Genomic DNA, 138,477 nt, shown 5'->3' with positions numbered 1-138,477 from the left:
CGTCAAAATGGCATAGTCCTTGCTTCACTGGCTTGGGGCGGCCTTGATGTTCAAGGAGTGCTCGGCGACTTCTCTCGGAATGCCAGGCATGTCCGAGGGCTTCCACGCGAAGACGTCGCTGTTCGCGCGGAGGAAGTCAACGAGCGCGCTTTCCTATTTGGGGGACAAGGCAGCACTGATCCGCACGACTCCTCCGTCGGAACAGCTGGGATCGAGGGGGACCTCCTTAATGCCTTCGGTGGGCTCAAAGGAGGTGGTCGGCTGCTTGGAGTCGGGCCGGTCCTCGGTGGCCTCCACGAGCTGGACCGCCAGATTGCTCGTGACGGTGATGGCCGCGGCGTTCTCGTAGCATTCGATGTCGCACTCATACGCCTTCTGAAAGGTCGTGCCGATGGTGATGACCCCGTTGGGCCCCGGCAGTTTGAGCTTGAGGTAGGTGCAGTTGGGGATGGCCATGAACTTTGCGTAGCATGGCCGTCCCAAGATGGCGTGGTAGGTTCCGTGGAACCCTACCACCTCGAAGGTGAGGACCTCCTTCCTGTAGTTGGAAGGGGTCCCGAAAGTAACGGGCAAGTCGATTTGCCCGAGAGGCATTGCCTGCTAACCTGGCACGACGCCATGGAAAGGCGCCTTGCTAGGACGGAGGCGGGAACGGTCGATCCCCATAGCGTCGAGGGTCTCGGCGTAGAGGATGTTGAGGCTGCTGCCCCCATCCATGAGCACCTTGGTGAGGCGCGTCGTGCCGACGATGGGGTCGACGACGAGAGGGTAGCATCTCGGATGCCGGACGTGTCCAGGGTGGTCGGACCAATCGAAGGTGATGGCCGGTCCCGACCAGTCTAGGAAGGCCGAAGTTGCTGGCTCGGCCGCGTAGACCTCCCGGCACTCCAGCTTCTGCTGGCGCTTGGTGTCGTACGCTGCGGAGCCACCAAAGATCATGAAGCAGCCATCCACCTTGTGAAAGTCGTCTTCCTTCTCTTCGTCGCCCTTCTTTTCCTCATCGGGCTTTCGCTTTCGGTCGCCTTTCACCGGGTTGCCCACAAAGTACCTCTTCATGAGGTTGCAGTCTTTGTAGGCATGCTTCGCGGGGAACTCGTGGTTCGGGCACGGTCCCTCGAGCAGTTTGTCGAAGAAGCTGGGAGTGCCCTCGGGGGGGCGGCTGCCCTCACTTACGCTCGACAGCAGCCACGAGGGGAGCCTCGTGCCGCTGTTTGCCCTTCTTCTTCTGCTGGCGGTTGGAGGTGCCTTCGTCAGCATCCTCCTCCCGCTTTGACTTGCCTTTGGAGCGGTTGAAGATCGCTCCAACAGCCTCTTCGCCCGAGGCGTAGCTGGTGGCGATGTTGAGGAGCTCCTCCGTGGTTCGCGGGCTTCGGCGCCCCAGCTCGTGGACGAGGGGCCGGCAGGAGGTTCCCGCTAGGAAAGCCCCTATGACGTCGGCGTCCGCGACGTTGTAGAGCTCGGTGCGCTTCTTGGAGAAGCGCCGGATATAATCCCGGAGGGACTCGTCCGCTCCCTGGCGACAGCTCCGGAGGTCCCAGGAATTGCCGGGGCGCGTGTACGTGCCTTGGAAGTTCCCTATGAAGACCTCCTTCAGGTCGTTCCAGCTGCGGATTCGTCCCGAAGGGATATGTTCCAGCCAAGCTCGCGTTGAGTCGGCCAGGAAGAGGGGTAGGTTGCGGATGATAAACAGGTCATCATCCGCCCCGCCGGCTTGACATGCAAGCCGGTAGTCGCTGAGCCATACCCCAGGGTTCGTCTCCCCTGAGTATTTGGCCATATTTGTGGGTTGCCTGAAGCGCGGCAGAAAGGGCGCGTTCAAGATGCGCGCAAAGAAGGCCCGGGGCCCAGCCGGGCCAGGGTTTGGGCTGCGGTCTTCCCCGCTGTCGTAGCGCCCGCCGCGGTGAACGTGGTAGCCTCGATCCACCCCGTCCTCCCTATCCGCGCGGGAGCGCCTCCGCGCGTTCAGGGTGTCGCGGGCGTCGCGGACGGGGCCGACGCGCAGGTGGACGGATCGAGCCTCGCCTCCCGCGGGTGGTGGCGTCCGTCGGGCGGACACAGCCTGATTCGCCCTAGGAGGGCGTTGATGGACAGACTCCCCCCGTCTTTCCGGGGGCGCGTCGGGCGTCGCCCTGCTGGCATTCAGCTCGCGTCGCCGGGACGCGGAACTTTCTGCCTGCTGGACGGCGGCGCATTCGAGCAGGTTGCGCATCTCTTGGCGTGCCCGTCGTTCCTCGGGCGTCACCGGTTCGGGGAGTTGCCGGAGCAAGACCGCCGCGGCTGCGACGTTTTGGCTGGCGCGGGCGAAGAGCTGTGGACGCTCTTCGTCCACGCAAATGCGCTGCTGGACGTCGCGCGCCCGTTGTCGTGCTCTTCCCTCGTGGTGGGGATGCTCGATCTCTTGGCGGGAGCCCGCGCGCGCCTCCGGCTGCTGAGAGCACTCTGGTGCCCTTGGTAAGGCTCCGGTTGTAGCCGCAGCGCACGAGGGGGGAGTCCTCTGTCTCCCCTCGGCGCCGTTGCCGTTGGACCCCTCGGAGTGCGCGTCGGCCATGAGACACTCACGCGAGGGGTGGGGGCTCCCGCTGCTGGAGCCGGTGTCGGAGGTCGTCCTCGCCGCGCCTGCAAGCTCGTTGCTCATGGGCGACGCGGTCATGGACCGTGTTAGGAGGTGGCCGTAAGCCCCCGTGGCGTTGCGTAGCCCGAAGGGCTGTCCTCCTGGTAAGGGCCTTCTGGTACGCGCCCGGCCGCTCGCCGCTATCCTGGCGGCGGAGCCGAGGACGGCAGGACGAGCGGGCACGACGAGGATAGGGATCAGCTCGATCCCTTCCCCGGTGGTGAGGAAGTCCAGGCTCCCGAAATGGATCAGGGAGCCCGGAGCGAAGCTGATATCGTAATTGGCCATCTGAGGCCGGAGACGTACGCGCAAAGGTCCCCTACCTGGCGCGCCAACTATCGTTGTCAAGATTTGTGGATCAAGACTTAGACTAGTAAATTTCTTTTATGCGCGTAAGGCTTCAGATGGTGGCGTGGGAGACATGGGTTTAGACTGGTTCGGGCAAGGGAAGCCCTACGTCCAGTATCGAGGATGCTCGTATTGCCCACGCGGGGTTCTGTAGTAGGGGTTCCAGATCGACAAGAGAGGGACTGGTCCCAAGTCTCTTTCGTGCTTGTGCTCTCCGGGAGAGTAGTAATGTGCTGTGGCTTGTGGGAGAAGAAGCCGATCCCCCTCTCCGGCCCCCGATGCCCCCTTTTATACCGGAAGGGGGCTGCCGGGGTTACAGCTTGAGACCGGGTGATGAGGGCAGTAAGAGTTTAGACGTAGTACGGTAAAAAAACGGCAAGAAGGAAGAAACCGTCTTCCCAGGCGCCCGGCGCCTTTGCCGGCCCCTAACGAGCACCGGCGTGCATGCTGGAGGAGGAGAGCGGCCGTGTGCTAACTCTCGTCGCGCCCTACAGATAGCCTCTTCGGTGTCCGTAGGCGTCGGGTTATGATGAAGGCGTTTCATCGTCACTCCGGTGTCCATTGGGAGGGACGGCGGATGCCACTGTCCTGATGATGGCTTGAGGAGAGAGGGCGTCACATCTCCGCTGCCGGGCGCGCGGGGCCCGAGGATGGGCGAGTCTTCCCCCTGCTCCGGTCGGCGTAGGTCATGAGTACACTGCGGCGAATGGAAGGGAGCCGCCAACACTATAGCTTGTACAGTGTGGTCGTGCATGGGTACTTGCAGCGGGTTGCGTGAGGAGCGCGGTCATCCTTCTCCCTGCCAGGCCTGCGGCGCATTTATGACAAGGTCGACAAGGGGGACCCACGGGATCGTTACCTTGACCGCCCGGCCCGCACCCGAGGAGGATATCCGTCCTGGGGGCCTCAGTGAGTCCGACCCCTATGCTCGGGGTCGGACGAGGCGGAACCTTGTGGCGAGGGGCCGGGCGCCCCCGACCCCGGGGTTGCGGTCGGACGAGGCGGAGCCTCGTGGCGGGAGGTCGGACGTTCCCGACCCTGAGACCATGGTCGGGCGAGGCGGAGTTTTGCTCATGTTGGGCTTGACGGTTAGTTTGTTATCCTTGATGGGCCTGGGCCTTCATGTTTGTTCCTTTAAGCGGTATTTAGGAAATCGTTAATATTTCCCCCCAACAGAAGTGAAGTTGAAAAGAATTTCGAAGTAAAGACTATGTTTTACTCCGAAACTGGGGGGCATGTGTTGACGCCAGATTTTGACACGTGTAAAATCGGCGTTAGGAAAGGAAGAAATCAGAAGATGCGGCGAGACACAGGGGTAACGGTTGGAAATCGGCCGATTGGTGCTACAGTCGAGGATCGGCCGATTAACCTTTGGAGCTCCACCTCGCCCGACCCCCGAGTCCTGGGGTCGGATGTGCCAGACCCTCCGAGGGTGGGACTCCGCCTCGCCCGACCCCCGAGTCCTGGGATCGGATGCGCCTGACCCTCCGAAGGTAGAACTCCGCCTCGCCTAACCTTAGGTTCCAGGGTCGGAGGAATCGGAGCCCCTGACATGTAGGCCGTAATCGGCTATCCCTTGTCGATGGAGTTGGTAGAAATCGGCCAATTAAGAGGCTGGAGCAGTTGGGCCGGTATGGGCTTAAAGTGGATTAAGATAAAAAGGGAGTCAGCCCATGAGAGCATGATGATCAAGTCCAGTACGAATCGTACTTGTAAATATTCGTTTTCGTTTAAAATTAGAGATAGAGTTCTAGTCGGTTAAGGAGTCTTTTGTAACAGGCTATAAATAGCCACCTTCATAGATCTGTAATCATCATCAACTCAATACAACAAACTGCTATTTCCTCGTACTTACTTTCAAGCAGGCGACTTCGCCAATACTTTTCTTCTTTTCACGAGTTCTTACGAGTTGGCAGGGCTGCATCAACTTGATCTCCGGCCGATTCTGTAAGTTCCGTTTATCGAGTAATATCTAAGCTTTAACTTCGGGCGCATCGCTGTCGTTTCGTTTAGATTTATTCACTAGTTATCGATATTCACTAGAATCTTAGGTTTTGCCTGTTATTCTAGTTTTATCACCAGTTATCCAGCTAGGAATTAGAACTTTCGGCTTTCTTGTGCTTCGTTATTCAATCTATTATTTTACGCATAGCCGATTTAGATCTATTCCTAGTGTTGTTACTGTAGCATTGATTAGATCACTCCAGTAGTCTTCTTTATTAACGCTGCCCGGTAATCAGCTGCATTATAGCCGATTTCTTTATTACAGCAAATCAACCAATTCGCTGATAAGCTATCTCGAGATCGGAACCTTAGCCGATCGCAACCTCTTGGATCTGACACGTTTCTTTCCTTGCCAATCAACAGGTCAGATTGGCTGGCACGCCGCGTGAACTGCACCAGGGCGATCACCCGAACAGGAGTTAAGCAGATTCTCCCGGGTCGTGTGTCCGACGCTGGGAATTCGACTAACCGATTTCTAGCGCCAACATGTAGCAATGTTTTGTTTTTAGGCTCCCTTTGACAGGATTCCCTCACCGGCTTCACCACCAGCTTCAGGTGAAGCCCTGCCAAAGGGTGACGAGCAAAATGGCTTCACCCAGAAAGCCCCGTGATTCCCGCTCTCAAGAGCAAATCGATTGAGATGAAGCCAAAAATACTGGCTCCCTGCAGCTCCATCTCAACCGCAGGGCCAAAGTTCTCGGTCTGCCCCTTCCATGGCAGGGCCGGAGAGCACCAACGGCGTACGGGAGGAGGCAATGCATCAGCGGCGTGCGGGAGTAAGCGGCCCTGAAGGTGTGGAGGAGCAGCCGTGGCTGGAGGGTGCCAGCAGCTTGGGGGAGGAGGCGCGGTCGCGGGAGGGGGGGGAGTGGGGCGGAGGGGGGAGCAGGTGGACACAAAGGTGTGGAGGAGCAGCCGCGGCTGGAGGGCACTGGCGGCGTGGGGAAGGAGGCGAGGTCGGGGGGTGCCGGTGGATGGGGCAGCGCGGGCGTGACGAGGCCGCAGGGGTGCCAGCGGACGGGGCGGCACGAGGCGCGGTCAGGGGGCGCCCAGCGCCGATGATAGTGCGTGAGGCTAGAGGGTGGGGCGATGGCGACGGAGAAGAAGAGAATGGGGAGAGGCCTTATCAGATAAGGGTAGGGAAGGGGGAAAAAGAATAGGAAAGAAAAAGAAAAAAAAAGGAAAAAGATAAGGGCATTATAGACATTTTATCTTTTTATCCATTTAAAAAGTCAGAAGAAGCTGTTTTGCAAAATATTTTTCTAACCACACAAACCGGAGAAAAAAACTGCTCCATCAGAGAAGCCACATCCACAGCTATTTTAGCCATAGCCAGAGCTCTGTCAAACGAGGCCAAAGTTCTGAAATTGAAAAGCCAGTTCAAGCACTTCCCGCGGTAGAACGCATCAAACCTACTACCAAAACCAGGAGTTCAAGAGCTTCCTGAAACCGTCAGAAAAGATACAGCCAATTCTCATCTCGTATCGACGTATCCGATGCAGCCAATTCTGAAGCTTTATAAAGGAGTTCCTGTGATGCTGTTTTGCTCTTGTATTCCTCTACGGTCCATCAACATCTGGGTGCCGCAACCTGGATCAAAGCCAATTCACAAGGTAACATGCTAAACGTATGAGTTGTTCTCTAGGCAGCATGCGTTGGTGTCAAATTGTTGCAACAGTTCAAAGTAAGGTATTCAGCTCAACATATTTGCTAGCCTGTTAAGTGAAAGAAAACTGAAATTTCTGGCGACTGGATAGAAATATTGGCACAATTCAGATTTCTGAACTGATGAGGTATAATTAATGAATCCAATAATTCTCTATTGGGACCATCAGAAAACACTGAAATCCAACAGAAACTGTAGCTTGTTCAGATTTGTCCTAACTCCTAACAAAAAAAAAAACGAAGTTAAAACCATTTTCTCAAACACATGTTGTTTCTGGCGCACCACGCACATGTGACTAGGATAAGAAACCAAAGCCCCAAGAGATATACAATTATACATGCAGCAGCCATGCATTGAAAACTACTGAAGGTTTCTTGACTATCAATTTACAGTTTCTGTTGTCATCAGAGCTAAAGAAGGGAACTGGCATGAGCATTTGAGCAGTGGTACGGTACGGTACACCCAGTTTTCATTTTTCAAGCTAGTGTAGTATGGTGTAGTTGTCATCAATATGATGGACTTAACACCCTTTCATCATCATGATAGGAGAAACTGAAGTACCGAACAGAGTACTTTGGTTATTGGGGTCATCGACGGAGACGCCACCAGTGTTCCAGTGGCGGTACCTGCTGTAAGCTTATAGCTAGCAAGAAGACAATCCCAAATGGGCCAACTGAAATTGAAGCCACTGACCGTTTTAGGTGGAAATGGTCGGGGGATGGAGCTTACTCGGCGAAATGTACGTATAAAGCGTTTTTCCATGGTCGTACCTATCCGCCGGGTGGGAAACCAATTTGGAAAGCCCAGGCACCTCTAAAATGTAAATTCTTCTTATGATTGGCAGTTTACCAACACTGTTGAACGTCGGACCGTTTGTTCTGACACGGTCTGCCAAACTACGGTAACTGTGCACTATGTGCGCACAGGAAGAAGAAACAATCGATCACCTATTGCTAGGCTGTGTATTTAGCAGGAAATGTTGGTTTAAGCTGCTACATACCTCCAGAAACCAGGCCCTCACACCTAACACATGTGATGAGCTCTTGGAGTGGTGGCTACAAGGTCGTAAGCGGTTACATAAAGCAATCCGTAAAGGATTTGATTCCTTCACTATGCTTACAATTAGGAACATTTGGTTGGAACGGAACGGAACAACAGGGTTTTCTATGGAAAGGAGTCGTCGGTGTCAACGGTGCTAAGTGACATCATCGCAGAAGGTAGATGTTGGAGCGCAAGTGGGATGGTGGAGTTGTCGTTTTTCTTTAGTTCCCATGGCTAGTTTCATTCTTTCTTTAGTGTTAGGTCATTTTTTCTTTTTCTTTCTTTTTAATGGATGTTTTGTGTAGGTAAGAGGGCGTGGTCCTTCGTACAAACTCTCGCTTCTTCTAAATGAAATACTTGCTCAGGCAAGTTCTCCAAAAAAAATTCTAAATGGGCCAACCCGTACATAAATTCATTATACGAAGCGAAGTTCGTGGGAAAAAAACAAATATATAAAATGGAATGAGAAAAACTGGATGAAACCACATGCACATGTATTAATACTCAAGATTACAGGTAAGCTTATGTTTGACACGACAAGAAGTCTGCATTCCTTCATCGATCAGCATACGCTCAAATGCATCCATCTTGCCCTCATGTTGCCAACATTTCTCGTTGAAACTTATAGCTACTCTACAAAGTCTTTTGGCACTTGCGAGCACAGCTTCCATGAACCAGAGCTCACAATCAGTTCCTGTCAATCCGGTAAGCTCCATTTCCTTCAGGTGAGCTAGGGAGATCTCGTTAGATGTCCAATGGTCTGAGTGATCGCATTCCAGACCTAATCCTTTACCTAGGTCATAGTGCTGCAGTGCAGATCGATGTATGTGTGAGTTTAGTGCAACAGATGGGAGAGAGAAATCATCTTATTAAGAAAAAGGAAGTAAATAGCATTGACGGGTATAGAGTTGGTGCTCACCAGGGTGAAGAAGAAGGGTAAGTGTAAGCTGAGGCGCCTAAGATTGGTGAATCGTGTGAGGAGGTTTGCCACGCCAACTCCAAAGTCATGCCTCTCGAAGGCCTTACAAACATTAACCGTCAAAGATGTGATCTGAGGGAGGTGTGGTACCTTATCTTTTATCAAGTCCACATGGTCCTCGAATACCTTGTCGGAGTGAACAAAAAAAGAAACAGGCAGTATATATAATGATGCAATATAGATATATAAAATGTCATGACAAATTAATCTATGCCAATTAATCCAGCACGTGAAGAAACAACACTTACCTTTGGACCGCTAAGAGTGACCTCAAGGCATGTGAGTGAGCTACAGTGCTTCAAGAGGAGCACGAAACCATCGTTATGCTGCCCCCATTGGAAGGTTCGACCACGATGTGACCAGACGCAGAGCTTGAGGCTCAGCACCCGCGGCAAGCCTCCATCGACTTGAAGCAACCTTGGCGGGCCGCACAGTCGAAAGGACGATGCGAATTCTTCCAGCCTCGGAGCTGAGAGGCTGAGCACCCTGTGGGGGCACTCGGCCATGTGCAAAACCCGGAGGCTAGGAGTCCTCAGTTCCAGCGACATGACGCTGACGTACTCTACCCACAGCTCCGAGAGCACGCCAGCTTCTAGCCTCATCTCGTCACCGACCTTAGGGAACCGTAGCTTGCTCATGCGCAGCTTTTGCAGGAGCGGGCAGCTCGCCGACGACACGAGGCGGGCAAGGAGGCGAGCGCCGCCACCGTCTGCGATCTTGATCATTTCGAGCGAGAGATCCTTGAGTGATGCGAAGGTCACGGCGGAGGAGAGCCGGAGTCTCGCACCGCCTAGTGCCAGACGCATCGTCTCCAGCCCTGTTGGGCTAGGGAGGCCGTCAAGAAGCACCACTGGTTTGTTCTCATCATCGCCTTTCTCAATGCTGTAGTAGTCTTTGTAGTCATCATCATCACTTCCTACGAGAAGCGTCATACGCGCCGGCAGAGGCATGTCCAAGATCAAAGACTTCACCCCGTGCTGGAATGCGTGCCGGATCCAGCCTTGTGCGGCACCGACGGATACAAGCATCAGTTGTTCCAGGTCGTGGTCGGGGAAGGCACCGACGAACGCCGGCATTGGTTGTTCCGTTTCCGTGTGCTCAGACTCAGATTCCCTGATATACGAGATCGACAGGCTCTCGATGATGGCGCGGCCGGATTGGGCAGAACGCTGGGAGAGGACGCCGTTGACGAAGGGGACGAACTCGTCCAAGGCGGCGCGCCATTCGTCGCCGCCGGCTGCCCTGGGCACCGGCCGGGAGGCGAAGCGGAGCACGGGGACGCGCGGCCAGAGGCGGAGCCACCGCCGCGAGAGCGCGGCCGTGCGCGCCGCGTCCCTCGCGTCGGCCAGGCCAAGGATACGGAGGAGCACGTCGTCGTGGAGGCCGCTGATCAGGTCGACGCCGTCGTCGCCGGCGGATGGGGACCCGTCGCGAGCGTCCTCCGCCTGGGAATCCATGCGCGAGATTGGCGGGTGCCCCTGGCTCCTACGACGAACAGGCTTGGCTGGCGGCTAGGGTTCGTGACTGTTGACAAGGTCCTCGATCTGGATTGCATCGGCCTCAACTGCCCAGTGTCCAGGACTTATGTGGCCGGCCTGCTTCTCGTATCAGGGCCTGTTCCGTACTTCCTATCCTTTCTCGAGTCCTTCCATGTACTTATGGTTGAAAATGGTCGGGATATATCCCGTTCCGTTCTGCTCCGATTTCTACATTTAACCTGATCGTATTCGTATTTTCGGAAAGAAACGGAATTGGTATGGAAAACGGGACACGAAATTCGAAATCGGGATGAAATCGGTTTGGACCCTATCCCGATCATTTTCGCATATCCCGTTTTCATGTCGGGATATACCGTATAAATTCCGAATTTTGCACTTGCGGAAGCGGAACAGCAGAAGTGCATCAAGCCAGTAGCCTAAGCAAAGCAAGCCCAGGCCCAGCAGGCCAGCAACTCGAGTCTCAAGTAACCAGCGGCCCAGCCCAAGTGCCCAACAAAGATAGGGTTTACACCCAGACCCAGCGCAGCGGCTGCCCTCTGCCTGTACTTGCTGGCCGCCTCCCCATCTCGACGGCGCGCGACCCCGCCTGGGCGCTCGGCCGCCCAGCCGCCCCCGCCTCCGCCAGTCCGCCTGGCCTGGCCGGCTGCCTCCCCCTCTCGACGGCGCGTCGCGCGACACCACCTGGCTGCTCCCGCCCCTGCCCGCCGTCGCTTGGCCTAGCGGGCCGCCTACGCCCCTCGATAGTGCGCCGCGCGAGATGCGACCCCGCCCTGCCCGCCTCTGCCTAGCCTGGTCGGTCGGCTCCCCCCCTCGACGGTGCGCCGCGCGACACCGCCCCTGCCCCTGGTCGTCTCCGCCTGTCCTGGCCGGCCAGCTCCCCCACTCGACAGCGCGAGACCCCGCCCTCGGTTGGCCGGCTCCCTCGAAAACAATGGCGCCCACCGGAGAAACTCCTTCTGGATCGAGAGGTTGCAGGACCAAGATCAAGAGTGTGCGCAGGCTTATTGAGCCACTGTTAGACACGCCACCGCTTCTTCCTTGTCCAGGTACTGAGAAATTCGTAGTTAGCAAATGAGTAGCTTGTAGATTCTTAGTGTTGTACATTTAGATGCAGCCATGCAGGTTGATGATTTAACAATGTTTTCCTTTTTTCTTATCAGGATCTAGAAGTAAAAGGCTTGCATCTCAAGAACCTAGTGCTACTCCTAGTTCTTGTCGAACTCCAGCACCACCATCTGCAAGGGGTTCTTCAACACCAAGTGAAGCTACCACTCCAATTACAAATCCAGATGTCCAGATACATGGTGATGAAGCTGCAACTCCAATTACAAATCCAGGTGTCCAGATACAGGGTGATGAAGCTGCAACTCCAATTACAATTCCAGATGACCTAGAGGAAGATGAAGAGGATGACGAAGACCAAGAGCAAGATCAACTGACTGGCAAGAGGAGGAAGAGGTGCACATCAGCAGTTTGGAAGTACTTTACAAAGAAACTTGAGGTTGTAGAGGTGAATGGACAGAAGTATGAGCAGTTGTGGGGATACTGTAACTTCCCAAAGTGCAAGCAAAGGTACAGAGCTGAAGGAAACCATGGGACAACTGGGTTTAAGAACCATTTGAAGTCGCAACACAATATTGTAAGAGGACAACAACAGCTCGAAGTTGGTAAGGACCCTGGCACTGAAATTACTCATGTTCAGCCCTACAAATATGACCAAGAAGTTAGTTTGCAGAAATTAAATTTGGCAATAACCATGCATGAATATCCTTTCAACATAGTTGAGCATGAGTATTTTGTTGATTTCATAAAGTCTCTCCATCCTAATTTTCCGATTAAGTCACGTATCACTGTTAGGAAAGAAATAATGGATAAATATTTGGAAGAGAAGGAAGTATTGTATGCGTACTTGAAAACTATGCAGTGCCGCTTTAGTGCAACCATGGATATGTGGACCTCATGCCAAAACAAAGGATACATGTGTGTCACAATTCACTGGGTAGATGATGAGTGGCGTATGCAGAAGAGAATTATTGGTTTTTTCAATGTGAAAGGAAGGCATACTGGTGCAAAGCTGTCAGAAACATTTACTGAAGTTATGGTTAATTGGTACATTGAGAAGAGATTGTGTGCCTTAACTTTAGCATTGAGAAGAGATTGTTTTCCTTAACTTTAGAGAATGCTAGTTCCAATGAAGTGGTTGTTCATGATATAATTTCAGATCTGAAAGATAATGGTAATGGCTCTCTAGTTTGTGATGGGATCTTTTTTCATGTTAGATGTGCATGTCATATCCTCAATTTGGTTGCTAGAGATGGGTTGAAAGCAATTTTAGCAACAATTACCAAAATCAAATCACTTGTGTTAGCTGTGAAAGGATCTCCATTACAATGGAAAATGCTTTTGAAGTGTGCCACTGAATCTTAATGGATGTGTTGACTAGGTGGAATTCTACCTATCTCATGCTGAGAGATGCTTTGTACTACAAGGATGCTTTTGTGAGGCTGAAGTCTGCAAATCGTCGTAGGTATGACAAAATGTCTCCATCAACTGCTGAATGGGGTAAGGCATTTACACTTTATCAATGCTTGAAGAAATTTTATGACCTCACTGAAATTCTATCCGGTACTTCATATCCTACTGCAAACTTGTTTTACAAAGGTTTCTGTGATATAAAACTCATGCTTGATGAATGGTGCTTTAGTGATGATGCTACAATTAGTGCAATGGCAATTGCAATGAATGAAAAGTTTGAGAAATATTGGCATCAGTCCAACATTGCTCTTGCTGTAGCTTGTTTTCTTGATCCTAGATACAGGAAAAAGCTTATTGAATACTACATGAGGAAGTTCTATGGTGATGAGTATCAAGTTAAACTTGATGAGTTTGTTAGTGTGATAAAGAAGTTGTATCAGTTTTATGCTAGTTCGGCTAATGCAACATCAAATAAGAAAAGTAGCAGAGCTGGACCCAGTAATGCAACAGATATATTAATGGGCGGTGTAGATCAAGACCTTGAAGACTTCTTATATTCTGCAAGTGAAGCTAGTATGGTTGGGTCAAATGAGTTGGAGAAGTACATGGCCGAACCTCTTCAGAAAATTGCTGGTGAGTTTGACATCTTAGCTTGGTGGAAGAACAAGAGGGAAGACTATCCTATCCTTACACAGATTGTTCGTGATGTGATGGCCATACAAGTATTGACTGTTGCATCCGAGTCTGCTTTTAGTGCTGCTGGTCGTGTTGTTGATCCCTACCGTAATCGCCTTGACCCTGAGATTGTAGAGGCATTGATTTGCACTAAAGATTGGGTAGCTGCAGCAAGAAAAGGTGATGATCTGTAGTTCTGTACATACTTTTCAGTTACAAACTTATATTTGCACTTGAAAAATGGACTGATTTCGTATCTTTCTTTTCGTATTCAGATTCTAAAAATGTTGGATCAATTGTGAGTGACCTTGAAGTGGAGGCATTGTCTACTGCAATGGTTAATAAACTTAAGTTTGAGGTATATTTTCATTTGGTCATTTTAGATTATGCATATCTTTACTGGTTGTTACTTGTTACTTGTCCTTTCATTGATCTTTACTAATTGTTATACTGTTTTTTTCACAATGGCAACTTGCCAACTTGCGCCGTTTGAAATTTGAATAGATTGGTGTGTCCCGGAGAGCCCATTCTCTGTTGGGCTGGCGCATAAGGTCATCAAGGCCCGCCCTGGAGATGGCCACCAGTTATGGCCTCGCCCAAGTCCTTCCTACACGCGGAGACGGCCACCCATCTCCGCGGTGGTGCTCGGCTGCTCGGCGCGCCGGCAAGGGGCCAACCCGCCGCACACAACGGTACCAGCCACCAGGTCGGTGGGTGAAAACTGAATAGGATAACGGCTGCCCAGTGGCATGTCAGCACGTGGGCCCCATCGGCAACCACAGAACCAGGATCAGAACTACAGACTCTGGAACCTAGACACTGGCACTTTATTTTTGAAGCGTGGAACACACGCACGTCGAGTCCGATGCTACCGTGCCACTCCATCCATATAGCCACCACCGCACCCGGGGCTTCTCTGCAGCAGAAAACAACGTTGCTCGTTGGATCCACATTCCTTCCCTCCTCTGCCCCGACGGAGTTTCGACGAGTCCCTCTCGCGGCCGCAAACTCCCATCGTCGCCATGGGGAAGAGGAAGTTGAAGACCTCCAAGTCGATGGCAGCGCCCAGGAAGCTGCTGAAGCTGGACACGCTGTTCACCTGCCCGTTCCGTGGCTACCCCGACGCCGTCGGGTGCCACATTGACCTCAAGGACAGGATCGCCAAGGCATCGTGCCGCATCTGCAGGGGCGGATCCAAAACGGGACTGCACCCCGGGCTAAGTTGCTAAATCACATCCAAAACAGTCTAATCTTGCCTCATAAACCTCCTTTTGTTAGGCTAAATACCACATATGTTAAAGGGACTATATGGGCTCGTCCCGGGCAGCCCGGGACCTAGATCTGCCCCTGCGCATCTGCAGCGAGAGCTACTTCACCAGCGCCCACGTGCTCACGGCGGCCGTCGACGTCTACTGCGAGTGGATCGACGCCTGCAAGCTCGCCAACGAGGGCGTCATCGACCGCCGGTGCCGGCCGCGCCTGGTTGAAGCCTGAGACTACGAAGACGATGTCTGATCTGAACTTGATTAGTTGATGTAGTTCTAGTTTCAGGTTGTTTCATGCATAGCATATGCATAGCTCGGTAGATTTTGCAGTTCTTTTGGATTCCCCTTCCGGTTAAACAGCAGAGCAAGAGCAAACGAGTTTGTCATGAAACTCTACTTTGTTCATGTCTCTCTTTCTTCCTCATCTAAGGGAGTGTTTGGATACGAGGTGCTAAACTTTAACAATGTCACATCGGATATTCGGATGCTAATTAGGAGAACTAAATATGAGCTAATTATAAAACTAATTGCAGAACCCTGTGCTAATTCGCGAGACGAATCTATTAAGCCTAATTAATCCATCATTAGGAAATAGTTACTGTTGCACCACATTGTCAAATCATGGACTAATTAGACTTAATAGATTCGTCTCGCAAATTGCACTCCATCTGTGCAATTAGTTTTGTAATTAACCTATGTTTAATACTTCTAATTAGCATCCAAACATCCGATGTGATGGGTGTTAAACTTTAACACCCTGGAGCCAAACAGGCCCTAAGCTTCGGTTGATACACGCAGAGCAAAATTGGTAGCCTACGTAATGAACTTACAACTCGGTTGATATGTGGAGGAACAAACTCGAAACGAAACCTGAAACTGAACGGAACAACATGATAACTCTGACGGGAACCTTTCACTCGAAAAAAACTCTGACGGGAACCGACAATAGCAACTGGGGTCAGAGAGGTCTGGGGGACATAACAATGGCCTTGCTGACACTGAAGAAGATGAAAGAACTCGGGCACATCCCCAACCGGAAACCGCTTACTGACGTACATATGAAAACTTAGTCTGCCATAGGTCCGTGGCCAGCCCGGACGGACGATGGTGCCGTGAACCTGCGACTGTGTCACACACGCAACCAGCAGCCGCGACTACGAGCTAGCCCTGACTCCTGATGCACCGTGAAGGCGGAAGGTGACTTCAATTGCTGAAAGTTTATCAATAAATTTTCCATACATTTGGTGAGTTGCTAAAAGTTCCCAATAGAGCTCCAACACACAAACAATGAAACTGTGATTTTGAGCACGCATGGACTGTAATATTTGGTTCATGAGGAGTAAGGCGTATGGAGATGGTAGCTACTACAGAATGCTTTCAGCAATTTGTTAGTACTCAAACTAAATGGCCAGTTCAGACTCCTTCCGGTCTGCAAGAATGCATCAAAAAAAATAACTACCTAAAGACAGTAAAGCTGCTGAGATTTTGGAAGCTATCTGAACAAAACAGCCACATCTGACGATTCTCATTTCATTGGATCTGAAGGAGTGACCCATTTGGTCTGTAGAAGAACATGGACATGACGTCTGGTACTTTTCTTCTTATGAACCTATTACTAGGATAGAAATTGATTTATACCTAATTTTATTGTTCTGCAGGGTTATTTTTAATGGGGAAATCGTTTATTAAATCATTGACCTTGTAGCTAGCATTCTACTATGAAGTTTGTTTGTTACATGAATCCAACACCAACTCTACGTCTCTACCTCATATAACTAGTACAATTCAAAGTCTAAAGTCTAAACTTAACGAGTAGTACATAGAAATGTCTAACATAATTTCAATTAAAAAATTTGCGTTTGTTGGTCTGTACATTTTAGATTATCTGGACGATTATGTGACGGGAGTCCTGAATAGTAAAACGTCAATAAAACTAAATCAAGCGCCAATAAATCAAGGTTGATGGTGACTTGACGCACGTGCGAAGCCTCAAGCTCCTTCTGATGGCACATCGTCCCTATAATTCTAGTGAGACTGATGAGAACAGTACTAATGTACTCCTCAAGCACTGTAGCTCAGTCATATGCCTTGACGTGAACCTTGAAGGTGAAGAGGTAAGTTTATATATCCAATAAAAAAATGTATTCCGCGGAATGGCGGGTCCTACATTATCTGCAACTTTCAATCAATATTAAATTTAATATCATTTGTGAGTTAAAAAATATAGATACACTGTTTATTTAGATTTTATTGTGCATTTATATCAGATGATTTTAACTTATGTTAATTATTTTCACGGAATTGGCAATTTTACGAGCATATTCTTCCCGTGATATCTGATATGCAATAGTCCTTTCTCCAAATATGTGTACTTAATCTCTAGTATAATGTTTTCTTTCTTAGACTTATTACATTTGCTTACGTGCTGGATTTGCATAAACTTTTGTTAATCTTTTATGTACAATATATTGTTTATTTTATATGTTTCCCCATTGCTTTTTTCTTTTTATTTTGATAAGGAATGGGAGGAGGACATGGACATGATAACAAGTAATGTACCATACCTTCCTCAGGTCACGTCTCTGACCGTCAATGTTTCCAATACGTTCGAACGACATGACTTTGGAGTTGGCGTGGCAAGCCTTCTCACACGATTCAAAAATTTTAGGTACCTTAGAGCAACTCCAAGAGGTTGCTAATCTTACCTCAATACTTTTTTAAGGGAAAAAAGAGAAAAAACAAACTCCAACAGTCCACCCAAACCTTTCCTAATTTTTTAGCAACGCTAAAAAACAGCCTACCACCGCGTATATTTTAGCGTTAGCATTCCTCCCCCAATCTTGATTCCCGCACGCTCGCGCGTCTCTTCCGATGGGCCTAATACGATGACGTGCCCTGTTTTAAAATATTGAGGGCTATTATTAGCGATTTGATGTGGATTGATATGTTTTTGGGAAAAAATTTTTTTGGAAGAACCCCCAATACATAGTTTGGGGAAGAATTTTTTGAAGTACTCTTGGAGTTGCTCTTAGCCTACATTTACCTTTCTTTGACAACCTGGTGAGCACCTACTTATCCTCACAAGCCAACCAATCCTAGCTAGTTACTCTCCATTTTAGAAGATTATTTCTCCCTCCAATTTATTGCACTAAACCTACATATGTCTATATTGCAGTCATATGATATACTTGAAGGTTTGGATCTCGAATGCGATCACCCGGACCATTGGACGTCCCATGAGATCTCCATGGCTCACCTACAGGTAATAGAGCTTACCGGATTGACAGGAACTGACTGTGAACTCTTGTTCATGAAAGCCGTGCTACTGCCAGAGGACTCCGTAAAGTGCTTATAAGTTTCAACACAGAGTGTGTGCAACATGAGGGCAAGATGGATGCATTTGAGAGTATGCTACATGATGAAGGAATGCGGACTTTCCACCGTGAGGCATTTAAGCTTAATACCTGCAGGGACTTGTAAAAATGTGTGAGGCGGATCTAATAAAACTTCAATATACTTTCGGTAAACAAAAGGTCAAGTAATTTTGTTTGTGGAAGGCAATCCGACTGTTGCTTGTAAAATTTTGTTTGTGAGGTGGCGAATGTTGAGCTGAGTTCGAAACGTAAGCAGTTTTGGAAGCATTTCAATACGCTTTTGGCCGTTCCAGGGGCCTCCTGCGGCAGCGACAGCGTGAGCAGGGGCTTTGCTTCTTGGAAGATCTTGGCGTTGGCGTCCATGTCGCTGCATTGGCCTTGTTCTTGGGACGTGGCAGCTTGGACCACGCAGCTTGACATGTCGCTGCCCGCAACTCCGCGCCGGCGCCCTGAGGCTGTGGCGGCGGCGAACCGTACTCCAGCCGCGGCTTCTTCTCCATGTGGATCTTCTCCGTAGTACTGACCAGGACCGCCCTGAATCTGACGCGGTGCGGCCTGGCCGCGTTGGAAACCAAGAAAGCCTAGACGAGGCCCGCCGTGGCCGTGGACCCGTGGTGATGGGCGGGGACAAAAACCTCGGCTGCACGGCGTGGCCGTGGTGATGTCCTGGAACGCGCAGCGGCGGCGGTGCCGCGGGCTGCCCTTGTTGACGTCCAAGAACGCGCCGCGTGGCCTTGTTGGCATCCAAAAACGCGCGGCGCTGGCGGCGCCAAGGTAGAAGCCGTTGGTGCTCCTCAGGTCTCCGCCTGGCGGGTCCTCCTCGCTGTCGGGCGTCGGCGTGTTCGGCAACGCCCTTGGCGACGGCCCTTGCCCGTTGAGCCGGAGCTGGATCGCTGAGGTCTGTGAGGAGAGCTGTTCCCGAATGCACGTGCTCACCAAGCCCATCGAGCAGAAAATTGCAGGGCATGCCAAACGTGGATTGAGCTGGGAAGTACCAATTTCGCAGTAATTCGGTATAAAAAAGAGCCTTTAGTACCAGTTGAAATAACCGATACTAAAGGACTATTAAAAAATAAAAACAAATCAAATCCCCCGACGCCCTCTCCCCCACCACCGAACCCTGCTCCCCCCCTCCGCTGCCTCCACCGACCCCGTTGCCCTCCTCCGTCCGCCTGACCCCCTCCACCTCCGCCCGGCCCTGCCACCTCTGCCTCCGCCTCCGCTCGACCCCCGGCCCCATCGCCGCCTCCGCCGACTCCCACCCGCTTGGCCCCTCCGCCGGCTCCCACTTGCCACCGCCGCCGCCGCGAGCTCGAGAGGCAGAGGAGAGCTCAAGAGTGTAAGGGTGAGAGAGGAGATCGAGAGAGAGAAGAGACACAGAGAGAGAAGAGAGGAGATCGAGTGGGAGGATAAGAAGATGAGTTTGTGACGAGTCTGTGAGATCGAGTGATCCCCTTAGTATCGGGTGGGGCTCCACCTGATACTAAAGGTAGCTAATGCTCTTATTAGTATCGGGCCAAAATCCAACCAGTACTGAGGCCGTGGACGAAAGGTGCATTCCCTAGTGATTGCATGGAAAGAACTAACGAACAAACATGTCCTTCGTCCCAAAAAAAAATCCGTGCTGTATTCTGTCCTCATATGAAGTTTTGGAGAGACAATCCTTTCCATCTGGCGCGGCAATGCAACGCTTTCAGCTGTCGTGCAGAAAATTGAGGACTAATAGCATGGGGGAACTGATCTGTAACACTACGCTACGTTGATGAAGTTGTACACAGAGCTTCAACCACACAAACGATATAATATTATCATGATTTCTTTTGAATTTTCTCAGCTGATTAGAAAACTCGGGAACTCCAGTTTTGCTAGCTGCGTTGTACTGATCAGAAGTGCGGTTTGAATTGTCCTTTTAGTTTTGAAACTTGCAAATTTCTGAAAGCATTATGTGGAAATAATGCTTGAACCTTTTTGCATCTCGATTGGGTGATAACACGAATAGACATTGATGTCTACTTTGCAAATCATGGCTATTGTGTGATAAATACATCAACTATACAGTCATCATTTGTTGAAGCTAGCTTTTGTTCATAAAATGAAAATAATAGCTGGATCGTTTACGTGTGGTTGAATATCTGTGTAAAGTGTACAGCTTCAACAACATAGCGTTGCATGATCATATATCCTCCTGTTATTGGTAGTAAGTTTCATGATTGTGCTGACTGGAAGCAGTTTGCATTGGCCTGTTAATTTCGGATCTTACAATTTGGTGAAAGAATTACGTGGAAATAATGCTTGAACGATTTTGCAAAGTAACATTAGTTGTAGTTACCACCTTTCTGTTTGGTGATAATACTGATATACATACTGGTGTTTACTCTGCACCTTGCTCCTGATACATCACATGGTACAGTCAATGTTTACTGTACCCAATATCAGAGTTCATCTCTTCAGAAATCAAAAGTACGTACCACTGCTTCAGAACTTCTTCTTTTTTTTTTGAGTCATGAACCGAAAATCGCACACCGCTCAGAACTTCTTTTTTTTTTTGTGCGAAACACCGCTCGGAACTTCATCAACTCTCCTTTTCCTGATATATTGTATGGAAAGTTGTTCAAGCATTGTTTCCACCTAATGCATTCAGAAAAAATTAAGTTCTCAAAACTGAATGGCCAATTGTAAATGCTTTCGGTCAGGAGAACACATCTACCCTACTGGTAGTACCAAGCTGATTCTCATCTCATTTTATCTGAAGCAGAAATACATTTCACTGTGAAGAGATGAAGTGTGACGTCCTTCGGTCCTGGTTAGAAACCTTTTTCTTGTATTTCTCTATGGTGCATCGACATCTGGGCCCCACAACTCCAAAGCCGCTGAATTCACAAGGAAACAAGCAAAAAAAACCAGGCAGCATGCATTGGGGTTGTAACTTGTACCAGTTAGTGTGCTGACGTGCCAACCTATCTACCACCTCACGATCTTCCCGGTACGCAAGTGGCTCATAAAGCAGATTGATCGGTTGCAGCGAGATTTTCTATGGAAAGGAGAAGAACCGGAGAAAGTTCATGAAGGACGTTGCTTGGTTAACTGGACAACGACATGTATGCCAAAGGAATGGGGAGGATTGGGCATTCTGGACGTAGAAAGGCTAGCAAGGGCCCTTCGGTTATGATGGTGTTGGTTTCAATGGAAAAGTGACGACAAACCTTGGAAAGGACTTGATATCCCTTGTACCAAAGCTGATAGAGAGCTTTTCAATTCTTCAACCATAGTGACAGTAGGTAACGGCAAGAAGGCTATTTTCTGGCACTCCTCTTGGATAAATGGATCAGCTCCTGAAAACATTGTGCCGATACTTTTCCAGAAGTCAAGATGAAAAAATTTCAGTCTCAAAAGCGCTACAAAACAACTACTGGTTGGATCCTCACAACCAGAGAGGAAATACGAGAATATGTCCAATTATGGGAGGAAATCAACGTGCAATAGCGCAACCCAGACATTGATGATGGCATCAAATGGCGCTGGACAGGGGATGGCAAATACTCGTCCAAAAGTGCATACCTCATCCAGTTGCAAGGACGAACAAAGAAAACAAACATTACTCTGGTGTGGAAAGCAAAAGTAGAACCCAAATGCAAGATATTTGCCTGGATTCTTTTACATAGAAAAATTCTTACGACAGACAATTGGCAAAAAGGGGATGGCCACACAACCCGATCTGCAAACTTTGCAACATTGAGCCGGAAACATTGACACATTTATGCAACCGCACATAAACCACAACGGTCTGGAATAATTTAGCAACATGGTTTACCCTACAGCATCTACCAGCCACAAATGGACCGATCGGTCATATATTTTTGGTGGAACATATGGAAGGAAAGAAACCGTAGGACATTTAACCATCAAAGCAAGACCGTGGAGGAGGTAGCTTACCTCATAAAGGAAGACCACCAGCAACTACAGTTGTCCAAGCAGAGTGCAAGCTGAAACCTCCTTTAGTTTTTTCGTTTTCTCTGCGTTTTTTTTTCTCTGTTTAGTTGGGTGTCGGTTGTTCTTTGCCAAGTGGGGGGGCCGGTTGGCTCCACTAGCTGTATTTCGTTTTTTTGCTGCTTCTCTACTATAAAAATTTGGCAAAACTCTTGCCATCCGTTAAAAAAAAACTTGTAACAGTTGAGGGAAAAAACATCCAGTGAATAGATCGGCACAAGGCAATTTACAAGTGAAAAGAAACCCTGAAATTTACAGTCAATGAATCAAATTATTGCCACAAATTATTTTCTGAACTGCTGTGATAATATATGAATCTGATAATTTCTGTTGAATTTGTCAAACACAAGTCGAACCCAAAAGGCCAAGAAGATGATACTACATGCAACAATTACCGAAGGCCTCTGAACATCTGACCTACACTGCACAAGGCAATTTACAGCTTCTGTTATCACGAGTACAACAATATGATCAGTCATGGGGAACAGCGCTATATCATTCTTGTGATGACGCTCTGATTACAGGAGGCGAGACACGAGTCGTCCATCAGGACAGGAGAAAATTGAACGTCCTGAAAGCCTAATAGTAGTAGGAACTCCATCGCCCTTGGCCCCACATGACAGCGGCTGGAGCTAGCGCTGGCTGGCCGCCGGTGCACAGCTGGCATGTTCAGCAACCGACCTGGCGACCTGCGCTTGAAATACCCCGCCTCGGCCTCGGCGCCCAAACGTAACCGCCTCGCAACGAACTCCTCGCTCTCCCTCCCCTTCCCCTCGCCACAGCGCCGAGAAACCCACGCCCTCGCACGCCGCCGTCCCCCGAAGCAGAAGAGCCAGCCGGCGATGGAGCTCCTCTGGGACGGGGTGCACGTGCGGCTGCAGAGCCGTGCACGACGCGTACCTCTACGCCAACGAGGACGGGTTCGGCGTCTCCCTGAGCTTGCACCGGGCGTCGCTGAACGCGACGTGGGCGGTGCACCGCGTCGTCCGCGGCGGCGTCAGCTACTTTCTCTTCCACAGCACCGCCTACGGCCGGTACCTCTCCATGACGCGCCATGGCGCGCCTCCGGGCCACGGCCTCATCGTCCAGCGCGACTACAGCGCCTGGAGGCGCCGCACCGTCATGTCGGAGGCCTCCGACGAGGGGGACGGGACTGGCGACGTCGTCATGCGCAACCGGAGGTACGGCCCGTGGCGCAACTTCGACCACCCGAGCGAGATGATGAGTTGGGTAGTCGAGGCCATTCCCCCGAGAGAGGGCCCGCCAGAACTTCCAGATGTGATTGCGGTGAGTTCGCCGTCCCCTTCTGCATTGAACTGAACTCCACTCATCGAGTCTGCGATTTTCTTAGTCAGTTTGCAATAAGCACTCAAACATGATGATTGGATTCTTCTCCTTGTGAATGAGGCTGTTAGTTCTGAATCTTGGTTCAATTCTTTGTTAGAGTACAATTCTTTCGTTGTAGACTGCGCTCCTAAGGAGCAGTACTTGTTATCGTTCCTGTCATTCACATGTTCTAATTCTTTCGCATGATGTCTATTTGGAGTCTAGGACTGGTTATCTGAGTCCGAACATTTCGTTCTCATCGCAACGTGAATTCAGAATTGTTCATTCGGAACTGTCTGCTCCATTGCAACAGCCTCCAGCGTTGCCCGGTGGCCCGATGCGCGGCGGGCGCCTCCGGTCTGTGCCGGCACCTCCGGTGTTTCGGCGGAGAATCCGGTACGTGCGGGCGAACGATCAAGAGGAGCTCAACGCGCTCGTCTGGAGCACGTTGTGGTTCAATGGCCGGTCCGTGTCTCGACTGAGGGAAGTTTTAGCGAACGAACTGGGTGAAGAGGACTCCCAAAACATCACGCTGTGCGTGCGGGCCGGCTCCCGGGGGCGGCTGACCCCTCTGATCATCGACCTGCCAGACGACGAGCAGATAATGGAGATCGTCGTCTTCACCACCGGGTCAAAAGGTGAGAGCCTTTCAGTTCTTTCAGTAGCCTGTCAGCCTGTGTAGAACTTGCTATCTGTTTTCTCTGCTTATGAAAGGTGTTCAGTTGATCATACTGATGAGAACAGAGCAACTATGTAGTGTTAGCTCATATGCTCAGAGCAGTCTTGAATTTGCTGTGAGGGATAGATGCTACAAATAGTCACAACATAGAAACTGTTAACTCGTTAGTTCAAAAAATGGTTCCACTACTTTGATGAACTGTCCAGAAATGCCATGTTTTTTATTCAATGCCTTCTTTTGGACTGCTTCCACGATTGCATCACCAATACTTGCCGCCTAGCGCCTAACTGTTTTACTTGTTCCTTTGCAAATAAATCCAGCTGCTGAGAACTACTGTACCCAGATGTTGATGCACAGGAAGGAATACAAGAGCGTAGATAGCCAAACGGGCGGCCCGGCTCGACCTGGCACGGGCACGAATAGGCCCGGCCTGTTTAGGCCCGCCTAACTGTCGTGCCGAGCCGGGCCAGCCCGCGTGCTGAATAAGCGGCCTAGGCCCGGTCTGCTACCTTCTTACGCAGGCCATGCCGGCCCGCTGGCCCGGCGGGCCTTAACAGCCGCACCGTGCCCGTGCCAGCCCGTGACACGTGTTAATAAAAACCCCTCACCAGAATCAAATTTATCACACTAAGACATTTTCACAGTTTCAAAGCCAAATTCAAAACTTAGTTTCAACATATTCACAGAAACTTAGTTTCAACATATTCACAGATTCACATGTTCAACTGATTCACAAAGATTCACAAAGATTCACACAAATTCACAATCACAATAACACAAACAAATTTGAATATTATTTTGAGCTGTTTGTATTGCTGCCTCATTAAAAACCTTTGTAGGTAAAAACTCACACCTCGTGAGAAAATCCTACAAAGGAAAAAAGAGTATAGCCAGCTCATCGAAGTTCATTGTTCAGATACACAATCACACAAGTTCACAACTCAACTGACAACTCACAAGTCACAAGACCTACACAAGCACAACAGCATGAGGCTTCTGAGTTCTAACTTGCTCCTGAACACTGACAGAGCACCAACAGGGCAGCAGGCATCTAGCTTCTGCAAAAAATGATAGGAGGATTAGAGATCTTCAAGTAACAACTAACAAGTATGCTGCAGAAGAAGTAAATGAGATTAGAAATCGTACTCATCAAGATACAAATCCTCAAATGACTCTTCAAATTCGGTATCGTCAACGGTATGCTGCAGTCTTGCATCTCCTTACTCCCAATCCTTGATGAAAGCTAAGATCTCCACCATCTCAGGGGTCAGACGACGTCGTCGCTCCTCAATGATCCTGCTGGTGGTACTAAATGCAGATTCTGAAGATATAGTAGAGACAGGCACAGTCATAACATCCCTAGCTAAGATAGATAGAACAGGATATGATAACTTATGCTCATGCCACCAGGTCAATATGTTGAAGTCATCATCATATTGATTGATAGTGTCACTGTCTAGGTAAGCAGACAGTTCAGAAGCAGCAACAAGAGAGGCACCTGTTTGAGCAGTTTGCAACAAAGCACTAGCAGATTGTCTCCTAGACAAGGAGGAGGAAACAAAAGTAGAACCAAGGCCAGCACCAAGGCTAGCAGCAGAATAAGTAGATGAAGCAGCCTGGGAACCAAAGATCTTACCCCAAGCAGTCTTCTTCTTACCTGCAGGGCCTGGCTGAGTGGCCCTATGCATCCTCACAGAACCATACTTAGCTTCATATTTGCCAAAGATTGTAGACAATTCAGCTCTTACATCAGTTAAGTAACTAGAATAATCCTTACCAGTTAGCTGAGACATCAGCTGAAGCACATTGCTAAAACCAGTAATCTTAGCTCGAGGATCCAATATAAAAGCAAAGGCATAAAGCATAGGTATATCAGACCAATAATCTAAGAACTTAGACCTCATGGGTGCAACAACATGTTTCAGATCAGCATCATTAGCATAGAAATTAAGGTGCCCAGCTATCTCAAGAATATGATGCAAGATTAATGGAGCAGTAGGATAGTAAACACCCGACAGAATAACAGCAGAATCATAGAATTGTTCAAGAAATATCAGAATCTTTTCAGCGATATACCAGTGTAATTCTGTCAGAATTGTTTGACCTTCAACCAAACCATATTGAGTGGTTATGAACTAATGGAATGTGGTCTTATGGGGCAATAGATGCTTCAACATGAGATAAGTTGAATTCCATCTAACATCCATGTCCAAAGCAAAATTACGAGGACGGACACCAACAGCAATGCAATATGACTTGTATGCCGCAATACGTTGGTTAGAACAATTCAGGAATGAAATTGTAGTTCTAAATGAACTAAGCATAGGCTTGAAAACATCAAGACCAGCCTTAACAATAAGATTAATGATGTGACAAGCACAACGCTGATGAAAAAAAAGTTTACCCATGTAACCAGTCAGTGAAGGATGAAGCTTACGAATGGTGGCAGTGTTTGCCGATGCATTATCCAGTGTGATAGAAAATATCTTATCATTTAAACCATAATCAGTAGCAACAGCTGTAATGCGCTCAGCAATATTATCAGCATTATGAGAAACATCAATTAAACGAAGGCCTAAGATCCTCTTCTCTAGTTGCCAATCAGCATTCACATAATGAGCAACCACACTAAGGTAATCTTCCTTAGCATTACTAGACCATATGTCAGATGTAAGAGCAACAGAGGAAACAGATTGCAAAGAAGCCACGAGTTTAGTACGACGCTCATCAAAATACTTAACAAAATCTCTGGTGGTGGTTTGCCTAGACACACAACTGAATCTAGGATTATGAGCAATATTAATATACTCCTCAAATGCATCAGACTCACCAAAGCATAAAGGAAGGTCTAGTCAGCAATCAATCTGCACAACTGGATACGAGCAACATCAGGATTGTACTCCCACATATGGAGAGAGCCATTAGGATTGTACTTGAGTTCGGACTGAGCCATACGTGAAGCACCTAGCAAGACTGGACACTTTGGAAGGTGCCTATGCAAGTGTCTAGTACCACTAGCAGACTTACCAGAATAAACTTTCTTGCAATATAGGCACTTAGCACCAGTTCTTACCCTCTTGTTATACCTTACCTCGTACAGTGGCTCAAAGTCATCCCACACCTTAGAGGTGCAAGAACGAGTCCTCTTGCTGCCCATACTCTCCGAGCCCGGACTAGCACCAGAGCCAGCAGCAGCAGGTGGTGGAGAATCTCCACGACCTGGCTGAGCATCGGGGACGGCACCACCGAGCAGCGCCCGCCGATCCGCCTCCAAATCAGAATCATCATCTCCGGTCTCCCCCATCAGCCGCAACTCATCATTGAGGCAGGTTGGATAGTCGTCGTCCATCCTCGAGCACACCCGGAACACACCCTCGAGCCCTCCACCATTGAAGTCGTCACCTCGGCGGCTCCATTCCTCAATGACGCGTGGCCCCTGTAGGAGACCTACAAGAGAAGAAAAGTGAGGGAGGCGGATCTGCGAGGGGTCGAAGAAGAAGAGGAACGAGAAGAGGTTGTTTACCTGCGCAGCCGGAGCCCGGAGCCAGAGAAGACGAACCGCAACGGTGGGGAACCAGGGAGTGAGGCGGATCTATGAGGCGGAGGGCCGGAGGGGCTAAGGGAGAAGCAGAGTTACGGGGAGGGAGGCAGATGGGTGACCGGTGAGCTGGCGGCGGGCGAGGACGCCGGATCTGAGAGGGGACTAGGGGAGAAGCAGTTACAGAGGTAGGGAAGCGGAGCTGCGGAGGGGCCACCAGCAAGCCAGCGGTGGGCGAGGACGCCGGATCTGAGAGTGGGGGAGCAGTTATGAGGGGAGGGAGGCAGAACGGCCACCGGCAAGCTAGCGGCGGGCGAGGACGCCGGATCTGAAAGTGGAGGAGCAGTTACGGGGGGAGGGAGGTGGAGAGGCCACCGGCAAGCTGGCGGTGGGCGAGGACGCCGGATCTGAGAGTGGAGAAGCAGTTACGGGGGAGGGAGGCGGAGGGGCCACCGGTGAGCCGACGGTGGGCAAGGACGGCGGAGGATCTAGGGGAGGAGGCGAGAAGCCGGGAGGGAGCGGGGGGAGTGCTGGAGAGGGCGACTGGGCGAGGGCGAGAGGCGGCTCAATGCGGGAGCAGGGGGGTAGGGTTTCGGCCGGGGGCAGGTTGGCGCCGGCGTTATATACGGCCGATGGCCGGGCCGAGGCAGGCCTGGCAGGCCTAAACAGGCCGTGCCAACTGTTGCTGGCCCATGGGCCAAATGGGCCAGGCCGTGCCGGGCTAGCCCACGTGCTGAGGCAGCAGCCAAGGCCCGGCCTGCAAGGCCGCCGTGCCGGGCCGTGCCTGTACCAGGCCAAAATGTCGTGCTGTGGGCCGGCCCACGGGCCGCAGGCCAAATGGAAATCTATATACAAGAGCAAGACTTTTGACAACAGCATCACAGTTCATCCCTTCTGAATCAGAAGTTCCGCTCCTTCAGATACAACGACATGAGAATGGACTGTACTTCTTTTTGCTGATAGCTTCAGAAATGTCAGCAAGTCCTTCTGTTTTCGATAGTATTCGGGTTGATGTATTCTTCTGACCGGAAGCGTTCCGAATAGGCATTTCAAGTTTCAGACCCTGAAAACTACTGAAAGCGTCATGTGTGATAGAATAACTCATGTGTGTGTTGGGTATGCGTTTTATCTATCTATATGTACTTTATCTACTTAGATACCTTTTTAATGCTTTTCAGATGCTTTACCTACCTTCTAAGCCACCTACTATGGTTGGCCTATATGTACCCTTAAGGATCCCTTTGTGGGGTGGGGAATGAGAAAAAGATCATTTTGAGCTAACAATTGCTACCAGACCCTTCTTTCTCCCCACCTCTCTCTCTCCCGTGCTCCCACCTCTCTCCCGAAACCCCACCCAGCGGCGTGGGCCCACCCCACCAGCACACCCTCCCCAGTTGGCAGACACCCTACCCTACCTTCCCCACGTCTGGATCCGACGGCGCGGCCCCTCTCCCGTGCAGATCGAGCAGCGGCACGCGCGGATTGAGGAGGGGCGCGGATTGATTTAGTGGGGTGGAGGCGACTCAATTCGGAGGAGGAGGCGGCGGCCTCGATTCAGCGGCAGTGGAGGTAGTGCGAATCGGGCAGACCAGCACGGGCCGCGGTAGCGGTGTGCGAAGGTGCTGCAGGGGGTGGCGCGCGGTGGCCAGGCGAAGGTGCTGGTCTCGAGCGCGCACAGGAGCGCGCGTGTGGGTGGCAGTGACTGGCATCAGGTGGCCGAAGCAGGCAGTGAGGTTCCCTTCTCTGACCTTTTTTCCTCGAGTGACAAGAGGGTTCCAGGCGGGCGACAGGAGGTGCTGGTCCGGTGGCCGATGATGAGGGGCGCGCGGCCGGCGCGATGCCAGTGCGCCTGGCACGCTCCCCGACCCGCTCGCGAGCCTCACGGGCCTCCTCCTCCCACCACTCGGCCACGACCAGTGGGCGGCACCGCAGGGTGGTGGCCAAGACGGAGGCGGCGGCGGAGGAGCGACGGCGGGAGGAGGCCGTGGCGGTGGTAGCACAGTTGCGCGACGCTGAGGCGCGAGAGGTGGCTGCAGTTCAGGCAGCACGCGCGGTGGCTGTGGAAGCCGCGGTGGTGCGTGCAGCCAAGGCAGCCTACCTAGCCATGAAGAAGGCACAGGCGACAACGGCAGCCGCCACCCAGCGGCCTCTCGAGGCCGACCGGCTGCACGAGGAGGCAGAGGCGATGCATGAGATGGTGCGTCGTGACAAGATGCAGCTGAGGCGCGTGGCATAGGGCGCCGGTGCCGAGGTGCACGGTGACCGTCCCGAGTCGGAGGACGAGGACCGGCGGCGGAACGTGGGGGTGCACTGGTGGGTCCAGGACCTGCATCAAGGCGCAGATGGCGGGCGTTCTCGGAGCAGGAGGAGCTCCATCCACAACTCTGGGCTCGACTCCAACTACGACTCCAACCTCAACTCCGGGCACCGACCCCCGAGGGTCGTGAAGGCCATCATCCGAGAGTCCGTCGGCAGCACGTAGTGGCCGATGTTGACGAATACCAACTACATGGAGTGGTCCTCGGTGATGAAGGTGAAACTTTAGGTGCGGGAGATGTGGGATGCGGTCCTGTACGGCGATGTTGACATCCATGAGGACCAGCGAGCACTCAAGGCGTTGCTCGCTGCGGTCCCGATGGAGATGGCGGCGAACCTCTTGAGCAAGAGGACTGCCAAGGCTGCTTGGGACGCTATCGCTGCGGCCCGAGTTGGCAGCGATCGCGCCCGCAAGTCCACTCTGTAGAAGCTTCGGCAGTAGTGGGATCTTCTGGCTTTCAAGCTGGGCGAGGACGTCAATGACTTTGCCCTCCGGCTCTCCAGCCTGATGTAGCGACTGGAGCGGTACGGTGATGACAAGATCAATGAGGAGAAAGATGTAGCGAAGTTCCTACGCGTAGTCTCGAAGAAGTACTCACAGCTCGCTATCTCCATCGAGATGCTGCTTGACCTCTCGATTGTGTCGATCGAGGAGCTGACGGGGCGACTCAAGGCATTCGATGACTGCAACGAGCCTTCTTCTGGTGGGAGATCATCTTCGGTGGTCAGCTCCAACTCACCGAGGAGAGGTGGCTCATCTACTAGAAGGAGTGGAAGGAGGGGGAGCCTTCTTCCTCGACAGGTGGCCGCAAGCGCGGCAAGCAGCACAAGGCGCCCAAGGCGCAAAGAGGCACCGAGGGTGGGGCGTGAGGAGGCACCCAGTGCGGTGCAGCCGGCAAGCGCAAGACGGCACGAGGCGACAAGTGCCACAAGTGTGGCAGGACTGGCCATTGAGCTTGGGAGTGTCGTCAGCCGAGGCATGGCTAGGCCTACATCGCGCAGGGTGTGGAGGAGGAGGAGCTGGCTCTGTTCCTAGCTCATAGGAGCATCAAGCTACTTCCACTGGCATCGCCCACGACGGCTCTCCTCCACCTCGACGAGCCGCGCGCACACGTCTTCCTCAGCGACGGTACCGGTGATGACAAGATCGATGGCTGGTTCCTCGACAGTGGTGCCACGCACCACATGACCGGGCGCAGGGAGTACTTCTCTGACCTGAACGTCGACGTACGCGGCTCTGCCAAGTTCGGCGACTCTTCAGCCATGGACATCAAGGGCATCGGCTCTGTCATTCTCGTCATCAAGACTGGAGAGCACTGACTCCTCACCGGAGTCTTCTACATCCCCGCACTGAGAAACTCTATCATTAGCCTTGGGCAGCTGGATGAGAGTGGCTCACGCGTGGAGATCGATGATGGAGTGCTCCAAATCTGGGATTGATGACAATGCCTACTCGCTAAGGTGGAGAGAGGGAGCAACCACCTCTACGTCCTCTACGCGGAGGTGGCGCAACCCCTCTGCCTTGCTGCTCACCGCGACGACGAGGCTTGGTGGTGGCACGAGCGCTTTGGGCACCTCCACTTCAAGGCCCTGAAGCGGCTCGCCACTGAGGATATGATGCGGGGCATGCCGTGCGTCGACCACGTGGAGCAGCTCTGTGGCACCTACGTCATAATGAAGCAGAGGCGACGCCCCTTCCTTCGCCAAGCGAGCTTTCAGCCAAGATGCAGCTCGAGCTCGTGCATGGTGACCTCTGCGGGCCGGTGACACCAGCTACACCTGAAGGACGGTGCTACTTCCTACTGCTCGTCGATGATGTCTCCCGAAACATGTGGGTGGTCCTCCTCGACACCAAGGGAGTTGCTGCGGACGCCATCAAGCACATTCAAGCTGTTGCAGAGAATGAGTGTGGCCACAAGCTGCACGTGCTACGTACCGACAACAGCGGTGAGTTCATGGCGGCTGAGTTCGCGTTGTACTGTGCCGACGGGGGATCCAGCGCCACTACTCCACGCTGTACACCCCGCAGCAGAATAATGTCGTTGAGTGGCACAACTAGACGGTGGAGGCCATGGCTCAGGCCCTCCTCAAGCAGAGAGGGATGTCGGTCATCTTCTAGGGAGAGGCGGTGCTGACAGCCGTCTACATCCTCAACTGCTCGCCCACCAAAGCTCTCGATGACATGACACCATACAAGGCTTGGCATGGGTGCAAGCCGGCGGTCGCCCACCTCTGCATCTTTGGCTGCCTCATTGTAACAACTCTACCTAAATTAAGTGCTTTTAAGTATAAACTAGTGGTTAATCCCTAATTAAAGAGGTGAAATGACCATTATAACCCTAAGAAGCTCTTTTGGAGTTTGAAATAAAACTTGGAATTTTATATGCAAACTTAAATTTCTGCCCAAATAAGAGTTGTAAAAATTTTAAATTCAAACAACTTTTGTTAAATGCTCTTTGACTAATTCGGAGTAGAAAGAAGTCAAAAACAGCATTTAAAACCGGAGTACTAAAGAACCCTAAAAACCTCTGAAGTCCTGGAATTCGAGTTTTCCTCCAACTTTGCAAGCTTTTATCTCACGAATTCCTATCTAAACTCAAGTCAGGCCCTTGATGAAAGTTGTAGTCCCTCGAGTGTGTTCCAACTTTGTTACACTGACCCAGGTCCAAATCGGGCTAGAACCTGTTCAAAACCTCGGTCAAAGTGAGGTAAAACAGTCAACTCACCCCTGATGCCTTAAAATCCTAAGTCTAGAAAACTGCGCAGAGTACACCTCTTGGCGAGGGCGTTCGTCCAATTTTCTGAACTAAGCTCAAGAAATACCCTAAATAAAAGTTGAAGTCCTCAGTTTGGAGAGCAACTCCTTCAATAACAGCTTGGTCTAATTCAACATGGAAGCTGCCCAAAAATCGACTCAAACATAGCTAAGTTCTTGAAATTCTACCTCTAGCAAATTTGGCAAAGTCTGGATTTCTAGACTTTTAGCAAACTCCAGCACGAGATTTCTCCAAATCCTTTCACTTTTTAAACCGACATCTTAAACCAAGTTTGAAGTGCGTCCAGAGTTGTGCAAGTTTGTTTAAAAGAGTTTTGGAAGTTGTGTTGTGAAATCTGGAGTAGGATCTCCCCAAAGTTGGTCGGGCTTGCTGCCCGAAGGGGGCCTCGACGCCCGCGCGCCAGGGCACGTTCGCCCGCGCGCCGCACGCCGCGTGGCCGCTGCCCACCGGCAGCTCGCTGGCGCCCTATCACCGGCGCGACCGCGACAAGGCGAGGGCCACGGCACCCAACCCGCGCCTGCAACAGGACGGGGCGAACGCCGGGCTGGCCAACCGCCGGCTGCGCGCGTGTCCTCTTCCTCCTGTCGTGGCTCTGCTCCGCCAACCGCGCTCCGCCCGTCCGCCGGAGAAGCCGCCACGCTAACGCCGTCCCACACCTCCGCCCGCTCGCCCAACCCCCACGGTAGCCCTCCGCCTCGCTCGCCCGACAGACCGGAAGCCCCAGACGCGCGTCGCCCAAGGCCAATCGCCACCGGAGACCACCCGGAGCTCCGCCTCCTCTGCCCAATGGCGCCGCTGGCCAATGACCACCTTGCCCGTGCACCCACCGCTCCCGGCCTTATCCCTCCCCCACCGGAGCCCCACCTCGACCCTGCGCTCCGCCACGGCCCTATAAAAAGGTCCCCTCACCGGCAACGCCACCCCTTTGCCACCGCCCGCACACGCGCCACCGCTTCCTCCTCTGCGCCGCCGCTAAGCTCCCGTGGAGCTCACCCCTCCGCGCCACCCCGCACTCCGGCGACTTCGCCGCCCACTTCGCCACCCCTCCGCGCACGTCCCCGAGCAGTCAGTGGCCTCCCCGACGCTGCCGGTGCGCCGGAACGCCGCCTGCACCGCCGCCAGCCAAGCTCCGCCGCCGCCACCACGTTCCGATCCCCGCCGGCTATCTCTGTCGCCCCAACCCCGCCAAACCGAGCACAGGTGAGCCCCCGCACCCTCCCGGCCACTTGTTGCCCTATCCTCGCCGGCGAACCGCCGGGAATTTTCCCGCCGCCGCTGCGCGCGCCCCGGGGACTACATTGCATCGTCCCTATTATTTCCAGGGGCCTGGGCGCAAAAACTCAGGGCCCCTGCGTAGTTTAACCTTAAACCCAGGGGCTAGCTTGCAAGTCTGCCACGGCTTTTCTTTTAATAATAGCCAGAAAAATGTTTGAACTTTGGAAATGCCCAGTAAATCGTAGAAAAATTACAAAAATGCCAAACCACTTTTGTTGGAATCCTTGTTCTGTCTAGTTCCTAGGAAAAATAAGTTGCCTCATGTTACTATGGTAAATAATATCCTATACTTTTAATCATGGTTTAGGCCTTTTAAATCCTAATAAATAGAAGAAAAGTGGGAAAATTATGCAACCACCTCTATGATGCTTGTTTCTATGTGTAGAAGCTCAAAAAAATGGTTAGGGCTATGGTCTAACACTATAAGTCACCATTTTGGCTTTAATTTGGTAATCTAAGTATAAATCTCCCTTTTTACATAAGAATTGTTCCAGAGCTCAGAAAAATGTGAAACTAGTTGGGTTAATTTCGTTTTACTGAGAAGTTTGCAGGAAAAATGTAAATTGTTGTGCAAATCAGAAAGAAAAGCACCTTCCTTATTAAGCATGTGTAATTACAAAGGAAATAGAATAAATAGTTAATCTTCTCCAAAAATTGTGAAAAATTCACCAAAGCTCCTGTAACCTACCCTTAATACGCTGGTTAAGTTTCACCCCCTGTTGCACAGTAACTTTAAAGATAGAAAAAGCTAAGTTCATTTTACCTTTAATAATAAAATGCAGATAACTTCTTTTTAAGTCATCCGTTGGCCCCAAACTTTTACAGTGACCTAGTGATGGCTTAAGTGAGATGCTGAAATTTTATCAATGCCTTTAAAGTACTGTTTGAATATGACGTCATTTTGGGTAATTAATCAACCTAGAGGAATAAAAGGAAAGCACAACTCTAATATGATAAATAAGTGGAAATTGAAAGAGGTACATAAAAACATTTAGAAATAAGTAATTATGCTAATTGCACCCAAACCACCTAAACACGACCCTTCACTCTCTCTATGCAACTCTAAAATGCGAGAAACTATATATGTACACAATCGCCATTCAACACGAACTCAAGTTCAAAGCTACCACTTCCGTTGAAGCAAAAGAAAGTAAACCCCGCCTTGCTATGGCTGTTGTGACTCTTGTTTTCAGCCTTGCCTTGTGTCGTTGAACAAACGCACGAGTCCAACTAAATGTTTGCATGTGCATGTCGTATAGAAGCAAATCTCACCGACGGAACCTACGAGCTCCACCTGGCACCGGAAGAAGACCCCGCTGCGGAGCTTCACCCCTTGGAAGGCGAGCCCGAACCGGAGCAAGACCCTGAGGACCCGCTAACTTTTCCTGAAGGCAAGCCCCGGAGCATAAATTCCTATCTTGATTGCTTGCAATATTATGGATTACTTGATTGCGCATTTACGTTTCTAGGAGTTGTAATGAAACCTTAGATGCATAAACTTAGTACCTTGTTTGAATACCAGTTGCTAAGGTCGAGTAGTTGCAATGCTTAATAGGTTCCGGTAAAAGTCGAGTGATTTCCTGTCACTCGCGAGTTATAGGAGTTGAATGTTTTATTTATGTTGCAACTATAAGGATGACGGACGGGGTCGAGCTTATGTTCGATACTTGGTGGTTTTCCCCGTCCGTCTAAATGAAATTGATCTAAGGTCAAAACATGTCGGTGTTCGTGATCAAGTGTTTGAAAGTACTAATCTCATACCTAGTATGGGATGGGGAAGCCTAGTACCTGATTGAACTGGGGTGTGGCATACCCTCCGGCTGTCCTTGGAACGTCGTTCCCATGGTGCATCATGTGGGTACAAGTGCGGTCATAGTATGGCAGAGGCCGGGATTATGAGCATTGCATGCCAAAGGCAGTTGGCCCTGACACGTGCCTAAGGGATCGATGGGGACGGCTGACAAATGAAACGACCCTTCGTGGTGCGCGGATGTCGTGAGATTAGGTTCGCCATGCATGGTTAATAAATTCAAATCGATTTGTCTGCCTCTCACAGTTTGGGACTACTTGATCGCTATTCGGCACTGAGTAACAATGAAACATGATTCCAAGATTAAGTTGATGATTGTCATAAATTGCTTGGAAACTATGCTTGCTTAGAATAGTTGCTAATCTAGACTGGATAAAGAACGTAGAACATGAGCTAAAATATTGAAAGTAAGGACCAACTATAGACGCTTTTGGCAAAGCAAACCCAAGGCCAGAAAGCCTTTCATGTCTAAGTTGTGGTGAAAATAGCTATCACCGGACGGGTCAGTCTTGCTGAGTATTACTTGCTCAGCCTTGTTGTGGCTTAATCTTTTCAGGTGATGTCAATAGTTTGGTTGCAAAAACCACTTGGCCTACCCAGCTCCCTCCAGGCTGGACAGTCGAGTGGGATCCCTCCTCGGACGGCGAGGGAAGGGATTTTTGATGTCATCATCGGCTCCGTCGTGATGTCATGTATCGACGTTTAGCTTCTGCTTGTGTTATTTGACTTTTCGAACCTTGCAACTTGTTTGAATTTCAGAACTCTGATGTAATAATTCGTGCGACTAAGTTATGTGATGGAATGTTGTAACCTCTGTGCTACTCACCTTCGCGTGAGCGATGCTTCTCGATCTTATTCATGTGGTTAATCGGATGAAATCCAACGGTCGACCAGGTTGACTTGCTTAAAGTGCATAATCGCGTGTTAGGTGACTTCAATGCATTTTAGTCAGGTTAATTTGGGCGGTTCCGCCACAGCTGGCATCAGAGCTCGAAGCATGGTACGGAGAACAGCAAACCTTAAAACACTTTTTCTAACTAAAATTTGCAAGAAATGAGTTGAGAAATTCATAAATTCGTTAAGGATGAGTTTAGTACGAGGAGCCCTAGGGGAATTTTGGGTCTTTTTAAGGTGGCTAATAGTTATTGGTTATCTTCTAACTTCCAGCACTTGTTGCCACGTCTATCATACGTGTGCCGAGATCCGCATCGCGAGTATGTGAAGGGTGATAGGAATTCGATTCCAACGAGCCTATCATCACGGTTGTTTCGCCCACGTCTATTATATGTGCGCAGGTTCCATATGTTAATGCATGCGAAGGATGGTATGGTTCGATTCCAATGAGCCTATCATCATGGTTGTTCGCCCACACTTATTATACCTGTGCATAATTCCGCATCACGAGAATGCGAAGGGTTATAGGATTCTATTCAAAGGAACCTATTTCCACGGTTGTTGCGCTGTCCATGCAGCGTTAAACGCATGGGTGCCATTTCTATAGTAAATGGTAATGATTGTGGACACTTTCGTGAGTGCTGGCATGGAAGGTTCAAGCTGTGATGTGCTTTTCTGCAGGTACACTAACAACGTTGCGTACAAAATGATGCTTAGCAACTCGACTAGTTATTATAGTGAGAGTCGTATTGTTGCTGTTGGGATACGAGGTAGGCTACACTAGCGCAAATCAAAAATTTCTACCGCGTAAACCAGGAAAACTGCCGTATAAGGATCATGGGATTACCACTCGACACAATGATGCGGAAGATGTAGATTCGCGTCGATGCAGCGAAGTCGATCAACGTAGTCGTGCGTAGTCGATCACGTTGATGTCCAGCAGCTCCTCAGCAGCTCGTCCACGTGAAGCAAGATCGCCCTCATGCCGCGGCTCGTCGTCGGCTCGTCGTGGCTCATCAGCGGCTCGTCGTGGCTTGTCGGCGGCTCGTCGTAGCTCGTCGGTCACTCGTCCAAGTGCTGCAGGTGCAACACCTCCAAGGTATCCACACGTGCAGGGAAAGCGTCGCAAGTCGGACTGCTAGGTCCACGAGTTGCAACAGGCAAGGGCGTGGGAGGCGCGGCAGATGTGTTTCACCAAAAGGTGTAAACCCTAGGGCGCCCCCACCCCTCTATTTATAGAGGTTCCTGACGGGCCTCTAGGTCCGAGGCCGATTAGTACTTCCAAACCTAATCCAACTCGGATCACATCCGAATTGGGCTTCTAGCCCCTTAAGTGTGTGACCCTATGGGTTCGGATACGTATAGACATGGCCCGAGTACTCCTACTCAGCCCAATAGTTGGTAGCGGCCTCTAGCAAGACGTGCCAACTCCTATACGCACACGAAGATCATATCAGATGAACCATCACAACATTATGTACATGCTATTCCCTTTGCCTCACGATATTTGGTCTAGCTCCAAGCCGACCGCTCTTTCTCGATCCTGTGATTCAGAATCCCTTTGTAGGTTAACTCTTAACCGTACGTAGCATGGCCATGCATTTTCGGATCCGATCACTCGAGGGGCCCAGAGATATCACTCTCAATCAGAGAGGGGCAAATCCCATCTTGATTGACCATGTCCCATAGCATGCTTCTTGACAAACCCGAAAGCTACCTTTTTAACTACCCTGTCACGGTGTAGCGTTTGATAGCCCCTAAGTAAGTCGATCCACATCTTGAGTAAATGCGACAATCTCAGGTCTAAGGACAAAGCGTACATGTTGTGTAAAGAGAGAACTACTTCTCGTGTTGGGTCAGTCCTAGCACATGTCTCCACATGTGCCCACATTATTAGTTTAACATCTTCATATCCATGACTTGTGAAACATAGTCATCAACTAATACATGTGCTAGTCTAATATTCATATGTGTCCTCACATGAACTCTGACTAGGGACAACTTTAGAATAACCATACAAGTAAAGAGTTTCACATACAATTCACATAATTGCAAATCAATTCAAGTAGCCTTTAATGGATATTCAATTAACACAATATACAAATTATGGATACAAATGGAATATCATCATCTCTATGATTGCCTCTAGGGCATACCTCCAACAGTCTCCCACTTGCACTAGAGTCAATCTAGAAGATATCTAATACCCATAGCTCTTACATGCGCATCATGCTTAGCCTGCGGGAGTGGTTTTGTCAACGGATCAGAAATGTTCAGATCCATGTGTATTTTGCATATCTTGATCTCACCCTGGTTAACGAAGTCTCGAATGAGATGAAATCGCCGCATTACATGTTTGTTCTTCTGGTGATTCCTTGGCTCCTTTGCTTGTGCAATTGCACCATTGTTATCACAGTAGAGATTCAATGGGCTGGACGCATTCGGGAACACACCAAGCTCAATAAGGAAATTCCTTATCCAAACACCCTCCTTCGCGGCTTCCGAAGCCGCGATGTACTCAGTTTCTGTCGTAGAATCGGCTACCGTCCCCTTCTTGGAACTATTCCAACTAATAGCACCACCATTTAGTGTGAACACAAATCCTGATTGTGACTTTGAATCATCTCTATCGGTTTGGAAGCTAGCATCGGTGTAACCTGTTACAATGAGCTCCTCCTCACCTCCATAGACGAGGAACATATCTTTAGTCCTTCTCAAGTACTTAAGAATGTTTTTCACCGTTGTCCAGTGACTCTCACCCGGATCAGACTGGTGTCTGCTTGTCATACTCAGCGCATATGAAATATCTGGGTGAGTACTTATCATCGCATACATGATAGATCCAATAGTCGAGGCATATGGCACTCTACTCATGCGATCCCGCTCATCAGCAATCGAAGGACACTGAGTCTTGCTGAGATGTATGCCATGTGACATAGGCAAGAACCCTTTCTTCACCTCTTCCATGCTGAACCGCTTCAACACTTTGTCAATGTAAGTATCTTGGCTTAATCCTATAAGCCTTCTCGATCTATCTCTTTAGATCTTAATGCCCAGAATATATGCCGCTTCCCCTAAGTCCTTCATTGAAAAACTATTTTTCAGTGAAGTCTTTACGGACTCAAGCATAGGAATGTTATTTCCAATCAGCAATATGTCATCCACATATAAGATTAGAAATACTACAGAGCTCCCACTAACCTTCTTGTAAACACAAGACTCTTCTTCATTCTTGGTGAAGTCAAACCCTTTGACCACTTCATCAAAATGAATGTTCCAACTCCTAGATGCTTGCTTCAATCCATAAATGGATCTCTGAAGTTTGCATACCTTTCCAGCATTTTTCAGATCGACAAAACCCTCGGGTTGTATCATATACACATCCTCAACTAGGTTTCCATTCAGGAAAGCTGTCTTGACATCCATCTGCCATATCTCATAATCGAAATATGCGGCTATAGCTAGAATAATCTGAATGGACTTAAGCATCACTACGGGCGAGAAGGTCTCATTGTAGTCAACTCCTTTAACTTGTCGAAAACCTTTTGCGACAAGTCGTGCTTTATAGATGTGAACATTTCCATCCATGTCCTTTTTCTTCTTATAGATCTACTTGCACTCTATGGCTTTAACACCATCAGGCGGGTCAACCAAGTTCCAAACTTGATTGTCTCCCATGGACTCTATTTCGGATTGCATGGCACTCTGCAGTTTTTCGGAGTCTGGGTCCATCATTGCTTCTGCATATGTCGCAGGTTCATCATTGTCCAACAATAATATTTCCCGCATTTCGCGGAGCCTTGCTGACCTTCGTGGTTGCGGCGGTGCTTCTCTTGCCATGGGTATCTCAACTTGTTCTGCTACGTTAGCATCACTCATTGATTCTTGCTCAATCGGCTCATCTTGAACTTCTTCAAGATGCACTATTTTTCCACTCTTTTCTCCTTTGAGAAACTCTTTCTCTAGGAAAACCCCGTTCCGAGCGACAAACACTTTGCCCTCTGAGCGGTTGTAGAAATAATATCCCAAAGTTTCCTTTGGATATCCCACGAAAATGCACTTATCCGACTTGGGTGTGATCTTGTCCGACTGAAGTCACTTAACAAACACTTCACATCCCCAAATCTTTAGAAAAGACAAACTGGGAACTTTTCCAGTCCACATCTCATATGGTGTCTTAACTATGGATTTAGATGGTACCCTATTAAGTGTGAAAGCTGCTGTTTCTAGAGCGTATCCCCAAAATGACAACGGTAGGTCCGACTAGCTCATCATTGATCGAACCATGTCTAACAAAGTTCGATTACGTCGCTCGAATACACCGTTTCTTTGAGGTGTTCCAGGCGGCGTAAGTTGTGGAAGAATTCCACAACTCTTTAGATGATTGCTAAACTCGTGGCTCAAATACTTGCCTCCACGATCAGATCGTAAGGCCTTAATTTTCTTGCCACGCTGATTTTCAACTTCATTCTGAAATTCCTTCAACTTTTCAAAGGTTTCAGACTTATGCCTCATTAAGTAGACATAGCCATATCTACTAAAATCATCAATGAAAGTTATGAAGTATTGGAATCCTCCTCTAGCCGTCGTGCTCATTGGTCCGCATACATCGCTATGTACGAGTTCCAACAAGTCTACTGCTCTCTCAGGAAAACCTGTGAAAGGCGTCTTGGTCATCTTGCCTAGCAAGCAAGCCTCACATGTCTCGTATGATTCAAAATCAAACGAAGTTAGAAGTCCATCAGAATGGAGCTTCTTCATGCGCTTTTCACTTATATGACCCAAACGACAATGCCACAAGTAGGTAGGACTCAAATCATTAGGCCGAGGCCTTTTAGCACTTACGTTACAGACAGGTAAACCATCAAGATTTAAAACAAACAATCCATTCACAATGGGTGCAAAAGCCATAAACATATCATTCTTAGAGATCACACAACCATTGTTTTCACTCGCAAATGAATAACCATCCTTCATCAAACATGAAGGAGATATAATGTTGACTTAAACTAGGAACAAAATAATATTTATTCAATTCCATGACATAATGTTCCGACGGTCAACGCAGCAACTCTTGCATTATTGCCCACGCGGAAATCAACTTCTCCCTTCTCAACACTTCTACTTCTTATCATTCCCTGCATCGAATTGCAAATATGAGCAACCGATCCGGTATCAAATACCCAAGAATTAATAATTGTATCAGCGAGAAATATGTTGTCTATAACATTAACAACAAACGTACCTGAGGTAGAAGTACTCTTACTTCCGCTATTCTTCAACGAAGCTAGGTACTGCTTGCAGTTTCTCTTCCAGTGACCAGGTTCATGACAATAAAAGCACTCTTTATCTGGAGCAGGTCCAGCTTTAGCCTTGGGTGCTGGGTTTGGCTTGGACACTGCAGCCTTACCCTTCTTCTTCCAAGAATTGCCCTTCTTCTTGAAGGTAGGCTTGTTCTGTATAGCCATCACATGGCTGCTACTAGCGCTTTTCTTAATGTCAACCTCTGCTGTCTTGAGCATACCACATAGTTCATTCAAACCCTTCTCTGTCCCATGCATATGGTAGTTCAAGATGAAGTTCCCATAGCTAGGCGGAAGAGATGAAAGAATGAAGTCAGTGGCAACCTCTTTGCCCATTGGGAAGCCCAGCTTCTCCAATCGCTGAGTGTAACCAACCATCTTGATTACATGTGGTCCTACTTCTGCGCCTTTTGCTAGCTTGCACTCCAGAAAGACTTTGGACACATTGAACCTTTCAGTCCTAGCCTGTGTCTGGAACATGTCCTTGAGCGCCACGATCATATCGTGTGCCTCATGATTTGTTTCGAACTGCATCTGCAGCTCGGGTTCCATGCAAGCAAGCATAAGGCAGCTTACCTCAAGATTAGCATCAAATGCCTTTTTGTAAGCAGCCTTAACGGCAGCAGATGCATCATCAGCAAGTACTGGTGGTAGTGGGGTGTCTAGAACATCTTCCTTTTTATCGGCCCTGAGAATAATTCTCAGGTTACGAATCCAATCCGAGTAGTTTGTTCCATTCAACTTGTCCTTCTCAAGGACCGAACACAAAGCAAATGGTGTGGTGTTGCTAGGTGCCATTTAATCTACAACAAAAGTAATGAAAAATACACTAAGACAAACGTATCCATGATGGAGTAAATCTCATTAAACTGAATCTACTCCCACTAAAATCAATATCCCTCTATTGATACTTAGTGATTCAGGATCCACAACTAACAAGTCTACTAGTGAGCTTTAGCATCACTGCTAGCAAACAAGGTAGATCGGTAAGCAATTATTTGCTAATCATATCACATATGACTCCCATTGTTGGGTGACATCTCCATGTCTCGACGCCCAACCTTTATGCCCCAAGGTCCTTAACCATTAAGATGACCTTGTTAAGCAGACCAACCCTTATGCGTGTAAGTATCCGACAGAAACCCGTCTAGTCAAGGAAAACTAGTGGCACCCTAATTTCATAGACCCACCACTAATTTACAAGACATGTACCTAGTATACGCCACACCCAAGTCCTGACGCCGGACGTCCTGCTGATGATTCGGCTTCGGTTACGCGCTGTGCATCAACGAACGATGAGCTGATGAATCCCTTGGATCCCTTGAAGACGAATCCCTCGACAACTCCCCCGCCGCGGCATGCGCCGCTGCCACCGACCCACGGTTGCCAGCCTCCACAACGGGCGAGAGCAGGAGCAGCCATCTGCCACCGCCATCTACCATCTCCCTCTCTGCCGCCCATCTGTTGCTGCCATTAGCCCATTACTTGAGCAGGAGCAGGCTGTGATCTGGAGCAGCCACAAAGCAACGTAGGGGATTGAAGCTCTGGTTTAGGTACGGCCTGCAAGACCGTGCTCGTTGTAGATGAAAACGGCCTAATTCTATCATTACATGTTTGTTTTGCTATAGTGTCTAGTTAGTTGTCGTACTTACATTACATAGACGTTGTTTTTTCAGAACGGTTGGATTATGAAGAGAGACGGAGATATTGCATCTCTTTTTCATAAACATGCAGCAAAGAAGGCAGCACCAGCTGCTACTTCAAATATTGTCCCATCTCAAGTTGAAACTTTTGTGGAAGAACAGAATCAAGAGCAGGATGAAGTGGTAGTTGAAGAAATCACGGATCCTGTGCCCTCGCCTCCGCCACTGCAACCACCCGCATCATAGCCGCCGGTTTATGACATGAATCGCCTTCAACATGATCCAGGTGAAAGACAGCCCATTGAAAGTTATCATGTTAATCATCAAGATGCAATTTGAAGAGCATATATTATTAAAGACCCATTCAAACCTTTTAACCATGATTTTCCATCAAGAAAAAGTGGAGTTAGGGATCGCGAATTCAATTTTGTATGGATGTATAATGATGAGTGGCTTGAATATAGTATCAAGAAGGATTATGCGTTTTGCTTTATGCTACTTGTTCAAGAAGGGTACTGGGTCAAATACATTTATTGTTGGTGGATGGAATAATTGAAATATAGGAAACAAAGCATTTCTCAAACATAGTGGTTCTATGGCACACAATGCAGCTCAGGAGAGATACATTGGTTTTATGAATCAAGGTAGCAATCGATTATCACATTGAGAAGTGGACTGATAAGGACCTTCGTCTTTATAAGAAAAGGTTGACATATTCACTTAGATGTATCAAGTTTCTTTTGCATCAAGGATTGGCATTTCGTGGACAAGATAAAAATGAAGAGTATAGCAACAGAGGAAATTTCATTGAACTTTTGAAGTTTCTTGCAGGAAATAGTGATGAAGTGAACAAGTATGTCTTGAATAATGCTCCAGGTAATTGCACCTTAACTAGCCCAAACATACAAAAGCAAATTATTCATTGTTGTGCCGTAGAAACTAGAAAGAAAATAATTGAAGAACTTGGTGATAAGCCCTATGCAATTTTAGCTGATGATCCCAGTGACATATCACATAAAGAACAACTAGCTCTTTGCTTGTGTTATGTTGATAAACTTGGAAGGTCTTGTGAACACTTTATTGGAGTTGTTCATGCAGATGATAGTACCTCTTTGTCACTTAAGAAAGCTATTGAGGGTTTACTTGTTAGTCATGGATTGACTATGACTCAAATCAGAGGTCAAGGTTATGATGGCGTCAGCAATATGAAAGGAGATATTAAAGGGCTAAAAACATTAATCATGCAAGAATCACCTTTTGCGTATTATATTCATTGCTTTGCACATCAACTCCAACTAGTTCTTGTTGTTGTTGCCAAGAGAAATACTGATTGTAAGAGATTTTTTATCAAGTATCTATCTTATTGAATATTATTGGAGTTTCTTGCAAGCATCATGGTATGCATCGAAATGCTTGGCTTGAGAATATCAAGAAAGCACTTGAGTGTGGTGAGCTTGAATCAGGGAGTGGATTAAATCAAGAGATGAGTTTTGCCTAGGCCTGGTGAAACTCGATGGGGATCTCATTACAAAACTATATGCAACATCATTACTATGTACTATCCAATCCATGATGTGCTCATTGATCTTGGTGATGATATTTCACATAAGGATGATTGGACAAAGATACATTTTGTACTTGACCATTTGAAACCTTTGAGTTCATTATCTTTGTGCACTTAATGTATGTTATTCTTGGATACACAAATGAGTTATCCGAGTGTTTGCAGAGAAGGAATCAAGATATTCTTAATGCAATCTCCCTTGTTAATGTGGCAAAGAACAAAATGTAACAGTTGAGGTCTAATGGTTGGGACCACTTCCATGAGAAGGTCACTTCATTTTTGCATTAAACATGATGTTGAAGTTCCTGCTATGGATGGTGATTATGTGCCATATGGAAAATCAGCAAGGTATGCCCGTGCCCGAAACCAAACAAATGATGACAATTTTAGAAGAGAAGTATATGTTGGTGTCATTGATCAAATTCGTCAAGAGCTTGATAATCGGTTTGATGAGATCAATATGGAGCTACTTTCTTGTATTTCAGCCTTCAATCCTTCCAATTCATTTGCTTCGTTTGATGCACAGAAGGTACGTAGATTTGCTGAATTTTATCCTAAGGACTTCTCCAACAATAATTTGCTAAAACTTGAATTGCAAATTGATAATTATATTGATGACATGCGACGAGATGATAGCCTCAAGGGTCTAGACAACATTGTTGATCTCTCACTTAAGCTTGTTCAAACACGGAGGCACAAAGTGTATGATATGGTTTACTTGCTTCTCAAATTGATATTGCTTTTACCAGTGGCAACAACGAGTGTTGAAAGGGTATTTTCTGCAATGGTTAAAGTGAAAACAAAGTCAAGGAATAAGATAGGTGATAGTGTTTTGGACGATTGTCTAATCACATTCATTGAGCGGGATATTTTCTTTCAAGTGAATGAAAAAGATATAATCAACACATTCATGTCATTTAAAAAGCGGCGGGTAAACAAAGCAGACAAGTAATATTGTAAGCTTCTTTTATGCTATATTTTGAACTATTTATATTGTGATTTGTTATTGTTTCTAGCTTAATATTTGAATTTATCGAATTGTAAATGGTTTTATCGAATTGCATAAGATTTTTTTTGGCATACCTTGTGGTAACATCCTAGGTCCACCACTGACGGCCACTGCAAGTCCTTCAAAAAATTCAGGAAGACGTCGAGCTGAGATGTCGAGCATGTGGGAGCCCTGACCTAGGTGGTGTATCTTAGAATAGCCAGATGTTTGAGCGTCGAGATAAACTTATTATCTGTAGTATTGAACTCTATGTAACTCTGAACTTCTCTCCCCTTAAATGAATTAGCAGTGCTCCTGCATTGTTTCAAAAAAAAATTAAATTCAAACAATAAAAAACAATGCACCAGCATGAATGCAACAATGAACTCTTATGATTCATTAATTTATTTTGAAAAAGATTTAAGTGCTTAAGAAATTTAAATGCAACCTTAGAAATCCTTAAACACATGCATTTAATTTCTAGTAAATTTTATTAAATTGTAAAATTTGAAATTTAAGCTGTTACACCGGGCGGCGAAACCCACCGCATGCCCGTCCCGGAGCTGGACTGGCTTCGATCCTCCTCCTCAAGCGCTCCAGCCGTCCTGCGTCGAGTTCTCGCTGGCGAACTGTTTCTCCAGAGACGCCGTACAGCTTCCCGAGCAAGGCTGCCCGCCGGGACGCCTTCGTCCTCGACCTCGAGACAGGTCACAGGTTCGAGGTCCACAGGCAAGCCAAGATAGGTCCCATCGATGAAACACGTTCGACGACGGCGGCGTGCGCACGCAGTCACGCACTACACACGCTACCAGAAAAAGCTATCAACGATGCCTGTCATCGTCGTCGTCGTGGTCCTCGTCAACGGTCGTCGTCAACGGACCCAGTCATTGATGCCTTCTGTCTGCTGCTGTCTTTTGTCCTTGTCCCACACACACCAGTCACCGTGAACAAGATCGAGCTCCACTTATCAACGATTTAATTTGCTTGGTAAAAATACGATCCCTTCGTGATTACATGCATTGCCCCCCTTGTTCTACTCGGCTCTTCTATTCAAGAACGTGCGCGCACTGCTGCGCATCTTTCATTAAGAATTTAAGATATATCCATCTCTTCTGCCATATGCATGCGGTTCCAAGATCACGTTGTTAAAAGGAAGAAGCATCAACGCAGCATCAGCTGATCCAAATGTTTTTTTTAGCTAGGGTTCAGTCGTTTTCTGCTTTGAGCAGGCATCTTGATCACAGCATCTGTGTGGGCCTTTGCTTAGCCACGTAGTGGGAACAAGAGCTCAGTAGTACGCGCATACGCACTCGTGGTGAAAGCAAAACCCCAGTCTCAGAACAAGCTAGTGTGAATGTCCAGTTAGGGTTGGTCTTGAACTCGCGTTGACATGGAAGGTTCCTCCATACCACCTGAAAGTGGCATCGATCCTGCAGACATCCAGCTTGACTGGACACGCATTGACTCACGTGCTATATACGCCTCCTACTGTCTCGCTAGCCCATACACTCCTCCTGAGCAAGCTCTCGCCGCCAGCTCGTGCACACCTCCAGGCGAGCTCTCTCCCTCAATCGCGCGCGCTCGACATGGCCAGGCTGGCTCGCTTCCTCTGCCTCAACGGCGACGCCGCGAAGCCTTCGCCGCTGCCACTACCGCCCGCCGACGACGGCGACATCTCTTCCCGGCGCGCCGAGGTGCATGGCGCGGGCGGCGACTGGTCCGCGCTGCTCGACCCGCTCGACGCCGGCCTCCGCGGCGAGCTCCTCAAGTACGGCGACCTCGCCCAGGCCACCTACGACGGGTTCGACTGGCGCCACTGGTCCCCGCACTGCGGCACCTGCCTGCACGGCCTCCGCCGCCTTCTCCCGGAGCTCGGCCTCGCCGGCCACGGGTACGTCGCCACCGCGTTCGTCTACGCCACCTGTGACGAGGGCAGGGCCCCGCGCTGGCTCCGGCGGCAGCTCCACGGCCAGGCGTGGGAAGGGCACGCCAACTGGATCGGGTACGTCGCGGTGGCCGGAGCCGCCGAGGCAGCGCGCGCCGGGTATCGAGACATCGCCGTCGCGTGGCGGGGCACCATCGCGCCGGGCGAGTGGCTCCTGGACATGCGGACCAGGATGGTGCCGTTCGAGGTCGACGCCGGTAAGGACAAGGGCGCCAAGGTTGCCAGGGGGTTCTACAGCATGTACACGTCCAAGAACGCCGGGAGCAAGTACGGCGAGCGCAGCGCGCGGGAGCAGGTCGCCGGCGAGGTCGCGCGGCTGGTGAGCCACTTCCGTGGCCGCGGCGAAGAGCTGCGCGTCACCTTCACGGGGCACAGCCTCGGCGGCGCGCTGGCCCTGCTCGCCGCGCGCGACGCGGCCGCGGCGCACCCGGGCGTACCCGTCGCCGCCGTCACCTTCTCTGCGCCGCGCGTCGGCAACAGGGCGTTCTGCGAGGGCCTCACATCGCGGGGCGTCAGGGTGCTGCGCGTCGCCGTCAGGCACGACGTCGTCCCCTTGGTCCCGAGCGTGCCCCGGGTGGTTGTCGACGCCCCGTTCTCCAAGGCTCTGGCCAAGCTGTGGGCGCTGACGGGGCGGCCGCCGTCGTGGGCGTACGTGCACGCCGGCGACGAGCTCGAGCTCGACGTGAGGAAGTCCCCGTTCCTGAAGCACGCGTACGACGTGCTGGGGTTCCACAACCTGGAGACGTGCCTGCACCTGCTCGACGGCCGCGAGGGCGCCGCCGCCGCGTTCCGGCCCGGCGCGCGCCGGGACCTGGCGCTGGTGAACAAGACCTCCGGCATGCTACGCGACGAGGCGCGCATCCCGGCATGGTGGTACTTGCCGGCGAACAAGGGGCTCGTGCGCGACGCGCTCGGCCGGTGGGTGGTGGCGGAGCGGGAGCACGACGACCTGCCGGTGCCGGACGACCGGTTGCCTCTGTCAGAGCTTGACTGACGGCCTGACACGTGAGATTCTGCATTGCTCGAACTTGCAACAGATGGCACATGACTCAAATGCGTAGAGTACGTGATATCATAAGATCCTGTTGAATCTTAAACTTGGACAGCTGATCGATCGGTCGCCAAAATACAACACATACAAAGCACGAGAAATTCTGGAACGACAACACAAGCTATACTATGCTACAACGTGAGTCACATGGCTTTAGTAGGGAAAAACCACGCTGGGAGCGCTCTGCGCCCCTGTCGCCGCACCACCACACCATCCGGCAGCAGAGGCGTGATCGTCCCGGTCCTCATGTCGAACACGCCGCAGTCGCGGAGGGGATCCGCCTCCCAGTTCCCAATGTCATAGTCGCACACGAAGTAGATGCAGTCCTCCCGAGCTCCGCACTCGGGAGCAGGGAGGGACATGGACGACTGCGTGGCCACGAAGAGCGCCTGGTGGCCTCCCAGATCATCGACCCTCCTCCACTTGCCCACCACCAAGTCGGCCTCAAAGACTTCGAACGAGAGGGTGCGGCTGTTCTCCACCCTCTCCTCCTTCGGCAGGGTGGCCAAGCATCCGATCAGCCGCCGTACCTGCAGAAGCTTGCCGCTGGATTCAACGAGGTAGCTCCAGTACGCGCAGACATAACGCTCGCCAGCAATGGAGCGGCACGTGGGCCATGGATCGTCGACAGCGCCGGCTACGCGTTTCATGGATGGGACTGATCTTCTTGGCTTGCCTAGGTAGGTCGAACCAGTAGTCTCGAGGTCGAGGACGAAGAGTTTGCCGAATGAGAGAGCGTACAGCTTCCCGTCGAAGAATGCGACGTCAGATATGCGCTCGCGGACGGGGAAACTGAATGCGGTGGCGGCAGTCGTCCCGGGCCGGCAAACAGAAATCTCGCTCCTGAAACCGCCGCCCTTGGTCAGCACAGCAAAAGGGGAAGAATCTGGTGATAGGTCCGGCGTCGACGTCGAAAGCGGCATCGGCTTGACGGAGGTCAGGCTTCCCGGTGGGCAGGCTATCTCGGGAAGCCGCACGGCGTCGCCGGAGAAAGGGTTCGCCAGCGAGAACTCGCCGACGGAGCGCCTGAGGAGGAGCCAGTTCCCCATGGAGCCGTAGCAGGAAGCGTCCTCCTCCGGGATGGGCATGCGGTGGACCTCGCCGCCGGGAATGCTGAGGAAGGTGCCGTCGAGGAGGGTCAGCCACGGTAGCGGAGGGGGTAGGGGCTCCTGCCGGGCTGCGCGACGCCATGGCCGGCAGGCTGCTCCAAGCCGGACACGGTCGGCTAGGGGGAGCCGCCCGATCACGAGGCCAAGGAGCTCTGGGTGAAGGTCTGCCCAAGACGGGAAGTGCCTGGCGGCCATCGTGCAAGGTTGAGATGGTGTCCTCGACGAAAAAGTGTTGGGAGGCCAAGGGGGGAGACGACATGGAGATTTATAGCCCCCAGCCTTGTGTCTCGCGGACTCGAGTGTCTCACGGATTCGGATGCTGCAGCGCAGGAGAAGGCTCCTGAATTCGATCGGCAGGACTTGATTGCTCCCGTTGATCTTTAGCATACCGCAGGCTCGGACGTCAGATCCTGCCCTCGTGGCGCGAAAAAGTGGGCCACGGAAGCGCGGAGCGCGCGATAGATTCCCAGTCGGACTCGAACGACGCAATAGATTCAAAGTCCAGCTCGGGTTCGATCCGAAAAATCAATTGTGCCAATGCTAAGATTCCAGTTTCAAAATTTTCAGTTATTTGACTTGTCAGTTAACAGTTTAACACTGTAGAAGATCCTGTTACTGAATCTGAATCCCTTCTTCTGAACTACTGCAACAATTGCATCTCCCAATTTCCTAATTGTCTCATTGTATGACTTGTTCCCTTGCGGATTCAGCTGCTTTTGCGCTGCGATACCCGGATGTTGATTCACCATGGATGAATACAAGAGCATGACTTCTAGCAATAATTTCCTGATAGTTTCAGAAAACTCAGCTGTCTGTTCTGCTCCTGGTAGTTAGGTTCTATGCATTCTCTTGGCAGGAAATTGTAAGCTGCTGAAAGCGTTGTGTGGAAATATGCCTGAACAATTTTGCACAACGGCGTTAGTTGCACTAGTAATCATCTTCAGGTCTTGATACGTCAAGTATTACAACAATTGTTTTCTGAGCTTAACTTTTAGATATGAACTGAAAATAACGGTTAAACCATTTGTGCTAAAGCTCTGCACCAAACTTCATCAGCACAACTTTTCTTGGTATATTTCCATTCAATAAGGGCATGCAGATAGTAAGAGTACATAGATACTCAGAAGATATTTCTTTTCTTGTTGAGATCATCAGATGTAAGTAGATTGTCAGAAGTTCCCTGTAATAACCTGCTCTCTTTCTTTGTACATCTACAACCACGCATTGAAACTGATTTCAGCTAAAGTACATGTTTCGTCAGATCTTCAGCTCAAAAACAAAGTTCATCCCAAGTTTGCTTCGTTACACAGCTCAACGCATTGAAACTAAACCATTCATTACACAGGGTTAGGCCACGACAGGCCAACAGCAGAAGAGTTAAGAATGACTCCAACAGTAAGAATCAATTCACCCAGCAAGCTGCTGCCGCTGCAGCGGTCTTGGCAGTAGAGAGGGCTGCGGCAGACAGCATTCGAAGCTGCATGTCTTACTGCCGCCGTCCACTAGGCGCATCTGGCACGTCTGGCACCGCGGAGATGAGTTGTCTTTAATCAGGATGTCCCCCATGCCGTCAGGATCCCATCCCTGCACCAAGGTACGCGTGGGGTGAGGCTCACACACATTAAGCATCGTTGGAGGGCACAATAACATAGGACGACTGACATACCTTTATGTTTCTCCACACATGAGCTAAATAGTGCGCTGAAGGTATCTGCAGACGGGGCAGGCGACCTGACTCCATGACGATGGAGAGCATATCATGTTCAGCATGACCACTTGCCTCAGAGCTTGAGAACGCCATGCTGCAGGTGAGGCAGACAGCATGTGTAGAACTATCGAACTCCATCGCCAGGAGAGCCTCAGCGACCTGCACCTCAGCAGCCCCACCGCCCGACCTCTCCTCCAACTTGCAAGCATAAACGTAGTATATCAATTAGCAGAAATTTTAACATAACTCGGCGTAATGTGTCAAACAGATCAGCTCACCCAGCAGTTAATCGTGCAGTATAGGCTTAGCATATCGTAAAGCCTTTTCGTATACATTACATCATTGCACTCTATGCATCTGCAACATTCTTCTGGCGTGTGCAGGAGAAAGGGGCGACCGATAGGTGGCCTATAGCACATATCACTCTGCAAGTGTGCGTCACAGATAAGCATGTAAAAAAAATTGAATCCTCTTTTACGGTGCCTTATACTAAGGATAGTATTACCTGAATGCCATGAAAGATGGCTGCCCAGTTCTCTTTTCCTGTTACCCATGCTACCAAGTGACCCTTGTACCTGTCAACTGGGATGATATTGTCCTGATGTGCAAGGTGGCTTCCCTTGGCAACCTCATGACACTTCAGGCAGTATCCGAAGAAACCGTCCCTCCCTGCCTTCTTCATCAGCTCCAGATTCTTCTTCACTTGCGCGACGCAGCGCCTACAAATACTTCCGTTACAGGCTCGCTGGCAGGCCACACAGCCTAGTCTGTATCAAATCAAGGTAGTCATCAGCGACCCAGCAAAATTCATACTCACTGCCTTCATTGTCCGATCACACCTACCGGATAGTTTTCTCCAGTACCCCGGGCTCTTGGTGCAGGAGGAACAGGCTGCAGCAGCCTCCTCGCTTAATCTGTTACGATGGAAATAAAATGTAAGTCTTAATATGTAGACAACACTAGTTCTGAATAACTATGAATACACAATGTAATGGAAACAAAATGTTCAGAAACAGGCAATCAGCCTTGATTGTTATCTGCCAAGAAATGACCAAGGACTGAAAACTACCAAGAATAGCTCTGAACTCATTCAATGTAAACCACACCCTTATCTGACAGGTTCAACATATTACAGATAGAAATTCTAAATAAATCAGTGTTCAGTATGTTCTCAAGAAGACACCTAAGTTTTAGATATAGGAATGGGAAGGCGAGAAGTACTAGTTTGGTGCAAAATTCCGCCCTAAAGCAAACCAAAATGCAGGGGAGCAAGAATTCAAGAACCCGGAACCCTACTGATCCCTACGAGCAAGACCGACATGATCTCAAAATTTCATCTAGAGAAGTGGTAATCCTTGCTAAAAATTTGATCCCAAGAGAACGCAATCATCACAAATTGGCAGTTCTTGGAAAATCGACACAGACAAGAAACATCCAGCTAGTGCTCCAAAAAGGCAAAACCCCTGCTCCGCCCAAATCAACTCGAGGAGTGCCAAGGAATGGGGACGGCGAGCTCACCGGAGTTGGAGGAGGAAGGACCGGCGGCGCGGGTCTCGGTGGGATGGCCTCGACCTTCCAATCCATCATCGTGCTCTGGTTGTCAAAGTCGTCGACGGGAGCGCCCGAGAGCCAGAGGCGGTACCTGCCGTTGGCGGGGAGGAAGCGGTAGGAGACGTGGCGTAGGAGGACGTAGCCGGCGTGCCCCGAGCCGACGGGCTTCCACAGGATAGGGTTCACGCCCTGCTCGCCGTAGTCCCCCTGCACGACGCTGTGGCCGCGGTGCCCCGGCGGCGCCGGGTGGGGCGAGGCCGCGAGGTACCGGCCGTAGGCGGCGCTGTGGAGGAGGACGTAGGTGGTGCCGTCGATTGTCATCCGGTGTACCTGCCATGCCGCGTTCATCGACGAGCGGCGGCCCCAGCTCAGGGAGACGCCCACCCCGTCCTCGCCGGCGTGGAGGTACCCGCCGTGCACGCGGCTCCGCAGCCGTACATGCGCCCCCTCGGGAAATTGCTGCATCGCGTCTGGCGCCAGTGCGGCGGCGGCGGCGGCGGCCGCGGGGGCCATCTGGCGGCGAGCGGGAGGCTTCTTCTTGATTGCCTGCCCGCTGCTGCGAGGGGAAGGAGGTGGGAGAGGAGGGGGCAGAGCAAGTTCGTTGGGACGGTTACAATTGGGCGCCGTCGCGCCGAGGCGGGAGCAGGGAATTTCTAGGCGGTGGCCTCGGTTGGAGTCGCAAGCGCAGACAGGTGGGTCCAGTATCGGGGCTCGCTGATGTGGCTTCGGATCAGCGCTCCAGGCATTGACAAGTGGGGTCCATAGTGGGGTGGATATCAAGCCAGCTATAGATGCCGGGCCTGGCCCGTAACGACGGCTTTGTCGTGCCGTGCCAGCCCATGGGCCTCATCGGCGGCCCAAGCACGGGCCCGCTGTGCCTTTCCCGTGCCGGGCCAGCCCGTCAGGCACGGCTGGCTTCGGGCCAACGCGAGGCACGGCGGGCCTCGCGCTGCCTCCGCCGCTGCCGGCCTCCCCGCGCCGCCCCTCCCGGCCGCCCGCGCCGCCGCAGCCACTCCCGGCCCCCCACGGCCCGCGCCGCCGCAGCCGCGCCCGCGCGGACGCCGACGCCGTCGCTCCCGCCTACCCGCGCCGCCGCAGCCACTCCTCGCGCCGCAGGTCCCGGCCTCCCGCGCCGCCACTCCCCGGACTTGCGCTGCCGCCGCCGCTGCCCGCTGCCGTCCTCCCACGCGCGCCGCTCCGCGGCCCCCGAGCTGCCGCCGGCCTCCCGCGCCGTCGCTGCCATCCCCCCGCAGGCCTCCCGCGTCGTCGTCCCCTCGCGCCTCCGGCCTCCGCGCCGCCGCTCCCCAGCCCGGCCCCGCGTCACCGCTCCCCGTTCCCCGCACCGCCGATGGGGAAGATGGAGGGACGGGTGGAGGATGGAGCCTGGAGGTTGGAGTCGGAGATGCGGGAGAGGGAGAGATGCGGTGGCCCGTGGGGAATAGAAGAATGGAAGAGGAAGGGGTGACGGGTGGAAGACTGGCGCCGGTAGGGATTTATGGCCCGTTTGGACGCACGGTGCTAAAGTTTATCACCTGTCACATCGGATGTTTGATACTAATTAGAAGTATTAAATATAGACGAGTCTAATTCGCGAGATGAATCTATTAAGCCTAATTAGTCCATGATTTGACAATGTGGTGCTACAGTAACCATTTGCTAATGATGGATTAATTATGCTTGATAGATTCATCTCGCGAATTAGACTCCATCTGTGCAATTAGTTTTGTAATTAGCTCATGTTTAGTCCTTCTAATTAGCATCCGAACATCCGATGTGACACTGCTAAAGTTTAGTCATCTAGGCAGATACTAACGGGCCATTTCGGACCGGAATGAAAAATCGTGCCGGGCCATGCCGCCCGTCAGGCCGAGGCGCCGGCCCACGTTCGGCACGAGGCATCGGGTCGAGCCAGCCCGAGCCCGAAAATTTACAGGCTGGGCCGGGCTTGAGACGGGCTAAAACAATGGGCTTCGTGTCGGGCTGTCGGGCTGCGGACTGCATGGACATCTATGAAGTCAGCTCGGCTCGGCTCGCTCCTCCATATTATCTTAAGGAGTTGGCTCCGCTCGGCTCATTAAGGGCTCGTTTGGCCGTGGAATTTTTCCACAGCTGCTTTCATTCCACAAGCTAGGATCGAGTGAATCGTCACTAAATTCGGGTGATCCATCATTTCAGGTCAGGATAGAAAATTGCACAGATGGAGGCTAATTTGCGAGACGAATCTATTAAGCTTAATTAATCCATAATTTGACAATGTGATGCTACAGTAACATGTGCTAATGATGGATTAATTAGGCTTAATAGATTCATCTTGTGAATTAGCCTCCGTATAATTAGTTTTATAATTAGCTCATGCTTAGTCCTCCTAATTAGCCTCCGAACATTCGATATGACAGGAATTTTAGTCCGGACTAAAGAATCAAACGAGACCTCAATCTTGTTCGGTTAAATGGATGTGGCAATTCATGCTCTGGAATGTCATCTCCCTGAAATTAACAACAGAAGATCTCTTGCAGACAGCATTACAAGAATAAGATATTGAAATTATCACAATACTCAGAAACAGAAGATAACCACCATTGCAATGTCACCTGACATGGACAACTTAATGACACTAGAACCAAACAGAAACAAAACCACCAAGTTCACATAGAAGAGCTCTCAAGTCTCAAGCGAGCACACCAATTCCAAACTGAAAAAGCAGGCCAAGTGAACCAACAGGCTACTGCATCTCTGCTTGGGCACATATCTATCATTGCATCTTCAGTTATGTACTTCAGCACAAATACTTGCACATAATCTTTAGCCAAATAAAAACCAGCTCTGTGGCTGAATGTCATACATCAAATGCCCAATCTCACATGTCGAATATCTGCCCATTTGGCACCGTGGCAACATAATTTGCAGCAACACATGGCAAGAAGTGAAATCGTCTGTGACTACATAGCTAGTAAAAACAGCAACAAACATGTGAGAACATCATGATCGCTTGAGCAACCTGGAAACCAATGGGTAGACTTGGCCCATCACCCACTTTGATGTCCTTGTACTGCAGGTCTGATTCTGTGGTTACCATAGGCAAAAAGGTTTATCTCTACATTTCGATATCTAGATCATAACATGAAGATTATGTTATTCCTTGTTATAAGAAAGTTAGCAAGTATTCCTAAATATTTTGGAAGCCCAAACTCTGCAAAATGGAAGGAACGGATGCCGCATAATCACTTCACACGCTTCACTATACCTAGTGTACGTATTTGCTAAACAAGATCTATTTTAGAGACATCCAATTTCTAAAACTAGCATATTCTAAATGTTGTTCAGTACTTGTCCTTTTACCAATTCAACAAAAAAAATTCTAAAGCATAATCCAAGAACGACACCAACAGAGGCGGCGGCGGCTTCCCGCCGTCGGCGGCCTCGCAGCAGCACAGCACCATGCTCCTGGACACCCTGTGGACAGCGACACGTTGAGCTGACACGGCGAGGAAAAAGGAAGTTGTACGTGTGGGGGCAAGGGTGGTGACGGACGGACCGAAGGGGAGGAGGAGCATTCAGCCCCAATACAACGATTCAAGACCAGCCCCGGCGACGGCGCGCGCTGGCACGGCACGCGCATCCAGCTACATCGCGCCCCTACCCAGTTCGAAAACCTAGGGCGAGAGGGACAGAAGAGGAGAAGGAGATGGCTTACTGGCGAGCAGAGACTGCAGACGAAGGATAGGACGCAGTCGCCATCAGAGATGAGTCGTGCCGCCACCTCACGCCGCCAGCTCCGCTTCTCACCTCGCGCCAACGCCTCGTCGCGTCCGTGGGCAGGATTGGATCCAGAGGGGAGGCTCCGTTCCAGGCCGTGGAAGGAAGGGAACGTCCACTCCCGGCCTGTTTTATTTCCAAGCCCGGTCGAAACGAACATCCATTCCAGACTGAGCCTGATTTCAAATCGGCCCAATTTGATCCGTTGTTCCAAGAACGGGCCGTTCCGGGAAAAACGAACGGGGCCTAAGATAGCAAGAAAAACTTAGCTCGGCTCAGCTCGGTCTAGCTCGCGAGCTAGCGCGCTTGGCTCGTAAGCTGAACTAGGCAAGCTGTAGGGCCTCCCGCGGGCAGCGTCGACCTCCATAGCTTGCGGCGCAATGGCACTTCGTGGTGGCAAGGGGAACTCTGGCGATGAGAGCAAGGGCGAGGGTAGATCCAGCGCCGCCCCCATGCCAGCTGGGTCAGCAGCGCCACGAATCCCCCATTGCTCCATGGATCTGGCGAGGGTGGAGGCTTGGAGGTGCTTGGCCCTGGAATGGGACGCGCATCTGCTGCAGCCTTGGCGGCGGGCTGGCACGAGGGGTAGGGCGTGGCCGCAAGGGAGGAGCGTGGCGCGTTCGCAGGCAAGGACCTGTGCGCTTGCGAACTTTGTTCCACGGATGATGGATGTGTAGTGATTTTTGCAGAACAGCAGGAACAAAGCAACGGAATCCATATCCAGCTCGATCGGCGACAAGCAACCTATGGATGCCACAAACTGCGTAACCCTTCACCGTCGTCTCGTCACCACGGCAGCGGCAGCGGCGCCTTGCATTGGTTGGCGCGCTCGCACTCGTCGACACACTCGTGGTAGACGTCGATGGGCTCGGTTGTGCGTCCGGGTGAAGTAGCTAGCTCTCATCTCAGACGCGGCATGCCATGAATGCATGACGCCTCGGCGATCCCTAGCTTGACGACAATGAGGCACTTGACGGTGTTTTACGGGTGGTTGCAGAACGGGCAGGTGAAGACGTACCTTCTCCAGCTTGGGCGCCTTCTTCTGTTGTGAACGCCGACAACTTGGAGCTCCTCGACTTGCGCTTCCCCAAGGCCGGAGGACAGGGGAGGAGGAGGCTGAAGCTGCACGCGCACGAGGCGAATAGGAAATGCATTCGTGCTACGGCCTACATCGAGCATAACGAACGAACCCGAGTGCTAAGTCATGTTTTGTTCAAGACGGATCGGGATCGGCGTGCGTTTAGAGGCCGAGTCGAGTGCTGGATGGCGTCCGACTGCTGGGGGCTCCTATCTATCTTCTGTTAGATTTTATTTTAAGAAATGGGTGGATTGCATTGCATTAAACACAGTACACCCATATTACAAACAGAACCTTAAATAAACAAAGAAATGCATCGATACGCACACGAGTCCTGGTCATGATCTCCCCGACGCTTCCTCTCCAATTGCCGACGCCGTCGTGAATCGATGAGGCCGGAACAACCATCTCCATTAGAATCGACGAGGTTAGGCCACCATGGACCAATACAGATTCTGAGGAAGCCACTACGGACAGTACATTACAAGAAATCTGTTAATCTACGACGGATTCAGAGAACGTCATTAAACAGTGCACCATCTGTGACGATTGGTGAATTTTCGTCGCACATTTGCAAATGGCCCATGCAAGCTCAAATTTGGGACCAATTTCTGTGACGAACCTTGGTAACCATCATGGATTGAAAATTAAAATCACCACGGATTTGATATCATACTCAACCACAATTTTAGCAAAACAAATACGTCGCTTACTTTAAAAAAAATACGATGTGTTACTTTTTTTTATTGAAAACGTGGGTGTTGTGCTAGGTTAGAGAAAAAGTATGGTGCCTTTGTTTTATATGCGTGTGATGGAAGAAAAAAAATCCTCCCGACCCTCCCCATAGTATGCCTGCTATTGGGAAAAAAATTGGCGATCAGGGAAAAAAAGAGGTGCTCAAAAAACAATGAAAAAATAACAGAGAGTACCGGGCCTTCAAGGACTGATAGGGTACCACTGCGCTGCAGTTTCATTCACGATAGGATTGGTATTAATTTTTTTAATTAGGTTTAGTGTTTTAATTTGGGAAAAAAAAGATTCGTATAGGGGAACCGGAATCGAAGCCAGGTCTTCGGGGTAAGACTAGCACATCTGAAACTTCACCTTGCAACTTCACCTGTAACAATGTATTGTATTATTTTTTTTAATCATTCCATGTTTTAATTGGGAGAAATAAAAAGAGATGCTGGGGCCTGGGGGTATCGGTGCATCGAACCCGGGTCCACGCGCCCTACCGTTGCGCCGTGCATTCACTTATCATGACTAGAACATCCGGAGCGCATCGCGCCCTACTGTTTCAACAATCAAATCCAGCAATAGAATCAAATGATGTAGCTATCATCATTTGACGAACAACAAACATCTCTCAACGGTAGTAAAGTACACCATCCTTCGCTATGATTTCGCTTCATTCTGGCACAAACGAATAACAAATTAAAATAAATTTCATATGTGTTTCCCTTTTGTCCTAACTAAGGTGTTTCTGAAGTTTTCATTCGTGCGAATTGATCCAAAATTCATGTCAGTACTTCTGCAATCTTGGAAGAATGCTTTGGGTCATCTAAAACACCCATATAAGCTGTTGTCAAAAGGAGTTAATTGGTGCACCTCCCGAGAGAGACGACAAATAAATGCTCTCCTGTGGAGAAGTTCAGATACAGAAACAAGTGTAAGCACCACCTTATCATCTAATAGCATGGAATGGAAACTATGTAAAAAAAGCAAGGGCCAGATGGCATACAAGCTTGTAGCTCCATTTTTGGCATCATTAGTCTCAGATTGCAACAAAATCTCTTGAGTCATTTTTGGACACGATAGAGTAACTTGCAGTTTGCTTGTCATCCTTGATAACTCATAATAATGAAATTTGCTATCAGAAAACACACACAGAAGCATCAGTAGGAAGTGTAAGGATCAAAGTTCACGAAACTGACAAAGATCATCTGAATCTTCCTGATCGTAATCCAGAGAAAGCAACTTCTGCTGGTGACAATAATAATTATTCAGAAAAGATGAGGATCATAATTGGAATCTTGCATTGTAAAAAGGTTAGGCAAGGTAGCAATGACCTGCTAGAATTACCTTCAAATTTTCCATAGCAAGTCTCAAGGTCATCATTTACCAAAAGATGATCAAAAAGACCGATCAAATTTAGCCCGAGCATTTCTGAGCCGTTTTTGGATCTGGTGTATAACCAATTGGGCAGAGAATAAATCAACGATGTCATATAGTTATATGGTTAAGAATTAACTAATCTATCACCTGAGCCTAGCCAAACACTACATTTCATAAACTACAAATATACCGTGCCCTAAGGCGCTTCTCTAGTTCCTCGAACGATGTTCAGATGTTAATTAGGAGGATTAAACATGAACTAATTATAAAACTAATAGCAGAACCCCTAGGCTAAATCGCGAGATGAATCTATTAAGCCTAATTAATCCATCATTAATGAATGGTTACTGTAGCACCACATTGTCAAATCATGGACTAATTAGGCTTAATAGATTCGTCTCGCGATTCAGCCTAGGGGTTGTGCAATTAGTTTTGTAATTAGCCTATATTTAATACTCCTAATTAGCGTCCAAACATCCGATGTGATAGGGGCTAAAATTTAACTCCTGTCTTCCAAACACCCCCTCAACTGCTTCAGTACATACTTGTGCCATAAACATTTCCATGAACATGCGCAAACTCAAGAAATTTGCCCTCGCTTATATCTTTCTCTATTTTACTACGTGCTGTAAAGTGGTAGTGAACCCCATCTATTTCCTTCTGCCTGGATATAAAAGCACACATAAGAATCTGCCCGGAAGTTCCAGGCTGGTAGGCTGCCATAAAAAAATAGCTATAACCACTAAACCATTTGGCCAAAGTATATGAAATTTCATTGAATCGAAGGTCTTTGGTTCCTCTACAGCTTTGTAAATGCCAAAAAATTAATAAAGCCTCTGAATGGCCATCAACAGAAACTGAAAATAAAATTAAAACTGAATCTATCTCTACAACACAACATATACTTCCCATGAGCATATTACACAACCTACCAGGCCATCAGAATTTAGAAATATTATGATGGTTAAAGTTAACTTCTAAATAGCATCTGTCACTACTCTAACCCGAACATGTATAATACTTGTCCTACAAATGGTTATCCAACTAAACTTTGATAAGCGCAAACCATGATCCATGCTAATTGTACCACATAATGGAGCCTCTCAAAACTCTAACAAACAGTTGACACCTAGAATGAAATGCGGTCTACGGAACCGGCCTCTAACACAAAAACTGGAAAGTTGATCATCTATCATAACTGGTCGATGTTAGGTTCACTACCACACTAAGGAATCCAAATTGGTTAAACAATTGAGAACTACAAAAGTGAAAGCACCAGCAATACACTCAAAATTTTGGTTGATTCATGAAAGATTGGATTACATATTCTTGAAGAAAAATGTTTCATCAAGCTAGCAAGCAGATGCCAGAAGGCATGCCTGAGTTTTTGAAACCTATCAGCAAATGATCTCAATATGATTGATGGCTGATCAACATTCTCATTTAACTCAAGAATAAAAAGGATTAGGGGAATTACATTGCAGCATGGTAGGTCATGGCTAACCATTTTACCTATTATTATCAACTAAAGCATTAGTTGTTAGCTATACACTAATAACCTATTCTGAGTTCCAAGGCTTCCAAGCATAACTGGACAGATCATATCTTGACAGATCATATGCTTCTTCTGATGCAATTTATTGAGAACTGAAACAACTAATGAATCTTGCAGTGAACTATTCTGAAAATTGTATAATGAATAAACCTTAGTTGAATCCCTTTCTCAGACTTTCTACCTCATAGCCCATCCTGAATAGTTGAGCAGAATTAGAAATTAATCATGATAATCAACTAAAGAGGATTGTGGTTCATTTTCTTTACTCATAAAGAGTTGCTCTCTTTACAGTTTACACCTAAGCAAGTCAAGTTCCTTATGCCCTGTAAGTCAAGTTCCTTATGTATTTAGCTTGTAGGCCTAATTAAGCAACCATGGTTACTCCTCGCAGCCAAACCTAACTAACAAAAGTAGAGGACATTAACAGGAAAGGGAAGCTGAACCTACCTTCGGAGCAACAAACGCTGAACCTACCTTTGGAGCGACAAACACCTTCCTACGATGCCGCTGGACAGCAAACTTGGAGCAGTAGACAACGACGGATCTTTTATATCACACTTCTCTGCACCACCCTAAGCAAAAAATAATTATCCATTAGCAACATGTCAAACTAATAAAGCAGTCAAGTCTATAGCATAATGAGAACAACATACTGAAAATGGAAGCTTTGCATAACTACACTCAGCAAGTTAAGCTCACCAAATGACCATTTCAAAATAAGTACCAGCGTCTCGAAGACATCTTGATAGGTGACACCTTTGAGCGTTAAAGCGTCACCACTGCCGGCCCGTTCTTCTCTTTGCAGCCTTCACTCTGTATATTCCAAAACGAACCAAGAAATTAAGATCAAAAGCTTCGGGTCACAGGCGTGAAGAGAGAGGAGGAAGAGGACTGGATCTCACCTCGACGCATTGATTGTCCGCGTCGATGAGACGGGCGAAGAGGTCATCACCGGCGACGTTGGCATTGTACGCGGTGCCGGCGCCGTTGACCATGGCGTTCCCCAGAACAGCGCCAGTGACCTCCAGCACGCAGAGCCGATCCACCTGCCGCACGCCGCAGATCTTGCGCTGCCCGCCGGGTGAAGATCCGCCCTAGCTAGATATGAGAGAGCTCCCTGGCAGCAGCCTTTTGATGCCCGCCGGCGGGCGCATCGGGCGAGGCACGAGCTGCCCAGCCGCATGCCGGGTCACCGATGTGTCCAGGAGCAGCGTCCTCGGCCGGATCCACCTCCGCGTGGCCACGGAGGCGAGCATGGAGGGGAGCCGCGGGAGCGGCGGCGGCGCGAGGAGGAGAGTGCGGGGTGACGACGCGAGGAGGAGGTGCGGGCTGGAGCGGGTGACGGCTAGGGTTTGGGGGTTGCGGGTGGACTACGTTTGATTTCCAAAAATTCGGAGGGTTCTTTTTTTGCAAAACCGGCAGAGGATGCGGTGGGCGCTGGGCGAGCGAGCCGGCGAGGGTGTTGTCGTGTTGATCCGCTGATCGACACGCGTCCGTGAAGTGCGGGGAGAAGGGCAAACGGGCTCCAAAAGAACTACAAAATCTACCGAGCTATGCATTTGCTATGCATGAAACAACCTGAAACTTGAAGTCTTGAACTACATCAACTCATCAAGGTTCAGATCAGACATCGTCTTCGTAGTCTCAGGCTTCAACCAGAGGCGCGGCCGGCAGCGGCAGTCGACGACGCCCTTGTTGGCGAGCTCGCAGGCGTCGATCCACTCGCAGTAGACGTCGACGGGCGCCGTGAGCGCGTGGGCGCTGGTGAAGTAGCTCTCGCTGTAGATGCGGCACGATGCCTTGGCGATCCTATCCTTGAGGTCGATATGGCACCCGATGGCATCGGGGTAGCCGCAGAACGGGCAGGTGAACAGCGTGTCAAGCTTCGGCAGGTCCTCGACTTCCTCTTCCCCATGGTTGGTAGCACTGAAGCTGACAACGGATGATCCTCCGCTGACGACGATGAGAGTTTGCGGGCGCGAGAGAGCTGACTCGTCGAAACTCCAGCGGGCAGGGGTGGGGAGGAATGTGGATGCAACGAGCAACCTAGGTGCGATGGTGGTTTTATGGAGCGGCACGGTAGCATCGGACTCGACGTGCGTGCGTCCCACGCTGCCACAATCTGAGTCCAACGATTCAATCCAGAGATTCTGGACACCGACGTGCTAGTTTCTACGATTCCGGAGTCTAGTAGGTCCGATTCTAGCTCTAGGTGGGCCCACGTATTCGCCCACCGACCTCTGGTAGCCTGCGGGCTGCAGCTTCGTCGCTCTGATTCCGATAGCCGCGGCGGTGGGTATAGCCATGTGCGGTGTGCCGGGCTGCCGGCCCCTTGCCGGCGTGCCGAGCAGCCGAGCTCCACCCGCGGTGTTGGGCGGCCGCCGTCTCCGCGTGCACGACTTGGGCTAATCAAACATTCCAACCTTTTCGTGGAGGACATCATCTCCATCTTGCACTGCCCGTCTTGGGCAGACCTCCGCCGAGAGCTCCTGGGCCTCGTCCTCGGGCGGCTCCTACTAGCCGACCGTGTCCGGCTAGGAGCAGCCTGCCGCCCATGGCGTCCCGCTGCCCGGCAGGAGCCCCTTGCCCCTCCGCTACCGTGGCTGACCCTCCCCGGCCGAAGGCACCTTCCTCAGCATCCCGGGCGGCGAAACCCACCGCATGCCCGTCCCGGTGCCGGAGGACGCTTCCTGCTACGGTTCCATGGGGAACTCATGGAACCGGCTACGATCCTCCTCAAGCGCTCCAGCCGTCCTGCGTCCAGTTTTCGCCGGCGAACCGTTTCTCCAGAGACGCCGTACAGCTTCCCGAGCAAGCCTGCCCGCCGGGACGCCTTCGTCCTCGACCTCGAGACAGGTTCGAGCTCCAAAGGCAAGCCAAGATAGGTCCCATCGATGAAAAACGTTCGACGACGGAGGCGTGCGCACGCAGTCACGCAATACACACGCTACCAGAAAAAGCTATCAACGCTGCCTGTCATCGTCGTGGTCGTCGTCAACGAACCCAGTCATTGATGCCTTCTGTCTGCTGCTGTCTTTTGTCCTTGTCCCACACACACCAGTCACCATGAACAAGATGGAGCTCCACTTCTCGACGATTTGGTTGGTAAAAATACGATCCCTTCAGGTACGACGTCGTCCCCTTGGTCCCGAGCGTGCCCCGGGTGGTAGTCGACGCCCCGATCTCCAAGGCTCTGGCCAAGCTGTGGGCGCTGACGGGGCGGCCGCCGTCGTGGGCGTACGTGCACGCCGGCGACGAGCTCGTGCTCGACGTGAGGAAGTCCCCGTTCCTGAAGCACGCGTGCGACGTGCTGGGGTTCCAAAACCTGGACTCGTGCCTGCACCTGCTCGACGGCCGCGAGGGCGCCGCCGCCGCGTTCCGGCCCGGCGCGCGCTGGGACCTGGCGCTGGTGAACAACTCCGGCATGCTACGCGACGAGGCGCGCATCCCGGCATGGTGGCACTTGCCGGCGAACAAGGGGCTCGTGCGCGACGCGCTGGGCTGGTGGGTGGTGGCAGAGCGGGAGCACGACGACCTGCCGGTGCCGGACGACCGGTTGCCTCTGTCAGAGCTTGACTGACGGCCTGACATGTGAGATTCTGCATTGCTCGAACTTGCAACAGATTGCACATGACTCAAATGCGTAGAGTACGTGATATCATAAGATCCTGTTGAATCTTAAACTTGGACAGCTGATCGATCGGTCGCCAAAATACAACACATACAAAGCACGAGAAATTCTACAACGTGAGTCACATGGCTTTAGTACGGAAAAACCACGCTGGGAGCGCTCTGCACCCCTGTCGCCGCACCACCACACCATCCGGCAGCAGAGGCGTGATCGTCCCGGTCCTCATGTCGAACACGCCGCAGTCGCGGAGGGGATCCGCCTCCCAGTTCCCGCGGTCATAGTCGCACACGAAGTAGATGCAGTCCTCCCGAGCTCCGCACTCGGGAGCAGGGAGGGACATGGACTGCGTGGCCACGAAGAGCGCCTGGTGGCCTCCCAGATCATCGACCCTCCTCCACTTGCCCACCACCAAGTCGGCCTCAAAGACTTCGAACGACAGGGGGCGGCTGCTCTCCATCCTCTCCTTCTCCGGCAGGGTGGCCAAGCATCCGATCAGCCGCCGTACATGCAGAAGCTTGCCGCTGGACTCAACGAGGTAGCTCCAGTACGCGCAGACATGCCTCTCGCCAGCAATGGACCGGCACATGATCCGTGGATCGTCGACAGCGCCGGCTACGCGTTTCATGGATGGGACTGATCTTCTTGGCTTGCCTAGGGAGGTCGAACCAGTAGTCTCGAGGTCGAGGACGAAGAGCTTGCCGAATGAGAGAGCGTACAGCTTCCCGTCGAAGAATGCAACGTCAGATATGAGCTCGCCGTCGGGCACTCTGAATTCGATGGCGGCAGTCGTCCCGGGCCGGCAAACAGAAATCACGCTCTCGAAACGGCTGTCGGTGGTCAGTACAGCAAAAGGGGAAGAATCTGGTGATGGGTCGTCCATCTAGCGTCGAGAGCGGCACCGGCTTGACGGAGGACAGGCGTCCCGGCGGGCAGGCTTGATCGGGAAGCCGCACGGCGTCGCCGGAGGAACGGTTCGCCAGCGAGAACGCGCTTGAGGAGGATGGGCATGGTTTTTCCCTACTAAAGCCATGTGATTCACGTTGTAGCATAGTATAGCTTGTTTTGTCGTTCCAGAATTTCTCGTGCTTGTATGTGTTGTATTTTGGCGACCGATCGATCAGCTGTCCAAGTTTAAGATTCAACGGGATCTTGTGATATCACGTACTCTACGCATTTGAGTCATGTTGCAATCTGTTGCAAGTTCGAGCAATGCAGAATCTGACGTGTCAGGTTGTCAGTGAAGCTCTGACAGCGGCAACCGGTCGTCCGGCATCGGCAGGTCGTCGTGCTCCCGCTCCGCCACCACCCACCGGCCGAGCGCGTCGCGCACGAGCCCCTTGTTAGCCGGCAAGTACCACCACGCAGGGATGCGCGCCTCGTCGCGCAGCATGCCGGAGGTCTTGTTTACCAGCGCCCGGTCCCGGCGCGCGCCGGGCCGGAACGCGCCGGCGGCGCCGTCGCGGCCGTCGAGCAGGTGCAGGCACGTCTCCAGGTTGTGGAACCCCAGAACGTCGTACGCGTGCTTCAGGAACGGGGACTTCGTCACGTCGAGCTCGAGCTCGTCGCCGGCGTGCACGTACGCCCACGACGGCAGCCGCCCCGTCAGCTCCCACAGCTTGGTCAGAGCCTTGGAGATCGGGGCGTCAACTACCACCCAGGGCACGCTCGGGACCAAGGGGACGACGTCGTACCTGAAGGGATCGTATTTTTACCAACCAAATCGTCGAGAAGTGGAGCTCCATCTTGTTCATGGTGACTGGTGTGTGTGGGACAAGGACAAAAGACAGCAGCAGACAGAAGGCATCAATGGCTGGGTTCGTTGACGACGACCACGACGATGACAGGCAGCGTTGATAGCATTTTCTGGGTTCGTAGGAAGGTGTTTGTTGCTCCGAAGGTAGGTTCAGCTTCCCTTTCCTGTTAATGTCCTCTACTTTTGTTAGTTAGGTTTGGCTGCGAGGAGTAACCATGGTTGCTTAGGCCTACAAGCTAAATACATAAGGAACTTGACTTACAGGGCATAAGGAACTTGACTTGCTTAGGTGTAAACTGTAAAGAGAGCAACTCTTTACGAGTAAAGAAAATGAACCACAATCCTCTTTAGTTGATTATCATGATTAATTTCTAATTCTGCTCAACTATTCAGGATGGGCTATGAGGTAGAAAGTCTGAGAAAGGGATTCAACTAAGGTTTATTCATTATACAATTTTCAGAATAGTTCACTGCAAGATTCATTAGTTGTTTCAGTTCTCAATAAATTGCATCAGAAGAAGCATATGATCTGTCAAGATATGATCTGTCCAGTTATGCTTGGAAGCCTTGGAACTCAGAATAGGTTATTAGTGTATAGCTAACAACTAATGCTTTAGTTGATAATAATAGGTAAAATGGTTAGCCATGACCTACCATGCTGCAATGTAATTCCCCTAATCCTTTTTATTCTTGAGTTAAATGAGAATGTTGATCAGCCATCAATCATATTGAGATCATTTGCTGATAGGTTTCAAAAACTCAGGCATGCCTTCTGGCATCTGCTTGCTAGCTTGATGAAACATTTTTCTTCAAGAATATGTAATCCAATCTTTCATGAATCAACCAAAATTTTGAGTGTATTGCTGGTGCTTTCACTTTTGTAGTTCTCAATTGTTTAACCAATTTGGATTCCTTAGTGTGGTAGTGAACCTAACATCGACCAGTTATGATAGATGATAAACTTTCCAGTTTTTGTGTTAGAGGCTGGTTCCGTAGACCGCATTTCATTCTAGGTGTCAACTGTTTGTTAGAGTTTTGAGAGGAAGTCCATTATGTGGTACAATTAGCATGGATCATGGTTTGCGCTTATCAAAGTTTAGTTGGATAACCATTTGTAGGACAAGTATTATACATGTTCGGGTTAGAGTAGTGACAGATGCTATTTAGAAGTTAACTTTAACCATCATAATATTTCTAAATTCTGATGGCCTGGTAGGTTGTGTAATATGCTCATGGGAAGTATATGTTGTGTTGTAGAGATAGATTCAGTTTTAATTTTATTTTCAGTTTCTGTTGATGGCCATTCAGAGGCTTTATTAATTTTTTGGCATTTACAAAGCTGTAGAGGAACCAAAGACCTTCGATTCAATGAAATTTCATATACTTTGGCCAAATGGTTTAGTGGTTATAGCTATTTTTTTATGGCAGCCTACCAGCCTGGAACTTCCGGGCAGATTCTTATGTGTGCTTTTATATCCAGGCAGAAGGAAATAGATGGGGTTCACTACCACTTTACAGCACGTAGTAAAATAGAGAAAGATATAAGCGAGGGCAAATTTCTTGAGTTTGCGCATGTTCATGGAAATGTTTATGGCACAAGTATGTACTGAAGCAGTTGAGGGGGTGTTTGGAAGACAGGAGTTAAATTTTAGCCCCTATCACATCGGATGTTTGGACGCTAATTAGGAGTATTAAATATAGGCTAATTACAAAACTAATTGCACAACCCCTAGGCTGAATCGCGAGACGAATCTATTAAGCCTAATTAGTCCATGATTTGACAATGTGGTGCTACAGTAACCATTCATTAATGATGGATTAATTAGGCTTAATAGATTCATCTCGCGATTTAGCCTAGGGGTTCTGCTATTAGTTTTATAATTAGTTCATGTTTAATCCTCCTAATTAACATCTGAACATCGTTCGAGGAACTAGAGAAGCGCCTTAGGGCACGGTATATTTGTAGTTTATGAAATGTAGTGTTTGGCTAGGCTCAGGTGATAGATTAGTTAATTCTTAACCATATAACTATATGACATCGTTGATTTATTCTCTGCCCAATTGGTTATACACCAGATCCAAAAACGGCTCAGAAATGCTCGGGCTAAATTTGATCGGTCTTTTTGATCATCTTTTGGTAAATGATGACCTTGAGACTTGCTATGGAAAATTTGAAGGTAATTCTAGCAGGTCATTGCTACCTTGCCTAACCTTTTTACAATGCAAGATTCCAATTATGATCCTCATCTTTTCTGAATAATTATTATTGTCACCAGCAGAAGTTGCTTTCTCTGGATTACGATCAGGAAGATTCAGATGATCTTTGTCAGTTTCGTGAACTTTGATCCTTACACTTCCTACTGATGCTTCTGTGTGTGTTTTCTGATAGCAAATTTCATTATTATGAGTTATCAAGGATGACAAGCAAACTGCAAGTTACTCTATCGTGTCCAAAAATGACTCAAGAGATTTTGTTGCAATCTGAGACTAATGATGCCAAAAATGGAGCTACAAGCTTGTATGCCATCTGGCCCTTGCTTTTTTTACATAGTTTCCATTCCATGCTATTAGATGATAAGGTGGTGCTTACACTTGTTTCTGTATCTGAACTTCTCCACAGGAGAGCATTTATTTGTCGTCTCTCTCGGGAGGTGCACCAATTAACTCCTTTTGACAACAGCTTATATGGGTGTTTTAGATGACCCAAAGCATTCTTCCAAGATTGCAGAAGTACTGACATGAATTTTGGATCAATTCGCACGAATGAAAACTTCAGAAACACCTTAGTTAGGACAAAAGGGAAACACATATGAAATTTATTTTAATTTGTTATTCGTTTGTGCCAGAATGAAGCGAAATCATAGCGAAGGATGGTGTACTTTACTACCGTTGAGAGATGTTTGTTGTTCGTCAAATGATGATAGCTACATCATTTGATTCTATTGCTGGATTTGATTGTTGAAACAGTAGGGCGCGATGCGCTCCGGATGTTCTAGTCATGATAAGTGAATGCACGGCGCAACGGTAGGGCGCGTGGACCCGGGTTCGATGCACCGATACCCCCAGGCCCCAGCATCTCTTTTTATTTCTCCCAATTAAAACATGGAATGATTAAAAAAAATAATACAATACATTGTTACAGGTGAAGTTGCAAGGTGAAGTTTCAGATGTGCTAGTCTTACCCCGAAGACCTGGCTTCGATTCCGGTTCCCCTATACGAATCTTTTTTTTCCCAAATTAAAACACTAAACCTAATTAAAAAAATTAATACCAATCCTATCGTGAATGAAACTGCAGCGCAGTGGTACCCTATCAGTCCTTGAAGGCCCGGTACTCTCTGTTATTTTTTCATTGTTTTTTGAGCACCTCTTTTTTTCCCTGATCGCCAATTTTTTTCCCAATAGCAGGCATACTATGGGGAGGGTCGGGAGGATTTTTTTTCTTCCATCACACGCATATAAAACAAAGGCACCATACTTTTTCTCTAACCTAGCACAACACCCACGTTTTCAATAAAAAAAGTAACACATCGTATTTTTTTTAAAGTAAGCGACGTATTTGTTTTGCTAAAATTGTGGTTGAGTATGATATCAAATCCGTGGTGATTTTAATTTTCAATCCACGATGGTTACCAAGGTTCGTCACAGAAATTGGTCCCAAATTTGAGCTTGCATGGGCCATTTGCAAATGTGCGACGAAAATTCACCAATCGTCACAGATGGTGCACTGTTTAATGACGTTCTCTGAATCCGTCGTAGATTAACAGATTTCTTGTAATGTACTGTCCGTAGTGGCTTCCTCAGAATCTGTATTGGTCCATGGTGGCCTAACCTCGTCGATTCTAATGGAGATGGTTGTTCCGGCCTCATCGATTCACGAGGCCTGCTTTTTCAGTGTGGAATTGGTGTGCTCGCTTGAGACTTGAGAGCTTCTCTTCTATGTGAACTTGGTGGTTTTGTTTCTGTTTGGTTCTAGTGTCATTAAGTTGTCCATGTCAGGTGGTGGTTATCTTCTGTTTCTGAGTATTGTGATAATTTCAATATTTTATTCTTGTAATGCTGTCTGCAGGAGATCTTCTGTTGTTAATTTCAGGGAGATGACATTCCAGAGCATGAATTGCCACATCCATTTAACCGAACAAGATTGAGGTCTCGTTTGATTCTTTAGTCCGGACTAAAATTCCTGTCATATCGAATGTTCGGAGGCTAATTAGGAGGACTAAGCATGAGCTAATTATAAAACTAATTATACGGAGGCTAATTCACAAGATGAATCTATTAAGCCTAATTAATCCATCATTAGCACATGTTACTATAGCATCACATTGTCAAATTATGGATTAATTAAGCTTAAGAGATTCGTCTCGCAAATTAGCCTCCATCTGTGCAATTTTCTATCCTGACCTGAAATGATGGATCACCCGAATTTAGTGACATACCAAGATTCACTCGATCCTAGCTTGTGGAATGAAAGCAGCTATGGAAAAATTCCACGGCCGAACAAGCCCTTAATGAGCCGAGCGGAGCCAACTCCTTAAGATAATATGGAGGAGCGAGCCGAGCCGAGCTGGCTTCATAGATGTCCATGCAGTCCGCAGCCCGACAGCCCGACACGAAGCCCATTGTTTTAGCCCGTCTCAAGCCCGGCCCAGCTTGTAAATTTTCGGGCTCGGGCTAGCTCGGCCCGATGCCTCGTGCCGGGCGTGGGCCGGCGCCTCGACCTGACGGGCGGCACGGCCCGGCACGATTTTTCATTCCGGCCCGAAATGGCCCGTTAGTATCTGCCTAGATGACTAAACTTTAGCAGTGTCACATCGGATGTTCGGATGCTAATTAGAAGGACTAAACATGAGCTAATTACAAAACTAATTGCACAGATGGAGTCTAATTCGCGAGATGAATCTATCAAGCATAATTAATCCATCATTAGCAAATGGTTACTGTAGCACCACATTATCAAATCATGGACTAATTAGGCTTAATAGATTCATCTCGCGAATTAGACTCGTCTATATTTAATACTTCTAATTAGTATCAAACATCCGATGTGACAGGTGATAAACTTTAGCACCGTGCGTCCAAACGGGCCATAAATCCCTACCGGCGCCAGTCTTCCACCCGTCACCCCTTCCTCTTCCATTCTTCTATTCCCCACGGGCCACCGCATCTCTCCCTCTCCCGCATCTCCGACTCCAACCTCCAGGCTCCATCCTCCACCCGTCCCTCCATCTTCCCCATCGGCGGTGCGGGGAACGGGGAGCGGTGACGCGGGGCCGGGCTGGGGAGCGGCGGCGCGGAGGCCGGAGGCGCGAGGGGACGACGACGCGGGAGGCCTGCGGGGGGATGGCAGCGACGGCGCGGGAGGCCGGCGGCAGCTCGGGGGCCGCGGAGCGGCGCGCGTGGGAGGACGGCAGCGGGCAGCGGCGGCGGCAGCGCAAGTCCGGGGAGTGGCGGCGCGGGAGGCCGGGACCTGCGGCGCGAGGAGTGGCTGCGGCGGCGCGGGTAGGCGGGAGCGACGGCGTCGGCGTCCGCGCGGGCGCGGCTGCGGCGGCGCGGGCCGTGGGGGGCCGGGAGTGGCTGCGGCGGCGCGGGCGGCCGGGAGGGGCGGCGCGGGGAGGCCGGCAGCGGCGGAGGCAGCGCGAGGCCCGCCGTGCCTCGCGTTGGCCCGAAGCCAGCCGTGCCTGACGGGCTGGCCCGGCACGGGAAAGGCACAGCGGGCCCGTGCTTGGGCCGCCGATGAGGCCCATGGGCTGGCACGGCACGACAAAGCCGTCGTTACGGGCCAGGCCCGGCATCTATAGCTGGCTTGATATCCACCCCACTATGGACCCCACTTGTCAATGCCTGGAGCGCTGATCCGAAGCCACATCAGCGAGCCCCGATACTGGACCCACCTGTCTGCGCTTGCGACTCCAACCGAGGCCACCGCCTAGAAATTCCCTGCTCCCGCCTCGGCGCGACGGCGCCCAATTGTAACCGTCCCAACGAACTTGCTCTGCCCCCTCCTCTCCCACCTCCTTCCCCTCGCAGCAGCGGGCAGGCAATCAAGAAGAAGCCTCCCGCTCGCCGCCAGATGGCCCCCGCGGCCGCCGCCGCCGCCGCCGCACTGGCGCCAGACGCGATGCAGCAATTTCCCGAGGGGGCGCATGTACGGCTGCGGAGCCGCGTGCACGGCGGGTACCTCCACGCCGGCGAGGACGGGGTGGGCGTCTCCCTGAGCTGGGGCCGCCGCTCGTCGATGAACGCGGCATGGCAGGTACACCGGATGACAATCGACGGCACCACCTACGTCCTCCTCCACAGCGCCGCCTACGGCCGGTACCTCGCGGCCTCGCCCCACCCGGCGCCGCCGGGGCACCGCGGCCACAGCGTCGTGCAGGGGGACTACGGCGAGCAGGGCGTGAACCCTATCCTGTGGAAGCCCGTCGGCTCGGGGCACGCCGGCTACGTCCTCCTACGCCACGTCTCCTACCGCTTCCTCCCCGCCAACGGCAGGTACCGCCTCTGGCTCTCGGGCGCTCCCGTCGACGACTTTGACAACCAGAGCACGATGATGGATTGGAAGGTCGAGGCCATCCCACCGAGACCCGCGCCGCCGGTCCTTCCTCCTCCAACTCCGGTGAGCTCGCCGTCCCCATTCCTTGGCACTCCTCGAGTTGATTTGGGCGGAGCAGGGGTTTTGCCTTTTTGGAGCACTAGCTGGATGTTTCTTGTCTGTGTCGATTTTCCAAGAACTGCCAATTTGTGATGATTGCGTTCTCTTGGGATCAAATTTTTAGCAAGGATTACCACTTCTCTAGATGAAATTTTGAGATCATGTCGGTCTTGCTCGTAGGGATCAGTAGGGTTCCGGGTTCTTGAATTCTTGCTCCCCTGCATTTTGGTTTGCTTTAGGGCGGAATTTTGCACCAAACTAGTACTTCTCGCCTTCCCATTCCTATATCTAAAACTTAGGTGTCTTCTTGAGAACATACTGAACACTGATTTATTTAGAATTTCTATCTGTAATATGTTGAACCTGTCAGATAAGGGTGTGGTTTACATTGAATGAGTTCAGAGCTATTCTTGGTAGTTTTCAGTCCTTGGTCATTTCTTGGCAGATAACAATCAAGGCTGATTGCCTGTTTCTGAACATTTTGTTTCCATTACATTGTGTATTCATAGTTATTCAGAACTAGTGTTGTCTACATATTAAGACTTACATTTTATTTCCATCGTAACAGATTAAGCGAGGAGGCTGCCGCAGCCTGTTCCTCCTGCACCAAGAGCCCGGGGTACTGGAGAAAACTATCCGGTAGGTGTGATCGGACAATGAAGGCAGTGAGTATGAATTTTGCTGGGTCGCTGATGACTACCTTGATTTGATACAGACTAGGCTGTGTGGCCTGCCAGCGAGCCTGTAACGGAAGTATTTGTAGGCGCTGCGTCGCGCAAGTGAAGAAGAATCTGGAGCTGATGAAGAAGGCAGGGAGGGACGGTTTCTTCGGATACTGCCTGAAGTGTCATGAGGTTGCCAAGGGAAGCCACCTTGCACATCAGGACAATATCATCCCAGTTGACAGGTACAAGGGTCACTTGGTAGCATGGGTAACAGGAAAAGAGAACTGGGCAGCCATCTTTCATGGCATTCAGGTAATACTATCCTTAGTATAAGGCACCGTAAAAGAGGATTCAATTTTTTTTACATGCTTATCTGTGACGCACACTTGCAGAGTGATATGTGCTATAGGCCACCTATCGGTCGCCCCTTTCTCCTGCACACGCCAGAAGAATGTTGCAGATGCATAGAGTGCAATGATGTAATGTATACGAAAAGGCTTTACGATATGCTAAGCCTATACTGCACGATTAACTGCTGGGTGAGCTGATCTGTTTGACACATTACGCCGAGTTATGTTAAAATTTCTGCTAATTGATATACTACGTTTATGCTTGCAAGTTGGAGGAGAGGTCGGGCGGTGGGGCTGCTGAGGTGCAGGTCGCTGAGGCTCTCCTGGCGATGGAGTTCGATAGTTCTACACATGCTGTCTGCCTCACCTGCAGCATGGCGTTCTCAAGCTCTGAGGCAAGTGGTCATGCTGAACATGATATGCTCTCCATCGTCATGGAGTCAGGTCGCCTGCCCCGTCTGCAGATACCTTCAGCGCACTATTTAGCTCATGTGTGGAGAAACATAAAGGTATGTCAGTCGTCCTATGTTATTGTGCCCTCCAACGATGCTTAATGTGTGTGAGCCTCACCCCACGCGTACCTTGGTGCAGGGATGGGATCCTGACGGCATGGGGGACATCCTGATTAAAGACAACTCATCTCCGCGGTGCCAGACGTGCCAGATGCGCCTAGTGGACGGCGGCAGTAAGACATGCAGCTTCGAATGCTGTCTGCCGCAGCCCTCTCTACTGCCAAGACCGCTGCAGCGGCAGCAGCTTGCTGGGTGAATTGATTCTTACTGTTGGAGTCATTCTTAACTCTTCTGCTGTTGGCCTGTCGTGGCCTAACCCTGTGTAATGAATGGTTTAGTTTCAATGCGTTGAGCTGTGTAACGAAGCAAACTTGGGATGAACTTTGTTTTTGAGCTGAAGATCTGACGAAACATGTACTTTAGCTGAAATCAGTTTCAATGCGTGGTTGTAGATGTACAAAGAAAGAGAGCAGGTTATTACAGGGAACTTCTGACAATCTACTTACATCTGATGATCTCAACAAGAAAAGAAATATCTTCTGAGTATCTATGTACTCTTACTATCTGCATGCCCTTATTGAATGGAAATATACCAAGAAAAGTTGTGCTGATGAAGTTTGGTGCAGAGCTTTAGCACAAATGGTTTAACCGTTATTTTCAGTTCATATCTAAAAGTTAAGCTCAGAAAACAATTGTTGTAATACTTGACGTATCAAGACCTGAAGATGATTACTAGTGCAACTAACGCCGTTGTGCAAAATTGTTCAGGCATATTTCCACACAACGCTTTCAGCAGCTTACAATTTCCTGCCAAGAGAATGCATAGAACCTAACTACCAGGAGCAGAACAGACAGCTGAGTTTTCTGAAACTATCAGGAAATTATTGCTAGAAGTCATGCTCTTGTATTCATCCATGGTGAATCAACATCCGGGTATCGCAGCGCAAAAGCAGCTGAATCCGCAAGGGAACAAGTCATACAATGAGACAATTAGGAAATTGGGAGATGCAATTGTTGCAGTAGTTCAGAAGAAGGGATTCAGATTCAGTAACAGGATCTTCTACAGTGTTAAACTGTTAACTGACAAGTCAAATAACTGAAAATTTTGAAACTGGAATCTTAGCATTGGCACAATTGATTTTTCGGATCGAACCCGAGCTGGACTTTGAATCTATTGCGTCGTTCGAGTCCGACTGGGAATCTATCGCGCGCTCCGCGCTTCCGTGGCCCACTTTTTCGCGCCACGAGGGCAGGATCTGACGTCCGAGCCTGCGGTATGCTAAAGATCAACGGGAGCAATCAAGTCCTGCCGATCGAATTCAGGAGCCTTCTCCTGCGCTGCAGCATCCGAATCCGTGAGACACTCGAGTCCGCGAGACACAAGGCTGGGGGCTATAAATCTCCATGTCGTCTCCCCCCTTGGCCTCCCAACACTTTTTCGTCGAGGACACCATCTCAACCTTGCACGATGGCCGCCAGGCACTTCCCGTCTTGGGCAGACCTTCACCCAGAGCTCCTTGGCCTCGTGATCGGGCGGCTCCCCCTAGCCGACCGTGTCCGGCTTGGAGCAGCCTGCCGGCCATGGCGTCGCGCAGCCCGGCAGGAGCCCCTACCCCCTCCGCTACCGTGGCTGACCCTCCTCGACGGCACCTTCCTCAGCATTCCCGGCGGCGAGGTCCACCGCATGCCCATCCCGGAGGAGGACGCTTCCTGCTACGGCTCCATGGGGAACTGGCTCCTCCTCAGGCGCTCCGTCGGCGAGTTCTCGCTGGCGAACCCTTTCTCCGGCGACGCCGTGCGGCTTCCCGAGATAGCCTGCCCACCGGGAAGCCTGACCTCCGTCAAGCCGATGCCGCTTTCGACGTCGACGCCGGACCTATCACCAGATTCTTCCCCTTTTGCTGTGCTGACCAAGGGCGGCGGTTTCAGGAGCGAGATTTCTGTTTGCCGGCCCGGGACGACTGCCGCCACCGCATTCAGTTTCCCCGTCCGCGAGCGCATATCTGACGTCGCATTCTTCGACGGGAAGCTGTACGCTCTCTCATTCGGCAAACTCTTCGTCCTCGACCTCGAGACTACTGGTTCGACCTACCTAGGCAAGCCAAGAAGATCAGTCCCATCCATGAAACGCGTAGCCGGCGCTGTCGACGATCCATGGCCCACGTGCCGCTCCATTGCTGGCGAGCGTTATGTCTGCGCGTACTGGAGCTACCTCGTTGAATCCAGCGGCAAGCTTCTGCAGGTACGGCGGCTGATCGGATGCTTGGCCACCCTGCCGAAGGAGGAGAGGGTGGAGAACAGCCGCACCCTCTCGTTCGAAGTCTTTGAGGCCGACTTGGTGGTGGGCAAGTGGAGGAGGGTCGATGATCTGGGAGGCCACCAGGCGCTCTTCGTGGCCACGCAGTCGTCCATGTCCCTCCCTGCTCCCGAGTGCGGAGCTCGGGAGGACTGCATCTACTTCGTGTGCGACTATGACATTGGGAACTGGGAGGCGGATCCCCTCCGCGACTGCGGCGTGTTCGACATGAGGACCGGGACGATCACGCCTCTGCTGCCGGATGGTGTGGTGGTGCGGCGACAGGGGCGCAGAGCGCTCCCAGCGTGGTTTTTCCCTACTAAAGCCATGTGACTCACGTTGTAGCATAGTATAGCTTGTGTTGTCGTTCCAGAATTTCTCGTGCTTGTGCCTTGCTTTATATGAGAATCTGACCTTCTATTTTTTATGTTTACCGTGCTTGCCATTCGCATGTGATCGAGATCGTGAGTTTATAGTAGATGCTTTTGTGGCCCGTATCCAATAGTTCGTGGTGCTGATGCATGACGTGTGTGTCTGTTTTCTGAAGCAACATTGGACTGATTATCGAACGTGAGATGGTTCCGTGTGATTCAGATCAATCGTCGTCAGTGTTGTGGACATACCGTGTGTCAGTGGGCAGGCCGTAGGTGCCTTGGTGGTATTGCCATGATACTGCCCGAGTGAAGAAGAGATAGAGCTCACGGCCTGTTTTTCGCACCACGCGGCGCGGCGGCGCCGGAAGCCATGGCCACAGAGGGAGATGGGCCTCGAGCCGCGAACCAGGCCGTGGCTTAGTTAGATAATTAGATTAGCCCAATAAAGAACAGATTTACATTCCCAGCCCTTCTTCCTGCACGCGGAGACGCCCGCCCATCGCCGCGGCGGTGCTCGGCTGCTCGGGGCGCCGGCCAGGGGCCAGCATACTGCACACGGCGATACCGACCGCCGCGGCGATCGCCCACGACAAGGCTACCAGCCAGGCAGCCACCAGGTCGGTGGGTGAAAAGTGAAAAGACGAACGGCTGCCCACTGGCACGTCAGCACGTGTGCACCGGAATCGGAATCTAGACACTGGCACGTCGGTTCTGGAAGCGTGGAACGCACGCACGTCGTCGAGTCCGATGCTACCGTGCCGCTCCATATAGCCACCGCCGCCCATGTCTTCTCCGCAGCACAAACCAACGTTGTTCGTCGCATCCACTCCTCCCCTCCCCTGCCCGCCGGAGTTTCGACGAGTCTTCCTCTCGCGACTGCAAAGTGCAAACTCGCTTCGTCGGCGCAGGATCCGTCGTCAGCTTCAGTGCTACCAGACATGGGGAAGAGGAAGTCGAGGAGTTCCAAATCCATGGCGGCGCCCAAGAAGGCGCCCAAGCTGGACACGCTGTTCACCTGCCCGTTCTGCGGCTACCCCGACGCCGTCAAGTGCCGCATCAACCTCAAGGACAGGATCGCCAAGGCGTCGTGCCGCATCTGCAGCGACACCTACTTCACCAGCGCTCACGCGCTCACGGCGCCCGTCGATGTCTACAGCGACTGGATCGACGCCTGCGAGCTCGCCAACGAGGGCGTCCGCCGCTGCCGGCCGCGCCTGGTTGAAGTCTGAGACTACGAAGACGATGTGATGATCTGAACTTGATCGCTTAATATCCTTTTCGTGGATGCTAAAGTGTTTTCCATATCTGGACTATTTTGGGGTGCAACCCACAATTGTGGTCTCATTTTGATTTTCATTTGTCCCCGTCGTCGTCGTACGGTTGAAGCACGGCGGTGTGCCGAAGGACGTGCGTCCTGCCGCGGCGCACGCCGTGCTCCACAGCCCACGCCGCGTTCAACGACGCTCGGCGCTGTCGCCCGCCCGCCCGCAGCCCGTCCTCCAGAGCGTGGAGGTACTTGCCGTTCGAGGTCCGGAGCCGCACGTGCGTCCCGTCGGGGAAGAACTCCATCGCTGGCGCTGCGGCGGCGGCGGCGGCGGACGGCGGCGCGCCCGTGGGGTTCTTGGCCCTGCTGCGAGGAGAAGGGGAGGTCGTGGAGCTCCATTCCGGCGGCGGAGGCGGACGGCGGCGAGGGTGCGTTTCTTGATTTCTTGCGCTGTTAACGAGGCCACGAGGGGGGGAGGAGGGAGCAGAGCAGGAGTTCGTTACGTTTGGGCGCCGAGGCGGGGCGGGAAAATTTCAAGGCCCTGGCCTGTGGGGCCTCAGGTGGAGCCGCAAGCGTTGCAAGGATGCCAGCTGTCCACCGGCAGGTGGGCCCGAATCAGTCAGCTGGCGCTGCAGAATCTGGAGATGATCCTTGGGCTGCGTCCGCCGCCTTGAAATTCCCTGCCCCGCCTCGGCGCCCAAGCGTAACCGTCGCAACGAACCTGCTCGTCCCTCCCCTCTCCCACCCCCTTCCCCTCGCAGCAGCGCCAAGTAACCACGAGAAGCCTCTCGCTCGCCGCCAGATGGCCGCCGACGCCGCACCGGCGCCGGACGCGATGCAGCAGTTCCCGGAGCGGGCGCACGTGCGGCTGCGGAGCCGCGTGCACGGCGGGTACCTCCACGCCAACGAGGACGGGGTGGGCGTGTCCCTGCGCTGGCACCGCCGCGGGTCGGTGCACGCGGCGTGGCAGGTGCACCGGGTCCTCCACGACGGCACCACCTGCGTCCTCCTCCACAGCGCCGCCTACGGCCGGTACCTCGCGGTCTCGCCCCACCCGGCGCCGCCGGGGCACCGCGGCCACCGCGTCGTCCAGGGGGAATACGGCGAGCAGGGCGAGTACCCCATCCTGTGGAAGCCCGTCGGCTCGGGGCACGCCGGCTACGTCCTCCTACGCCACGTCTCCTACCGCCTCCTCCGCGCCGACGGCAGGTACCGCTTCTGGCTCGCGGGCGTCTCCGTCGACGACTTCGACAACCAGAGCACGATGATGCATTGGAAGGTCGAGGCCATCCCACCGAGACCCGCGCCGCTGGTACTTCCGCCTCCAACTCCGGTGAGCTCGCCGGCCACATTCCTTGGCACTCCTCGCGTTGATTTGGGCGGAGCAGGGGTTTTGCCTTTTTGGAGCACCAGCGCTGGATGTTTCTTGTCCGTGTCGATTTTCCAAGAACTGCCAAATGTGATGATTGCGTTCTCTTGGGATCAAATTTGAGCTAGGATTACCACTTCTCTCGCTGAAATTTTGAAATCGTGTGGGTCTTGCTCGTAGGGAGCAGTAGGGTTCCGGGTTCTTGAATTCTTGAATCCTTGCTTCCCTGCATTTTGGTTTGCTTTAGGGAGGAATTTTGCACCAAACTAGTACTTCTTGCCTTCCCATTCGGGCATCTAAAATTTACGTGTCTTCTTGAGAACATACTCAACAATGGTTACTGTCTGTCATATGTTGATCTTGTCAGACAAGGGGGTGTTGTACATTTGATTCAGTTCAGAGCTATCCTTGGTACTTTTCAGTTTTTGGCCATTTCTTGCCAGATCCTGTTTCTGAACATTTTGTTCCCCATCATCATGTCCAGAGTTGCCTGTTTCTGAACAAAATTAGCCATTCAGAATTGTTCAGAGATCAGAACCAGTGCTGTCTACTTGTTCAGGATTCCTAAACACGAGTGTTCCATCGTGTAACAGATTAATCGAGGAGGCTTACGCGGCCTGTTCCTCCTGCACGAGGAGCCTGTGGTGCTGCAGCGGACTATCCGGTACGTGCGGGCGGACAATCTAGGCAACTTCAACCTGAACCCGAACGGCTGGCCCTCGTTCCAGTTCCATGGCCGGTCCGTGTTCAACCTGAGATCGGAGGTGGCGGACCATGTGGGCCTTGCGATCTTCTTCTTTCGCGTCATTGTCTGCGTCCGGGCCGGCCGCTACGGGCGGCCGACCCCGCTGCTCATCGACCTGCCTCGCAACGAGGAGACCCTGGACGTCGTCGCCATCGTTATTGGTACAGCAGGTGAGATAATCAGATAATCTTTGTATTTTTCAATGGTCGCAGGGTGAATGTTCAGTAGATCATACTGATGAGATAGAAACTGTAACTTGGATAGTGTGTAGCATGGTTCACACTAGTTCTGCAATTCTGAATTTCCCGTGCAAAGAGATCAGTAAATTGTTGCTGCATCTAGTATCCCCTTTTCAGTTTTTGTTTTAACCACGCTCGTTAAGTTATGCTCATTTCAAAAGATGCTTTACTTTGTTTGGTTTTGATAATCTGAAAATGCTGTAGATAAGCAGAAAAGGTTGAATGAAAATATTTTATGGAGTATAGTTACTTGCATTTACAGTGACTATTGGTTCTGCTGTCTTTCTGACAGATGATTAGAAGCGCAGTGTTGAAAAAGTTGATCACCATCACATGCTGTCACTGTCTCATTGTATTACTGACACTGTGTTCCCTTTTGTGAATTTCAGCCGCTGGGGCGCTGAGGTACCCAAATGTTGATGCACATTAGAGGTATGCAAGGGCAGGACTCCTGACAACCACTTCTCAGTTCATACTTCAGAATTCCAAAGTACCACTGCGTCAGATACAGCATGAAGATCGGCTGTCTTTTGTTCAGCCAGTTTCAGAAAAGTCAGCAACTCTATTGTTTTCGGTAGTTAGGTTCGATCCATCTTCCTAAGAGGAAGCAGTTTGTAGGATACTGATCTTTCAGTTTCACAACTGACAAACTGCTGATAACAAGAATGGATGTTACTATCTGTACCTGCCCTTTTGGTAGATTTCTCATTCCAGTCAATGTATGTTGAACTTAGATTTTAGTCAGGAACTGAAAAGCTTGGTTTCTGTATTTGTTTACTGAAGCTCTGCCTCTACATAACTTTGGGAAGTCACAGGTTTCAGTCATGAACTGAAATATCAAATCATCTTGTATGCTGATTGCTGAAGCTCTCCGCATATCTGTTAGCTCACTACTTCTTCGTATATTTTCAGCAAATTAACGGAACACTCTGCAACAGGTCATCTAGACAGTACACATTTTCAGAAGTACAATGTTCTTTTTCCTTTTCAGATAATCAGATCAACTTGTAGAGTACTAGAGTGTTAATATCAGGCAACCCTGTGATAACATGCGCTATTTCCCCCCTACAACAACAACAACAACAACAACAACAACAACAACAACGATACAGCAAAGCTGATTTTGGGTTGTAGTTGTACACAAAATTGCACCACGTGTTCACATGTACTGAACAAACAAAGTTTCAGAATCCTGGGTTTGCTTTTCGTGAGCATCGTTTACTGAACTTCTGGGCATGCACAATCAATATCCAACTGCTGCATGTTCCAAATTTACAGGTCCATTTTGTGAAGATTTGGCCTCTCACTCTGCATCAAACCATGATTTTTAAATGGTCTCTGCACCAATGGAAAACCATCAATACCTGCAATGTGATATCCTTTCCTTGCTTCAACCGAGTAGGGAAAAAATGGAAGAGTGACTGGCGTACTGTCTGGCACCCATGCCTGAATCTGTGGAATCTGCTTGAACGGCACAAGGCGGCTGCAGATCTGCAGGTGCCTGTTTCGACGATCGAGTGACTGGCACTTCGAAAATCTGTGGCCTTCTGGGTGACGAACTGATGAAGGCGCAGTGCTTCAGAGTTCAGACTTAGCAGACTGGGACTTTTGGATTTCATGATGCAGATATTTAAGTTATATAAATTTTAACTAATTATGTCGAACCCCGCAGGGCGTTTGGTCTAGTGGTATGATTCTCGCTTTGGGTGCGAGAGGTCGCGAGTTCGATTCTCGCAACGCCCCTATTTTATTTTTTTATTTTTTGCTTCTGCTCCCTGCGTACAAAATGCCAGTTCCCCCCTAGCCACCAACCGAAGTCTGTGTGCCACCGCCGCTGCTCCGATGGAAACCACCGCGGCGGCGCGCGTCCAGGCCCTCGCCGAGACCGGCGTGTCCCGCCTCCCATCGCAGTACATCCAGCCGCCCGAGCACCGGCCGGCCCCACCGTCCTCCCCCGCCCCCGCCACGCCCTTCGTGCCGGTCGTCGACCTCTCGTCCCCCACCGCGGTCGACGCCGTCCGCGCCGCGTGCGCGGACTGGGGCGCCTTCCACGTGGTAGGGCACGGCGTTCCTGGGAAGCTCCTCGACGCGGTGCGCGGGGCCGGGCTCGCCTTCTTCCGCGCGCCCATGGAAGACAAGCTCCGGTTCGCGTGCGACCCGGCCAGGGGCGCCGCCGCCGAAGGGTACGGCAGCCGGATGCTCGCCAACGACGACTCCGTGCTCGACTGGCGCGACTACTTCGACCACCACACGCTCCCGGTGTCCCGCCGCGACCCCGCCCACTGGCCCGATTTCGTCCCCGGATACAGGTAATTGGCCCGTTCAACAATAGGAAAAATCCTCTCTATCTGTTCAGCTCATCTCTGGATGATTCATGAATTGCTAGGGGTACAGTTCTGTTCATACAGGAATGATAGGGTAGAGTTGATAAGCGTAAGCGATGTAGGAATTTTTGTTCAGATGTGCAGACAAGTAGAAGGTGGGTGAGGAAGCATTGAACTCTTTGCATTAGTAATTAACTCTGAGATTCAGATCATGGCACAACACAGGCTAACCACAGATAATGTATATGTGAACTTCTATTCAAAAATTTTCACTTCATCGTGACACCCAGTTGTTGTACTGGTTCCTTTGATAGCATAGTGCTGACTGTTGAGTACGTTTTTATCTGTTGGAGAATCTTAGGATCCTGTTTTCACCCCTGAGTGTCAGCACATTACGCCAAATGTCTTTTTCCCTGAAATGCAGAAGCTAATACACATAGCATTTGCAGGGATACTATTGTGAAATACAGTGACAGCATGAAAGATCTTGCTCAAAGATTGCTGCGGATCATCTCTGGAAGTCTGAACTTGCCACCATCTTATATGGAAGAGGCGGTTGGAGAAGTTTATCAGAATATCACCATTAGCTACTATTCTCCCTGTCCACAGCCAGACCTTGCTCTTGGACTGCAATCTCATTCTGATATGGGTGCAATAACGCTTCTGATACAAGATGATGTGGGTGGCCTTGAGGTATTGAAGGATGGAATGTGGATACCTGTGGCTCCTTTGCCTGATGGTATCCTTGTCATTTTGGCTGACCAGACAGAGGTACTGTACATTAACATGCTTTTTCATCAGTTTTAGTTTTGCGTTCTACCATCTTTCCCTGATCTATGGTTGAGGCTCCCCACTCTTAATGGGGCACTTTTGTGGTGGGTTATGGCTAAAGTGTCGTATGAATATATATTCTTTTATTTGGGATTTTGTTCCTTTAGAATTAAACCATGTTATCATGTTTTTACCCTTCTCCAGATCATCACCAATGGAAGATACAAGAGCTCTGTTCATCGAGCTGTTGTCAATGCTGAATGTGCCCGCTTATCAGTGGCGACATTCTATGACCCATCAAAGTCAAGGAAAATATGCACTGCTCCACAGCTTGTGAGCAAGGATGAGCCACAAAAGTATCGGGATGTAGTTTATGGTGACTATGTCTCAACTTGGTATAGCAAAGGTCCAGATGGCAAGCGCAATATTGATGCCCTCCTGATTCAGCAGTAGAGTAAGAGGCGCCTGGTTCTTTGAAAAAGAGATTCAGAGGCGCCTTGAAACAGGATAACATACATGCCGTTCGTGTGTGTTCCGATACATGTCCAACAAATCAGTTGCAAATCTTAATCAATAAATATAGGGAAAATAACTTGTATGATGTATGTGGTGCAATAAAGTACTTTTTCATTGCCAATATTTGTTAATACTTTCATCTGACTGGCTGAAAGAGTAAACACGACTGAATCTTGACATCTTCGTTTTTTGTTCACGTCATCTTTCCTCTTTTTGTGTGTTTTTTATTTGGCTTAGTAGCTAAAAAACTTGGTATTGGTGTTCTGGAAATACCTGATGATGTTGCTAAGGAGAACCTTTTCTAGGTTGGAACCTGGAAACTGTAGTTGATTTTTGTCCCAGTTAAAAAGATGAATTGTTAATCCTCGGTTTCCCAGCATTCATTGTAGGTTTTTTTTATTTGCTCATGTCCTTTGTGGTCTCCTCGAGTGGGCAGGCAGCTGCCACAGTGATAGTGGTTGTGGGGCTATACAGTATACAGTGCTTGGGGGCATCACTGATGGTATGCCCATTATTCTGCTTAGTGCCCCTCCCTAATTTGAGCCTTCCTCCTTGTGGAATCTTTTTGTTCTCCTATCATTTTGATCCAAATTCCCCTTGAGACTCAATCAAGGGGATGATGCTATAATTTAATCCTTCAGGCCATTGCTATCAGGAGTACAAAGTTTCCATTGCATGAGAGAACTGGTGGGAGGGAATGGGAAATTACAGGTGGATTTTTAAATTCCTTTTGTTTAGTGGGCATGGGATCATGGAGGCAGTGGGAACTGGAAGGAAGTTCTTGTTTGGAGAATGACAAAATACACCTAGTTTTTCATCATAACATATGCCATCCGAAATGTATTGCAAAACAAGGTACAAGGACAGAAAACAAAGTCCTACTCCTATAATCCTATTCCTTAACCCACCAGATGCACACTCCTCTAAACTGTCATTCTTGAATTGTTGCTAAAAAACATTGGTGCAAACAAGTCAATAACTGATTGAACAGTACACGAAGGCGTGAGCCATGAAAATTATATCCTTTATTTCAAATAGCGTATGGCTTGCTACAGTTCATTTGCAATACTTATAGAAGAAATTCCCATGGAAACCATATGGAACCCTTTTAGGTAAAGTAATTTTTGCTACTGGCTCCTCTGAAAATCTTTTTGCGTCAATAATGTAGACCTAGAGAAGACAGGAAATCTGGTTAGCTTAGCAATGCATGGAAATAATGAGGAGTGATGTGGCATGCTCTTCAAGTACACAATTTAATTACCTGAGAGATGTTTGTTCCCTCTTCATGGACATATGTAACTACCCATCCATCATCTTCATCAATTCCGCTTTCCCTTGCAACAAATTGAACTCCAGAGCAGAACTGTTTCTCTTTTAAGTCATGGTACTGCACTGAGATAAATTGCTTGTTTTCCTGATGTTTTATGAAACTTTAGTCTGTGTACTAACAGGACATATCTGATACTTTATGCAATACTTAGTAGTTACTAACCTTATCTGGCATGTCGAAGTGCAGCTTTGCTATCATCTTAAACTTAAACAAGCCTGCATCCTTACACATGCCATGAACATGGATTGTGTAACAAGAAGGACAACAAAAACAACTGAGAAGAAGATGATTTTTCAAAAATTACTACAGTAAGTATGTTACCTGTTTTACTTGTTGCTAATGAGTCAACAACTTGAGCATATCCATACTTGTTTCTAATGCCTATAAATTTGTCATTGATGACAGGGAAATCCATTGCAACTTTCTCACTGGTAATATAACCTTCGTTTGTAGTGCCACTTTCCAAATTTAATCTCCATTCATAAGGGCGAGAAAAAAGAATGCCATCTAGTGAAGGATCAAAATCTTCTGAATCCTTATCAGGTTGGAGAAATGCCCTTCCATACCATTTTGACTTGTCAGCTCTATAACGGTCACTAGGGATAATAGAACCAAGTATCCGACAGCCTCTCACAACAACCTGTTCACAGGCTTTTTATCAAAGTACATAAAACAGGAAAATATGAACAATTCCTGATATAAATTATTATTACATATGGAATGTTTATTGTCATATGACTCCCTTTTATCTAGATCTGTCGGGGTACATTTAGATTCTATAGGATTTACCTCATTTTCATCCTCAAAGCAATTAAATAAATGGTAACTGCAGTGGTTCTCAACATCAAACCATATGATGGAGTCAGCATCACCAAAAAGAGGCATTACCCCAATACGTGATTTTCCATTCATATCATTTTCAATAAATCTGAAGATAAACATGTGCACATTGTCATGGCAGAATCTGCACTGTATAGCCCCCAAAAGGTGGTTCCGCAGTAAAGAAGATGCATATGGAGTTCACTCACGGCTTTTGTAAGAGTGTCCTAGATATGCCAAATCTGAGAGGATAGTCCATTATAATATTGTACCTATATTACATGAAACAGGTGTTAGAGAATGGTGATGTTTAGAGGAATCTGATATGACTTGTAAACAAAATGAAATATACCTTGTAGTTACTCTGATGTCATTAATGAATTTCCCTTCTTCAAATTTGAGATCAACCTTGTGAAGAAGCCTCTCACCATCAGCTTATTATGTAAAAAGGGGCATCAATAGTTAACTGCAGTTGCGATGTATGATAAAATATGTGAAGTGACAATTTTTAGTGGTGTATGCTATCAGTTTCCAGTAGCAACTAATACAATGACAGATGAAAATTTGATATTGATATGTCCAATGCATTTTTTTCACATTCATATCTGGAACTTTTTTATCTTAATCGTTTAATGCAGCTTGTTAAAACAAATTATTTAGTTTTTTACACATAGTTTACATCTAAATACTGTTAATTTCATCTCATGTGTTATTTTACTTGTTGGATGGTGGGTTCATTAACATTTCAAAACTTACCCGAAACTACTCCAAGCACATAGTGAGGTTTTTCAGAATTTGTCCCCATTATCACCAGGTCTCCACTTCCCTGAATCTTCTGTAAAAACAAGTAGTCATGTGAATTTTGGTTAACTAATAACTTAACAGGATAGACAATATTTAATAACTTATTATTTAAATACTAAAATGATCCATTTTTCATGCTTGCTAAATTGTGAACCATCATGTGAACTTGTGACCTCTTTTTTTTGGGCCTGTGGATCGGTAAAAATGGAGGTTGGAACAACTGCCCCTTTTCGTGATTATTATGTAGAAAATAGTGTGGTGTTTTTTTTTTAACTTGCAAGGAGTTCGCAGTTGAAATGTTAACAGCTTCCATTGCATACATTTGGATGACTAGTGAAAGGTTGGCTCCAAGCTCCATTGATGCTATAAGGTTCTAGAGTGTTGAGATTATTGATGTCAATTTCATATGGCAGATGGTTTTCTGAGACAGCAAAAGCTCGTCCCCCATGCTCAAATATGTTAGTGTTTGCGCTGTCCTTCACAGCTTTCCCAAATCTCAGCTAAGCCACAAAAAATCTGTCAGTATTGCAGGAGAAGCTATATAGCAATTACATCTACAGATAAAGAGTTTTATCATTTGCTGTCCTAGAAGATTAATGAACTGTGTTGTTATATTCTACTCATACTCATTAATCTTCATGAGATTATAGCTGTCCAAAAAAATACAGGAATAATTGACATAGAAATTTGTGTTTATCATAACTAACTTTGCCAATTAAAATTGCATTTACCCTTGATTCCAACTTATTGTTTACTGTCAACTAAAATTGCATTTTTGATTACAATTATGTTTTACTGTCAATGTAAGACTTACAATATTAAGAACAAATGCAACTAGTGTTGCATAGGGTTGTCCATCAGCAAATGGGACAAAAGCCACTTCATTCTTTTCTCTCTCTAATTGAAAGGTGTCTGTCCACAAACTTGTTCCTATAGGATATCTTCCATTCTCCTAGACTGCTCTTGTTAAAGTACACAGCATGTAGCATTCCATGCCCTTCGTAATACATGTATGTTGTTGAACCAAATATGGAATCCGCGATTGTCTGTGTTGGATGGAGAGGGTTTGGACCTGTTAAAGTAGTTCAATACATCAACACATGGTTATTCTCTTTAATTTATGACGTCAGTCCAAAAGTTGTGGCCGTTGGATGATAACTTTCTAATTAGGAATCTGGAAGGACATTTCACTTGTACTGTGTTTTGAATCCTGCATCCATCCATTCAACTGCAAGGAGTAATTCGCACTGTATTGAACACGACTCAAGTTGAGCTCACCATTTCTTATGTAGACACCCTCAGGAAAATCTTCTGGGACTTCTCCGCTGAGATCATTGAGTAAAACCGCCTCACCGATTTCGTCAATAGGTCGAAAATTCCCCTGTAGGAAACTCATTCAATTTTGTTTGTCTGATCGTAGCGATATGAGTTCAGTAACATCAACGAGCTGGGAAAGTTTGCTCATAGATGTTGCGTATTAGTGTTCAAGTTTATCCTTCAATTTTTAATTTGGTCAATCTAGTCCTTCAATTTTTATTTTTGTCAAACTCGTCTAGTGAATTTTTGGTCAAACTCGTCTAGTGATATGACACTCCATATTGCATAAGATTAATGCAAAAGGTCATTTTTGCCCTTAGCTCCTTCCCTTCTCAATTTCTACCGTCGCCATTTGCACTATACAAGGTCATGATGCCACGATCGAATCAAGCAAACCTAGATAGCTGGCCTAGCTCTCATCTCCCCCTTTATCTTTATCTGCTTCTAGCACCACTGAGCATGCGAGGTAGAAGTGCAGCAACTGCCATCTCATTTCTCTTCGATCTGAGCTTCACATCAACCAGCTCACTTTACCACTTCTCCGTGAAAGCAAGCAAGAAACAAATACAAAGCACAAGCATCTCTCCCCCTCCCTCCCCTCCTCCCCCTCTTGCCCCCCCCCCCCTCTCTCTCTCCCCCGCTCCCCAGCAAACAAAGCAACACCTACCCGCTGTCCAATTTCTCTCCTCAAGCAAGTTATGCTTGGTACTATATAAGAAACCCGATCCTATTCCTTGATTATTAGAATTAGGCCACTTAAAACTTGCACATATACGGATGGTGACGTAGACCTGTCCCATTCCTTAGGGACAATCAGGGACAATTCGTGAGTTTGCAGGTTACGAGTCTAACTTAGACAATAACCACGGCGGATGGTACGACTGAAGGTCGTGATGCTACGCTCAAGATTATTGCCTGCGGAAGAGATCGAGATGACGAAGATGCTACCCGAAGCTAGTTATCACCGTGTTGGCTTTACTCATGTCGTTTAGCCCAAGGGGTATGTCCCAGAACGTACTCTCATATTCTGGGATATAATAAATATTAATGTACAGTTATCGTGTAGTATGATTGTGATATTATGCTGAAATGAGTTTTGTATATGATAGCTACAGTGAACTGACTAAAACAGGGGCAGGAGTCAGAAACCCATCGTCCAAAGTTTTATCTTTAAGATACATTCCACCACATTATCTTGACCTCCTGGGAGTGTTGAAGTGTAACTTGGTTGGTACTCTCTTGGTGACGGGTTCAGATCAAATGCACTGCAAGTTTCGGCCGTCCAATTCTCTAGTGAACGACTCAAATCTGATATTCTGATGGGACAGTACCAAATAGCGATGAACAGTAATCCGATGGATAATACTCCCTCCGTTCAAAATTACAAAGCCATTCCGATTTTTTTGGAAAGTCCATGTTCATGATACTAAATAAATATCATTAGTTTATTCATTACATATATTTTTATAGTATATCTATTCGGTGCCATAAATCTTTGCGATCCTCTCTATAATTTTGATTAAATATAAAATGATTTGACTCTCTAAGAAAATTGGAATGATAATTTGGAACGGAGGAAGTATATGCCACGGTGCTCTTGCACTTGCACTGGATCCAGATCCGCCTCGGTGCCTATGGCAAGTTCGCAACAGACGCATAGCTAGTAGGCTCTTTGGTTGTTCAGACATACTGATCGCAAGCGACATGAAGTATACATTAGCTAGTGAGGGCTCTGCTTTTTTTTTTTAATTTTCATGAAGTGGCCGGAAATTTTGAGAAGACAGATTGGGGACACAAAGAAATTATAATGGTGTATAAAGATTTTGCCGGATGATATTTCAGATACCGTCATGTGTATAATTTAGTTCTTGCTGTCTTCTCAACCTGTGATGCTAATATATTTATAATTAAATAATGAACCAGTCTATGTTCGTCAACCTTTTCAGAGACTGCAACAAGCTTTTATTTGCTTTTTAAAAAGAAAAATGTATCGACATGCAACTAGTGAATGCAAGCATAAGTACCTTTCGACCAATGCAATGCCATACTTTACTCGTTATCCACGGTGGGGTGGAGATTACAAAAACAGGATGGCATTATCTTATAGTTTCAAGACCAGACGAATCCAAATCTGATTGGTTCATGCTGTCACAGAAATGAGTTTGGTTCAACCCAAAGCTCTGTTTTGCCTTTTGGCAGCTACAGGAAGAGCACCTTCGCAGCTGCCTGCCTTGCACGTCCGGTCTTCGAATTCTCCGAAGCACAACAATGCGGTATGCTAGTCCATTTAAATTTGCGCGCGAGCTGTTAAGGGCATGTCAGCATTCAGAGTTGAGACATCAACGAGAGCTATATGCATGCCTTTAGCCACATCTGGGTTACCGTGTTATGATGAAGACGACCAAGAACAAGTGGCGGCGGCGGCGGCGGCAGCAGCAGCAGCAGCAGAGCGGGAGGCCTGTTCTGGTGACGTTCTACGTGATACAGCCAAGAAGGGGCCGCTGCGGCAGCGCCAGGGCGACCTCATCGCACATCATTAGGCATCACCACCACCGGCAGCATCACCATCAAACCTTGCATGGCGGTCACCATGACGAGCGGCGTGGAGGGAACGGCGGCAAGTTGTTCCCAGATAACCGCCGGGCAGACCTGCTGGAGTACTCGCGGCAGCTGAGGGCGCTGGCACGGCAGGCGATCACCGCAGCTGCAGCTCCGCCGCCACCGCCACCCTTGCCTCGTCTTCATCAGCGTCATGACATCGATACGGTGCGCTACAGGATCGTTTTTTTCTTGTCTTGGTGCAAACACATTTCATTTCCGGCTCTGTCACACCTCGGCCTACAGGCTGTTGCGGTTCACGGTGACGAGGGGCACCCGGCAGCTGTTAACCGGAGTCTAGAGCGCGCCATGAGCCCGCAGCAGATCAGGCGGCAGCGCTGCTTCGGCAGCGACGGATGGAGCTGGAAGAGTGTCCTCCTGCTCATCTTCCCCATCTGCATCAACTGCGACGGCGACCGAGGAGGATGGATGGCGATGACAGCGAAAAGAACCGGGACAATAATCAAAAGGGTTGGCCGGCTGCGTTGCTGGTCAGCAAGCTGACGGTAAGTACAAGAGGATAACTTTTGTACTACTAGTCGCACATAGTGCCGTGTTCAGTGTTTAGATATTGTACCCTGACTAGTTGAGTGCGCTGCAGCAGGTTACCAAGAGCAGACGAGACCACGGCGGGTTCGCGAATAAGCTGATGTCCGTTTTGCACAAGCGGTCACGATAGGCCATTGTATGTTTCCTATGGCGAGAAAAAAGGACGCCACATGAGACAGGACATATTCGTGCATCTGCAGAAATATGACCAATATGTCAATGTTGCATCTGCAGAATAATTGATTTCACTGCTACACAACCTCTCATCACCGCCGGTCCCAAAATCCAATATCACCGCCAATTTTGGTGGTCGTTAGATATAGATTAGTGATGATGGAGTTCCCATCACCGCTGGACCAAGAACCTAGTTGGCCACACCCTCTGCCGGATCGATCCGGTTAGCCACACCCTCCGCCATCCGTCGGAGACCCGGCCACACACTACCGGAGTCCGCCGGAGCCTGGGGTTGTACCCTACCGAAGCCCCGTACTAGAGAGAAAGAGAGAGAGAGAGGTGGCGTACCGTGCCGCCGCTCCTCGTGCGCCCACTGTTGCTCCACCTCGCCACGCATTGCCCTGCTAACCGCTGCTGCTTCTCGCCAAAGGCACAAGGTGAAGGGCGAGCGAAGGGGGAAGGGCAGAGGCAGCCACAGGATTAGGAGGATGGGGAGAGAGAGGAGCAAGGGGAACGACCGGGGGAGAGGAGGGAGAGACAGAGAGAGAGGAGCGAGGGAACGAGTGGATAAGAGTTGTGCGTGTGGAACCGTGGATAGACTTAAATTCAGTGAACTGCAAATTTCGGGTTAGTGACCTTTGCTGCGTCGCCAGTGTTTAAAACCTACCAGCGGTAGTAATTATCACCGCTGGCTTTTAATTTGACCCGACGATGATGTTATATTGTCAGCGCCAGTTCAATTTTTTACCATCAGGTCATTTAAAAACCCAGCGGTGATAACTCATCACCAGCCACCACCAGCAACATGTCCTTTTTAACGAGCAGTTTACTAGCCTTGCTCACAGTCGATTTGCCACACTAGTCCCTCTCTACCTCCATTGATGCCATGGTGAGCTTCACAGTACCGCAAGAATGCTCACAGTCCATCATAGTGCTGGCAGAAATTGAGGAGGGGAAGGAGCCAAGGGCAAAAGAGATTTTTCACATTAATCTCATTCCATTATGGAGCACCACATTAGCACTTGGACGAGTTTGACCAAAAATCAAAGTTTAGGGACCAAATTGGCCGATCCGATAGTTGAAGGACGCACTTTACCCTTAGACAAAGTTAAGGGACCAAATCGTCTATTTTGCCTTCATATTCAACAATATTGTACTGAAGCATCTTTCACTCACTGTCATTATTAGATTGAGAAAGTAGCGCATATGTAAAGAGATTAACAGTCTGATATGCTAACAAGAACCAGTGCTACCTATAGGCTAGTTCATTTCAAGCTTATCCTTTTTTCCAACGCCACTAGTAATTAAGTCTTTTTAATTAAGTTGAGATGAAAGTATGAATCCTAAAAGTAGTAGCAAGGAAAAATGCAAGTAAGAAAAAAAGAGCAAATAGAAAAATCATCTTTACGCTTACCTCATTCAGAGAATGCTGCTCAGAGAATCTGTATGCTGTGTCTACGAATCGTTCCAGGAGATTTGAAGAGACTGACTTCAGAGTTCTCGATATCTCCTGCATGAGGTCCTGCTTCTTCCATCCAGGCGATGGCACCTAAACAGACGGCAATTCAGAGGCCTAAATAGAACTCCAAGTTGTAAAATGCAAAGATCCAAGTTTGCAGCCATTCGAGGCATTGCTAAACATGGAGTTGTTCGGAAGCGACAGGCTCGATCGTAGCTTTTTTTTTTCGCCCACTCAGTGTGTACACTATGGAGTGCAGGAATGACACGACGCTTATTATACAGCATCAAATTAGCTTCACTAGATAGATCATAAAATCTACTTTGATATTCCATTTATTTAATAATGCAGATGCTGATATATTTTTCTATAAATTAGAGTTTGACTTAGGATAAATCTAAAACGACCTACAATGAGCACCGGACAAGAGGATCACCAACAGGTAGCATCACTGCATGATACCTTGATGGCATTTGGCGGAGTGAAGGGGAGTGCTTGAGCTGGCGGTCTATGGCTGTGGGCGCGCACGCTGCACTTCCCGGCCGTCAGTTTCAGGCTGCTGCTGCTGCCTCCAGCTCTGAACATGGTGCCGTCGTCGTCAGACGCCATTGCCTTGGCGCGCCGGCCTTCGTTATAAAGACGCGCGTGCAGGCGCCGGGACAGGACAAGCCTGGCTTATTCGGTGTTAGGCTCCGGCCGTGGCGAGGAATAACGTGGCCTCATTGGTCGGATAGAATAGGCAGGAGTTGGCGAAGAACATAGTGAGCGTCACAGATGAGACGCATGGAAGCACATAGAATAGGCACTACATGTTGGCCTTTTTAGTCAGGGACACGTATGATCCAAAAGGAAAACAAGATCATGCACACAATAGAGAGAGGGAGTGACCAATGGTCAATGGAGCAGCCGTGCAACTAGGGCTTCGGTTTAACGCGTGGATTGCGAAGGCATGGCCAATGGGAGCAGCTTCGGGTTGGCAGATTTGTCCCTGTTCTGTATGAGCATGTTATTATCCTGACTGCTAAGTTCTAGCATCTTTTGCAGGCAACAAGTTACGGCACTTCTGAAGGAAGAGAGAGGGTGAAGACAAAGGAAAAGGCCCAGGACCACAGCACAATGCAGAGGGAGCCCAGCCATTGTGCATTGTAAATTTGTACAGCGCGAACACTTGATAAGTACATCCAGACATCCAGTTCGTCATGTTTCCCCAGCTCCAACCGGTTCCATAGCCAAATACTACATGCCATTGAGGAACAAGAACAATCGAAGAATGGGTAGGTATAGTAAGGTTTGGCTGGGAGTTGCCACACCAGTCAGAATAGATGCACTGCGTGTAATGTTTCTTCTATCAAGTCCAGCCATGCAAGACAACCATCTCTAATGTTCCTTGTTCATGTCACGGTCTCGTGGCCTGGGCGCGCAGACGAAGAGCGCTAGCTGCTACGTCGGGCGTTAGGAACAAAGCGCCACAGATCGACAGCAATGTCGACCTCCCTTTTCTTGTGGAACTTGTAGCTCTGTGGCAGATCGTATCGCAGCTGCAATGTAGGGGTGGGAAGAGATTAAGAAACCAGCTGCGGAACTAGGACTCTCTGAGAATGGGTAGGTATAGTAAGGTTATCTTACAGCATTTCATTATTCTAATACTTTCCTGGTAACAAGGGAAAGTGACTGGAGTTTATCTGCTTACCTCACACAGAACCTCAGCACTGGCAGCATTGAAATCACGCAAGGCTGCCTTCTTGATATGCTGATGATTAGAAACATGAAAACAAACGTGAAATGGCAAGAAATTATCAAATACATGAGGATAGAAAAACAAATAAAGTTGGCACGATCAGGATCATTCCTGTATATTCTGTACTTGTTCTGAGAAAAACATACTTCTCTAGTGGAAGTCTTGTGCAGAGAATAGACAGCCTGCGAAGCAACCTGTGAATAGCAAATGGGCACTTAAAATGTCAATGGCATAATCTTTCAACGGAAATCGTTATAGAAAACAAACACCAGTTCTGACCTTCAACCCCATAGAAAGGAACTCCATGTCTGCTCCTTTCTTTCGTGTCCCAAAAGGAGGATTCATGACAACGGTGTCAATATGGAAGCCTGCACCAAATGTCTTTCTATCAGCCAAAAGGCTGGGGAATGCTTTCGAATACTGAAAGCATAAGCATACCATCCAATTTAGACAAAAAAGAACACATTTAAAATTGTTTAATTTGCTCTGTATGATGCTGTTTGATCAGGTTTATTGGCCGGACCCATGATCTGATCAATAATTGTTACAACTATGAATCACTAGCACCTGATAAACATTGTTCAATCCCTACTGGTTATCAATCTGCAAGCAGGTTGAGCGATGATACTACAATTTTGGCTGTGAAACGAGTTTCTAGACATGAACTACTTAAGGCAGTCTATTGAGTTTGCATTGTAAACAAAAAACCACTAGAGGTTCACTTCTGCCTAGTTAGAATATGTTAGCACTTGAAAACAATACCTTTCAAATTTAAATTCTTTATGTCAGACCAAATTAAGTCGATATCCAGCTGCACAATCAAACATTTAATAAGCAAAAGACATGTCACTGACAAGAGAGGAAATATGGTTAAATACAGATGGCTAAGTATGAGTCAGTAAATATTCTTTTCAGCTCTACTTTTTAAGCAGTGTTCTAACATAACCAAGGCATTTTTTATGCCAGATAATAAAAGTCATGCAATAATCTAGAGAAACAAATGAGATAAAAATTATCATAACTTGCAAGAGGCAGTGAAAACGGAGGGCTAACATAGGAGAACTTAGATACACTCCACTGAATACAGAATAAGTGTTGTTCTGTTATATAAGAATACAAGATCAAAAAGGCACCATGCCTCCATCATAGGGAAACTAATTTCTACAAGGACTCAAGGGCACGCTATTTTTGCAAAATTTTACACAAACCGGATTCACAACACTGAAGTGCTGGGTATATCCATTAAGCCCAAGCTAATAATATTAGTTACAATAATAAATTCACAACAGCTTAAGCTTATATGATGTTGTTATGTGGAAGGAACACTTCAGTCTATGGAATAAGCCCAAAATAGCTAAGACATGTGGCCACGGCCTCTGGGTTCAGCTTAAGAAACTAAGGCTGATTTTGAGGCTAGGGAGACAAGCTGCTAGTGTGTAACTATGTATAGAATATATGTTTGGTCCCTCACATTATGTCAACACAGAATCCATAGATCTCAAGTTTTACTGGGCAATGGAACTTTGAAATTCAAGGATATCTAATTGTACACGTTACCTTGTTCATAACTTGAAGTAGAAATGTAATTAGCTACACAACATGCTACTCTTCTCACATGGTCAATTTTTTTCTTTAAAATATACAACACACTACTAAGAGATAATAAACTAAGCTGGTAGCTTTGCGCAAAAACAACACTAACATCTGTTTTAAGCATTGAAGCTATGTACAACTTCAACAAGACTGTGACAGGAAGATGCAGGTGCACCACATATGCGAGAATTATCGTCTAGAAGTATTTAGGGTCTGACAATGATGCAATTCATAAATAATTAACAGGTGAAAAGGGGGATTAATAAAGTGAAGGGTTCTCCATTTCAGAATAAAAGAGTGGTTAAAGTGGAAAACTAAGAACCATAATATCGGCATACCTCCAGATCAGCAGCATTTTCTTGAGCAAGTTCAAGTGATTGTGGATCAACATCAATACCGATAACATGTCTGTCAATCTCAATCACAACCATAGAGACTAAAATTAGAAATGGAAGATTTTTTTAAAAAACTAAATAGAAAAAAAACCATTCAGATACTAAAAAGACACATTGGTTTATAATTCCCTATAGCAATGAGGAGTATTTAAAAGTATTCATAATTCCCTATAGCAATGAGGAGTATTTAAAAGTATTCTGCAGTATCTGAATTCATAGTATGCCATTGAATAATATACTACATTGTTTTAGCTTCCCCTAAAAGGAGTGTGAATAATATACTACGTTGCTTTAGCTTCCCCTAAAAGGGGGATTAATAAAGTGGTGGTGCTATTGCATAGATAAAAAGGGAAAATTTTAAGCAGACACAAACTTAAACATACTCACTCAGCATCCAGAAGAGCACTCGCCACTGCCAGGGTGCCACAGCCACAGCCAAAGTCAGCTACCACTTTGCCAGTTATGTCATTGAAACTATTCTCCGCCTGATTGGTTTGTCAAAGCATCATGAGCATGATAAAGCTAAGTAAATATCACAACATAAGGAGTAGAATTTCAGCATCTGACTGCCATTTGCACCAGATCAGCACAAACACACAAAAGAAAGTATTTGTCAACTTAAGGCTTTTACATGCACTTTTACTGAGGCAAACAGCCAGTGAGCCATAGCCAAAGGTTGAATATTCCAAAACATAAGAACTGGAATATTCCAAAGCTCGTACTTCGATTGAAGTCATCAAAGTTCCCATCGATGAAAATTGCCAGTCAAGTTAAAAGCATAGGCAATCTACTGCCAAAACTAAAATCTGAAGGGACAACTAGATGCATAACCATTAACCAAACGCACTTTTTCTCTGTGAAAGAGCACTGTGATGCAGCTACAATTACAGAATAAAGCCACCCTACAGCAGCCGTGAGCCCGTGAACCTAGAGCCAAGTAGCTCAGTCGATGCAGAACCAAAGCTGCACTTGGTGGCAGTGGCACCCAATTCCATAATTCCACTCACATACTCATCACATCACAAGTTCACAACAAAGCCCCGCATCGCATCCCAAAAACCATCCCGATAAGAGAAAGATAGCATCCTTCCCTCCCGAAACAAAGCCGGAAAGCATCGGAATCGGAGCAGGATGAGCACTAACCGTGTAGAGCATCCGCGACGCGATGTGAGGGCCTGTCGGGTACTGCTCCAGCTCCACCTGCACCAACAACGCCGCCCAAAGGCAAAAGTGAGATGCCACCCTGCTTTTCCCCCTTCCCAAAATCGGGCAGGAGACGGGAAAGAAAGGGAGAAAGGCGAGACGCGGCGGCGGTGGCGGAGTGTACCTTGGGGGCGGGGAACTGGGTCAGGCCACCGAGGAGGCCCTCCAGCTGCTTCAGCTTCATCTCCTCCCCCGCCCGTCGCCGTCGCCGTTGTTCCGGTGCAAGCCGAGCACACGACGGACGCCGTGGAGTGGAAGTGGTGGAGCTCTTGCTGCCGGCGAGGCGAGGCGGCGAGACACTGGCGCCCCTGACTCCGAGGGGGCGCAGCGTTTTTAGGGCCGGTACGGGTAGGCCAGCCGAGCTGTCTTGGGCTGGGCATTCACCGCTCCAGTCAGTATTAGCACGACAGGCCCGTAACACTAATGGGCTGCAGGTGTTAAGAGGCCGAGGAAAAAAGCCCATACTAGTGAAACGTGTCGAAACGGGCTCAGTAAACTAAGGCCCATCTCTCTCCTCTTCTACCTTTCCGGAAGGCATTTTCGTGCGCCATTCTCGCGCCGCCTCCTCGATGGAATCGAAACCATCCGTCGCCGTCGCCGTCACCGCGGCGGCTGGTTGCCCCGCGGCCCCCGCGATCGGGCGGCCAGAGGCATCTTCTCCTCTGGGGGCGGGAGAAGAAGGCGCGGCCTCCTCCGCGCGCGAACCACCGATCGCCGCGCGGTCTTCCTCCCGCGCGCGAGAAGAAGGCGGCGCCGGCGGCGCGCGCGGAGGCTTGCGTGTGTGTTAATTTCTGCGACTGCGGCCGTGTAGGTAAGCCAAGCGTTGATCTTTTAATGAATTATGCTCTGGATATGAAAACCGACCGGTCAATATGAACTTCAGGGTTGGGCGAGAAAGAAAATTGTGGAGTAACATTGGTGGAGCCGTTTGGACTGAAATTCGGAGGTCTCCCGCAGTCGCATTGCACAGATGCTAGCTGGAAGGGTTGGAACTTGGGAAGCATTTCGGAGGGAAATTCAGTGGTCTCACCCATTGCACGTCAAGGTGCCTTTCTGTGTTGATGTTGACTGCAAATTAAAACTGCTTTCATTTCATTTTGAGGACGATAGGTACGTGACATAGCTTAGGCGGATATACAGGCCATCGGAAAAGCATGCGTGTAATGCATAATTATAGGCTTTCCAAACTGTTGGGGTTTGCTGTGTGCATATCAGTAAGGCAGTAACTTTTGGTTGATGTGGACTGAGTGCTAAAGATTACATAACAAAATAGCAAAACGTAATAAGGAAAGCGTAATTGCGGAGTGATTGTAACCAGTTCATGTTGTATATTTCTTCATAGATCAAAATTTGAAAATCTACAAATTTAGAGGGGAAGAACTAGAAACGGTACGGTATCTCAATGTGTTATCAAGTTGGTAATGAGATATGGACATGATATGAGGTAATCATGCCCTTAATAACATCAGCTGAATGCATACCAGGAAAAATCGCATGAAAGAGGAAAGAAGTTTTTACGGTGCTTGGAAGGGCACCAAGAGGTACGAAAATTATTATAACATGAGATTTGGTACCAGATTGTGTGGTATGCCCTTCGAGGATGGATGGTAAAAAAACCTCAAGAGGAAATTGGTTCTAGTCTAGAGTCACACATAAACAAAATTAGTGGATGCATGACATAATCTCGTGTAATTTTGTATGCTACCTTATATACATAAAGACACTGCTTTTTGGTTCTAGTTCAAATGAAGCATTTCTTTTGTAAAAAAAAGATGAATATATATCATAAATTATGTTCTAAAGTCTAAACATGTTGCATCTGTTCTTTAGATATTGTGTGATTCTATTGCTAATTGTCTATTTATATTTTTATGCTGAAAACTGAATCAGAATGATTTTTTCCTTATTTCTTTATAAGTGATAAGATGCACAAATTAATTCAGATTACGATAAAATGTCCACCAGTCACATAAACATGTAAGTTGGCACTAATCACATAATCAAATAGCCTCATTGCACGTTAGTTGCTAGGTACTCACAAAGTTACAAATGCCCATACTTTTCATTAGATAATCAATTCAAAATGAGATATATATCGGGCTTAATTATTTAGCATGCAATGCATTCATCATCAGATCATTCTTCTTGAACTCAAGAGAGTCTAGAGCATGACCTCTTAGTTTAGTACATATATATTGTAGCTCAAAGCTAGAAGTTTTGTCAAGAGCATTACATCGAATATATAGAAGACGCTTCCGCTAGTGCACTAATGAAACAACTTATTCATTGCTCAGGTGGTCGATGTAAGCTTGATACCTACATAGGAGAGGGGGGGGGGGGGTTAGAGCTATGCAAAGGTTATACATATGCTCCAAATGGAAAAAAAAATGCATGTACTATAAATGGTTTTGTAGAGCTTTCTTCTAGGCTCACTGATAATATTTAATAGAATGGTTTCACCATTTTGTATGCTGGCACAATTAAATTTAAGTATGCTGCCTTCCTTTAAGGAACAAGGTATGTTAATCGCTTTCCATATTTTTATTTACTATGAATTACTCCATTCGGTCATAAATATACATAATCAGTTTAGGTTTAAGATATCGACATGGTCTATAAGGAGAGACTTTGACTATTGATTTCTATAAAAATATTTATTTCAAATGTAAAATGTCATATATATTATAATTTTACTTTATGTTAAAAACTATTTGAAGTTTTAGCCATTTGTGACCGGAGGGTGTACTAATTTATCAGTGATCTGTTGAAATGTGGTGACAAAAAACAATTAGATATAATTCATGTCAAATAAGCAACATCACTAAATGTATAATCATTCACTATTATGTAACTTTTATACTTGAAACAAGTGAAGAAGTTTCACCCTATATGCAGGGAAGGATCACAAACAGCAGGGCGAAGGTATTCCTGGTTAGCGTCATCAGGATGACCCCTAGATCCACAAGGCCCAAGGTCCTGGCAGGTCAGACGCAGCACATTCTCCTCGCTAGTTTCTTGTATCTGGCACAATAATAAAAGCTTGAAAACTGAGAACATAGTATGAACTCTCTTGAGTATATATAGAATAGAAGGTACCAATTAAAACTAACACAATTTCTCATATAGAATTATGAAATTGCAGCAGCATAACTTCCTTTTCGCTTGAAATATATATAGTACAACTCTTCAATCGTTAGAACTGTTCACTAGTATGAACCAGCAATACTACACTTCTGTCATATTTAATCGTACAGTCATTCTCCATATTAATAATACTTATGCCTCAAACTGTACATATTGTGTACTTCTATATATATAGTAGGAAATTTACTGGAATATATGATACACACTGTATGTTCTTACTTTCCCTGAACAATGTTATGATGTCAGATTTTTTATATATAGTAGCAGAATGAAACTATATCAGGAATGTGCACATCACAAGAAGACATGACATAAATAGCGTATTAAACTGTCACACACAATGCATCACCTTCCTTCTTAAGTCCTTGTTAGAATCTTGAAGTTGTTGTTCCTGCACAGCTTACTGGTTAGTATTTCTGGGATATTAAAACAAAATATATGACAAAGTTAGTACAAAGTAAATTAATATGGAAAATACATCACCTTACGCTTGAGCTCAAAGAGTTGATCGAGCATCTGCTGGTTCTGTGAAAGTTACCACTGGTCAGCTTACTGAAATTCGATCTTATACTATTGTTTGTAATATACCCTAAACACTTCCAGTATCATGGGGATAAATGAAAGTCTGCATGGAAATATGCATTCTAGTTACCTTTGATGATCTGATGTGCTTGAGAGAGATCTCAATTTGATTCTCAAGTTGCTCAAGCTCCTTTGTGCTAAGTGGACCCAAGTCCTCACCAAGAAGATTTCTGCAGACCAAGATCAAAACTTAATCAGATAGTACTTGTCATAGATGTATACAATATTATAGCCAGTGTAAATAATCCTTATAGCAAGGGACAAATGACAAAGTGGCGATGTACCTCTGAGTGGTTTGTAGGAACTCAATCCTTGTCTTTAACTTCAAATACTCCTGGTAATTACTCTACTCAATAAAAAAATCAGATCCACTGATTAATTTGAGTAAATTTTGATTATAAGATATGTAGAAATAGACATGCACCCTATATGCATATAGTTTACTACTTGGCCAAGCATATGTGTACAGAGTTACTAGGCGATAACACAGGAAAACTCAAGTTGTCAAGGACAATGTGCACATTAACTATCTAGGGGTTTATATAAAAAAATATAAACATAACATTCTATAAACATAACATGTGATTTTTAAATATTGATGCATGTATATTCAACTATACAATTTATGCTAGATCAACAATGTCATGATTGGTAGCATTTTAGATGTTTACTTGAAACATAAATTATGAGACAGGACTGTTTGTAACAACACATGACAGATATTGTTGCATTATTGTCTCCATTCAATATGAGGTTATGGATGTCTTTTTTTTTTTAAACTTTATGATATAGATACATATTATCGGAACATGAAAAAATTTGGTTCCTTGTTACATAGAACTACTTTTCATTCATATTTGATTGAAATTCCACTCATCTGTTCATCCAGATTGCATGGACTTACGGTTGGATATATAGAGATTTAAAAGAGCAACAGATAGAAAAGAAGCATAAACATATGAAAGCAGATACAACTTCAGACTATAATGGCATCTTTGATATATATCTCTGACAGTTGTGAACATGTTCAATTTTTTCAGGACGCCCATGATTATCAAAAAGACAATGTCACCTAGCCTACTCTAGTAGGTTTGGCAAACATTAGAATTTTACTTGACCACTGTATGAAATTCCACATGCATTATTTTAACTGCTAGAGTGCCCATTTCGATCAATGGGGAAACAGAGAAATTTCAAACATCAATATTGGCATGATGAACAAGGCTGTAGGCCTGATCAAGTTTAATTTACGGAGATCATGCTATCATAATATGACCTTTTAGGTTGAGCTAGATTATAGTATACATGAAATTGAGGATCGAACTCTACAATATGACCAGTAAGTATTTATTCCATTAGAAGGTACAATGTATGGTCTTGCACTCATTTCATTTTTTTAATATCCTGGACATGCCACAAAAAAATAAAATATATGCAATAATAATCTTTTATAATTCAGTCTATAAAGTGCACCTTAAATAAACAAAGTTTTATATTATTTTCTTAAGGATGTAGTGAAGAGGGCCAACATATATGCACGGTTAGCGCAGTGCCTTAGCATGTGATTTGTAATATTTATTATTATATCTCTGATATTTTCCGAAATAATAAGCCCCATGGATTCTTGACAAAATGCATCTAATTGCCCAAGAGTTCTTTCAAGATTCATGTTTCTGTTCACACATGCAATGAATAAACATGGAGTAAAATTATCATTCAGAAATCAGAATGTTACTAGTTCAGCCTCAATTGGAGCTGATGATGCTTCAGATGCGAAGTTGCAGCTGCGGTATCGCTCCAGTGTCTTGTACATGCTGTTGACAAAACAATTGAGTATTGAGGACAGTGCCAAAAAGGTTAACTTAATACCTGTGGTGTTTTATATACCTCACACAGAAAAAAAGGTTAAAATAATAAATACATAACCCCGGTTAGTCATATTTGTGCGCATCCTATTAACATGTAAGATTAATTTTGCACATCGCTATATAGCAATATAGCTACAGATGTATTTGTAGTTATATTATTATTACTGTAAGGTTCCCTCAAATCTAGCTAGAGAAATAAACAATGTTGCATCAATACATACACCTTTCATTACAATTTGATTTTTTTAGACTGGACATTATTTTTATTTTTGGCAAATGGCAACTGGAATCAGTAGCTTTGTTTTCTTGCACTGAATACAGCATATAACATGTGCATATTTTCTTGAACAATGACATGCGCATTGTCATCCTGCATTGGATTTCTACATCCGTTGTTCCAGGCCCAAAGAAGACCTGCTGCAGGTACTCTCTCTCTCTCTCTCTCCATGCATCAGAGATTGCTTTGCATACGATATGACACGATGTTTTTAGCCTCTTGCCTGCAGCGCCCTAAAGAGTGAAAGACAGTACACTGCAGCCTGCCTGTGTCCATCGGTCCATGGTCGATTCATGCCCCAAACATAGGATAACTCACTCCTGCCCCCTGACACGGGCCAATCGATACACAACACACCTAGTACATGTGCCTCCCTGTCTCATCCTGCTGCAGCTGCTTGCACGACAACTGAGGAGCTAGACAAGACGTAGAGAGAGAGAGAGGGAGGTCTCAATTCCCCAATGGAACAGTAGAATCTAATAAAGGAGAAGCCAGAGAGAGAGAGAGGAATCGTCCCAATGGAACAGTAAAATATAACAAAGAAAACACAGATCAAAATTAGAGAGGTTCCAGATCTCTCCCAAGAACACAGCACTCATCAATGGAACAGTACTAATGAACACTTACAAAAATGCATGATGAACACAAAAGAGATTTTTTTTCAAAAAAAAACGATGCCTTTTATCCAGATCTGAAACGGTGAAGCAGGAAGCTAATAGACATGCAGGCTAGTTCCTTTGATGAACATCACTAGCAAGCATCTGCTAATGATCTCCGACATGCACTAAAAGGAGGCGATAAGCGTTAGAGCAGCAGCAGCTAGCAGCCTACAGATAGAACGGATTATTGTGAAGCGAGATCATCATGATCTGTGCCATCTACCATATTGAGTTACTGACTGCCTTTTTATAGCAAAACGTAACTGAAGTTACTGAACTCTCGCAGAAAACAAAAGAGGAAAGGCGAGCACTGAGATAGATAACACGGCCACCAAACAGATATTTCCCCAAACAGCAAAAAGGAACAGGAGCTACGAGGCTATGATCTACAGGTACCGAGCCGCAGATCTAAAAGAATAGCCTTCATCGCACATGAAATCCCGCAGAGAAAACACCAAACTGAAATTAAATTTCAGGAAAATTTATACGATTTCTCCACGAATTAAAGAAACGGGAAATAAATAAAAAGTAGGCATGATGAACACCAAAGTCCAAATGAGTATCGTACGCATAAAGTTTTTGACACAAGATGTGCCAGGCAGGCAGGCATCCATGTTTCTCAAGAAGAACTACAAAGATATCAGAAACTGGAGATTAATTGCTGGATGGGCCTCGCGTGTTCTCATCATGAAACCCTGGTTGAAGAAGGGAGGTAGGGCTAAGTCAGTCGTGGTACGTACCATGAGGAGGTGGAGAACTCGAAGAGGCGGCCGCGGCTGGAAAAGATGATGAGGGCGACCTCGGCGTCGCAGAGCACGGACAGCTCGTACGCCTTCTTGAGAAGCCCGTTCCGGCGCTTGGCGAACGTCACCTGCCGGCTGATCTTGTTCTCGATCCGCTTCAGCTCCACCTTCCCGCGGCCCATCTCGGCTTCCTAGTAGCTAGCTCCGATCCCCCCCCTTCCTCTCTAGAGCGGCAAGATCTTTATTCTCTCCTCTTCTTGCAAACTCTCTCTCTCTCTCTCTCTCTACCTTATTCTTCTTGCAAGCACTTTCTCTCTCTTCTCCGTCTCCCCTAGCTGCTACTAGTAGTAGCAGTAGTTTCTCTCTCTTTCTGGCCTTGGCACCTTGGGGAGTATGCTACTGTAGTAGCTTAGTTATGCTATGCACGTACGGCCATGGCTCCTATTTGCCCTTGCCTTTTATCGTCCCCCTCTCCCTCTTCTCTCTCTTGCAAGTCTCTCTCTCTCTCTCTCAACAAAGCCCCTATCTCTCTCCTCTCTCTCAAACAGCCCTCTCTCTCCTCTCTGTGTGCCTGTCAATCGGCCATTGCTCTCACTGTTGCTTTTCCCCCAACTTGCTCAAACAGCCAGCCATCCCAAGCGGCGACGTGATTGGTGCCAGGCCACGGCACGAACCTGCCCCTGGGAAGGGATGGCCCACATGGCAGCGGCACGGTCCAGATCCTTGTCGTCGTCCTCGTACGCGTCACGCGTGCCGCTGCTGTGAGAGTAGGGCAAAGGGGGGAGAGACCTCGGCCTCGGCGTGCAGGGTAGGGCGTAGGGGCACGTGTCGATGCCTCAGGGGCTATAGCCGGTAGTATAGGTAGCCTCAAGCGTAGTAGTGGCTCAACTTTGGCTGGCTACACGCATGGCTAGTCAGCAGTGACCCACATGTCTTTCTTGAGGGATATGATGCAGAGAAATTCACGGAGATTTCAGTCTTCAAGTTTATTCCTCGTCATGGAGTCCATGGAGTACCTTCAAATTAAACTCGCATTGTCAAGACTGGCTCGCGAATTCTTTTTAGTATGTAAATATAAACATCAGTTGAATATGTTTTTGTCTCTCCCAGTAACATAATATGCCGGCACAATATATGTACGTCCACACTTATGCATTTACTAGTGCGCCTTCTATCACAATTCACAAGCATAACGCCCGTAAAATATTACAGCTAGAAATAGCCGTGCACTTGTAATAAACATATATATGTACCATGATTTTGCCCTCTCAACTCCACCAATATATAATGCTAAGAGATGGAGTTCATGTTGATCATGATTAATTATATATCTTATTAATACAAAGATACATGGCTCTCCTGCAAGTTTGGAGAAAAAAATAGATCTTAGGAAAATACTATGAAGACTATGGCACATAAAATGTCCTCGAAATTAATCTTATTAGTAGCAATGACACAAAACTTGCAACATTTCTATCGAAACTAATCCTGCTAATTCTAGTAAGAACTAAATGAGTAGTTGTTTAAATGCACCTAGAATGTCTCATATTTGAGAATAAATTTTGAATACTCGGATGCTTTATATTTCAGGAGGAATAGACACTACTAGAAATATGAGCATTCGTCCTTGACGTTAGTACCGGACAGCTTTTCGCCGGGTACTGACGAGTGAAATTAGTACCGGGTAGAAATTTTTGATTCTCGGAGGCCTTTTAGTACCGGGCCATAACACCAGTACCCCATGGAGTACCATTTAGTACCGGTCAATAACAAACACCGGTAGTACCGGTCAGTGTTATTGATCGGTACTAAAGGCCTCTCCACGGGTTACTTCAAAAGGAAAGCATATCTAACTCAATCACATCTGTTGTCTAGGTGAGATGGTAAGGAAGGTTTGCGCGAGGCTTGAAGTCGTGGGTTCGAATCGCACGGACCGCGCATACGCATATTACGCGTGACTTGTGACTTGTGACCGTGCGAGGACCTCCTGGCTGTTCGTCAATTTTTTTTCCTTATTTTTTGGGCACAAAGCCGTTTAGTACCGGTCGGTAACACCGATCGATACTAAATGACGGATTTAGTACCGGGCGTTTTAACCGATACTAAATGGCGTGGTATTTAGTACCGAACAAGCGGTTTCGGTCAAGCGCCCAGTACTAAAGGGGGGGTTACTGACTATAAATAGTAGAGGGGGGTCTCATTTGAGGACACACCAACCAAGAGAGAATTAGAGCTCCATTGCAAAGGCGAAGCGCTGCCTAGCTAGTGCTTAGAGTAGGGAGAGAGTGAGGGGTAGTTTGGGGAAGCGTCGGGTCTGTCGGTGCTCTTCCCTAAGCTTGTACCTCTACGAATGTTGTATTCCTTCAAGTAAAGTAAGTTCATATTCGTGATTCCTTTCTTTCAATAGTGATTATATTTGAGTGAGATAAGTTCTCTTACTTGCAAGTTCGTTGCTCTGTATTTATACAAAGTGCTATAGTTTGCTATGAGATATCAGACGTAGTTAGACTGCGATAGTAATTAGTAGCGTAGACGTGGTGTCTGGGCTAAGGGTTATCCTTCATTTGCCTTATATCCCACGGGTTGCTAGAGGTAGGCCGTAGGTGGTGACAGCCCTATTGGTTCTTTGTAATCCTCCATGTTCGGATATAGCGTAGAGCTAGGTCCGTAGAACCGCTGGCCGGAGTCTCCTGACAGATCAGAGGTAAGTCGGTGCCCGTAGCAAGTTATATCTAAAAGATTGACCTCTAACTGACCTATAGTGCTATCCTTAGGAATTCTCTCTACCCTCACCACCTACCTTCATGTGTCCTTGGACCGACTAGTACAGAGTTAGTACATACACGTTTCCTTGGATTTGATACCCTTGGAATACTCTGAGGTGAAAGCTATAATGGTATCCGTGTGCTTGCGGATTTATTCGCTATCGCTAAAATACCCAACAAGCTTTCTAGCACCGTTGCCGGGGAACGGTTGCTGTATCTTTCTTCTTACCTAGTCATCCTCTTACCTTTTCAATTTTCTTTCTCCTACCTTTACCCCCATTATCATGGAGCAGCCCACTATCCAAAGCTTCTCCGCTCCTAGAGGCGAGTTCTTAGAGCCACCACCTTCTGAACACCCAATTTTCACATCCAGCTATGAACTCCATCTCGACCTTGTTGCTATGGTTCAGGGACTTTCCTTCTCTGGGTTAGATAGCGAAAACCCATACCACCATCTGTGAGAGTTTGAGCAAGTGTATTCATGCTACGCTATTGCAGGTATGTCACACAATACCCTCAGGTGGAAGTTGTTTCCCTTTTCTCTTGTAGAGAAGGCCAAGTAATGGTACACACTTATCGTTAGTAGCGCGAACGGTAGCTGGGACGACCTTAGAGATAAATTCTCTATCGCATTCTTCCCCTTGACTCGTATCGTTGCTCTACGGAAGGATATCCTCTCCTTTCAGCAGAATGAAAAGGAATCCATAGGTGCGGCTTGGGCTAGATTTTCACTCTTGGCGAAATCCGACCCTATCCTATCGATACCCGTCCCTATGTTGCTTCAACACTTTTACATAGGTCTCGATAAGGATTCCGCCCATTATCTCGATATCATTGCTGGAGGGTCATTTGTCCACAAGACTTTAGTCAAAGGTAGGAAAATCCTAGATCGAATCACCGAAAACACCTCCTTCGTAGTCGAGTCTGAACCCTTCCAAGAAGAGCGTGCGTCGAGCCATGAGGACATTCTAGCAGCCAAATCCAATCCTTCACCTTCCACATCCTTAGATTCAGCCCTAGGACCCTCTCTCGAACCATGAGCTTCGGAGGAAGAAAAGATTCAACCTTCGGAACTCCCAATTGAATTCAAGGATGATATTTTTGAAGATTTTGGAAACACCTCAAATTATCTCTGCACAACGAAACCGCCGGTTCCCATCCCTTCCACAGATCCTATAGAATCCACCTTCTTTAGGGAAAACATTAAGAAGTTGATGACTATTATGACCAGTGAATGGTTGAGAGAGCTGGAGCTATCGTCAGAAGTTTTTCGGGTTAGCTCCCCTCCCTCAATCATTCCTTGCACCATAAGAGGAGCCCCGGTAGAAGTCCTCTATAATCCCACTATCGGAGCCAACATCATCTCTAGCGAATGCACGTTGCACCTTTTGGGAGATGAGCCGTTGGTTCCAACTGACAAAACCTTCTGGACCTCCTCTGGAGAAATCCTGGAACGAGTTGGGGTTTTGCAGAATGTGTCTATTAGACATGAAGATGTCGAAGCAATCCTTCACTTTCATGTCTTTGAAGTCCGAGACTTCGATCTCATGATCGGGCATCCATCGAGAAATTGCTCATGGATGCTTCGACTCAAGGAAAGCTCGATGTCCATTTAGGGAAGGAAATCTTTTCTGTCCATATCTCTGGAGCCAAAAACTCCATGAAAGAACCTTCCCGCGATTCTAAACCGATCGAAGAGGTGAAGGGACTTCTCCCTTTTGACTCACTTTGAAAAATTCATCGAAGAGGAGGATGATCTTGCCGAACCCATAGACATATCCGAGTTTTGAGATGCCTCCTAGACTTCCAATTGAGTTAAAGCCCTTACCTCGCAGGCCTTCGATTACGCCTTCCTCCACGGTGACACTGAGTCTCCCATTATCATTAGTGACAAACTTTCGGAAGAGGAATCCGTGAGACTCATCACCGTTCTAGAGAAACATCGAGCCGTCCTTGGATATTCTCTCCAAGACCTCAAGGGAATTAGCCCAACTCTTTGAACTCATCGCATCCCCTTAGATCCTACCATCACACCTTCTAGGGAACCTCAAAGGAGGTTAAATAATGCGATGAGGGATGTCGTTAAGAAGGAGGTCCTAAAACCCCTACACGCTAGGATCATCTACCCTGTGCCATATAGTGAGTGGGTTAGTCCCGTTCAGGTAGTGCCTAAAAAGGGAGGGATGACGGTCATTCCTAATGACAAGAATGAGCTAATCGCTCAACATCTCCCCACAGGATGGAGGATGTGCATTAACTATAGGAACCTTAACAAGGCTACAAAAAAGGATCATTTCCCGCTGCCTTTCATTGATGAAATGTTGGAACGGCTAGCAAACCATTCCTTCTTTTGTTTCCTTGATGGGTATTCTGGTTATCATCAAATTCCCATCCATCCCAATGACCAAAGCAAGACCACTTTCACATGCCCTTATGGAACGTCTGCTTATCGTAGGATGTCGTTCGGGTTGTGTAATGCACCCATTTCGTTCCAAGGATGCATGATGTCTATCTTCTCAGACATGATTGAGGAAATCATGAAAGTTTTCATGGATGATTTCTCCGTCTACGAAAAGACTTTCGACCATTGCCTTGAGAATTTAGACAAGGTCTTGCAACGATGCCGTGAAAAGGACTTGGTACTTAATTGGGAAAATGCCATTTCATGGTCCGTGAGGGCATTGTCTTAGGGCACCTTATTTTTGAACGAGGGATAGAGGTGGATCGAGCCAAGATTGAAGTTATAGAAAATCTTCCACCTCCAATCAATGTCAAGGGAGTCCGTAGCTTCCTAGGCCACGCTGGGTTCTAACTCCGTTTCATCAAAAACTTTTCCCAAATCGCTAGACCCCTCACAAGCCTCTTAGCTAAGGATGCGCCCTTTGATTTCATCGATGAGTGCTTCGCTGCCTTCCACACCCTCAAAAAGGCACTCATCTCAGCTCCAATCATTCAACCCCCAGATTGGACGCTTCCGTTTAAGATCTTGTGCGATGGTAGTGACTATGCTGTAGGGGCTGTTCTAGGCGAAACTAAGGATAGAAAGCATCATGCGATTGCTTACGCTAGCAAGACTTTGACAGGAGCTCAACTTAATTATGCTACCACTGAAAAAGAGCTCCTTGTCGTTGTCTTTGCTATATATAAGTTTAGGTCTTACTTAGTAGGAGCCAAGATCATTGTTTACACCGATCATGCTGCTTTAAAATATCTGCTCACTAAGAAAGATGCTAAATGCCGCTTGATAAGATGGATCGTTCTACTTCAAGAATTTGACCTCAAAATAAAAGATAGAAAGGGAGTAGAAAACTATTTGTCGCATGTGCATCACACTAACATGTAGGAGCTACCGATAAATGACTTCCTCCGGGATGACATGCTACTAAAGTTCACGGACTCCACCCCCTGGTATGCAAATATTGTGAACTTTATGGTTGTAGGATATGTACCACCAGGAGAAAACAAGAGGAAGTTGATCTACGATAGTAGACGCCACTTGTGGGATGATCCATACCTCTACAGAGTTTGTTCGGATGGCTTGCTGAGAAGATGTGTACCCGCAGCCGAAGGAATGAGGATCATTGAGAAGTGCCATGCGGCACCATATAGGGGACACTATGGTGCATTTCCTACTCAAGCAAAGATCTGGCAGAGTGGATTCTTTTGGCCAACCATGTAGGAAGACACAAAAGATTTCGTTCAAAAGTGCCGGAGATGCCAGCAGCATGAAGGAATCACCGCACGAGATGCAATGCCCCTACAGAACAATCTCTAGATAGAACTATTTGACGTGTGGGGCATTGACTTCATGGGACCTTTCCCAAAGTCCTATGACAGTGAGTACATCCTGGTGGCAGTTGATTATGTGTCCAAGTGGGTAGAAGCAATACCGTGCTGTGCAGTAGACTCCAAGCATGCTCGAAAGATGTTCCACGAGGCCATATTCCCTTGTTTTGGGACACCAAGGATGGTGATAAGTGACGAAGGGTCTCACTTCATTGATAAGACCTTCCAAAACTTCCTGAGAGAGCTTGGAGCGTAGCACAATATCGCAACTCCATATCATCCCTAAACAAGTGGTTAAGCAGAAACATCGAACAAGCAAATCAAGAACATTCTACAGAAGACCGTACAGGAGATGGAGAAATAATGGAAGACAAAGCTACTCGATGCACTTTGGGCATATCGGACTACCTACAAGACACCATTAGGCATGTCACCCTATCAGCTAGTATACGGGAAAACATGCCACTTACCTGTCGAGCTGGGACATAGGGCACACTGAGCAATCCAGAAATTCAATATGGACTTCAAGAAAGCTAGAATGCATAAGAAGCAACAGCTATTAGAGCTGGAAGAATGGAGGGATAAAGCATACCACAATGCCAAGATCTACAAAGAAAAAACCAAGAAGTGGCATGACAAGAGGATCAAGCAAAAAGAAATCAAGCTGGCAGATAAGGTATTACTCCTTAATTCCAGGGTCAAGTTATTTGGACATAGGAAGCTTTGGAGAAAATGGGAAGGACCGTACACCGTCATCAATGTCGCGCCACACAGAGTAGTTACACTCCAAGACGACGGAGGTAAGATCTTCAAGGTAAACGGTCATTGCTTAAAAATCTTCCTAGAACCTGATGATAAAGAGTATGATTTGATCAACTTCATTGAAGAAACCTAACCTTAAAATCAACTCTCATAATAAATAGTCCCCTAATAAAATGTAGGTACAAGAATAAGTGTGTGTGGGGGGGGAGGGGGGGGGGGGTGTCACCCAACGCCCAGATCATCCACGCACAACAAAGGTATGCAACCCCTTTCCTCACTCTCCTTCATTCATGAGATTGAATGATTTTCAAATCTGCCTCTCTAAGGTCAAACTCAAAATAAAATGAATCAACATGCTCCGCTTGCTCTACATGTTTCCTATGGTTGGCTTGCATATGTTTTATTCCATGCTTATCATCTTGATGCTTGTGAACAAATATCTTTAGGAAAGCATGCTCATCTAAGTAGTTGATGTTTGTGATATGGTTTGATGATATGATCTTCGCTCTTGACGTTTAAGTGCTTGGGAATTTTATTTGAAAATTTAGAAAATATTTGCAGAGCTCCTCTTTGATATGCCAAAGTCCTACCAAAGCCATGTGATGAGACATATTGAAAACTCTATACACATATGCTGCTTGTCTTTACATTGAGCTTTGTCAAATTGTTGTGACCCTTGAGAGAATTCCTTTCATGCTTTCATGATCAAGATTCATGTGCACACCATATTCCCCTTGCTATGCTCATATGAGAATTAGCATTGTACCATCCATCCATTCCATAAAATAAATGGTCCACCATATGTGTTGGTCTCTCTCTCCATTTATTGTTACAAAAGAGTCATAGGCTATCAAAAAAATTAAATATATCAACACATGAAGGTCCAAGCATTGAAAAAAAGAGTTGGTCACATGAAGGTCCAAGAAAAAAATAAAAAAAGAATAAAGATAGCCATGTCTCAAAAGAAATTAGAAAGGGGGAGAGATCATGCAAAAAGGAGTTTCCATTTCATCAACCATTCGCCATCCACCATATCCATACACGTGCACATCTTGATCTATTGTATGACTTATTTTTCTCCTTGATCCAATTTTTAACTTTGCAATATATGTGATATAAGTATGCCTTATCCTTCGTACCCTACCTTGAGATCCACATATAGCCATCATTAGAAGTAGGATGGAGAAAGGTAAGTCTAATGCCTTGGTGAGGACATACACACATTGAGCAATTTGAGAGAATCAAATGAGGAGCTAAGCAAGGTTTGTTTTGAAAACTAATTGAAAAATCCCAAGCTACTTGACATGATGAGTAGAAGTGACTTGATTCAAGGTCGTTCCATACCTCAACCACCCAAGATGGCATGATAGACACTTCAAAGTTCACAAGTGCAAGGTATGGTTGGGAATATCTCTTATGCTCACTTAATACCTTTGGAAGTTATGTTCACCTTAGTCCTTTCTCCTTCACTCGAGGACGAGCAAAGGCTAAGTGTGGGGGTGTTATTGATGGCTATTAAGTACCAAATCTAGGCTGCCAACTCCTGCATAAACACATAAAAGATGAGCATCAACAGTAGTGGTAGGAGTTATTACTAACGGATTCCACAAGTGTTGGTGAATATTTGTATGCAGGTCCATTAAGGGAGAAAACACACCTCAGAGACCAAGGAAACACACTCTCAACCAATCAGAAGCAAGCACATAGATTGGAGGGCCCACATCAGGGGTTAAACTACCTAAACTTACCGCCAATCACCCTGTACCCACTTGGGGACCCACCTGGCAGTGTCCTGGACAAAAGGTGGCGCGAGGGGAGCCAACCAGGGGTCGGCCGAACCCCCAGTTCGGCTGAACCACTCTGGTAGCCCCTCAAGCCCATCTTCCACATGTCGACTCCTCGTGACATCCCAAAGGCGGTTATGACCGCTTCGCCATGAAGTTACTGCCTCAGACAGTGCTAGGTGGCACAAGGAGAGGAGTTGGAGGAGAATATTTCCTTGAAATGCTTGGAGCAACTCCACTCTCCCAAGGTGTAGACGTGGTGTTTGGGCTAAGGGTTATCCTTCGTTTGCCTTATATCCCACGGGTTGGTAGAGGTAGGCCGTAGGTAGTGACAGCCTATTGGTTCTTTGTAATCCTCCACGTCCGGATATAGCGCAGAGTTGGGTTCGTAGAACCACTGGTCGGAGTCTCCTGACAGATCAGGGGTAAGCCGGTGCCCGAAGAAAGTTCTATCTGAGAGATCGACCTCTAACTCACCTATAGTGCTATCCTTAGGAATCCTCTCTACCCTCGCCACCTACCTTGATGTGTTCTTAGACCGACTAGTACAAAGTTAGTACACACATGTTCCCTTGGATTCGAAACCCTTGGAATACTCTGAGGTGAAAGCTACAACGGTATCTGTACGCTTGTGGATTTATTCGCTATCGCTAAAATACCCAACAGTGGCGGCCGCATGGTAGTGCCAAAGGACCACGGTGGTAGAGGACAGCACGCCGCGGCTAGCAGCAGGAGGCAGTGGTAGGGGCAGAGGTGGCCGGCAGTGGCTCGGACGAGAAGACTGGAGGGGGTGTAGGAGGCGAGGCCACTGGGGGCGGAAGGTGATGATAGGGGCGCCGGTGGGCAGAGGGTGACGCTAGTGGGAGCTTGGGAGGCGGAGCGACGGAGAAGAGAAGGGGAAGAGCCGGATAGAATGAATGAGAGAGAGAAGAATGGGAAGGGAAAAGTAAAAACGAAAAGAGAAAAAAAGAAAGGTATTATGGTCATTTCACATTTTTATCCATTTTAAACAATCAGGACAAGTCTCGTTTTGTCAAATATTTTTCAAATAAGATAAGTCGAAGAAAAAAAAGATGTTCCACTAGAGGAGGCACAGCCGGAGTCATTTCATCCGCCACATCAAGCGGCCTGTTCGCTTCAGCTTATTCAGCTGGCTTATCAGCCACCAAACAATATTTTTCTCTCACAACAAATCAGCCGTTTCAGCCGGCTTATAAGCTGAAGCGAACAGGCCCAAGAAGAGCTTTGCCAAATTGAATCCTCAGAGTCACCAAAGGCACGATGTTGACGGGTTCGTAGTGGCATTAATGAGATGCACAGGCCTCCAACGTACTTTATTTGATCCCTATCAAGGGTACAACCATCTCTAGCCATCGCTGGATGAGCTATAGCTAATTTCCGTGGGCGACACAATTATCATTTATCAACCACGCAGAGGTTGAGTGTGTGATAGCTAGATAAAAGATTCCTTGCTCTGTGAGAGGAAAATTCCATAGCCCTTGTGCACAGTAAAGCAGGAACAAAAGAGAGGCATCCGGCAATACACATCCAGGCCGCTAGATGCCATTATCATCCATCGAACGTAGACTATGCTGCTTTCCCCAACCTCAAGATTTTGTCTACTAGTGTAGCCTTGCTAGATTCATCGTATACATGCTTGATGCTTAGAGGTGGACAATTGAGTCAAAATAAAGACGAGCCTCAGCCTCTCGGCCGGCCCGATCGAGCTCGCCTTGTTTCCCACCCAGTGCACACGGTCATGAAAACAGGACGTCTATATAGAACGTCTATATAGAACGTAACTCGGTACCACTAGGTACGGGAGGATTGGACCGATCGAGCTCGCCTTGTTTCCCACCCAGTGCACACGGTCATGAAAACAGGATGTCTATATAGAACGTAACTCGGTACCACCAGGTACGGGAGGATTGGACGTGGTCGGATGAAATGAGCCCCCAACGCAAGTTTGAATAGTTTTCATATTCTTGTAAATAATATAATCTAAAAAGTATATTCTTGTAAACAATACGCATCCAGTTTTATACCGATGAAACTCCTTCCCTCCTTTTAATAATTATTATCTTGCCATATCATTGTATATGCTGATATGTATGCGTATATAACTTTTTTTTAACTTGTATATATGTAAGTGGTCTGATACACAGACGTACATGTCAAGAACTGGCGGCCTGCGGCCTGCCAGCCGGCCCGTCGGCAAAGAAAAATTTCATGGGGACGGTCCCCGAACTTCTGTACGTGAGGATCCATCCTAAACGGATAACGCATGGCTACTGTTGCCATCTGACGCCCTGCTCGTGAAGCTCGACATATCCCTCGCATCGGCTCGACTTGCATACCTCAGCTCACAGGCTCCAGGCTTTGATACAGCCGAGAGTCGGAACCCAACGCTGCCGCCGCGCCTCCGTTCAGTCGTTCCCCTCATCCGCTAGCCACAACTTGACTGCTGGACACCATCGCTATCGTCGTAGCTCCACAGACCTTCCCATGTAGTGAGGAAATGTCGTGATTGAGGAGACACGCGTTGAAGACGACGAAGAGGATAAGGAGCTTCCTGGTTCTGAAAAAAAGTTCTGAACCAAATGGATGGAGGTGATGTATGAGTTTGTCGATCCCTTGCAAGCCAAAGGGACGTACATATGTTATGCTAATTGCTATTATGTGCTGTGCTCTCGTGCTTTCCCTTCCATTCTGCTCAACCTAGTTTCAGCAATCTTTCAAAATTTCAACAGTTGAATTGCCGCTGTTACAATTGCAGCTACGACGGATGTTAGATTACCCAAATACTTGATAGAGTCAGGACCCATCTTTGTGCGGGTTGTGGGGACGTCTGCGGAGCTGCGCCGCGAACGCTAAGGGCTGCAACAGTTGATGAAGGGACGTAGGCAATGGCGGCGGCAGCGCCGGGTTCCATGACCCCGCTCGGCTGTATCAAAGCCTGAAGCCTATGAGCCAAGGTATGCAAGCCGAACCTGCCGAGTCTCAATTTTTTTTCCGTCGGCGCAGCCTTGACCGCGGGCACTGTAGCTGCCTGCTTTGGACGTGGGCGGGGCGCGAGGCGACGGACGACATGGATATCTGCTGCCCCGCCACGTCGTGCATACGTACGCAGTGCCAGCGCTGCTGTGCCTGTGCGGCTGTGCCCTGTGCGTGGCAGCCGTAGTCCGTGGACAGGACTCGGCCGCGCGCGCCGGGGGAGCAGGCCGGCCGGAACCCCGAGGAGCACGTGCCGGCCGACCGCTACCTGGCCACAGGCCAGCGCCAGCACCAGCACCACCACTGTTCCAGCGGCAAAAAAACCTGACGCGCTCCCCTGCCCTGGCCAGCAGCACCTAAGATTTTACCTCAGATTTTACCTCAGGTTACAAAAAAATCTTATACAATCCAATACAACCGTTTATAATTTGGTAAAATCATATTCTAATTCGATAAACCACATACACTAATAACATGATAAGTCTTAAATTTAAAGATTAAGCTAGAAACAATAACAAATCATAATATAAATAGTTTGAATGAAATACAAATAGTTCGAAATATAGTATAAAAGAAACTTACAATATTACTTGTTTGCTTTATTTACCCGTCGCTTCTTGAATGACATGAATGTCTTGATTATATCTTCTTCATTCATTTGGAAGAAAATATCCCGCTCAATGAATGTGACTAGACAATCGTCCAAAACACTATCACCTAGCTTATTCCTTGACTTTGTTTTCACTTTAACCATTGTAGAAAATACCCTTTTCAACACTCGCTGTCGCCACTGGTAAAAGCAATATCAATTTAAGAAGCAAGTAAACCATATCATACACTTTGTGCCTCCGTGTTTGAACAAGCTTAACTGAGAGATCAACGATGTTGTCTAGACCCTTGAGGCTATCATCTCATCGTATGTCATCGATATAATTATCAAGTTGCAATTCAAGTTTTAGCCAATCATTCTTGGAGGAGTCCTAGGATAAAATCCAGCCAATCTATGTACCTTCTATGCATCAAACGAAGCAAATGAATTGGAAGGACTGAAGGCTGACATACAAGAAAGTAGCTCCATATTAATCTCATCAAACTGATTATCAAGCTCTTGACTAATCTCATCAAACTGATTATCAAGCTCTTGACTTTTCTTCTAAAATGGTCATCATTTGTTTGGTTTGGGGCACGGACATACCTTGCTGATTTTCCATACGGCACATAATCACCATCCATAGCAGGAACTTCAACATCATGTTTAATGCAAAAAGAAGTGACCCTCTCAAGGAAGTGGTCCAACTGTTGCATTTTGTTCTTTGCCACATTAACAAAGGAGATTGCATTAAGAATATCTTGATATCTTCTCTGCAAATACTCAGATAACTCATTTGTGTATCCAAGAATAATAAACATTAAGTGCACAAAGAAAACGAACTCAAAGTTTTCAAATACTCCAAGTACAAAATGTATCTTTGTCCAATCATCCTTATGTGAAATATCATCACTAAGATCAATAAGCACATCATGGATTGAGGAATACATAGCAATGATGTTGCATATAGTTTTGTAATGAACGCAGAATCCTTCTTGATACTATATTCGAGCCACTCATGATTATACATTCATACAAAATTGAATTGGTGATCCCTACCTTCAATTTTTCTTGATGGAAAATCATGATTAATAGGTTTGAATGGGCCTTTAATAATATATGCTTTTTGAATTGCATCTTGATCATTAACATGATAACTTTCAATAGGCTGCCTTTCACCTGGATCATGTGGAAGGCGATTGATGTCACAAACCGGCGGCTGTGATGCGAGTGGTTGCAGTGGTAGAGGCGAGGGCACAGGATCCGCGATTTCTTCAACTACCACTCCATCCTGCTCTTAATTCTATTCTTCCACAATAGTTTCAACTGGGATAGTGTTTGAAGCAGCCGCTGCCTTCTTTGCTGCGTGTTTCAAAAAATGAGATGCAATATCTCCCCCTCTCTTCATAATCCAACTGTTTTGAAAAAAATAATATCTATGTAATGTAAGTGCGACAACTAATTAGATACTATAGCAAACACAAACATGCAATGATAGAATCATGTTTTAAACTTTCGGGTAGAAAACTTACAAATCACAACCTCACAATATATGAATTTAAGAATGTTGATGGATTGATGATCCGTTCAATAAACTCACGAACTAAAATAAAAAAGCACTCATACATAAATAAATAAAAATATAAAAGATAGAACCTTCGTCGCCCCTCGGAATTCTTGGACCAATAATCCACAAGTCAACGGCAGCAGCGTCGCCGATCAGGGGCTGCGATCCGCAATCCGCATAGGCGCACACTGCCGAACTTTCTGCAATGACGCAATCCGCAGACTGCAAGTAGGCGATCGCCGCGCAGTGCTCGCGCCCTGGCCGTCCGCCCGCGCCAGGAGAGGCTGCCGAAGACGAATCGTCGCGCAATCCGTGGAAGACGAATCATTGGATCGTCATGCACGGCGCATTGCTTGCGCCCTGCCGCCCTGGCCGTCCGGCGTCCGCCTGCGCCAGGAGAGGATGCCATCCGCCAAAGGCGAATCATCTCGTCGCACAACGCGGAATCAGTCCTGCGCCGTGGAAGGCGAATCGTCTGGCAAAGGTCGAAGGCCAATCGTCGTTTCGTTGCCTCAGTCCATGATCCGTGCGCTAGGCCTAGGCGAACCGTCCTTTTTTTATCCCTCCGCGGTGCTTGCGCCAGGCCCAAGCGAACGAATCGTCATTTTTTTCCTCCGCCGCTCCATGTATACCTACTCGTCGAATACATGGGCCTCGGCTATGCCGGGCTACCCTGTGGGTCCGCCCATGGCCCTGGCTCCCACCCCGTGGCGCCAGGGTTCCGGCCTTCCGGGCTCGCCGAGTACCTGATCGTCCCTGTTCGGTTCAGGTTCAGGGTTCAGGTTAAACCACACCAGTGCCGTGCCTGTGCGTCGTCCTCCGCCACCGGCAGCTTTGTGTAATAAATCCGCTGGCACATTGTGGCTTCACCTGGCTTGGGCATCCGCTTTGCTATCGAGCCACAGTGCGCACCGGCGACTGACAGCCATTATTACACAAAGAGGAGGGGAGCGCCTGTCCGGGGGGCCGGTCGGGGCATCAATGATCAATGCCGGACAGGCGGACACGGCCTTGGCCCAGGGCGTCTCGTGTCGCCGGCTGTCGCGTCCTGCACAGGGGCTCTCCGGCTCTCTCGGCTCTCGGTTCTCTTCTCCCTCCGTCAGAAACGAACGCAAGCACCTGCTGGGCACCGGTCAGTACCGAGTCAGCACCGCTACTGTGCTGCACGTCCACAGTGCAGAGCTCACAGCATCACCGCAAAACAGCCACACAGGCGCACAGCATCAGCCATCAGCACTTCAGCAGCGAGGAGTACAGAGCTGGAGCTTCGGCCGAGCTGGGCTGACGACGAAATTCTGCCGAAGTAGCATAGCATGTGGGGCTGCTAGTCCCAACCCTAGCTGCATAGCATGGAGACCGTTCCAGGTCGGTTGAATGCTGAAGCTGTACCTCTCTCTCTCTCAAAAAAAAAAAGAATGCTGAAGCTGTCTGTTCGCTTCAGCTTATTCAGCCGGCTTATCAGCCACCGAACAGTATTTTTCTCTCACAACAAATCAGCCGTTTCAGCTTTTCAGCCGGCTTATAAGTCCAGCCGAACAGCCTGTACCGGCGATGAGCGACGAAGCTACACGTCAGGCGTAATTCAGCTTGCTAGAAAAGTCAGGACCAGGACTTTGGTGCTAGAGGCACCCGTACTGGCATTTGTAGAGGAGGAAGCACGCAGCAAGGCCAGCAACCCAAGTGCCAAACAGGCTTGACTACAAGCCCGCCATCATCCTCTATTCCTCTGCTGCTGGAGCCATTCCTGGATGGCGGAGCGAAGCGCGTGGTTGGGGCCTTGGGGGTGAGCTCGTTGTCCAAGACTCCCAGGTCACGGGTTGGTCGTCGGAGACGTACGTGTCGTGGCCGCTGCTGAGCCAGCACCTGATGGGAACGAGGGAGATCCTCTGCAGTCAAGTGGGGTGCGACTCTGTCACTGGCATGTGGGCCTGACGGTGCTAGAGCCCACATGTCGGTGACTCCACCTGATGGTGGCGGTCGCCTTCGTAGGTGGATGTGAATCTATCCGCTGCAAAATGCGGATCATCCATGATGTCCTGAAAATTTGCACACAAACAGTGGTTATTCAGCTGATAGAGCTCTCCATGCATGCGATTGGTTGAATCATGTACTCATCCATTCTCTCTTCTTTCTTCGTGCTGTCCTTCGCTCGGAAGCAGCTCCTCTGCAGTTATTGCAGATACACTGTGATGTGTGGCTGATCAGTGAGTCCACGGGCCAACTAGCCCACTTGCTGGGGCACAGTCTCATCCCCTTCGCTCCCATGGGAAATTGGGAATCCCCAGAGTTTCAGCGTCGGCCAGTGACCGCCAGCGACGGCCCTGATGATGGGCCTGGGCCCTGCCGTGTAGCGCGTCGAAAACTCCAAATACTCCCACTTGGGCTGTTTCTTAACATCGCATCTTGTTCTTGCCTGTTATTTTCGTGAATGGTCCATGAAATTTGGGGCCAAGTCGGTCCATTAACTTTGAATATGGACTCCTTCCTTATTGTATTGACCATCAAACACGATGACAGAGACATTACCTTAATTAATAGTACAAAACATATGCCAAAATGTAGCAAAGTTATGACCTCCTAACATAAAACTAGGCATGCTACTTTCAAAAGTTCATTTGAATATTTCAAGAGATATTGATGATGAATAAAATTTAAACCGTTAGTTACATATAATCCAAAACGGTATGTTTTGGGAGCCTCCTGTGAACAGTGAACACTCGACATTTCAAGTTTCTAAGTGCCTCAAGCCCTCAACAGAGTGGAAGTGTGGATCTATGACAAATAAAGCTGCAAAAACTGCAAATCGAAACATGGTTATATTCGTAAGACAGGGGTATTTGTATACGAGGTGCTAAACTTTAGCATGATCATATCGGATATTCGGATGCTAATTAGGAGGACTAAACATGAGCTAATTATAAAATTAATTGCACAGATGGAGTCTAATTCGCGAGATGAATCTATTAAGACTAATTAATCCATCATTAGCAAATGGTTACTGTAGCACCATATTGTCAAATCATGAATTAATTTGGCTTAATAGATTCGTCTCGCGAATAGACTCTATCTGTGCAATTAGTTTTGTAATTAGACTATGTTTATACTCCTAATTAGTATTTAAACGTCCGACGTGCTCCAAAGTAGGTTCACACTGACAGCCATTATTTGCTTCCTTGGCATTAACACTGGAGTTCTCAGTTCACACTCCATAGAAAAGGCTGCTCCACCGCAAATATCACTACCACTCAGTAGTCAGTGAACCTCTAGAATTCAAAGTATAAAAATCATACAGACGGGGAGGTTTGGCCGGATTAGGCTACTACAATGTGCGAAGATAACACATGCAAGGCAACTAGGCAAGCATCATTGTCTAAGGCTACAGTACAAGCTTAAAATGATTACATGGTACGCTGTTACAGCTAGTTGAATGTTAAAGATGCACGGGCTGCAGAAGTTGATGAGCGACGAAAACATACAGGAGTTATTCAACTCGTCAGGACTTTGGTAGAGAGGCAGAGGCACCGTACTGATATTAGTGGCAGAGAAGCACGCAGCAACCCGACAGACTACAAGGTCATATTCTGCTGCTGGAGCCATCGCTGGATGGCGATACGAAGGGCACGGTTAGGAATGAGCTCGCTCTGTTCGAGACGCATGTTGGTCATCGGCGACATGTCGTGGCCACTGTCGAGCCAGCTCCTGATGGCCTCGGCTTCATAGGTGAATCCATCAGCCGCGATATGTGGATCGTTCATGATATCCTGATGAAATAAGACCACAGAAGTAATGGTTAGTCATCAGATAAGGGCTATACTCATGCGTTTCTTAAAATTCTTCAAAAAACGAAAAGCAGGTGAGGCATTCAGCTTTATATTCGTTTCTTCAGTGCCACAAATCATGCATTTGTTCACGAAATGGGGAAAGCCAAATGGAGGAGCAATAAATCCCTGTTATACACACCTGAGATATAGGGCAGATGAAATACAAAGGTGTGCAGTTTTCATCTGACACTGGTCTAGAAGATGAGGCTGAAGGTATTGATGCAGCATCCCGCATTGCATGAACCACTCTCCACACCTCGCCTGAAAGATCAGGACGGCACCTCCGGCTCAGCTCCGTGCAACTGAGAGCAAGGTGTGCTAACTGCTGCACGAGCACATCAGGCCACTCTCCTGCTGAGGAATCAACTACTGAGTGCAGCTCACCTTTCATCATCGCATCCTCCACAACCTTCTTTATACCAACAGGAGGCTTTCCTGTCAAAAGGCGCAAGACCACGATCCCAAAAGAATAAACATCGGAGTGAGGTGTCAGCTCTCCAGTGGCGAGAAACTCTGGGTCCATGTACAAGGGGGTTCCCGCTGGATGCATGGTGTGATAAAGAGTTGTATTATTGGTGCTGGACTGGATTAGGAAGCGAGAGATACCAAAATCACTGAGCTTACTGACTAAGTTAACATCAAGAAGGATGTTGGCTGGCTTCAGATCACCATGAACAACTGGATGTGGTTTATTCTTGTGCAGAAATATCAGTGCTGAGCATATCTCTGCAATAATTCGACTGCGAATCTGCCATATCAATGCTTGCCTTTTATCTGCACAGACGAGAAAATCTTCAAGACTTCCATTTGGCAAGACCTCATAGACAAGTGTAGATGATTCTGAGCACGCTCCTAATAGAGTGACAAGGTGTGGGTGCCTCACCCTACTCAGGATAGCAACCTGCATCAGAAATAAGCATTCATCATTCATGGAATGAGACGTCCTTCTTAAATGTTTTATTCTAGTTCCAGTTTCGAACAGGAAAGGAGCTAGAGATCAACTACTTTTTTCCAGTGTGACAAGGCAAAGTAAGATTTCAGGATGAGATGAGTAAATTACCTCTTGCTCGAACTGTGACCTTCCCTGTAAATTATCAGGTTTCAACACCTTTATTGCAACTGTCATGTTCCGGAGGATACCTCTGTATACACATGCAAACCCACCTTCTCCAATCTTCAGTGAACTACTGAAATTTTCACTTGCAGACTCCAGTTCAGATGTTGAAAACTCAGAATACATTGATGTAACCAAAACCGAAAGCATTTGCACTCTTTTCTGACGTGACCCTTCAACCTCACGAACTGCACGATCCCTATTGTGTAGCAAGTGATCATGCTCTGATAGAAGCCAGTCATATTGTCCTCTGGATTCGGAGAGCTGACCTAGTAGACGCTCATTATGCTCATTGGCCATCTGAAGTTTTTTAGTGACATCATCATGTTGTATTTTAAAGCGTTCCAACTCTTGTTGTGTCCTTGAAAGAAAGCTCCTCTGTTTGTTTCCTTTGTTGGACCTGGTTTAAATACAAGTCCTCCTTTTTTCTACCCCTAAAAAATTAAAAACACGATCATTCTCATTCATAAGATGACTTTTGACTGCATGTAACATCATAGCCTACTAATTTTGTTAAAAGAGTTGCTGCTAAAATCCTAGATTTTTTAAAGAAAAAAATATCATGATTAAGATTAAACTTTTTATATGGCTGCCATGGCCTTGGCAAGTCAATAGTAAATGCAGTGGCAGTGGTCTGTTGCAAGCTTGCCCATTTCTTGGAGCAGCCGTAGCAACAATTTTAGAGAAGTTTGCTCTGTACTTGACATGATCAAACTATTGGGAAAGAAATAACTGAATGAGATATCGGTCTCCGATTGAGATAATTTATCTTTGGCCACAACAAATTATTTAGACAATACTTCAGGAAATCCGGTTACAGATCTACCATTCGTTCAGATTCAGTATGCCTCAAACGCTCTTCAGAAGGTTCCTTCTTCAATTTTGCAGCTCGTTCCATTGCTTTCTGGAATTTATGCACAATATCTTCTGCCCATAATTCTTCCTGGAAGGACCATTAAACAAGTATTTATTTTGGATAGTTTATCAATTGTAAAAAAAATATGTATTATCATGAAAAGGGAAAAGGGGAAAAAGTTTTCATATGACTGCCAATCTGCCATTGCCCTGGCAAGCATCAATAATGAACAAAAACAGTGCACTGTTGCAAACAAGATCAAACAAATGGGAAAAAGGAATGATTGGATACTGATCTTGGACCTCCAATCGAGATAATTTAACCTGTTGCTACAAGAAATTGTTTAGATGACAAGAGTTCAGTAACTCCTGTTACAGATTTACCACTTGTTCAGTTTCTGTAGACCGCAAGGTGTCTTCAGAAGCTTCCTTTGTGAATATTGTAAAATCATCTGAATGAAAACCTTCCTGAAAAGAATCATAGGACAAGTATATTTATTTAGGATAAAATACAACAACACCCACCCACCCCACCCCCGGGCACAAACACAAGAAGAGAAACTAAGTATTAATTCCATAAGTGAATGTACCCTCTAAATACCCCCTAGTTGCACCTTGAATTAATAAGAGACTGAGGTAGGGCGGTTGCTGATTTTCTCCCCGATGTCATTATTATAAGATTAATTACACAGAAGCACCTTGCTAGTAAAGGACTCAAGGTACAGTTTCTGTGTTAAGTACCATATGTTACACTAAGGATTACAGATCAAAGTAAATGATACAAAGAAGGCATGCTATTTGCCAAGAATCAAACAGAAAACAAGTATGTAATCATTAACACTCTTTCAGAGGAATTGGACTTACAAACATCTGTTTCAAGTACTCAAGATCAGCACCCCCATGAGCTGTTTTAATGTGTGCTTCGCTTCTACAACAACAAACAAAATGTCACTTCAAACAATCAAAGTCAAGAAGGCTAAAAGAGGACTGAAAAGCTACCTCCTTAAGCCGTCAAGTACTTCCGGATTGTTTGGGTCACATCTCAAACCCTCTTGGTAAGTTGCCATAGCATTTTCATAATCTTCCAAGAGGAACTGAACTTTAGCTTTGCGCACATAGCCCTTCAGAAAAGTAGGATCTAGTTCAATGCATTTCTCTGCATCCTCAAGACCTTGAGGTAAAGCTCCCAGATTGATATAGCATTGAGCTCTGTTGCTAAAAATCTGAAAGATCAGAGGACATAAAAACAAATTACTAAACCTAAGTGTGCCAACGAGAAAAGGGGAGCCCCAGCTCATGTCACTGAAATGGACAATGCATGCCAAATATGCCTGATCCTAGACCACATATTTACCAATGCAAATTTAGTTTATAAGAAATCACTCTAATTTCAAAAGAGGTGCGATTTTACCAAGGATCTATAATCATATACTATTTGAGAAGCAAAAACAGAGGAATAGCCAAAATGCTTACTCTAGGATCATTCGGGTTCATTTTCATAGCTTGAGTGTAGTGCATTGCTGCTTCATGGTATTTCTTCTGCTTGAACGATTCATTGCCTGCAATATTTGTGCGCACTAAGCAGCAGTTGTGTATCACAATCAGATATATGATGCATAAAAAACAAAGATTACTAGGGAGCCATATCTACTCGTGACTCGTCCCTTTGTTTTGTACTCTCTGTCCTTCAGTGTTCAGTCACATGGTAACCCTCAGTGTATCTTGCATTTCTCATTTCCAGATTCAGCAATGGCACGATGCCGTGATCGAGCAACACCCAAACCTCTCTCACGGTGGTGGTCGGCGGCTTGATCCAGTCGCTCCTGCTCCTCCAGCTCCTTCATCTTGCTCTCCGCCTTGCCGAGCTTGTCGAGCGTCTCGTCGCTGTAGTGTTCGGCCAGCGACTGCTGCAGGGCCCTGATTGCCAGCGCGTAGTCCCCGGCGCATCCCGCGAGCTCGAGCAGCGCCGACGCCTTCCGCGACAGCGCCTTCGCGATCAGCTTGTTGTCGGCTCTAAGCTCCCTGCCGCGCCTCGCGGCCTCGTCGCAGTCCCTCACGCACTCCTGGTACTGAAAATGCCGCGCAGCGTCGTCAGCGGCAACGCCGCCAGCGCCCAGCGAGCGAGGGCATGAAATGGAGGAGTGGTCAGGGAAGCTGGTGAGAGATACCTTGCCCATGTGGAAGTAGGCGGCGGCGCGGTTGGTGAGGAAGGAGATGTCGCTGGGGTCGAGGAGCGCGCCGCGGGTGTAGTGTAGTCCCTGACGGCCGTCTCGAGGAGGGACTTGCCGTAGGCTTCATTGCCGGCCTTCTTGGCGCGCCGCGCCTCCTCCGCCGCCACATCCATCCCGCGCCCACCTCCCACCGGCTGGTCGGTCGACGGGTCGACGCTACGGCGACCGCGAATGTGTTCGGTCGGGTGCCGGCGGTTGGTGGTGGTGCGGCGGCGAGCGCGAAGGATTCGGGGAACGGCGCAACGGGACTTTGGCCGGAGTTTGGGGAGCATCTACTCGGCCCTGCGGTTTGTTTTCTTCTCCTGTGGGACCTGAACAGTGGAGTGGGCCACCGCCCATGCGCCAGCCACGAGTGACGAACTGACGAGCCCACTCTGTTGTAGTTCAGCTTTGCTGCAGTTCTGAAAAGTATCTTTATACTTTTTGCGCACAATTATCCGCGTGCCGCTTGACTTGTGGATGGACCCTTCTTTTTATGCTACGCATGTATATATAAAGCATTCAAAATTTTAGAAAATATTCTAGATACATTTGGATAATCGCTCCTCTGTACCTACCATTAAAATACTCGTGCAGCACAAATTCCTACGCTATAATTCAACTCAAGGATACACGCGTCTTTCATCGACCTATTAATTTATCCTGAAATCTTTAGAATACCTTGTAAAAAAGAGTATACATGAAAAATAGTTAATACTCTCTTCATTCTAAATTGGAATTAGATACATGAATTTTGTTATAATAGTTGTAAAGTATTATTGGTACTTCCTAATACTTTTCTTTTAAACTTTTACTGCCAATTGATTAGAGAAATTATTTTTTACAATGATTGGAAAAATGAGAACCATTCACTCAGACGAATCGTACGGTGAAAAGATAGGAAGACCTAGAAAAAAAATACTAAACAGATGGGACCGAATACCAAAATAGTAGGTCTACTAGGATTGTGCCTGCACGTTGCTACGGGCAAAAACAAATGACCTCCCTAAGCATCATTCTCATTGAAACATTTGACATGTCATAATAAAAGCATTTACTTTGCCTTAGCATAGAAGTACAAATTGTAGTTTGTACAAAGACCGGAGCTTACGAGGGTCACATTTCAAATATAATTTACTACCAACACAACATTCACAGTAACACTAAACTTAGCAAATCACAGCTCCGTTGCAAAAAGGTAACTTGGTAAATTCCATCAATTACCAAACTTGCTAAAAGTTGAGAAAAATGTGTACAGATAAACAAAAGTGTGTATTCCCACATTGAACAATATGAAAATTTGCAAACAATTGAAACATGAGTTTTGACATCTAATTTTATCTTAGCAGTTCACCTGAGCTGAATTACAATGCTCCATCCCTAGTGAATTGAGCATTTGAAGTTGGTACACGAAAACTTAAGTCTGCCAGCAAATCTTTCTGCAGTCAAAGCAAGAGGAGTTGAGCTGAGTTGTATCATTTGTAATAATCAAATAAAGATCATCAGAACTGCAGCTGTTTTTATAATAATAAAAACTTCAGTAATCATCAATGCATTTGCAGATATTTGGCCAAGTCAGATACTTGAAAACTTTATCTGAAAATCATAGGGCATTTACTGTTATACCAGGATCCTTTTTGTACTGGCAGTGGATCATTGACCATTTTAAGAGAGCCTTGTGACATGCCTACAAAGACATTGGAGTACTTAGAAATATCAAGAGAAACATAATGAACCGGCATCCACTGCCCTCTCCCAGAATAGATAACATGAACTCACCAGGGCTTGTGCTTTCTCCAGGAGGAATAGATATGTGGTTAAGCTGTCCAATTTCCACATTGACGGCTTACATCCTGAGCTGCAGCCCTGATCTATGTTTTCTGCAACAATAGTGATACTATAGTTCCAAATGTCATGTGAGAATTTCCCATAAGCTGCAAACTATTGTTTATTCTTATTCATGACTAAATTAATCAACAATAAAGACAAAAGTAACTGCATTCAACTTGCTTTCTACTGCTCAAGCATACTTGTTCTGTAACTACAGATTCATTTGACTTATGAGTAAAAGACTTTATCATCAAATAGCCAGGTGACAGGAACATTTCAGGCTTTTAGCTAAATTGTTCTTTTTTAATCAAAGCTGACAAGTCTGTATACCTGATTTGAGGTTTAGCTGATGATATCAAAGCTTGCACCACATAATTGTTGCATGATGAGATTGCAAATAATGCACCCCTTAGGAAGGGTGCCGATCGATACAGCGGCAACTGCGACATAGTCTCCAACTGACTTGGGAATTTGATCTTTCAGGAAAAGCTCAGTGCGATGTTCTTCATCGAAGGATACAGCTTCTGCAGTGGACATGGAGCTGCCATGGTCTGAACGGGAAGCATGCTTTTTGAATTTTGCTGAACCATTGATATGAAGCCCGCGATTGTGCGGATCAGCAATTTAATGAAGTTGTATAAACCATCCCCAAGAATCAAAGCAATGGAAATAAAAACCTGCAGTAGCAAGGAATCAGCAAACATTTCTTGGTCACGAAACTGATGTTCTGTTAAGGCAACACAGAGTGATATAGCTTGGCAGAAGAGGACCAGTCATAAGCAGGATGAATGTTTACCCTGTAAGCCTGCAGTCCATGTAGACTTGAGTCTCCAACGTCAGCTGGGTACGACCGTACGAACTCCCCTTCTTCTTGGCAATGAGAGGCCACATTACACCCTACGAGAGGATACCGCCCAGCAGCACAGACACATTCACAATGTATGGGCAGATCATGCCAACTCCAACATATGTAGGAGAGAAGTCAAAGAAGAACCTGAAAGACAATAAGCCAAGCTCAGCATGGGAGACGAAAACCTCAGAATTAACAGTTAGCCAAATGGAAATACTGAGCAAGTTTCAGATGCTTGACATAAATAACCATTTTTTTTAAGCTGAAGGCCCGGTGGAGATTGCCGAGCTTGTATTAATTAATAGAGAAGATAATTACAAGGCCTAAGCCAAAGATAAAATTGGGATGTAGAAAACAGGAGAAAAATGTACAGACTCATCATGGATGTACACGGAAGAAACGGTCACTCTCCTAGTTGGCATATATGGCCCAGATGTTTTGGGCCGGCCAAGATCCAACATCTCGCCTCCTCCTTGATCTTATCAAGGATTTGTTGTAGGTTTTGGAGCTTACGTTGAAAAACTCTAGCATTGCATTCCTTCCAAACCTCCCAAGATACTAGTATGATCAGGGATCGTAATCCCTGCAGTGGGGCTCCGCTCATCGATCCAAATTGAGTCCACCATTGGCCCACGGATTGGAATCGGGACCAATCCCTTCTAGTCGGTATGTGTGGAGACATCCACTCGAAAATTTTATCCCAGACTCGTATAGTATATCGGCATTGGGTAATAAGATGTAGCAGTGTTTCGTCGTGCGAGTGACAGAGTATGCAGACCTTTTGGTTTGGCCAACCTCTAGTTATCAGTCTGTCCGCCGTCCATAGCCGATTTTGGTAGGCCAGCTAGGAAAAGAATTTGCACTTTGGCGGTGCCTAGGTTCTCCATTTTAGTCGCTCCATGTCGGAGGGTATCGAGGATTGGAATTGTGCCATGTATGCCGAAGCAGTTGTGTACTCCCGATGCTTGGTCAAGTTCCAAGTTATGGAGTCCGACGTTCCTTGGTTCAGTTGAGTTGATCTCGTTCGAACCCATAGTGTAGTGAATTCTGATAGGTGTGTTGGTGATGAAATCATGGCACGTTAATGTCTGATACCCACCTGTCGTTGGCTAATGCTTCCTTGACCGTTTGATTCTTCCTTTTCGATATTTTGTATATCGCAGGTGTGATAGTTTTGGGTGCCTCCCCTTGCAGCCATGCCGACTCCCAAAATTTAGCCTTCTCCCCATCTCCTAATGTGATGATCGTTGCTGAGGCAAACAACTTTCTGTCGCGTTCATTACATGGTGTTGGCATGCCGACCCACGATTTGCGCGACTCTTTCCATTCATGCCATAGCCAGCGTAGCCTTAGTGCTCTTGCGAACTTCTTTAGATGTAGAATTCCTAGACTGCCCAATTTAGTTGGCTTGCAAGTTGTGGACCACGCAACCTTGCATTTTCCTCCCGTGATCTGGTCTGTGCCAGTCCAAATGAAGCACTTTCGTCATTTGTCAACTTCTTCGAGTTTCGATGCAGGGGCATTTAGAGCGGAGAGGTAGTAAATCGGCTGCGATGAAAGGACTGCTCTGACTAGTGTTCTCCTGCCTGCCGGGGTGAGCAGCCTGCCAGCCCAATTGGCTAGCCTCGCACTCGCTTTGTTGGAGAGTGTCTGGAAGTGAACTTTTTGAAGTCTGCTCATGGAGACAGGTAGGCCCAAAATATTTGATCGGAAATGATGCTTTGGCTGCCAGGAATGAAGCTAGGATCAAATCCAGGTCGATGCCGTTACAGCAGATAGGTGCCACCAAGCTTTTCTGAATGTTGGTGCATAGCCCCGTGACGCGGCCAAATCTGTCCAGGATGTCTTTGATGTTTCGGACGTCTGTTGCTGTTGGGTTTATAAAAATTGCGCTGTTGGGTTTATAAAAATTGTTGCATCGTCCGCATATAGAGATAGCCGTAGGTGAGCGCTTTTGCCTCTTAGTTTCAAAAGAGCCCTTTTTTCAGTCGCTAGTTGAAGTAATTTTTGCAGGGGTCGATTGCTAGGAAAAAAGGAGTGGTGATAGCGGGTTCCCTTGTTGGAGGCCTCTACCATGCTGGATATCCTCTCCCGGCATGCCATTCACAAGGACCTTAGAAGTGGCTATGCTTAGTAGAGTTGCGACCCAATTTCTCCATCTCATCGGGAATCCTCGGCGTTGCAACAGGTCTAGCAAGTAGTCCCACCACACCGAGTCGAAAGCCTTGGAAATGTCGAGCTTCAGCAGTTGAGATGGGGTTCTAGACGAGTGGAACTGCCGAGCAAGGCTTCGTATGTACATGAAGTTGTCATGGATGGCCCTTGTTTTAATGATTGTGCTTTGACTCTCCGATATCAATGTGTTCATGAAAGGTTGCAATCATAGGGTCATCATCTTTGTGATGATTTTTGCTACGGCGTGGATGAGACTTATCGGTCTGAAGTCCGCAATAGAGTCACCTTCTTCCTTTTTGGGGATTAGCACTACGTTGGTTGAGTTGAGAATATCGAAGAAATCATGTTGTAGACTATGGAAAGCATTGATGAGGCTCATCATATCTGCTCTGATTGTTTCCCAGCATTTGTGGAAGAAGTTTATTGTGAAGCCGTCAGGTCCCGAAGATTTATCTTTTGGCATAAGCTTGATAACCTGTTTGACTTCGTCTTCTGTGAACTCTACATCTAGAGAGGAGAGGTCGATGGGTGGCCAAGTGAAGAGTTCCCAATTGAAGTCAGTGTCTCGCCTCGGCGGTTGTCCTAGGACGTTTGCAAAATGTGTTTGGGCAACGTCAGCTTTGTCCTGATGCGCGGTAACCCAACCATTTTCTTTTCGTAGTTTGGTGATAAAATTCTTCCTTCTCCTGGAGTTCACCTTTAAGTGAAAGAATCGTGTACTCGCGTCTCCTAGCAAGATGTTTGTTATTTTGGAGCACTATCTTTTTTGTAGTCGTTCGAGGATCGTGAGTCCCATTATTCTTTTCTTTAGTTTGGAGCGCAGGCTAGCTCGTCGTCGGTTAGAATTCGTGTTTCCTGTGCAATGTCGAACTGAAGGATGACCGATTGTGCCATGTGAAATTGTAGCTTTGCTTCCGAAAAGAGGTTTTTGCTCCATTTTCTCAAAGCTAGCACAGTCCGGGCAAGCCTGGAGTTTAGACGATGCACTGGGTTTGTGTGGGTGTTTGCTGTTGACCATGCATCGTGGACCACTTGTTTGAACCTTGGCATTGAAAGCTAAAAGTTCTTGAATTTGAAGTGTCATGGTCGTGGTGGGCTCTCTTGATTGGATAGCAGCAAAGAGCAGTGATCAGATAGCGCGGTGGAGAGGGCTTGGAGGACGTGACAGGAGAAGGTCAAATCCCAATCGTCATTGTAGAAGACTCGGTCAAGGCATGTTGGGTCACGATGTTCGTTGCTTCAAGTAAACTTCCTATTTTGTAGGTTAATTTCTTTTAGCTAGCAATTGTTGAGAGCTGCTCTGAAGCTTCGCATGCTGCTTAGGTTAATATTGGAGTTGTTCTTGTCCGTAGCTCTTTAGATTAGATTGGAATCACCTAGTACTAGCCATTTGACGCCCTGTTATGGTGCGGTGTTTCGAATTTCTTGTAGGAAGTTTGCCTTATCGCGGGCTCTAGTAGGGTCGTACACTGTTGTCAACAGAAAAGACGTTGCGCTCGCTCTTATAGTCACGGTGGCAGTCAACGAAAATTCGCGCGGCGTGATGCTGTCAAGTTGTATCTCGTCATCGTTCCATAAAATCAGGATGCCGCCCCGTGTTTCTGACCTTCCCCCTGCCGGCAAGAAGGTGAAACTTTTTAATCTAAATCCTCCTACTTCAAGTGCTAGGCGATCGTCAACTGATGACAACTTCGTCTCCTGAATGCAGGCGATGTGGCAGGATGATATGGTTAGAATTTGGTGTACAGTTGATCGTCGCGCTGGTGAGTTTAGGCCCCTCACGGCCTCACATTCCAACAGATGATGTCAAGGTTGTTAGCTGTCATTTGAACTTTTGATGTGGCTCTTGTGAAGTATAATGGCGTTATCAGCCACGTTTTCATGAAACGTGCGCATTAGACAAGTGGCAGATCTCAACATTACACTGAAGTAGTAGATAGATGATGATGAAGCAGTAGTTCTCAACATACTGAAGCAGTAGATAAAAGACGTAGTTCTCAGCATTACACATAAGTAGTAGAAAAACAGAGACGACGGGTGCTGTCCAGTGCCGCTGAATGCCCTGCACAGAGGGCCGCACCGGAGAGCCATGACACGTAACAAACAAACTAAAAGAAGATACGTCATCATGGAGATAAAACTCGATGGCCTTGTCATGCTAAGCCACGTTGTTGTTCTCTATCGGTGCTTCCATTGCTTCAGGGCCACCCAACCTGATGAGTGCGTTGGTGGCCTTACAAAGGTCGTCGTCGTCCAGCTGGAACAGCGCCGTCATGGCCTTGATGATATCCTAGGGTATGGGGCCTTGGAAGGTGACGATGAAGTCCCTGATCGCTTCCTCCGCCGGTGTGAAGTCATCCTTGATGTAGCCCAGGCGGCGGCAAAGGACGTGATTCACCCTTTCTTCCGCCGAGAGATGCTTAACCCTGCTGCATGCTTGGTGCTTGCTGTGGCATAGGCCGGAGAAGGACACTGGGGTCTTCTTGAGGCGCCATCCCCTCCTCCCAGGTGCAGGCGGCAGGTTTGGGAGGAGTCCCTGTTCCGTAGTGGATAATAACTCAGCGATGCCACTGGTGGATACAGGAGAAGTTGGGATAGGAGGGGACGGCTGGACCTGACTACCTGAGGCGTGGCGTGGTCCTAGGCATGTGCGTTGCTACCGGCGTTGTTGGATTATGATCCAAATTCTTGGGCTGAAGTGAAGCGGGCCGAAGCGAAGCGGCCTATTAGCGTTTAGAGGGACTACACCATCTCTTAGTACCATATTGCTAATAGACGAGGCTGTGGAGGTTTTTCTTCCCTATATATATGGACCACCTCCCTCATGGAAAAGACGCACCATAGACTTCTATACGGGAAGGCCCCAAGTTAGGATATCCCAAGTTGTAAATCTTCGGCTCTTGTAACCTCACCCAGATATAGTGAAGATTGTTGCTGGCTGGCGCCCGTGGTTTTTCCCTCTCGCATTGGGAGGATTTTCCATGTTAAATCTCGTGTCTCTCTACGATTGATCTTGTTTACTTCGTTGTTCCTCCGCTGTAGCGTATAACAAGTGGTACCAGAGCTAAGTTTTTCAGATCAGGGCAACGCGATGGCGTCGATGAAGTTTGATCTACCGCTACTCGACTACAAGACAAGATTCTTGCTGTGGCAAGTGAAGATGAGGGCGATACTCGCCCAATCACAGGATCTGGATGAAGTGCTTGTTTGCTTCGGGAAGAAGAAGAAGGAAGAATGGACTCCTGAGGAGAAACGTAAAGATCGTAAGCTCTGTCGCTCATTCAACTTCATCTTTCTAATGATATCTTGCAAGAAGTGCTGCAGGTGCAAACTGCTGCAGAACTTTGGTTGAAACTGGAATCGATCTGCATGTCAAAAAATCTCACCAGTAAGATACACATGAAGATGAAGTTGTTCTTGCACAAGTTGCAGGAAAGAGGATTCGTGATGAATGACATATCGGTCTTTAAGGAGATCGTGGCCGATCTGTTATCCATGGAGGTAAAATTTGATGATGAGGATTTAGGTCTTTTGTTACTATGCTCACTGCCCGATTCATATTCAAATTTCCGTGACATCATATTGTTAAGCTGTGATGAACTAACCCTAGCGGAGGTTTATGAGGAGCTCCAAAGTAAGGAGAAGATGAAAGGTATGGTGCAGGGTGAGTCGTCATCCTCCAAGGGTGAAGCATTGCAGGTCAGGGGCAGATCTGAGTAGAAGTCTTGTGACAACAACAATCGCGGCAAGAGCCAAGATGGTAGAGGACGTTCAAAGTCCAGGGATAAGAAGTTCTGCAAGTACTGCAAGAAAACAAACCACTTCATCGAGGATTGCTATAAAGTAAAGAATAAGGAGAAGAGGAATGCCGCATATCAATAGAAAAATAAATCTGAAGGTAATGCCTCTGTGGTCTCCGGTGCTGATAGTATTGATTCGGGAGATTGCCTTGTCACATTTGCTGGTTGTGTTGCTGGTCATGATGAATGGATACTCGATTCAGCATGTTCATTTCATATCTACATTAATAGAGAATGGTTTAGTTCTTATAAGCCTGTGCAGAGTGGAGATGTTGTACGCATGGGAGATGACAACCCATGTGAGATCGTGGGCATTGGATCAATTCAGATCAGGTCACATGATGGCATGGTTCGCACGCTGGACGATGTGCGATATATACCAAGGATGGTAAGAAATCTCATCTCCCTCAGCACACTCGATGATGATGGGTACAAGTACTCCGCTTCAGGTGGAGTTTTAAAGGTATCAAGAAGTTCTCTCATTTACATGGTTGGTGATATGAATTCTGCCAAGTTATATGTGCTTAGAGGAAGTACTTTGCATGGTTCCGCTACGGCTGCTACTGTCTCTAATAATAATACTAACCTCTGGCATAAGCGTTTTGGGCACATGAGTGAACTTGGTATGGCAGAATTGATGAAGAGAAACCTACTGGATGGCTGCACTCAAAGTAAGATGAACTTCTGTGAGCACTGCATTTTTGGTAAGCAAAAGAGGGTAAAGTTCAATACCGCGGTACATCGCTCCAAAGGTATACTTGAGTATGTACATGCAGATTTGTGGGGACCTTCTTGTAAGACCTCGTATGGTGGTGCAAATTATATGCTAACTATCATTGATGATTACTCTAGAAAAGTATGGCCTTATTTTCTGAAAGGTAAAGATGATACATTTACTGCTTTTAAAGAGTAGAAAGTAATGATAGAAAGGCAAACTGAGAAGAAGGTAAAGCTGCTT

The 138,477-nt window shown here is 47.8% G+C and overlaps 17 protein-coding genes, 1 long non-coding RNA gene, 1 other non-coding gene and 2 pseudogenes across 19 annotated transcripts; 11 read left to right on the top strand and 10 right to left on the bottom strand.

Annotated features, from left to right (window-relative positions):
* Positions 1-153: 153 nt before the first annotated feature.
* Positions 154-717, bottom strand: LOC117852404 (uncharacterized; annotated as a pseudogene).
* A 6,901-nt stretch (positions 718-7,618) lies between these two features.
* LOC117852521 (uncharacterized) lies at positions 7,619-10,103 on the bottom strand. Its single transcript, XM_072293392.1, has 3 exons — positions 8,895-10,103; positions 8,587-8,772; positions 7,619-7,681 (listed from the first exon to the last, which is right to left on the bottom strand). Exons 1-3 carry the CDS (start codon positions 10,101-10,103, stop codon positions 7,619-7,621), a joined length of 1,458 nt encoding a protein of 485 aa, XP_072149493.1.
* Positions 10,104-14,317: 4,214 nt separating this feature from the next.
* On the top strand, positions 14,318-14,789 carry LOC117852520 (transcription elongation factor 1 homolog). The gene is made up of 2 exons (XM_034734629.1): positions 14,318-14,466; positions 14,597-14,789. Exons 1-2 carry the CDS (start codon positions 14,318-14,320, stop codon positions 14,787-14,789), a joined length of 342 nt encoding a protein of 113 aa, XP_034590520.1.
* A 7,748-nt stretch (positions 14,790-22,537) lies between these two features.
* On the top strand, positions 22,538-23,929 carry LOC117851266 (uncharacterized). The gene is made up of 3 exons (XM_072293391.1): positions 22,538-22,650; positions 22,803-23,208; positions 23,561-23,929. The coding sequence occupies exons 1-3, from the start codon at positions 22,538-22,540 to the stop codon at positions 23,927-23,929; spliced, it is 888 nt and encodes a 295-aa protein (XP_072149492.1).
* Positions 23,930-47,528: 23,599 nt separating this feature from the next.
* Positions 47,529-49,139, top strand: LOC117854261 (phospholipase A1-II 6). Its single transcript, XM_034736562.2, has one exon. The coding sequence runs from the start codon at positions 47,621-47,623 to the stop codon at positions 48,971-48,973; it is 1,353 nt and encodes a 450-aa protein (XP_034592453.1). The 5' UTR covers positions 47,529-47,620; the 3' UTR covers positions 48,974-49,139.
* A 34-nt stretch (positions 49,140-49,173) lies between these two features.
* Positions 49,174-50,334, bottom strand: LOC117852517 (putative F-box protein At2g33190). The gene has a single exon (XM_034734626.1). The coding sequence runs from the start codon at positions 50,332-50,334 to the stop codon at positions 49,174-49,176; it is 1,161 nt and encodes a 386-aa protein (XP_034590517.1).
* Positions 50,335-51,256: 922 nt separating this feature from the next.
* LOC117854260 (uncharacterized) lies at positions 51,257-54,609 on the bottom strand. The gene is made up of 6 exons (XM_034736561.2): positions 53,366-54,609; positions 52,691-52,761; positions 52,353-52,614; positions 52,126-52,272; positions 51,806-52,045; positions 51,257-51,723 (listed from the first exon to the last, which is right to left on the bottom strand). Exons 1-6 carry the CDS (start codon positions 53,909-53,911, stop codon positions 51,547-51,549), a joined length of 1,443 nt encoding a protein of 480 aa, XP_034592452.1. The 5' UTR covers positions 53,912-54,609; the 3' UTR covers positions 51,257-51,546.
* Positions 54,610-59,551: 4,942 nt separating this feature from the next.
* On the bottom strand, positions 59,552-64,565 carry LOC117851907 (uncharacterized). The gene is made up of 5 exons (XM_072293390.1): positions 64,511-64,565; positions 62,805-64,024; positions 62,602-62,715; positions 59,974-62,474; positions 59,552-59,871 (listed from the first exon to the last, which is right to left on the bottom strand). The coding sequence occupies exons 1-2, from the start codon at positions 64,563-64,565 to the stop codon at positions 63,501-63,503; spliced, it is 579 nt and encodes a 192-aa protein (XP_072149491.1). The 3' UTR covers positions 59,552-59,871; positions 59,974-62,474; positions 62,602-62,715; positions 62,805-63,500.
* LOC117852516 (phospholipase A1-Igamma2, chloroplastic-like) lies at positions 64,564-65,482 on the top strand. The gene is made up of 2 exons (XM_034734625.1): positions 64,564-64,682; positions 65,029-65,482. The coding sequence occupies exons 1-2, from the start codon at positions 64,564-64,566 to the stop codon at positions 65,480-65,482; spliced, it is 573 nt and encodes a 190-aa protein (XP_034590516.1).
* Positions 65,483-66,767: 1,285 nt separating this feature from the next.
* LOC117852515 (phospholipase A1-Igamma1, chloroplastic) lies at positions 66,768-67,284 on the bottom strand. Its single transcript, XM_072293389.1, has 2 exons — positions 67,225-67,284; positions 66,768-67,160 (listed from the first exon to the last, which is right to left on the bottom strand). The coding sequence occupies exons 1-2, from the start codon at positions 67,282-67,284 to the stop codon at positions 66,768-66,770; spliced, it is 453 nt and encodes a 150-aa protein (XP_072149490.1).
* Positions 67,285-67,313: 29 nt separating this feature from the next.
* On the top strand, positions 67,314-70,226 carry LOC117853199 (uncharacterized). Its single transcript, XR_004640061.2, has 2 exons — positions 67,314-69,804; positions 69,907-70,226. It is a non-coding gene; the product is annotated as an uncharacterized lncRNA (long non-coding RNA).
* Positions 70,227-72,661: 2,435 nt separating this feature from the next.
* LOC117851313 (uncharacterized) lies at positions 72,662-76,013 on the top strand. The gene is made up of 6 exons (XM_034733108.2): positions 72,662-73,904; positions 74,509-74,579; positions 74,656-74,917; positions 74,998-75,144; positions 75,225-75,464; positions 75,547-76,013. The coding sequence occupies exons 1-6, from the start codon at positions 73,359-73,361 to the stop codon at positions 75,721-75,723; spliced, it is 1,443 nt and encodes a 480-aa protein (XP_034588999.1). The 5' UTR covers positions 72,662-73,358; the 3' UTR covers positions 75,724-76,013.
* Positions 76,014-76,935: 922 nt separating this feature from the next.
* Positions 76,936-78,096, top strand: LOC117852514 (putative F-box protein At2g33190). The gene has a single exon (XM_034734622.1). It carries the CDS (start codon positions 76,936-76,938, stop codon positions 78,094-78,096), a length of 1,161 nt encoding a protein of 386 aa, XP_034590513.1.
* Positions 78,097-79,047: 951 nt separating this feature from the next.
* LOC117851800 (transcription elongation factor 1 homolog) lies at positions 79,048-79,366 on the top strand. Its single transcript, XM_034733700.2, has one exon. It carries the CDS (start codon positions 79,076-79,078, stop codon positions 79,364-79,366), a length of 291 nt encoding a protein of 96 aa, XP_034589591.1. The 5' UTR covers positions 79,048-79,075.
* Positions 79,367-80,203: 837 nt separating this feature from the next.
* LOC140222539 (uncharacterized) lies at positions 80,204-82,184 on the top strand. The gene is made up of 3 exons (XM_072293388.1): positions 80,204-80,713; positions 81,364-81,685; positions 82,144-82,184. Exons 1-3 carry the CDS (start codon positions 80,204-80,206, stop codon positions 82,182-82,184), a joined length of 873 nt encoding a protein of 290 aa, XP_072149489.1.
* A 1,241-nt stretch (positions 82,185-83,425) lies between these two features.
* TRNAP-UGG (transfer RNA proline (anticodon UGG)) lies at positions 83,426-83,497 on the top strand. The gene has a single exon. It is a non-coding gene; the product is annotated as a tRNA-Pro (tRNA).
* Positions 83,498-83,559: 62 nt separating this feature from the next.
* Positions 83,560-85,561, top strand: LOC117852887 (jasmonate-induced oxygenase 4). Its single transcript, XM_034735175.2, has 3 exons — positions 83,560-84,063; positions 84,528-84,849; positions 85,054-85,561. Exons 1-3 carry the CDS (start codon positions 83,597-83,599, stop codon positions 85,300-85,302), a joined length of 1,038 nt encoding a protein of 345 aa, XP_034591066.1. The 5' UTR covers positions 83,560-83,596; the 3' UTR covers positions 85,303-85,561.
* Positions 85,562-86,368: 807 nt separating this feature from the next.
* On the bottom strand, positions 86,369-95,354 carry LOC117852886 (carotenoid 9,10(9',10')-cleavage dioxygenase 1). Its single transcript, XM_034735171.2, has 10 exons — positions 94,878-95,354; positions 94,371-94,505; positions 88,271-88,349; positions 87,867-87,948; positions 87,724-87,786; positions 87,485-87,623; positions 87,017-87,335; positions 86,858-86,910; positions 86,627-86,779; positions 86,369-86,535 (listed from the first exon to the last, which is right to left on the bottom strand). Exons 1-10 carry the CDS (start codon positions 95,022-95,024, stop codon positions 86,422-86,424), a joined length of 1,284 nt encoding a protein of 427 aa, XP_034591062.1. The 5' UTR covers positions 95,025-95,354; the 3' UTR covers positions 86,369-86,421.
* A 142-nt stretch (positions 95,355-95,496) lies between these two features.
* Positions 95,497-99,665, bottom strand: LOC117852888 (uncharacterized). The gene is made up of 9 exons (XM_034735176.2): positions 99,469-99,665; positions 99,285-99,341; positions 98,529-98,626; positions 98,085-98,154; positions 96,916-96,964; positions 96,433-96,521; positions 96,300-96,347; positions 96,106-96,165; positions 95,497-95,953 (listed from the first exon to the last, which is right to left on the bottom strand). Exons 1-9 carry the CDS (start codon positions 99,526-99,528, stop codon positions 95,849-95,851), a joined length of 636 nt encoding a protein of 211 aa, XP_034591067.1. The 5' UTR covers positions 99,529-99,665; the 3' UTR covers positions 95,497-95,848.
* Positions 99,666-101,387: 1,722 nt separating this feature from the next.
* Positions 101,388-107,184, bottom strand: LOC117851622 (MADS-box transcription factor 5). Its single transcript, XM_034733468.2, has 8 exons — positions 106,615-107,184; positions 104,806-104,884; positions 103,355-103,416; positions 103,141-103,240; positions 102,972-103,013; positions 102,838-102,879; positions 102,229-102,365; positions 101,388-101,660 (listed from the first exon to the last, which is right to left on the bottom strand). The coding sequence occupies exons 1-8, from the start codon at positions 106,797-106,799 to the stop codon at positions 101,624-101,626; spliced, it is 684 nt and encodes a 227-aa protein (XP_034589359.1). The 5' UTR covers positions 106,800-107,184; the 3' UTR covers positions 101,388-101,623.
* A 16,853-nt stretch (positions 107,185-124,037) lies between these two features.
* On the bottom strand, positions 124,038-129,284 carry LOC117851228 (U-box domain-containing protein 70-like; annotated as a pseudogene).
* Between the last annotated feature and the right edge of the window lie 9,193 nt (positions 129,285-138,477).

This window comes from Setaria viridis, chromosome 4, assembly GCF_005286985.2.
Source record: "Setaria viridis chromosome 4, Setaria_viridis_v4.0, whole genome shotgun sequence".
NCBI lineage: Eukaryota > Viridiplantae > Streptophyta > Magnoliopsida > Poales > Poaceae > Setaria > Setaria viridis.
This window is presented reverse-complemented; position numbering and strand designations above follow the sequence as displayed.

Coding starts and splice junctions, on each gene's coding strand:
- LOC117852886 (XM_034735171.2), bottom strand. CDS start 95,024: ATGGCGTCTGACGACGACGGCACCATGTTCAGAGCTGGAGGCAGCAGC. Junction 86,911..87,016: donor ATTAGCAACAAGTAAAACAG/GTAACATACTTA, acceptor GTAAGGATGCAG/GCTTGTTTAAGTTTAAGATG. Junction 86,536..86,626: donor AGGGAACAAACATCTCTCAG/GTAATTAAATTG, acceptor TGTCTTCTCTAG/GTCTACATTATTGACGCAAA.
- LOC117852520 (XM_034734629.1), top strand. CDS start 14,318: ATGGGGAAGAGGAAGTTGAAGACCTCCAAGTCGATGGCAGCGCCCAGG. Junction 14,467..14,596: donor GACAGGATCGCCAAGGCATC/GTGCCGCATCTG, acceptor CATATGTTAAAG/GGACTATATGGGCTCGTCCC.
- LOC117854261 (XM_034736562.2), top strand. CDS start 47,621: ATGGCCAGGCTGGCTCGCTTCCTCTGCCTCAACGGCGACGCCGCGAAG.
- LOC117851266 (XM_072293391.1), top strand. CDS start 22,538: ATGACAGCGGCTGGAGCTAGCGCTGGCTGGCCGCCGGTGCACAGCTGG. Junction 22,651..22,802: donor CTCGGCCTCGGCGCCCAAAC/GTAACCGCCTCG, acceptor GTGCGGCTGCAG/AGCCGTGCACGACGCGTACC. Junction 23,209..23,560: donor AACTTCCAGATGTGATTGCG/GTGAGTTCGCCG, acceptor CCATTGCAACAG/CCTCCAGCGTTGCCCGGTGG.
- LOC117854260 (XM_034736561.2), bottom strand. CDS start 53,911: ATGGCCCCCGCGGCCGCCGCCGCCGCCGCCGCACTGGCGCCAGACGCG. Junction 52,762..53,365: donor TCCTTCCTCCTCCAACTCCG/GTGAGCTCGCCG, acceptor CCATCGTAACAG/ATTAAGCGAGGAGGCTGCTG. Junction 52,273..52,352: donor CCATCTTTCATGGCATTCAG/GTAATACTATCC, acceptor GCACACTTGCAG/AGTGATATGTGCTATAGGCC.
- LOC117851622 (XM_034733468.2), bottom strand. CDS start 106,799: ATGGGCCGCGGGAAGGTGGAGCTGAAGCGGATCGAGAACAAGATCAGC. Junction 103,417..104,805: donor CTCCAATTGAGGCTGAACTA/GTAACATTCTGA, acceptor TTTATTGAGTAG/AGTAATTACCAGGAGTATTT. Junction 103,241..103,354: donor TTCCTACAAACCACTCAGAG/GTACATCGCCAC, acceptor CTTGGTCTGCAG/AAATCTTCTTGGTGAGGACT.
- LOC117852516 (XM_034734625.1), top strand. CDS start 64,564: ATGCCCGTCCCGGTGCCGGAGGACGCTTCCTGCTACGGTTCCATGGGG. Junction 64,683..65,028: donor CCAGTTTTCGCCGGCGAACC/GTTTCTCCAGAG, acceptor CGATCCCTTCAG/GTACGACGTCGTCCCCTTGG.
- LOC117852514 (XM_034734622.1), top strand. CDS start 76,936: ATGGCCGCCAGGCACTTCCCGTCTTGGGCAGACCTTCACCCAGAGCTC.
- LOC117852515 (XM_072293389.1), bottom strand. CDS start 67,284: ATGAACAAGATGGAGCTCCACTTCTCGACGATTTGGTTGGTAAAAATA. Junction 67,161..67,224: donor TAAAAATACGATCCCTTCAG/GTACGACGTCGT, acceptor CCGATCTCCAAG/GCTCTGACCAAGCTGTGGGA.
- LOC117851907 (XM_072293390.1), bottom strand. CDS start 64,565: ATGCGGTGGGTTTCGCCGCCCGGGATGCTGAGGAAGGTGCCTTCGGCC. Junction 64,025..64,510: donor GGTGCCTTCGGCCGGGGAGG/GTCAGCCACGGT, acceptor CGTTGGACTCAG/ATTGTGGCAGCGTGGGACGC.
- LOC140222539 (XM_072293388.1), top strand. CDS start 80,204: ATGGCCGCCGACGCCGCACCGGCGCCGGACGCGATGCAGCAGTTCCCG. Junction 80,714..81,363: donor CACCGAGACCCGCGCCGCTG/GTACTTCCGCCT, acceptor ATCGTGTAACAG/ATTAATCGAGGAGGCTTACG. Junction 81,686..82,143: donor CATCGTTATTGGTACAGCAG/GTGAGATAATCA, acceptor TGTGAATTTCAG/CCGCTGGGGCGCTGAGGTAC.
- LOC117852888 (XM_034735176.2), bottom strand. CDS start 99,528: ATGAAGCTGAAGCAGCTGGAGGGCCTCCTCGGTGGCCTGACCCAGTTC. Junction 98,627..99,284: donor CGTCGCGGATGCTCTACACG/GTTAGTGCTCAT, acceptor CAAACCAATCAG/GCGGAGAATAGTTTCAATGA. Junction 96,965..98,084: donor AAAATGCTGCTGATCTGGAG/GTATGCCGATAT, acceptor TTGATTGTGCAG/CTGGATATCGACTTAATTTG.
- LOC117851313 (XM_034733108.2), top strand. CDS start 73,359: ATGGCCCCCGCGGCCGCCGCCGCCGCCGCCGCACTGGCGCCAGACGCG. Junction 73,905..74,508: donor TCCTTCCTCCTCCAACTCCG/GTGAGCTCGCCG, acceptor CCATCGTAACAG/ATTAAGCGAGGAGGCTGCCG. Junction 74,580..74,655: donor GTACTGGAGAAAACTATCCG/GTAGGTGTGATC, acceptor GATTTGATACAG/ACTAGGCTGTGTGGCCTGCC.
- LOC117851800 (XM_034733700.2), top strand. CDS start 79,076: ATGGGGAAGAGGAAGTCGAGGAGTTCCAAATCCATGGCGGCGCCCAAG.
- LOC117852887 (XM_034735175.2), top strand. CDS start 83,597: ATGGAAACCACCGCGGCGGCGCGCGTCCAGGCCCTCGCCGAGACCGGC. Junction 84,064..84,527: donor GATTTCGTCCCCGGATACAG/GTAATTGGCCCG, acceptor TAGCATTTGCAG/GGATACTATTGTGAAATACA. Junction 84,850..85,053: donor TTTTGGCTGACCAGACAGAG/GTACTGTACATT, acceptor ACCCTTCTCCAG/ATCATCACCAATGGAAGATA.
- LOC117852517 (XM_034734626.1), bottom strand. CDS start 50,334: ATGGCCGCCAGGCACTTCCCGTCTTGGGCAGACCTTCACCCAGAGCTC.
- LOC117852521 (XM_072293392.1), bottom strand. CDS start 10,103: ATGGATTCCCAGGCGGAGGACGCTCGCGACGGGTCCCCATCCGCCGGC. Junction 8,773..8,894: donor TCACTCTTAGCGGTCCAAAG/GTAAGTGTTGTT, acceptor CACTCCGACAAG/GTATTCGAGGACCATGTGGA. Junction 7,682..8,586: donor TACCCTTCTTCTTCACCCTG/GTGAGCACCAAC, acceptor ACGACCTTGTAG/CCACCACTCCAAGAGCTCAT.